Below are 144,179 nucleotides of genomic sequence, written 5' to 3'. Positions count from 1 at the left end.
GTGGCATACAGCTCATGAAAACCCAAAATTCCTATCTCACAAAATTAGCATATTTCATCCGACCAATAAAAGAAAAGTGTTTTTAATACAAAAAACGTCAACCTTCAAATAATCATGTACAGTTATGCACTCAATACTTGGTCGGGAATCCTTTTGCAGAAATGACTGCTTCAATGCGGCGTGGCATGGAGGCAATCAGCCTGTGGCACTGCTGAGGTCTTATGGAGGCCCAGGATGCTTCGATAGCGGCCTTTAGCTCATCCAGAGTGTTGGGTCTTGAGTCTCTCAACGTTCTCTTCACAATATCCCACAGATTCTCTATGGGGTTCAGGTCAGGAGAGTTGGCAGGCCAATTGAGCACAGTGATACCATGGTCAGTAAACCATTTACCAGTGGTTTTGGCACTGTGAGCAGGTGCCAGGTCGTGCTGAAAAATGAAATCTTCATCTCCATAAAGCTTTTCAGCAGATGGAAGCATGAAGTGCTCCAAAATCTCCTGATAGCTAGCTGCATTGACCCTGCCCTTGATAAAACACAGTGGACCAACACCAGCAGCTGACACGGCACCCCAGACCATTACTGACTGTGGGTACTTGACACTGGACTTCTGGCATTTTGGCATTTCCTTCTCCCCAGTCTTCCTCCAGACTCTGGCACCTTGATTTCCGAATGACATGCAGAATTTGCTTTCATCCGAAAAAAGTACTTTGGACCACTGAGCAACAATCCAGTGCTGCTTCTCTGTAGCCCAGGTCGGGCGCCTCTGCTGCTGTTTCTGGTTCAAAAGTGGCTTGACCTGGGGAATGCGGCACCTGTAGCCCATTTCCTGCACACGCCTGTGCACGGTGGCTCTGGATGTTTCTACTCCAGACTCAGTCCACTGCTTCCGCAGGTCCCCCAAAGTCTGGAATCGGCCCTTCTCCACAATCTTCCTCAGGGTCTGGTCACCTCTTCTCGTTGTGCAGCGTTTTCTGCCACACTTTTTCCTTCCCACAGACTTCCCACTGAGGTGCCTTGATACAGCACTCTGGGAACAGCCTATTCGTTCAGAAATGTATTTCTGTGTCTTACCCTCTTGCTTGAGGGTGTCAATAGTGTCCTTCTGGACAGCAGTCAGGTCGGCAGTCTTACCCATGATTGGGGTTTTGAGTGATGAACCAGGCTGGGAGTTTTAAAGGCCTCAGGAATCTTTTGCAGGTGTTTAGAGTTAACTCGTTGATTCAGATGATTAGGTTCATAGCTCGTTTAGAGACCCTTTTAATGATATGCTAATTTTGTGAGATAGGAATTTTGGGTTTTCATGAGCTGTATGCCAAAATCATCCATATTAAGACAATAAAAGACCTGAAATATTTCAGTTAGTGTGCAATGAATCTAAAATATATGAATGTTAAATTTTCATCACGACATTATGGAAAATAATGAACTTTATCACAATATGCTAATATTTTGAGAAGGACCTGTATGTTTAAACGCCTCTCTTCTGTCCTCCCAGCTCCCTGCGGGTTGAAGCAGTTTGCCTCCGTTTTATGAGGTTTAATTGTTAGATAAGTTTCTTTCCCACTTTCCCAATTGTGCTCTACTTTATGTTTACATATTACATGAAATCCCAATAAAAGACACAGAAGTTTCTGGTTCTAATGTGACAAAATGTGAAAACATATGTTTTAGGTTTTCTTTCTCCTTCTGCCAAAAACTAAAACAAAAACTTAGAAGACAGGCGGGCAGGTTCTGGTAAGATAACTTTATTCACCATTTAGAATGGTGAGTTTCCTGTTGCATTCTGGGACATGGAGTTCACTCACCCCTCACTTCTCTTGTAAAGGACTCCGGAGCGTTCGGTGCCATGAGCTTTGTTTCCTTGAAGCTGATGGAGGTTGTAACCTGCGCTCTGCTTCGCCTGAAGGTCCTGAGGTCCAAATACAACTTCATCAATAACCTTTTTAAATATTTAACACCAGATGACTATAAAAGGTGTATATATTCTAGTCCAGAAAATCAGTACTGCAGTGACCACAAACACCCAGATTAGACTTTTTACACACATTTAGTTATCTCCTACAAGCTGTGAAAAGTATTTCCCCTTTTCCAGATTTCCTTTGTTTTTGCTTTTTTGTTCCACTGACATTTTTCAGATCATCAAACAAATTTAAATAACAGATAACCAGAGAAATAAACACTAAATGTTGATTTTATGTGAAAAGGTAATTACCCTTTTAACCTAATAACTGGTTGTTCCCCCTTTGCATCCACAGCTGCCACCAGGTGTTTGGATAACTTCTTTGGCTTCCTCAATGAAATTGTCATTAAAAAACTGCTGTTTGTATTTACTCGGGTTTTTTGTCTAATATTAACATTTGTTTGATAATCTGAAACATTTCAGAGTCACAAAGTAGAAATGTAAGAAATCTGTGGAGCAGGAAACTGGATTTGTGTTGTGATAAAAAAGGTTTTCACGTCTTTTTGGTCCGTCTGCAGCGACGTCTTCAGGTTATCTCGGAGCTGACTCAGCTGCTTCCTCTCTCCATCCTGAGTCTGCTTGATCTGCTCAAAAAAACATTTTCAGACAAACAATAAAAGCTGCATTAAATATCAGAAACAGTGATTTCTCACCGCAGTCAGGTCTGCAGCTATTTTCTCTACAGCTGGCTTAAGATTCTCCACAGTTTTAAGCCCATCCTGAAAGAAACTGTATCAAGAGAAAAAGGTACATATTTAAAGCTTAAAGAAACACACGTCCATCTTTAATACATGAAAAATAAATCCATAAAAAATGAAGGACTTATTATTAATTCATTGCTGCTTCGTTTTCTGCTTACAGTATCTGACATACTTGCACTGAGCGTGGAAATACTTGATGAGGTTCTGGAGGAAGTCCACACCTTTCTTCTGCTTGATCTCGTTCACTTTTAGCAGGTACTGCATGGAGGGAAGCTGAGATGAGAAGACAGCCTATGACTGAATAAAAGCAATGCAGTGCAGGGGTCGGCAATCCCTACAATCCAAAGAGCCACTAGTGGCTCCGGGTCCGCAGGTTACGGACTGATCGGTAATTGGATAAAAAAAAATCTAAATACGTAATTGGACTTTCTCCTTTTCAGAACCAAATTTTAGATAAGAAAACATCGGATCCAAAGTGTTGTAAACAAACTGTTCTCAAAATGATAAATGACTCATGGTTCTTTATTAGTCACTATTAATCAGCACAGTTGACCAAAACAGGCACTAAATTAACATCAAGACACCATTAAAATATTTTTTTATTTTGTATAATGTTTTTATAAAATAGGAGATATCAATTGGTAAATTAACTTTTTTGTTTTAAATATAACCTGTAGGGTGCACTGTTGAGTTCAAACATGGAAAATATTAGAAAACGTTTTTCATTTTAAGATAAAGTTACCAACAGACGAATCCTGCCATTCTGTACAGAACCACAGGAACCACAGGAACAACAAGGATGGTTTGTTTTTCTGTTCAAAGAACAGAGAAACTTTTCTTCTTGCTGTACAGAACCGTGACCTCAAAACCGAGGCAAATACAGAAGTATGATGTGTAGCGTTACAAATCTGGTGTTCAGTGACCTACAGCAGATAAGCACATGTCTTTTAGAAACTGCCTAAGAAACCGTAAAAAAGCCAGCAAGGATCTGACACAGATAATCATCTCCTGCTTGTCTCAGTCAAAGGTTTTTTTTGAGAATTTCCTTTTTGGAGATAAATGATATTTTCTGTCTGACAAACTATGTTATCCTTTGTATTTTTCAGAGATTTAACTGCGGAAATGATAATGGTTTCTGTCCTAAATAACATAATTCATGACTGGATCAAACTTCTTCCTTTCTACAAGTTCCTTAAGCCTGGGAGTCCTCAGGGTTGTTTTTCTGTCCCCTTTTATTCTTCTATTCCTACCTCGGCTTTTCTGTAGATGAAACTATGATAAATTATGAGCAAATCAAGGGTCTTTATGAGATACTGTTGGTAATAGCGCCTAAAGCTCCCCATTAAATCTGGTTCTTTAAGTTGCTGGTTTGTGATGGCACAGAGCTGTTTTTTTATTTCTTTACAAAAATGAGCCAAATTTCAAACACTGAAAGTCGCTCAGAAAGTGTGAAGAACTTTTGATTAAGATCACTTTAAGAGGTTGCGAACAGTCTGACTCATTTGAAGAAGAAAAAAACAAGAAATGAGGGATGACTCAGACCAGTGACCAGTACTGCATGTCAACTTTGATCCTCCTCAGGCAACCTTCTGTTTACTCTACTGAGAAAGGTTTGTTTTTCTTTATGGCTGCACATTTTTCCCATCAAACCACAAGAACCGGTCCAGTGCACCCAGCAAGAAATGAGGGATGACAACACTTTGTGTTGTCATAATGCTTCAGTGAAGATGACGACTCTGACCTCACACATCTGAAGCTGGAAAATCCGTCTTTCTTTCTCCATGTCCTCTGCAATTTCTCCGCCGCTAAACTCTGTTCGAATCATGCCGTGCTGCTTAGCATGTTCTCTTTTCTCCTTCTCAATCTTTGCTCTGTAGAAGGTTACAGCAAGATGTTATTAGGGATATGATTTAATCTGAAAGTTCTCACTAATTTTAATGTATTATTCAAATCCTTATATAACAGGACAAAGAGAAAACCATTCTCAAATACAAAGCATTACTTGCTGATGGCTCTAATTATCTGCATGTGGTGTCAGTTGTTCTTTTTGCTTAGTGTGTCTGAACCGATTCTACAGTAATATTTTTATTCTTACAGTTTGGTCTCGTAATCCTTCCAGGATTTATCAAATGACTTCTTCAGGTCCTGAAGAGAACAAAGCAGAGACGTCATAAATCTTCAGCAGATGACGATAAAAACAACAAACCGGCACAAAAAGGACTTTGACCTTCATGTCACTCTGGAAATATTTCCTTATGATAACATGAGTTCATGCTTAATAGAGGCCGGAGGGATCAACAGACTATACTGAAGCGTTTAAGACATCTTAGATTATTTTGGATCAGAGGGACACAAGCTACCATCAAATTCTGGTACCTTTTATTACATTTTTCTGATCCATGTAATTGTTTACATTCCTGCATTTCAGATGGAAATACATAAGACCACAAATAAAACACACTGAGAAAAGAAGAATCCAAGGCTTTAAATCATGATTTGATGTAAAAACAGAACTCGTAACATGTGAGTCTTCAAGGAGCAAAGATGTTCAGAAACCAAATGTGTAAGAAATTCATTTAATAGATTAAAACCACTGTTCCTCACAGAAATAATGGATGAGGTATTCAGAAAATCATGAAACCATTCAAGGAATTTGGAGAGACTTTAAGGATCAAGAAAAAGCTGGGTATCTTTTTCCAGGAACATTCATGCATCCTTCCCTAATACATTGAAAAAAAAATTCAAAAACCATAATAGGGACAGAGCGGGTATGGCTACTGGACTGGAAACCTTAAATTAAGTTTGCTAGAAGAATGGGAGAAGATAACACCTGAAACCCTTCCTAGCTTGGTATCCCCAAGCCTTCTGTTAAGAGCAGGAATGGGAATATGACAAAGTAGGAAAAGGCTTTCTCAAATAACTTTATTTGGCATGTTTTACACACTGAATATTAACTCATACAATTACAATAAGAAAACATCTGCAGTAAAATGGAAGTAAATCATGCAGAAATGTGAGCAACATGAAGCAGGTTCAAACTGAGTCTGTTGGTTTAAAACTTTCAGACATAGAAACTGAAACACAAACCCCTTTCACTCCTTTCAGGTCTCCTTTCAGCAGGCTATCCAAAGGAAACATGATGATGTTGTTCATGTTCTGCAACTGCACAAAAAAGTGACGTTAAAGCACGTGAACATGGACTGCAGGTCCTAAATGAGTCAGCACCAGAAACCACAGGTTTATCCACACAAACACCAGCTGTACGAGTTACTAAAGCACATCATTAGGCTGTAGAAACCAAGAGCAGGAAAGCCCACTCTGATTTCGGTCTTACCAGGTTCTTGAAGAGCGCCGCCAGCTCTTTGGTGAACACGGCAAACTTAAGGAAGGCGGCACCAAGCTCGCCTTCCACATCAGTCATGTAGTTGGCTGCAAACTTCTCCATGGACTGGATGTACTGCTCCTCATTGTCCACATGAGCTGCAACACAGGAATGCCACACTGAGCACCACAAACAATGAAAACCAGGCAGAGCTTAGACTGAAATGGGCCAAACTGGGAGACATGTTGCTTTTTAAAAAGGTCCAATAGATGTTTTAACCTGAAGAGATGTGTAAATGTGATCAGATCAGACATCTACAGCAGTGGTGACCAACTGGAAAGTCAAAGTACTGGCGGACCAAAAAATATAACCTTTTAAAAAGTTAAAATCACAAAAAATAAGATTGTTGTTTTTGTAATAGAGCAATGTGTAGATCAATGTGGAGCCAAAAGAAAGGCATCCAGTATGCAAATTCTTTTGGACTCTTATGAAAGAAAACATAAAACTTTTAGTTTCGCACCACTAAGAACGGGATTTGGGTCACTTTTTCTCTGAAAGTCTTGCTGTATTTGGCCCAGTTTAATAAACTGATTAAAAGCAGATTTAGGTGCACCAACATCTGCTTTAGAGTAAAAGTCAGTGGATAGATGTGGTCCTATTACAAAATAAAGAAAATGCACAAATCCTCATTAATAAAATACAAATATTGTTTCATACTTTTGACCACGTAAAATATAAAAAGTCGCCTTCTGCAACAACCACTTTTGAATTGCAGTCAGGTCAGTGTCTTGTATAAGTAATCATGTGCCTTTACGTGCTCCTCAGTTTGTGTCATTATAACCACAAACTTCTACTTATTTCATTAGGTTTTTATGATATACCAACACAAAGGAGCGTATAATTGTATAGTGAAAGAAAATGATTTTCACCATTTATTTCTGACAAATGAAAATGGCTGCAGGTATTTTGGGGTGTCTCTGCCAGCTTGGAACATCTACAGACTGAAACTTTTCCTCCAGCTCCAGCTCAGTCAGATTGGATGGAGAACATCTTTAAACATCAGCTTTCAAGTCTTTGCACAGATTGTCAGTTGGACATTGACTAGACCATTCTAACACATGAATATGTTTTGATCTAAACCGTTTGTTAGGATGGTTGTCCTCCTGGAAGGTGAACCTCAGCCATAGGCTTCTGCAGCCTGTTGGTTCTCCTTGTTCACCTTCACACTCGGTCAGCCAATGAGCGGCAGCGACTTTATCTTTTCTGCTCCAGGTGTCATCATGAAGCTGCTGCCGGTTCTCTGACAGAAGAGCTCAAACATGCTTCACTTCCTGTTTTCGCTGTTGCACTCGGTGAATTGTTTGGTGTGTGAAGCTCTCTTGTCTGATCTGATTTCTCTCTACTGTCATACCTCTTACTTGTTCTAATACATAAGCATGATAAAACACATACTTTATGTTGCTGCTTTTAATGTTTGGGGACTCCGTGTTTTACACGGTTTTTCTAGTAGCGGTAGAGGGTCGCTAGCTTAGCATTAGCTTTAGCTCCACCATGGCTACCCGTTCTGCTGTTTCTCTGAGTCTCCTCCTCTCTCCTGCTCTCTCTGTCAGATGTTCAGTTACTCCTCTGCCTCCTTTAGTGATAATGGTATGTGTAATAAATGTAGCATTTTTGTAGCTTTGGAGGCGAGGTGTCGGAATTGGAGGCCCGGCTCCGCGCTGTTGAAAAACCAGCAGATAGCCGAGGCCCCTTAGCCAGCGCGGAGCCACCGAGGGTAGCTCCCCATAGCAGTCCTCCAGCAGAGCCTGTGCAGCCAGTCACCAAAGTTAGTGTTGCTTCGGTGTGTAAGTTTGCCAAAACAATGTCGGACTCCGTACTTTTCTCTGGTCCCCTCCCTGATCTGACCAGTGACGACATGTTTAACCGCATGCTGTCATTCAACCGCTGGCTGTCTAGGTGGTGTCCAGAAAACGATGTGGGCTACATTGATAACTGGCGAACATTTTGGGGAAAACCTGGTCTGATCCGGAGAGATGGCATACATCCCACTTTGGATGGAGCAGCTCTTCTTTCTAGGAATCTGGCCGAATTTATTAGTTCTCCAAAACTCTGACAACCCAGGGTTCAGACCAGGAAGCAGGGTCGTAGTTTAATACTCCTCTCTGCAGCTTCTGTACTGCTACCCACCCATTACCCTATTAAGACAGTGTCTCGCCCAATTCAATAGATTAAAAAATAATCTAAAACGAGGAAATCAGGAAACTCTTATAAAAATAAACAACTCAGACCGAAAAGAAAAAAAAAAAAATTAAATGTGGCTTACTGAACATAAGATCTCTCTTTTCAAAGACATTGCTAGTTAATGACCTGATTTGTGACAATCAGATTGATTTACTTTGCCTCACAGAAACCTGGCTGCAGCAAGAGGATTATGTTACTATAAATGAATCAACTCCTACTAATTATTTAAATTTTCATATTCCTCAAAATACTGGGTGAGGAGGAGGAGTAGCAACCATCTTTCAGTCCGATTTATTGATTAGTTCCAGACCAATCAATAGCTACAACTCTTTTGAATATTTAATCCTTAGTTTTCCGCATCCAAATTGCAAAGCACTAAAACCACTTCTGTTTGTTTTGTACCGTCCACCAGGTCCTTATTCTCAATTTTTAGATCAGTTTTCAGATCTTTTATCTGATTTAGTGTTAAATACAGATGAGGTTATTATAGTGGGGGATTTTAACATTCATGTTGACCCTGAAAGTGAAAACTTAAATATAGCCTTTAATGCTATCTTAGACTCAATTGGCTTTGCTCAAAACATTAACAAACCTACCCACCTTTGTCTTCATTCTCTGGACCTTGTGCTGACATATGGCATTGAGTGTAAAGGCATAACAATATTTTCTCACAACCCTGTCCTGTCTGACCATTTTTTAATAACCTTTGAGTTTAATTTAACCGAGTACTCCACACTTGAAATTTCATTATAGTAGATCATTATCAGGCGATGCTGTAACAACCTTTAAATAATCTGTTCCACTTTTGATTTCCTCATTATCACAGAAAAGCACAGTGGAGGGCAATAATTTTGTTTCTGCCCCTTCACAAATTTATTCTCTTGTTCATAATGTTACTTCATCATTGCGTGATGCATTAGACAATGCAGCCCCCTTGAAAAAGAAGGTAATCATTCATAGGAGGCTAGCTCATTGGTTTAATTCAGAGCTGCGTATATTAAAGCACAATGTTAGAAAATTGGAGAGAAAAAGGCGTTCTACACACCTAGAGGATTCCTACTTAATCTGGAAAAATAGCCTACTGTTGTATAAAAAGACACTTCACCAAGCTAGAACAGCTTATTTCTCATCATTAATAGAAGAGAACAAGAATAATCCTAGGTTTCTATTTAGTACAGTTGCTAAACTTACACAGAGTCATAGCTCTGTTGAGCCATCCATTCCCTTAGCTCTTAGCAGCCATGACTTTATGGGATTCTTCTTAAATAAAATTGATTCTATTAAAAATAAAATCTTTAACATACTCCCAAAGATGATTACTTCATCCTCAGCAAGTGAGACAACATTGGAAATAACTGCAGAACCTGATCTGTGTTTGGACTGTTTTGATCCTGTGAAGCTTCCTGAGTTATCAGAAATATTAGCTTCATCTAAACCTTCAACTTGTATGTTAGACCCAATCCCAACCAAATTATTTAAGGAAGTGTTCCCTCTGATTACCAGCCCCATTTTAGGTACGATTAACCTATCCTTAGTAAATGGATATGTACCACAAGCTTTTAAGGCAGCTGTAATTAAACCTTTGCTTAAAAAACCTTTGCTTGATTGAGATGACTTGAAAAATTACAGACCTATATCCAATCTTCCATTCTTATCTAAAATTCTTGAGAAAATAGTTGCTAATTAGATGTGTGGACATTTATACAGCAATGACCTGTTTGAAGAGTTTCAGTCAGGCTTCAGAGCTCATCATAGCACTGAAACAGCTCTGCTGAAAGTCACTAATGATATTCTCATGGCCTCAGATAATGGACTTGTGTCTGTTCTGGTTCTGTTAGATCTCAGTGCTGCATTTGATCCAGTCGATCACAAAATTCTCTTAGAAAGGCTGGAATATGCTGTAGGGATCAGGGGAACAGCGCTAGGCTGGTTTAAATCTTATCTGTCTGACAGATTCCAGTTTGTTCATGTAAATGATAAATCATCTTTAAACTCCAGGGTTAATTGTGGAGTACCACAGGGTTCAGTACTTGGGCCAATTCTCTTTACTATATATATGCTTCCAATAGGTAAATTTATCAGGCAGCATAGAATAAACTTTCACTGTTACGCTGATGATACTCAGCTTTACTTATCCATAAATCCTGATGAACCCAACCAGTTAGATAGACTACAAGCATGTCTTGAAGATATAAAAACTTGGATGACTTTAAATTTTCTGCTTCTAAATTCAGACAAGACAGAAGTAGTTGTCTTTGGACCGGAGTCTTTAAAAAAGAAACTGCTTAGTCAATCACTTAACCTGGATGTCATTAAATTGACCTCCGATAATAAAGTAAAAAACCTTGGTGTTAACTTTGACTAGGACATGTCATTTAAATCCCATATTAAACGGGTTTCTAGGATTTCCTTCTTTCACCTCCGGAACATTGCCAAAATTAGAAATATCCTATCTAGGAGTGACGCTGAAAAACTAGTCCATGCATTTGTTACTTCAAGGCTGGACTATTGTAATTCTTTACTATCAGGATGTCCACAAATGCAGTTAAAAGCCTTCAGCTGATTCAAAATGCTGCAGCAAGAGTTCTGATGAAAATTAAAAAGAGAGATCATATTTATCCTATTTTAGCTTCCCTTCAATGGCTCCCTTTTAAATCCAGAATAGAATTTAAAATTCTCCTCCTCACATATAAAGCCCTTAATGATCTAGCTCCATCATACATCAGAGATCTGATTGGTCCATATGTTCCTAACAGGGCGCTTCGTTCTCAGACTGCAGGTTTACTGGTGGTTCCTAGAGTCTCTAGAAGTAGAATGGGAGGCAGATCCTTTAGTTATCAGGCTCCTCTCCTGTGGAACCAGCTCCCAGTTTTAGTCCATGAGGCAGACACCCTGTCTACTTTTAAGGCTAGGCTTAAAACTTTCCTTTTTGATAAAGCTTATAGTTAGAGTGGCTTAGGTTATCCTGAACTATCTCTGTAGTTATGCTGCTATTGGCTTATGCTGCTTGAGGACATAATGACCACTTTCACCCTCTTCGCTACATTCTCATACTACTCTCCAATTTAGCAATATTTGCTGTTATTTCAGCTTTTAACTTTGTTCTCTCTTTTCTCTTCCTAGAAGCTACACCTGGCCTGACTCTGTGTCTACCTGTGACACCTTTCTGGAGAGGGGAATCGTCCGAGCTTCTGCTGGCAACAACTTAATGCTCACCCTCTACAGATGATCCACATAGCCCTGTCTTCAGTGTTTAACCCTTTCTCTCTCCTAGACATGGCGATTGACTGAGCTTTTACTGTGACTAATTATATGTGCTCTCTTTCAGACTCTAACCTTGAAAACTGGCTCAGAGTTTATCTGTTCTTTCTTTCTAGGTGAAACGACTAAAGGAGCTACATCCATTAACATTTACTTTTCCTTCCCATAGAAAGTACTCCTGGATCAGTGCTTCTTTGTTCTCTGTGTGTCTCTGCTCTGTTCTCTCAAACCCCCAGTCAGTCGTGGCAGATGGCCGCTCACACTGAGCCTGGTTCTGGTTCTGCTGGAGGTTTCTTCCTGTTAAAAGGGAGTTTTTCCTCTCCACTGTCACTACATGCATGCTCAGTATGAGGGATTGCTGCAAAGTCAACGCCAGTGACTGTCCACTGTCTCTACATGCTCATCCAGGAGGAGTGAATGCTGCAAGTCACTGACTGGATGCAATCTGCTGGGTTTCCTTAGATAGAAAAACTTTTTATCCAATTTGAATAAATAACTGAATCTGACTGAACTGTTCAATGGTTACGATTAATTGGAATGTATGAACCTGACTGTTGTGAAGTGCCTTGAGACAACATGTGTTGTGAAATGGCGCTATATAAATAAACTGAATTGAATTGGAACATGTCCAGGCAACATAATTGGTGATGCAAGCTGAGCTGGACTCCCTGGTGTGTGTGTTGGGATTCCTTCCTCTCTGCGTCTGTTTGTCATCGGCGTGCTGCGACAGGAGCAGTATGAGAGGAATGCTTGGAGCTGAGACTCCACCTGCCTGAACTCAGACCCACCCACCGCACGGCCACAGACGAACTAAACAGAAGGTTTTTCAGGTTGTCTGGAACAAAGAAAAAATGTCAGGGCCAAATAAATAAATAAATAATAAAGGGCTGCACGGTGGTGCAGTTGGTTGCATTGTTGCCTTGAAGCAACAAGGTCCTGGGTTCGACTCCCGGCCGGGTGTCTTTCTGTATGGAGTTTGCATGTTCTCCTCGTGCATGCGTGGGTTCTCTCCGGGTACTCCGGTTTCCTACAAAAACATGACTGTTAGGTTAATTGCTCTAAATTGAGATGTGAATGAGTGTGTGCATGGTTGTTTGTCCTGTGTGTCTCTGTGTTGCCCTGCGATGGACTGGTGACCTGTCCAGGGTGGACCCTGCTTCTCGCCCATAGACTGCTGGAGATACGCACCAGCTCCCCCATGACCCACGTATAGAAGATGAATGAATGAATGAATAAATAATAATAAATGTCAATGTATTCATAGTAAAATAAATAGACCTACTAAATAAATTATGTTACAACTAAATGTAAAAACAAAATAAAAAAACATCCCAAGTAAAAGTAAAACAAAAGTCAAGGCAAGTTAAATTATATGGCATCATTGCCAAAAACTTTACATCATTTTGGGCTTTTAACGACACGTCAGAACAGTTCTTTATTTGGGGATGGCCTGATGATACAGAACACATGCAAATATGTTCAAAAACAGGAACTGGGTGCACAAGTTTGAGTTTATTCTCTCTGATCTGCACCGCCTAAAAATAATCAAGCATGACGGACCCGACTGTCAGCACAGCTCAGGTCCAAACTTTGGGTAGGCTGTACCAGAAGCTTATTATTATCACTGTCCTGTTGGAATCCATCTGACCATGTTCCGGAGACACCAAGGCTGAAGCCTGCAGGAAAGCCAATGTTACCAAACTGAGCTGAAGGTTTGTGATGGGACGAGACAAAAATTGGTGACTGCATTTAAATGTCGGGTCTGTGCAAGAAACCAACACATTTAAACTCTACCATGAGTCATGAGTGGGCAGAAATGTCTGACTGAAACTGTACACGGGAGTCTGGGTGATCACTTCAACGTTTGGTGAATTCAGATCTTAGAAGAACAAAAGCAGAACTCCTGGCTCAGTTCAGTAGTGAAAGGAGGAACATTTCTGCAGGAACAAACACACTGGAAACTAAAATGTTTGGGACTAAACAGCTGTAAAACTTTAAGAAAAGCTCTGATCAGTGAGAATAATCGGAAAAAAGGCTATTTTACAGGGAGCTTAGACATGGGACTCGTTGGAGCAATGGAAGAAGGTCATGTGGTCTGATTGGTCCAGATTTAAACTGTTCGGGAGTATCAGGGTACAGTCCACCCATCATGCCTGGTGCCTGTGTGGGGACATATGATCAGGGGTTGCTGGAGTCGGACCGGTCTTGGTTCAGCCTCGTTATGAACCCAAAGAATTAGGTAAGATGACTACCTGAAGGTACTAAATGACCATCCGAGAATTTCTTCTTCTCCATTGGCAAGACCATATTCCAAGATGACAATTCCAGGATTCACTGGGGTCAAGTCATGCAAGAGTGGTTTACGGAGCATGAGACATAAAATGCACACATGGACTGGCCACCATGGAGTCCAGACCTTAACCCCAGGGAGAAGCTTTGGAATGTGCTTGAGAAGAATTTCTGCAGATCTCTTTCTATACTGTCTCTGCAACATTTATTCACCATCAAATGTGGCTCGCATGTTATCGCTTTGACAGAAAGTCGACAAAAGTATGACAAAAATATCCTAGCACAACTCTTTCACAATAAAACTATTTTAATCACACTTTCACAGTGTAAAATTAAACCCCTAATGAAAAAATGTAAAATAAAGAATTTATGACAAAGAGATTTTCATCTGTTTGTGTAATTTGGTCACCTTGCGTCGAGCGCAACTGATATTTAATAATTAGACATAAAGTCAGAATATTTATCCAAACCCAACATCTGTTTTAATATTTAAAAGGTCAAAACAACAACTAGAGTCACATAAAGTTCAATTCTGCTAAATAAAAGCTCTCAAAATGTGTCAGTTATTTGGGGGAAACACAACTAATGTTTCATATTTTTCAAAAGAACCATCTGACTTGGCTCAAATACCTACAAGGTTTTTAGTTAACTCGCATCTCACCGCTGTAGAGGATCTTTGCAGAGGGAGGAGTTTGGTGAAGAATTAAGCTAACATTAGCAGGTGGCCTCTCTGTTGTGATATGACTCATTAATAATTGACCTTATAACATGTAACCTATTTATTTTTAGACAATATCACAAACTCCTTCAGCTCCAACGTCACCATGTTGTACAACTTCAACTCTGACAGATTCTGTCTGATTTCAGGGAGTCCCTACATTATGGGCTCCATCTGTGCACACAAAGATATTCAGATTTTTACTCATTTTGTTACCTCTTAATTGGCGGTTTTAGAGATTAAAGTCCATTTAAACAAAAAATACAAAGTTTTGCCATAGACTAACCAGCCAGTAAGGACTGGAGTCTGTCTGTCTCTGAGGACATTATCCAGAACACAGAAACAGCCTAAATATCTAAACAATAATTCTTTGATTTTACGACCTAAATAAAATAAATTCATTGATTAGGAAAATGCAGAAAACAGAAAGGTTTTGGGTTATGACCCGGTCCCACAGGTCACAACAGAACCTATTTAGGAGAAGGTTTTGCTTCAAACGTTTGAGTCCAGAGTTACAACAGAAGGACAAGTAAGAGAAAAGTGTTTACTTACAAAGACCGGAAGTGTTGATGGCCTTCACCGATTTCTTGATCTTATACAGAACCGATCTGTCCAGGTCCAGAGCCTGAAGAGAACAACGGGTCACAGATCAGCATTGGTCCTGCTCTATACTGAAGCTACACAGGCGCACAGATATTATAAAGATACAAGCAAAACCCGGCTGCACCGATGTCCCACAATAAAATAACCAACTAAAGCTTTTATGATCCAGTATTGGACCAACGGTTCCACTGCGTTATGGAGAGGCCCAACAGTACGAAACCCATCAGGATCAAAAACGCTTTGAAATGAGAGAATAACAGAAAATGATTAAATAAGATCAGGAACAATCCGGACTTAGAATCAACCCTGAAGACATGAAAGATTAACCAAAACAGCAAAATGACACATTTACAAACAAAAGTGTAAAAACACTCGAGAAAAACTGGACACAAAAGACACAAAATGGATGACCCAGAAATTACAGCAGATTTATAACAAAACCAACACAGCAAAGCTAAAACTCATGTTTTTAGTTTCAGTGCAGGAGGATTTTAATGAACTCCTCCGAAGCGTCTGTCAGCAAAGACAAACTAAGAAACGCTATAAAAAGCAGTTTCACTTAAAATGACCTAAATACAGAGAAACGTTAACCACAAATGTGCTTTCACTCAGTTGTTTGCAGCGCAGAACATTCGAGGCTGCACTCAGTTCAACACGTTCACTTGGTTATGAAACAATTAAGTTTTTATTCAGCAGTTTTTTTTTGACTAACACTAACTTTAGCTCAACAGAAAGATGTTGATCTACTGCAGGTCAACAATAGACGTTTCTTCACACGTTACTCAACAGGAAAGTTTCAAAAAAGACCAACCACACATTAACCACTTTATTAGGTACACCTGTTCAGCTGTTGGTTACCACAAATGGCAAATCATACAAACATGGCAGCAACTCAATGCATTTTGGCATCTAGAACTGGTGAAGAAAACTTGCTGAAGTTCAAACTTAGCATCAGAATGAGGAAGAAATGGCATGTAATGGACTTTGAAGGTGGTTCCATCTCCAGGGCTACAGCAAATGGTCCGAAAATGAGAAAATCTTAGGTGAGCAGCAGCTGTGTGGATGAACATGCCTTGTTGAGGTCAGAGGTCAGATGAGAAATGGGCAGACTGGCTGGAGATCATAGGAAGGCACAATAGCTCAAATACCCACTCGTGGAAACCTTAAAGCAGATGGGCTACAGCAGCAGAAAACCACAGCCGGCACCAATCCTGTCAGCTAAGAACGTGAACCAAAACGACAATTCATCCTAGACTCACTAACACCAGGCAGTAACTGAACGGAAAACATTGTCTGGTCCAACGAGGCTCGATTTCAGCAGAAATATTCTGATAGTCGGGTCGGAACGTGGCGTAAACATGAAAGCATGGATTTGTCCTGCCTTATAACCGCCGTTCCTGCTGCCGGTGGTACGGGAATCATGGTGTGGGGGATATTTTCTTGGCAAACGTTGGGCTCCTTAGTACATACTACATTTAACCCTCACAGTCTACCCGAGTATTGTTGTTGACCATGCCTTTCTTGCTGCTTTCAGCACATTTATGGCACCACCGCCAGCAAGAAAAGGACGTACAAGGCAGGATAGATCCATGCTTTGTTTTTTTACATCAAATTCTGACTATATGTTCGAAGTCATTTTAATCCCCCTTCTGCCTCATTCTGATGCTCAGTTTGAACCCATAACAAGTTGTTTTCCCCAAATCCTTGATGCCTTAATGCTACCATGTGATTGGCTACTTTACTTTTTATGGTAACAACAATTAAACGGGTGTGCCTAATAAAGTGGCTGCTGAGGACAAACATAGGCTGAGTTCAGGAAAGAGTCACTTTAAAACTTTGATGGACAGTTTCAGGATGTTTGACTGAAAAAGGGAGCATCTGTTTAACTTGGAGATGTCAGCAGGACTGAAGTTTCATGCTTCTCTCACATAAACTGTTTGTTCTTCTGGTTTAACTGCATCGGTCACATGACTCAACCCAGACTGCACACCTTTAATCTGATGCATTCCAGAATCTCCACCTCCTGGCTGAGATTCAGCTCAGAGTTTCCAGCTGCAGCCGTGAGTCACAGCTCAGTGACTCAGAGCGTCAAACAGGCAGAAAGTCCAGAAGCTCAGTCACTCTTTGGCTGAAGACAGCCAGCAGTCTGCCTCATATCTGTCTAGAAAACTGCAGGAGAAAAGAACCCAGAAAGCTTCAAACCTGGAAATCTGACTGAAATCTTTCCAATGAAAGAAACTATTTCAGTTTGTTAGTGTAGTGAAATGAAGCCAATTGAGGAGTTTAACTGTTATGTTAGATTAAGACTCCTTTGTTTGAACGTGTATTAAAAAACTGTCTTTAAATATCACAGACACTGAAATAACCACAAGCTTCAGACTCAACGTGCGACCTGGATCATCACATCTGAAGTCCACCAAAAATACATCTTCATAAATGAGGCTAAACTATGACATAATGAGTTATCAAGTGCTGGGGAAAGTACTTGACTGATAAAAATGTGCTTAAAAAAGATGTAGCATCGTCGGGCTACATTTAACTTTATTAATATTCATAAATAAATCACTCTTATAATCAACCAAAAATCGGTCTGAAGGATGAATAAAAGAAATTACATTTCTGTATTTTCTCCAGATCAGGATTTATTTAGGATCAATAATGAATTAAAAGGTATTTATTTTAAATGCAAAACATATAAGAAAACCCCACAGGATGCGGCAATTATAGTGATCAAGGACTATATTAATTTATTAAACTAAGGTCAGTCAGTCAGTCATTTTCTACCGCTTATTCCATAGTGGGTCAAGGGGGAGCTGGTGCCTATCTCCAGCAGTCTATGGGCGAGAGGCAGGGTACACCCTGGACAGGTCGCCAGTCCATCGCAGGGCAACACACAAACAACCATGCACACACTCATTCATACACCTAAGGGAAATTTTAGAGTGACCAATTAACCTAACAGTCATGTCTTTGGACTGTGGGAGGAAGCCGGAGTACCCGGTGAGAACCCATGCATGCACGGGAAGAACATGCAAACTCCATGCAGAAAGACCCCAGGCCGGGAATCGAACCCAGGACCTTCTTGCTGTATGGCAACAGTGCTACCAACTGAGCCACCGTGCAGCCCATACAAAAGCATACAAAAGATGTTAAAGCTAATTCTACTCCACAAACTACTCATTACAGGAGAGTCTGATGACAGGGCAATTAAATGTTCAAAATACTCATTAAAGTCTAACATTTCAAAGGAGTTTGTTGGACACTCAGAAGTGTAAGGAACAGTTCAAGATGTTTAGGAGAAACAAAATTGGAACAAAACCCAAAGTTTGGAACCAACCCTCAACCCCAGAACTGCCCGGTATAGAACTGGAACAGTTTGGTGTGGCTCCTTGCTTCCTTTGAACCCAATTGTGTTTCTGCACCATGGGTTCTGACAGGTCCATCTCTCTACCGAATATAGGGACAGTAAGGTTACCTGCTTCACCAATGCTTTGGTCCCCCATCATTTACTCTAAAATGGAAAGCAGTACAGGTCGCTCCTGGCTGTGACCTTTGGGTGTCTGGAGCTTCCTTATTTTGGAATAAAGAAAGTTGGAGAGGAATCTCAACAGAATGATCTGTTTTGGCTCTTACTTGGCCAGGAAAGCTTCTTTCTGCCGATTTTATGTTAAAACGGCCTGCCATATTGGATAGACCATCACATGGTGAAAACACGGATCAGTACTCCAGCATACTGTCAGGCACCAGTCCCTGTATGTGGATTCAGTGATATTGGCTAGTATCAGTGCCCCTGGCAAGGCTCACTTCCACATCTCTGGAAAACCACGTTCTAAACACAATCCAAAGGCATTGCTGAGGAAGAGGAGAGTACAGGAAGGAATATTTTTGCAATGTGTCCGATGCACAGGAACTGATGGATATTAGCCTAAATAAACTGATCATTTTGCAGTGAAATAAAAGTATTTCTACTCCATAAACCAATTCAGTTTTTTCTGATCTGGATTGTATACGAATCCACAAAATAGTGACATCCACACAGCTGCACATATTGATAAGGTAAATTCCCACAGAGCAGGTTGTGGGTTGACTGTAGTCTGAAAACGACGAGACATGGATGAGTTGGTGTTACTAAGATCACTTTAAGAAGACGAGCTGTGACTTGACTGCAGCAGAGGAAGAAATGGAGAGACTGGCAGGAAATGAAGACAGAAGAAAGAGAATTAAAATATGGAGAGATTTAGCAGAGACACAAAAATAATCTGGAGGCAGAGGGAGGATCAAAGTGAGACTCATCATGTTGGGACTCGACCAGACCCTGGTCTGCTGAGCGGAGATATTCCAACATGTAAGAGTAAAAAACAATGTTTGGACCAGCGGTTTATACCCACTTATATATGCTTTTTGACTGAAGCCAACATTGGAAATATTTGATTAATCAAATTTAAAATCCGAGCTGAAACTTCTGCACTTCACTTCAAAGAAGAACCAGTGGTTTGGATCTGAATGAAAGCTCATCTGACTGACCCACAACGTTTAGCAGTTGGTTTTGGTAAAAAGTGAAGACATTCAGTTCCTACAATGTTCTGAAATCAAACCAGTAAAGCTGAAACTGTCAAAAGAATCTGGAAAGCTTTCAGAGGCTGGATGCCTCCAACACTCACAGGCAACAATAAATAAATCACCAAACAGGCCAAACAGGGGAACAGGTTCAGGCAGCTTCAAAGTGCCTGGAGTAGTGGATTTCTTCAGAATTGATACCTGAATTTCTTTTAAAAAAAACAGCAAAATGTGTTAGACGTTTTCACAAAGCTGAACTCACAGGCGCCTAGAGTACCTTTTCTGCGTGGTCTTATGGTTAGGATGATAAAAATGCCCAAGTCAAAATAATTTTATCTGATTTTAACTTTTTTTGTTTCCAAACATTGTATTACACTATTCTACATCCACCCCGATTCGGATTCTGGAGTATTACAACATCTGTTATCATTCCATATGCTGATGACACGCAGCTTTATTTTTATTTATCTCCACATAACTACAGCCGCACTCTCCATTTCTTTTACAAACTCCCTGATTTCTAAAATAAAACAAGACATTATAAAAGTTTGTTATTAGTCTTTAAAGCACTAAATTTTCTGGTGCCTAAATGCATCTTGGTTTCAGTTCATTTTGGACAATCAAACTAAGGCTGCACAATATTAGAAAAGTTGCCACGGCGATAATATTGGTAAATATTGCGATGCTGTGAAACTCTGTTCTGCTGGATAAATTATACATCAGCATCTAAAATACAAGTTCATAACACTTGGAATATATTGGGCAACAATTACTCAACTCCAAACAGCCCTTTGCCATATGAATATTGTATACAGTGATTTTGCGACGAAAATATATTTGGCATATGTTGGGCAGCACTAAATCTAACACATTCTGTAGATGAAGAAGTAAATCGGTCCGTTCTTGGAGAAACAGTCCTTCTCAGGAATCATGTAGAACCCTCAGGTCATCAGAGACCTGCTCACTCAGTGTTCCTTGGACCAGAATGAAACAAGGGGAGGCACCAACAGGACTGAAAACATGACTGTTTACTACATCTTTCCAATAAAGGTTGAAGATTATTTTATCTCTTTATTTTGACCACACATTACCTCTTTATATGTTTAAAAAGAGCATTTTGCTGTTTCTTTCTTTCTATACAATATGTTTCTCTTTGCATTTCAAATGACCTTGCGCTGCCTTTTTCCATCATTGTTCTAAGCATGCTTAGAAATATCCTGTCCAGGAGTGACGCTGAAAAACTAGTTCATGCATTTGTTACTTCAAGGCTGGACTATTGTAATTCTTTACTATCAGGGTGTCCACAAAATGCAGTTAAAAGCCTTCAGCTGATTCAAAATGCTGCAGCAAGAGTTCTGATGAAAATTAAAAAGAGAGATCATATTTCTCCTATTTTAGCTTCCCTTCATTGGCTCCCTGTTAAATCCAGAATAGAATTTAAAATTCTCCTCCTCACATATAAAGCCCTTAATGATCTAGCTCCATCATACATCAGAGATCTGATTGGTCCATATGTTCCTAACAGAGCACTTTGTTCTCAGACTGCAGGTTTACTGGTGGTTCCTAGAGTCTCTAGAAGTAGAATGGGAGGCAGATCCTTTAGTTATCAGGCTCCTCTCCTGTGGAACCAGCTCCCAGTTTTAGTCCGTGAGGCAGACACCCTGTCTACTTTTAAGGCTAGGCTTAAAACTTTCCTTTTTGATAAAGCTTATAGTTAGAGTGGCTTAGGTTATCAGGGAGGGGGCCTTCCTCCCTCCCTGTTGGATGGAGTAAGGGGGAGTCAGGTTTAACCTAAACCGGCTCAGTTATGGTTGAGGTCCAAACACACCCTCCATTTCTGCTACCTGTATGACCCCTTCTCTTTTCCAATGGTTATAATCAGTCTGACAGAGAGAGGTATCCCAATCCTTGTGGTTTTTAGTATAACAATGACCATCAGTGGGACCCTTTGTGGGGTTCCTTGAGACGACATTGTTGTAAATAAGCGCCGTTTAACTAAATAATCTGAACTGAAACTGTCTCTGTAGTTATGCTGCTATAGGGTTAGGCTGCTGGAGGACATAATGACCACTTTCACCCTCTTCGCTACATTCTCACACTACTCTCCAATTTTGCATTATTTGCTGTTATTTCAGGTTTTAACTTTATGTTCTCTCTCTTTTCTCTTCCTAGAAGCTACACCTAGCCTGACTCTGTGTCTACCTGTGACACCTTTCTGGAGAGGGGCATCGTCCAAGCTTCTGCTGGTAACAACTTAATGCTCACCTTCTACAGATGATCCACATGGCCCTGTCTTTCAGTGTTTAACCCTTTCTCTCTCCTAGACATGGCTACTGACTGAGCTTCTACTGTGACTAATTATATGTGCTCTCTTTCAGACTCTAACCTTGAAAACTGGCTCAGAGTTTATCTGTTCTTTCTTTCTAGATGAAACGACTAAAGGAGCTACATCCATTAACATTTACTTTTCCTTCCCATAGAAAGTACTCCTGGATCAGTGCTTCTTTGTTCTCTTTGTGTCTCTGCTCTGTTCTCTCAAACCCCCAGTCGGTCGTGGCAGATGGCCGCTCACACTGAGCCTGGTTCTGGTTCTGCTGGAGGTTTCTTCCTGTTAAAAGGGAGTTTTTCCTCTCCACTGTCGCTACATGCATGCTCAGTATGAGGGATTGCTGCAAAGTCAACACCAGTGACTGTCCACTGTCTCTACATGATCATCCAGGAGGAGTGAATGCTGCAAGTCACTGACTGGATGCAATCTGCTGGGTTTCCTTAGAGAGAAAAACCTTTTATCCAATTTGAATAAATAACTGAATCTGACTGAACTGTTCAATGGTTACGATTAATTGGAATGTATGAACCTGACTTTGTGAAGAACCTTGAGACAACATGTGTTGTGAATTGGCGCTGTATAAATAAAACTGAATTGAATTGAATTAAGTCTTGGACCAGTTTACTCTTACAGCACATGAGAGATTTTGATGCCTGGTCAAACTCTGAAGACAACTTCTTTTACTCAGTTGACTTACAGCCATTTCCATACAGTAGACTCTCAGGAAGTATAAAGCAACCAGCATCAGGTGGCTCGTTTTCACCCGTCTGGGTGCAAAGAGACCGGAACCGCAAATGCAAGAAGTGTTGATGAAACAATATAACAAAAAAGAAAACAAAAGTCCAAAACAGCTCCTAAATAAACAGTGAAACTACAAATAGTTATGAGATTAAATCTAAAATAGGTTAAACAACCACTGAGATGTGTAAAGGTAAATGCAATCAAATCCCACTAACAAACAAAAATAATAAACATGGCATGTCTGACCACAATGTCAGAAATAAAAAGAAAAGGAAACATGGTTGGGCTCTTTTTGTATCTCTGGAGCAAAAAAGTGACAAAAGAAGAAGAGTATCTTTTAAAAGAAGGGGAAAATATATGCAAGCAGAAGTAGACAACATGAAAGGTTGCGCAGACTTTGCTGCCTTGGCACTTCCCTAAAAACGCTACAACAACAAAGGCACACACCAAAAATTAAATAACAAATCTCCATACCATGAAGCTGAACGAGACAAGAAAAGGGCACTAAAAGCTCAAAGACCAAAAACAACCCAAAAGGGACAAAATAACTACAGAGATGCTGCCAAATGAAGTCAAAAATCACATAAAAACCCTCAGCAAAACAAGCAAAAGTGACGATGAGAGGGACGCCTCAGACTGGGGGTCTCAATCCTCTGAGGGAGGAATATGGACGTGCCCACGGTGGGTGGGTCATTTCGTACCTTTGCAGTTTCGGTCGTATACTTAGCTGTTTGGGTAGGAAATGGTGCTATCTCTAGTGAGACAATTCGTCAGTTTGTACCTGCTTTGACAAACCTATGGTTTAAAATAATATTCTATAATCTGCTAATCTGCTAGTCTACAGTAGGGAAATAGAGTCAAAGTGATGTGAAAAAGTATTTGCCTCCTTACAGATTTCTACTGGTCTTTTGTTTTGTGCCACATAAGAGCAGGCGAAGTTAACCTGAGTAAACTCATAATGTAGTTTTCCAATCATGACTTTATTGTAATGGAACAAAGCTGGCTCGATATGTGTTACATCATCGCCCTCACTGTTAAATAATGAATTTGTTTTGATTAACCGCATATTTTTTTATGACTATTTGTCTCTATAGTTCATGAAATTACTAGAATAAAAATAAACTCCAGTTATAGTACATTGGTATAAAATAGAAAGGGACAAAATGGCAACAGGATTCGATGAACAGCCTCAGGTTCTCATCAAGGGACCCTGCAGGAGGTCTTCATGTCGCAACATGATGGAGAACCCAGCTTTAAATCAGGGTTTGGTCCTTTCAGTGTCCTCTGTTGCTGTTTCCTCTCCGATCTTGACATCGTTTTTTTTCTTGCTCTGCTCTCGGTGGAGGACGCACGCGTTTTCTCTCCCTCCCTCTTTCCTGCTTCTGCATCTGCTTTTGTCTGTGTTTTTCTCAGATCCTCACTTTGCATATCTTCCAAACTTGCAAATTATGGATTTGGTCAGCTGGTCCCTCAACGCAATTGATCAAATTTTTTCCACGGGAAGACGGGGTAAAGGAGACCCTCTTGTCCAGATGGGACGTTCTTCTCTGGATACACAATGGATTCTTGGCAGCAGTGGAAGATTGTGTGCTTGACTACGATGTCGGTTGAGGACGCAGAAGACGTTTATATATTTGGATTTTTGATAACAGGATTTCAGCTTTTTGGAGCCGGCGGTTACCTGACTTATCGAGTGAGCAGCAAAACCAGCATCCCAGAGCTGCCTGCGATGCTGGTTGGAATCTGCAGAGCGATCAATGCTCAGACTGAATTGTTAAGAGAGCTAAGCCGCAAGCTGGATCCAGTTCTTGAACAGAATCGTGGCCTGGAAGCGGCTTTTGGACTCAGAGGCGAAAGGATTTAATCATGGAGAAGGTTGTTTTCTCCAGAACTGCGGGAAAGTCCCAGAAATTTGGATTCGCAATTGAGAGATAACAGTAAAAACTCTTAAAGTGGTTGGAAATCCACACAACTGCTTGAACCAGAACACTTATTGTTTTTCTAAATCTGGCGCCCCAACATGGCCTTGGCAACTTCTGCTAACTGGCTATCGACAAAATATCTCCTGGATGTCATGTAAACATGGCGCTCTTTCCCAGCACCCCGAACAACTGTGACCCAGATAAGACTTTGCGGCCGATTGAGAAAACTTCCATCTCTCTCCTCAAGGACAATGGTGCTTCTATCAGTGTTGACAGTCTAATTCTTGGACACTCTCACAGTTATATATTCACACCCCCAGGGTTCCACCGCACTCTTGCAAAATCTTTTCTTCTTGTGTGTTGCTTAGCGCTGCACCTAATTGCGTGATTTCATTACTTTTTCATAGATATTTAGTTTTACCAAAAGGATTACCAGCGAAAACCAAACATTATTAGTAATAGAAAATTTGGACTTTAGCTGCTCTTACACCAATGACCCAGCTTTCTTAGTTAGACTACAATGAACTGTTATACTTAGTTCAACTTCAGTACCAGTAAAAGCAATATATATTATTAGCACCTGAAAATGTGGATTAAAACTGTTTTGTACCAGTGACTCAGCTTCCCTGGTTAGAATTCAGTGGAATGATGAGACTATTAATATTATCATCTTCTTTTAGCATAAGATGCTTTATTATTAAGAGTGGCTTGGAACCCATTTCTACCAGTAAACTTGGAAGGATTATTAATTATTATTACTCCCAAGGATTATTAGTGTCATTTGATTTGTTTTTCTGTGTTTGATTTCCTGTATCATTGTAATGTTTTCCTCATGTGCAGCGCTTTGAGTGCCTTGTTGCTGAAAAGCGCTAAATAAATAAACTTGACTTGACTTAACAAAACGAGCATCATCATCACTGAGTTGCAAAACCTCAAAACAGGCAGTGAGCTGTTACAAAATGCTTCAAATCAACTGCACCTTCAGCAGGAGGAAGTGCTGCTTTCTGTTCCCCTTTTTTAACATGAAAAACATGAATCTGCTGCCTGGAAATATGAAGGGTCACCAGATCTGCAGCAACTCTTCCAACATGTTTCATTTGCAAGGAAACACATAACAGATTAAATCAGCTGTTTTCATAGCAGGACGTGGCAGTAGGTTACACCAACACGAATAAAAACAGTGAACTCTAAATGGATTTTGTTTAAAATGTGGATCGGATGAAGTTGAACAGGTTATGTGTGAGAGCGCCCACCTCCTCCAGAGCTCCCACTGTGTTCCTGCAGTGGGACATCCGGGTGGTGAAGCTGGAGGTGGTCGGAGCTTTATAGTCCTCATTGGTCTCCGCAACAAATTCCGTGACGCTGATCTGATCCGCCGGCATCGTGAGGTGCAATAAAATCCTCAACAGAACCCTGGAAAACGAGATCCACTGGCGCTGCAGGTGGAGCTGCCACACCTGGCTGGATGAGTTCAAAGTTTTCCGGGCTGTCAAAAAATACAGATCCGCTGAAAAAACCTCATATCAGGATCCTCAAACCTCGGCCAGCTTCTGCTAACGTCATGTTAGGAAGAAAAGCGGAGTCCATGTTTGAGCCGCAGCCACATTCCTCCGTGCGTCCAGCAGCCGCCTCACCTGAGAAAGCACCTAGCAGGGCGGAGACACGGACAGAGCACTCACTCTGCTGCAGTTTCCTGGAACCAACGTCTCTCACCGACCACGCCCAGTGGGTGGGCTGTGGTTAAACTTCTACTATTTTTGGTTTTCACCAGACAATGTGTTTGCACTAATGGGCCTCGCACTGACTTTAGTGGTGTGTGCATATATTTCTGCAGAGTCGCTCGAAAATTTACATGTGTGCAGTTTAGGTGACTTTACCATACAGAAAGAGGAAGTGTACAAACATCCTAGTTCTAAAACATTAATCTGGTAGACACAAAAATATTTCTCTCAGAAAAAAAAACTCTTTCCAGTTATATGTCACAGATTTGCAGATAGATTTGCAGATATTAATAAATAGCTTTGATTTTCTTGATTTTCACTGATACATATATTTTCTCAGCAACAATAAATTAAAAAGTAAAAACAGCTTAAGGTCATTGCTAAAGAAGCTGGCTGTTCACAGAGTGCTGTATCCAAGATTATAAATGGAAAGTTGAGTGGAAGGAAAAAGTGTGGTAGAAAATTCTGCACACACAGCAAAGATAACCACAGCATCAAGCGGATTGTGAAGCAAAGTTCAATCAAGAGTTTGGGGCAGAGTCGCAGACTGCAGTTGGAGTCAGAGCTTCCAGAACCATAACTGTATCCTGATCAGACACTGACTCCACTTCATAGTTACAGGCTGATGTCCTCCATGCCATGCTGCATTGATGCAGTTGTTCATCGAGTCCTTACAAAGTACTGAGTGCAGATACTACAGGTCCTTCTCAAAATATTAGCATATTGTGATAAAGTTCATTATTTTCTATAATGTAATTATGAAAATTTAACATTCATATATTTTAGATTCATTGCACACTAACTGAAATATTTCAGGTCTTTTATTGTCTTAATACAGTGATTTTGGCATACAGCTCATGAAAACCCAAAATTCCTATCTCACAAAATTAGCATATTTCATCCGACCAATAAAAGAAAAGTGTTTTTAATACAAAAAACGTCAACCTTTAAATAATCATGTACAGTTATGCACTCAATACTTGGTCGGGAATCCTTTTGCAGAAATGACTGCTTCAATGCGGCGTGGCATGGAGGCAATCAGCCTGTGGCACTGCTGAGGTCTTATGGAGGCCCAGGATGCTTCGATAACGGCCTTTAGCTCATCCAGAGTGTTGGGTCTTGAGTCTCTCAACGTTCTCTTCACAATATCCCACAGATTCTCTATGGGGTTCAGGTCAGGAGAGTTGGCAGGCCAATTGAGCACAGTGATACCATGGTCAGTAAACCATTTACCAGTGGTTTTGGCACTGTGAGCAGGTGCCAGGTCGTGCTGAAAAATGAAATCTTCATCTCCATAAAGCTTTTCAGCAGATGGAAGCATGAAGTGCTCCAAAATCTCCTGATAGCTAGCTGCATTGACCCTGCCCTTGATAAAACACAGTGGACCAACACCAGCAGCTGACACGGCACCCCAGACCATCACTGACTGTGGGTACTTGACACTGGACTTCTGGCATTTTGGCATTTCCTTCTCCCCAGTCTTCCTCCAGACTCTGGCACCTTGATTTCCGAATGACATGCAGAATTTGCTTTCATCCGAAAAAAGTACTTTGGACCACTGAGCAACAGTCCAGTGCTGCTTCTCTGTAGCCCAGGTCTGGGGAATGCGGCACCTGTAGCCCATTTCCTGCACACGCCTGTGCACGGTGGCTCTGGATGTTTCTACTCCAGACTCAGTCCACTGCTTCCGCAGGTCCCCCAAGGTCTGGAATCGGCCCTTCTCCACAATCTTCCTCAGGGTCCGGTCACCTCTTCTTGTTGTGCAGCGTTTTCTGCCACACTTTTTCCTTCCCACAGACTTCCCACTGAGGTGCCTTGATACAGCACTCTGGGAACAGCCTATTCGTTCAGAAATGTCTTTCTGTGTCTTACCCTCTTGCTTGAGGGTGTCAATAGTGGCCTTCTGGACAGCAGTCAGGTGAGGCAGTCTTACCCATGATTGGGGTTTTGAGTGATGAACCAGGCTGGGAGTTTTAAAGGCCTCAGGAATCTTTTGCAGGTGTTTAGAGTTAACTCGTTGATTCAGATGATTAGGTTCATAGCTCGTTTAGAGACCCTTTTAATGATATGCTAATTTTGTGAGATAGGAATGTTGGGTTTTCATGAGCTGTATGCCAAAATCATCCGTATTAAGACAATAAAAGACCTGAAATATTTCAGTTAGTGTGCAATGAATCTAAAATATATGAATGTTCAATTTTCATCATTACATTATGGAAAATAATGAACTTTATCACAATATGCTAATATTTTGAGAAGGACCTGTATACAGTAGATGGAGATACATTCAGTATGCCCACATTTCAGTATAAATAATTACTTTTTTTAATGGTCTTATGTAATATTGACATGTTTCAGAGAAACTGAATCAAAATAAACATGCAAGCACAACTCCAAGAATTAGAATATCATTAAAAACTTTTGTGTCTCTCATTTCCGAAAGTAAAACTTAAAAAAAAATTCTATTGTGTCATTACTCATAGAGTGAAATATTTCAAGCCTTTCTTTCTTGTAATTTTGATGATTCTACCTTACAGAGAATGAAAACTCAAAATTTAGTGTCTCAGAAAATTTGAATATTACATCTGATCAATACAATTCTGTTCATTTCTATGCACTCAATACTTGATCTGGGGTCCTTCTGCATGAATTACTGCATCAGTGCGGTGTGGCATGGAGGAGATCAGCCTTTGGTTCTGCTTAGGTGTTTGGAAGCCCAGGTTGCTTTGATAGCGGCCTTCATGTCATCTACATTGTTGGTTCTGGTGTCTGATGTCTTCCTCTTGACAATACTCAATAGATGCGCTGTGGTGTTCTGTTCAGGCCAGTATTCTGGCCAGTCAAGCACAGTAACAACATGGTCACTGAAACAGCTTCTGGTACCTTTGGCAGTTTGGACCGGTACCAAGTCCTGCTGGAAAATGAAGTCAGCATCTCCATAAAGCCTGTTAGCAGAAGGAAGTGCAGAAGGTTTCCTGGTAGATGGCTGCATCGACTGTGGACTTCAGAAAACCCAGTGGATCAGAACCAGCACTGACATGGCACCCCAAATAATCACTGACTTTAAACTTCCCTCTGGACTTTGAGCAACGTGGATTCTGGGTCTCTCCACTCTTCATCCAGAATCTGGGACCTTGATTTCCAAATTAAATGCAAACTTTACTATCATCTGAAAACAGGACTGTGGACCACGAAGCAACAGTTCAGTTCTGTTTCTCCTCAGCCCAGGTAACACCTTTGTTGCCCATGTGTTGGATATGTCTATTTGTTGTAATCAAAATTACAAGAAATAAAGGCTTGAAAATTTCACTCTATGTGATGAATCTATGTAATATATCATTTTCATTTTCTGAAATGATGGACAAACAAATTGAACTTTTTCACGATATTCCAATTTTTTGAACTGTATGTTTGAAATATATCATTCTGGGTGTAATGAATATAAGATACAATTTTCATGTTTTGAATATATATAGACTTTAATCTACTATCCTAATTTATTATGTTGCACTTCTATCAGTTTTGTATTAAAGAGTACATTTTAAAATCTTGCAAAGTTTTCACACTGATGTTAAAACAAGATGTTCTTCAGTAAGTTGAACCAGAAAATGTTCTGTTATTATCCTCCTTATTATACAGGTCCTTCTCAAAATATTAGCATATTGTGATAAAGTTCATTATTTTCTATAATGTAATGATGAAAATTTAACATTCATATATTTTAGATTCATTGCACACTAACTGAAATATTTCAGGTCTTTTATTGTCTTAATACGGATGATTTTGGCATACAGCTCATGAAAACCCAAAATTCCTATCTCACAAAATTAGCATATTTCATCCGACCAATAAAAGAAAAGTGTTTTTAATACAAAAAACGTCAACCTTCAAATAATCATGTACAGTTATGCACTCAATACTTGGTCGGGAATCCTTTGGCAGAAATGACTGCTTCAATGCGGCGTGGCATGGAGGCAATCAGCCTGTGGCACTGCTGAGGTCTTATGGAGGCCCAGGATGCTTCGATAGCGGCCTTTAGCTCCTCCAGAGTGTTGGGTCTTGAGTCTCTCAACGTTCTCTTCACAATATCCCACAGATTCTCTATGGGGTTCAGGTCAGGAGAGTTGGCAGGCCAATTGAGCACATTGATACCATGGTCAGTAAACCATTTACCAGTGGTTTTGGCACTGTGAGCAGGTGCCAGGTCGTGCTGAAAAATGAAATCTTCATCTCCATAAAGCTTTTCAGCAGATGGAAGCATGAAGTGCTCCAAAATCTCCTGATAGCTAGCTGCATTGACCCTGCCCTTGATAAAACACAGTGGACCAACACCAGCAGCTGACACGGCACCCCAGACCATCACTGACTGTGGGTACTTGACACTGGACTTCTGGCATTTTGGCATTTCCTTCTCCCCAGTCTTCCTCCAGACTCTGGCACCTTGATTTCCGAATGACATGCAGAATTTGCTTTCATCTGAAAAAAGTACTTTGGACCACTGAGCAACAGTCCAGTGCTGCTTCTCTGTAGCCCAGGTCAGGCGCTTCTGCCGCTGTTTCTGGTTCAAAAGTGGCTTGACCTGGGGAATGCGGCACCTGTAGCCCATTTCCTGCACACGCCTGTACACGGTGGCTCTGGATGTTTCTACTCCAGACTCAGTCCACTGCTTCCGCAGGTCCCCCAAGGTCTGGAATCGGCCCTTCTCCACAATCTTCCTCAAGGTCCGGTCACCTCTTCTCGTTGTGCAGCGTTTTCTGCCACACTTTTTCCTTCCCACAGACTTCCCACTGAGGTGCCTTGATACAGCACTCCGGGAACAGCCTATTCGTTCAGAAATGTCTTTCTGTGTCTTACCCTCTTGCTTGAGGGTGTCAATAGTGGCCTTCTGGACAGCAGTCAGGTCGGCAGTCTTACCCATGATTGGGGTTTTGAGTGATGAACCAGGCTGGGAGTTTTAAAGGCCTCAGGAATCTTTTGCAGGTGTTTAGAGTTAACTCGTTGATTCAGATGATTAGGTTCATAGCTCGTTTAGAGACCCTTTTAATGATATGCTAATTTTGTGAGATAGGAATTTTGGGTTTTCATGAGCTGTATGCCAAAATCCTCCGTATTAAGACAATAAAAGACCTGAAATATTTCCGTTAGTGTGCAATGAATCTAAAATATATGAATGTTAAATTTTCATCACGACATTATGGAAAATAATGAACTTTATCACAATATGCTAATATTTTGAGAAGGACCTGTAATATGAAGCAACATAGTTTCCTATTTTCGGAGTTATTTCACTAAAATAGCTTTTAATGAATAAATTCAATATATCCTCGAAACCTGATTCCTAATTCCTTCCCAGAGATAAAACCTTTTTAGTTAAAATGTCACAATACAGCAGAGCTCAGCGCACATTATTCTTCATGTTTTAATGCAAATAACGAAAATATAATTTTAGGCAAACAAAATCCAGGAAAACTTACATGATTTCTTTCTTCTAAAATTTAGACCAAAGTAGAAAAATTTTAAACACACAAGTCGTTAATGTTTTGATAAATGAATACAAATGTAATAAACAGATAAAAAATGAAACACATTTTTATGCAGAATATGGCTGTAATTCTTTTGTACAATATATTTGACTTAGCATTTGATAATGGTAAAAATAAAGGGACAACAAACTAACATTTGTCATTAAATTATAACTTAAAATCATGACCAACGGGGACACGGCGCTAATGGTGTAGGGTTTAAGCGCGCGACCATAAACAGAGGCTACAGTCCTCGAAGCGGCCGTCCCAGGTTCGAGTCCCAGGTTCGAGTCCCGGGTTCGAGTCCCAGGTTCGAGTCCCGGGTTTGAGTTCCAGGTTTGAGTCCCGGGTTCGAGTACTGGGTGTGAGTCCCGGACCCGGCGACATTTGCTGAATATCTCCCCCTCTTTCACGTCTGCCTACTGCCGAAAAATAAAAACATGACCAACGACTATATATAAAGAAATTAATAAATAAATGGGTTAAGCAGGTCAATGTGATGAATGTTTTTACCTCTTTTTTACCTAGTCAGTGATGACCTCTAGCGGACAGAAAGTATAACTACATCATAGATAAATAATTCTAGAGTTAAAGTAAGAAAATGCTAAATTAATAGTGGTTCTGTATTAGACTCAGAAATAAATAGCTCATGTCAAAAAAATATAAAACAAAAGTAATTTTATATTCAATTCAATTCAGCTTAGTGCACAAACCGAGGTCTGTAGAAAACCTTTTTAACCAATTTGAAAAATAAACTGAATCTGACTGCACTGTTTGATTTTTAGGATTAATTGGAATGTATGAACCTGACTTGGAATGTGTATAATTCGATTGAATTGACTTTGTAAAGTGCGTGACATAACATGTGTTGTGAATTGGCGCTATATAAATAAACTGAATTGTAATTGTAACTGTGTTTATGGGACATTTTGACCATTCTTCCAGAAGTACATTTCTGAAGTCAGATGCACTGATGTTGGATGAGAAAATCTGGCTCACAGTAACCAATGTAACTCATCCCAAAGGTGTTTTACTGGCTGTAACTTTCTTCCTCATTAAACTGGCTCATCCATGTCTTTATAGACCTTGGTTTGTGCACTTGTTCGTAGTCATGCTGGGACAGGAAGGGACCATCCACAAACTGTTCCCACAGAGTTACGAGCATAAAACTGCCCCAAAAACCTTTCAACTGGAACTAAGTGGACAAGCCTGACTTCTGTAAAACAGCTCCACACTATAATTCTCCCTACAGAAAATTTTACACTTGACTTTGTAGTTTTCACTTTTTAAAAAACAGCTAATAATAATTTATGATAATTTTATGCACTGTTTTACAAATTCAACATTTTTACCTGGAGTTCTGTTGTGTTTTTCCAAGATGGGTGTTAAAAATCCGTATCTGAGCTTTGATAGACTATATCAGAAAATAAACTGTCAAAATGGTATGAACTGAGGTAATTTTATCAACAATTTCTCAAATTAGTCAAAGAGGAAAATGTTTGTTTATGAGCTGTAGAGTCATTGTATGTAAAGGCGCAACGAGGAGTGTCCAAGTACATCATATGTCTATAGTCAGACTAATAAAGGTTGATGATTTACACAACTTGACAAAGTTTATAGTGCTGTCACACTGAGTTAAAAGTACACCCACATCACCCACATAGCCAGACCTTTAAAACCGCTCCTGCATGAAGAAAGCTCATTCAACAGGTGAAAAACAGTAGTTTCTTTTTTACTTTTTTGGCACTAGCCTAGCAAACAGGAAATGGGCAGAGTGAGAAGGTATGCAGCATATGTATCAAGGTCGGGATAAAACAGGTACGATGGTCATTAAATCTGTTCTCTGTTTGTTCTTCTCCAACAGATACAGTTAAACAGGTGAGCTGAGATAAAAGCTGAGTTATTTCCAAGGCAGTGTTTGCAGCTTTCCAGGTAAGTTGAGCTCTTTGTAACTTTGGACACTGATCAGGGTGATGCTAAACTGCTTAATATTAAAGGTCTGCTGCACAACAAACAAACAGGGTTAATGATAAAGAATATGATAACTGGTAAAACTTTACATAAACTAGTTTCATGATTTGTCCTAAAGGCACATCAAGAAAATTGAAAGGTAAAGAAAAGTGCACGGTAAACGAACGCTAAAACTATAAATAATGTGGTAAAAATGAAAAAGAAACAAGAGGTGTGTGATCGCTATTAGTATAACTGTTACATGATGTTGATCATTTAATTTCACATTAGAGGGATATTTTAATAAAAAGCAATTAGTTTTATTACCCTCGACTGCAACAGGTACAGCCTTCCTCACCTCCCAACATTGGATAAACATGTATATTTATTTCTTCATTGAAACATCCATCCATTCATCCATTCATTGTGTTCAGCAATATGTCTGTTCTGGTTACTCTGTCTGGTGTTTCCTCTCATATTGCTCTGATGGTAGTAGAGAAACTCTCTACTAAGCTGCAATGTGGGGACTAATGATCCTCTTACGCACCAAGTCCAGCTCCAATTTGCTCAATGGGAGGCATGTGAGAATTTCTACGCCTGCCTGATACCTCTCTCAGTGGGCGACCCTAAAGTGGGGGAGAGACAAGCCCCTCTCCAGGAGCTGGGTTCCAGAGCCCAAGATGTGAGTGGAAGTTAGTCCAGCTATATCTAGTCTAATGTTATACATCCCACACCATCTCTGGTCAATTTTCTGCCAATGAAGTTAGTGTCCATGTCCCAAAAGCCAAAAATTACGTTAGCCTGAATCAGCAAGCCCACTTCTTTCCCTGGAGGATGGTGGGTCCACAAGAAGGCGGACTCCTTTTGCCTTTTCAGGGTGAGCCAGGCTGATCCTATGGAGCCAAGGCTTGACCCCCAGGTGCTTATTGGTAAGTTCCCATCCATCATTTGCCCTACAAGATCTTCCCAGGGGTTAAAGGTCCAGACAACATAGCTCTTACTTTAGATCACGAGGCCACTAAAACCACTACACCATGTTTAAGTGACAGTTCTCCAGAAGGTTTACTTGTTATCTGACAAAAAAATGCAAGTTGAAAAGGAAAATATATTTTAGAAGGCTAATTACATAAGAAAGGACAAAAATAACAAACAGCAGTCATAAGGATAGAATTAAAGGTCTGTAATAAAATCTGTGAAGTCAGCCAAAGCTGTTATCTCTGAGGGAGGAGGTCACAGGGAGGTTGCAGTCCAACAACCAATGGTCCTCAACCAGATCAATAGTAAGTAAATGATATATTACATAGAGTTTTTGTTTTAGTTTCCTTCTGTCTCTGGTTTTATCACATTCCGGTTGATTATTATGCTCTACTTGTCACGTTGGTGTTTTGGTGTGGACCAAAGTGCAGACAAGTGCTTGGAAGCAGCATCTTAATAATCCTTCAACTTTATTTTAAGGTCATAAACTTATATAAACACTGCAGGTACTCATGGCAAGGACGAGGGTAGTGAGTGTGAGCGAAGGAACCAGCAAAATACAATGACACAAAACCAACTAATATACTGAGGGATAAGAAAAAGGCAGGTAATCAAAGAAACAGGGAACAGGTGTGACAAGGAGGCATGGAGGCATGGAGGCAGAGGCCAAAACAAATTCCTTGTATGTCCAAAAACGTACTTGGCAATAAAGCTTTTCTGATTCTGATTCTGATTCTGATCAGGTGAACCTAATAAAACTAAAACATGAGGAAGGGGACTAATTGACAAGACAGTGAGCAGACCTAAAAGAAACTATAAATCAAGATAAAATCAAATATAGAATCAAGAATAAACATGAACTAAAGGAAACTGAGAAACTGGAGGTAACGCAACAACCTAAGATCTAAGGACTTAACAAAATGAAACCATAAAGAAACTCTGACTACAAAGTTAACAAACCTAAACCAACACTGATAGAACAAAACGAGGATGAAGCAGAGGAAATGAGGACTAGAATAAAAGTAAACAATAACTAAAGCTAACCTATAAGGAGGGACTGGAGAATAAAGATAAACTAGAGGAACAAAGCTAAGAGGGACAATTAATATAAAGGGGACTAAAACTGAGTAATTAATGACTAAAAGAGGAAAACTAATGATGAGAGGAGTAACAGAAACGAAACTTCGTTCGTTCGTTCGTTTCATCTAGAAAGAAAGAACAGATAAACTCTGAGCCAGTTTTCAAGGTTAGAGTCTGAAAGAGAGAACATAGAGTTAGTCACAGTAGAAGCTCAGTCAATTGCTATATCTAGGAGAGAGAAAGGGTTAAACACTAAAACACAGGGTCATGTGGATCATCAGTAGAGGGTGAGCTTAAGTTGTTGCCAGCAGAAGCTCGGAAGATGCCCCTCTCCAGAAAGGTGTCACAGGTAGACACAGAGCCAGGCCAGGTGTAGCTTCTAGGAGGAGAAAAAAGAGAACAAGGTTAAAAGCTGAAATAACAGCAAATAATGCAGAGTAGTGTGAGAATGTAGCGAAGAGGGTGAAAGTGGTCATTATGTCCTCCAGCAGCCTAAGCCTATAGCAGCATAACTACAGAGATAGCTCAGGATAAACTAAGCCACTCTAACTATAAGCTTTATCAAAAAGGAAAGTTTTAAGCCTAGCCTTAAAAGTAGACAGTTTGTCCATCTAGAGCCCACTGATGGTCATTGTTATACTAAAAACCACAATGATTGGGATACCTCTCTCCGTCAGACTGATTATAACCATTGGAAAAGAGAAGGGGTCATACAGGTAGCAGAAATGGAGGGTGTGTTTGCACCTCAACCATAACTGAGCCGGTTTAGGATAAACCTGACTCCCCCTTACTCCATCCAACAGGGAGGGAGGAAGACAGAGGTAAAAAATAAGGAAGATAGCTCAGGATAACCTAAGCCACTCTAACTATAAGCTTTATCAAAAAGGAAAGTTTTAAGCCTAGCCTTAAAAGTAGACAGGGTGTCTGCCTCACGGACTAAAACTGGGAGCTGGTTCCACAGGAGAGGAGCCTGATAACTAAAGGATCTGCCTCCCATTCTACTTCTAGAGACTCTAGGAACCACCAGTAAACCTGCAGTCTGAGAACGAAGTGCTCTGTTAGGAACATATGGACCAATCAGATCTCTGATGTATGATGGAGCTAGATCATTAAGGCCTTTATATGTGAGGAGGAGAATTTTAAATTCTATTCTGGATTTAACAGGGAGCCAATGAAGGGAAGCTAAAATAGGAGAAATATGATCTCTCTTTTTAATTTTCATCAGAACTCTTGCTGCAGCATTTTGAATCAGCTGAAGGCTTTTAACTGCATTTTGTGGACATCCTGATAGTAAAGAATTACAATAGTCCAGCCTTGAAGTAACAAATGCATGGACTAGTTTTTCAGCGTCACTCCTAGATAGGATATTTCTAATTTTGGCAATGTTCCGGAGATGAAAGAAGGAAATCCTAGAATCCTGTTTAATATAGGATTTAAATGACATGTCCTGGTCAAAAATAACACCAAGGTTTTTAACTTTATTATCGGAGGTCAATTTAATGGCATCCAGGTTAAGTGATTGACTAAGCAGTTTCTTTTTTAAAGACTCCGGTCCAAAGACGACAACTTCTGTCTTGTCTGAATTTAGAAGCAGAAAATTTAAAGTCATCCAAGTTTTTATGTCTTCAAGACATGCTTGTAGTCTATCTAACTGGTTGGGTTCATCAGGATTTATGGATAAGTAAAGCTGAGTATCATCAGCGTAACAGTGAAAATTTATTCTATCTGTCAGACAGATAAAATTTAAACCAGCCTAGCGCTGTTCCCCTGATCCCTACAGCATATTCCAGCCTTTCTAAGAGAATATTGTGATCGACTGGATCAAATGCAGCACTGAGATCTAACAGAACCAGAACAGACACAAGTCCATTATCTGAGGCCATAAGAATATCATTAGTGACTTTCAGCAGAGCTGTTTCAGTGCTATGATGAGCTCTGAAACCTGACTGAAACTCTTCAAACAGGTCATTGCTGTATAAATGCTCACACATTTGATTAGCAACTATTTTCTCAAGAATTTTAGATAAGAATGGAAGATTGGATATACAGTACAGATCAAAAGTTTGGACACATTTTCTCATTCAAAGTTGTCTTTATTTTAATGACTATGAATATTCTAGCTTCACACTGAAGGCATCAAAACTATGAATTAACACATGTGGAATTATATACTGAACAAAAAAGTGTGAAACAACTGAAAATATGTCTTATTTTCTAGGTTCTTCAAAGTAGCCACCTTTTGCTTTGATTACTGCTACACACACTTTTGGCATTCTGTTGATGAGCTTCTAGAGGTAGTCACCTGAAATGGTTTTCACTTCACAGGTGTACCTTGTCAGGTTTAATAAGTGGGATTTCAATCCTTATAAATGGGGTTGGGACCATCAATTGTGTTGTGCAGGAGGTGGATACAGTACACGGCTGATAGTCCTACTGAATAGATTGTTAGAATTTGTATTATGGCAAGAAAAAAGAAGCTAAGTAAAGAAAAACGAGTGGCCATCATTACTTTAAGAAATAAAGGTCAGTCAGTCTGAACAATTGGGAAAACTTTGAAAGTGTCCCCAAGTGCAGTCGCAAAAACCATCAAGTGCTACAAAGAAACTGGCTCACATGAGGACCGCCCCAGGAAAGGAAGACCAAGAGTCACCTCTGCTGCGGACGATAAGTTCATCCGAGTCACCAGCTTCAGAAATTGTAGGTTAACAGCAGCTCAGATTAGAGAACAGGTCAATGCCACACAGAGTTCTAGCAGCAGACACATCTCTAGAACAACTGTTAAGAGGAGACTGTGTGAATCAGGCCTTCATGGTAAAATAGCTGCTAGGAAACCACTGCTGTGGACAGGCAACAAGCAGAAGAGACTTGTTTGGGCTAAAGAACACAAGGAATGGACATTAGACCAGTGGAAATCTGTGCTTTGGTCTGATAGGTCCTGGTTTGAGATTTTTGGTTCCACCCATCGTGTCTTTGTACAGCACGGAAGAGGTGAACAGATGGACTCTACATGCCTGGTTCCCACCGTGAAGCATGGAGGAGGGTGTGTGATCGTGCGGGGGTGCTTTGCTGGTGACACTGTTGGGGATTTATTCAAAATTGAAGGCATACTGAACCAGCATGGCTACCACAGCATCTTGTAGCGGCATGCTATTCCATCCGGTTTGCGTTTAGTTGGACCATCATTTATTTTTCAACAGGACAATGACCCGAAAACACACTTCCAGGCTGTGTAAGGGCTATTTAACCAAGAAGGAGAGTGATGGGGTGCTGCGCCAGATGACCTGGCCTTCACAGTCACCGGACCTGAACCCAATCGAGATGGTTTGGGGTGAGCTGGACCGCAGAGTGAAGGCAAAAGGGCCAACAAGTGCTAAGCATCTCTGGGAACTCCTTCAAGACTGTTGGAAAACCATTTCAGGTGACTACCTCTTGAAGCTCATCAACAGAATACCAAGAGTGTGCAGAGCAGTAATCAAAGCAAAAGGTGGATACTTTGAAGAACCTAGAATATAAGACATATTTTCAGTTGTTTCACACTTTTTTGTTCAGTATATAATTCCACATGATTTAATTCATAGTTTTGATGCCTTCATTGTGAAGCTAGAATATTCATAGTCATGAAAATAAAGACAACTCTTTGAATGAGGTGTGTCCAAACTTTTGGTCTGTACTGTAGGTCTGTAAGCCTGACTGAAACTCTTCAAAGAGGCCATTGCTGTATAAATGCTCACACATTTGATTAGCAACAATTTTCTCAAGAATTTTAGATAAGAATGGAAGATTGGATATAGGTCTGTAATTTATTAAGTCATCTCGATCAAGCGAAGGTTTCTTAAGCAAAGGTTTAATGCAGCTACCTTAAAAGCCTGTGGTACATATACATTTACTAAGGATAGGTTAATCATACCTAAAATGGGGCTGGTAATCAGAGGGAACACTTCCTTAAATAATTTGGTTGGGATTGGGTCTAACATACAAGTTGAAGGTTTAGATGAAGCTAATATTTCTGATAACTCAGGAAGCTCCACAGGATCAAAACAGTCCAAACAGATCAGGTTCTACATTTACTTTCAATGTTGTCTCACTTGCAGAGGATGAAGTAATCATCTTTGGGAGTATGTCAAAGATTTTCTTTTTAATAGAATCAATTTTATTTTGGATGAATCCCATAAAGTCATGACTGCTAAGAGCTAAGGGAATGGATGGCTCAACAGAGCTATGACTCTGTGTAAGTTTAGCAACTGTACTAAAGAGAAACCTAGGATTATTCTTGTTCTCTTCTATTAATGATGAGAAATAAGCTGTTCTGGGTTGGCGAAGTGTCTTTTTATACAACAGTAGGTTATTTTTCCAGATTAAGTAGGAATCCTCTAAGTGTGTAGAGCGCCAATTTCTCTCCAATTTCCTAACATTGTGATTTAAAGTACTCAGCTCTGAATTAAACCAGGGAGCTAGCCTCCAATGAATAATTACCTTCTTTTTCAAGGGGGCTGCATTGTCTAATGCATCACGCAATGATGAAGTAACACTATGAACAAGGGAATCAATTTGTGAAGGGGCAGAAACAGAATTATTGGCCTCCATTGTGTATTTCTGTGATAATGAGGAAATTAAAAGTGGAACAGATTCTTCAAAGGTTGTTACAGCATCGCCTGATAATGATCTACTATAATGAAATTTTCTTTCAGGTGTGGAGTACTTGGTTAAATTAAACTCAAAGGTTATTAAAAAATGGTCAGAAAGGACAGGGTTATGAGAAAATATTGTTATGTCTTTATACTCATTGCCATATGTCAGCACAAGGTCCAGAGAATGAAGACAAAGGTGGGTAGGTTTGTTAATGTTTTGAGCAAAGCCAATTGAGTCTAAGACAGTATTAAAGGCTATATTTAAGCTTTCACTTTCAGGGTCAACATGAATGTTAAAATCCCCCACTATAACAACCTTATCTGTATTTAACACTAAATCAGATAAAAGGTCCGAAAACTGATCTAAAAATTGAGTGTAAGGTCCTGGTGGACGGTAAAAAACAACAAACAGAAGTGGTTTTAGACTAAGGATTACAAACTAAGGATTACATTTTCAAAAGAGTTGTATCTATTGATTGGTCTGGGACTAGTCAATAAATCGGACTGAAAGATGGTTGCTACTCCTCCTCCTCGCCCAGTATTTCGAGGAATGTGAAAATTTAAATAATTAGTAGGAGTTGATTCATTTATAGTAACATAATCCTCTTGCTGTAGCCAGGTTTCTGTGAGGCAAAATAAATCAATCTGATTGTCACAAATCAGGTCACTAACTAGCAATGTCTTTGAAGAGAGAGATCTTATGTTCAGTAGGCCACATTTAATAGTTTTCTTTTCAGTCTGAGTTGTGCTTATTTTTTATTAGATTTTCCTTATTTCCTCGTTTGAGATAATTTAGTGGCCGGGCACTCCCTTAGAGATAGGGTGAGGAGCTCGGCCATCCGGGAGGGGCTCGGAGTAGAGCCGCTGCTCCTCCACATCGAGAGGAGCCAGTTGAGGTGGCTCGGGCATCTATACCGGATGCCTCCTGGACGCCTTCCTCGGGAGGTGTTCCAGGCACGTCCCACCGGGAGGAGGCACAGGGGACGGCCCAGGACATTGCGGAGGGACTATGTCTCTCGGCTGGCCTGGGAACGCCTTGGGCTCCCCCTGGAGGAACTGGAGGAGGTGTCTGGAGAGAGGGACGTCTGGGCGTCTCTGTTGAGTCTGCTGCCCCCGCGACCCGTTCCCGGATAAAGTAGAAGACGACGAGTACGAGTACGAGATAATTTTTTAATCTATTCAATTTTGGCTGTGGGCGAGACACTGTCTTAATAGGATAATGGGTGGGGAGCAGTACAGAAGCTCCAGAGAGGAGTGTTAAACTACGACCCTGCTTCCTAGTCTGAACCCTGGGTTGTCAGAGGTTTGGAGAACTAATAAATTCTGCCAGATTCCTAGAAAGAAGAGCTGCTCCATCCAAAGTGGGATGGATGCCGTCTCTCCGGATCAGACCAGGTTTTCCCCAAAATATTCGCCAATTATCAATGTAGCCCACATTGTTTTCTGGACACCACCTAGACAGCCAGTGGTTGAATGACAGCATGCGGCTGTAGGATCTCTGCTCCTCCCCTTCTGGTTGGTTCTGGCAGCTCATTGTCTGCAGCTGCAACGCATTCTCCTAATGAGCTCATGGGCTTCTTAAGGTAGCTGCTGATACAGACCTTTGCTGGAACATAACCTCAGTTATGTGGACTCCTGTCTGCCTGCCTATCCGTCTGCCTGCCTGTCTGCCTGTCGACCTGCCTATCGGCCTACCTGCCTGCCAACATCTGGTAATACTCCCTCCTAAGGACTGCACTGTAAATATTCTCATCACCAGTACTCTCTCTCTCTCTCCTTGGATTCCTGGGTTTACCTCCTCCTCCTCTGGATTCTGGACAACTCCAACTCAAGATTCCTTAAACAAAGTCTACAGTAGAAATAAACCTAATTTACCGTCTTATCCTGTGTGCTGAGTCTGTTTCATCCTGGTTTTTGTTCTACTTCGACTATTTAAGCAATTCATGATAGCGGCTAAACATGCCGTCACTGGTCAGATCAGGGAGGGGACCAGAGAAAATGACGGAGTCCGACATTGTTTTGGCAAAATTACACACCGAAGCAACACTAACTTGGGTGACCTCCGATTGACGTAACCGTGTGTCATTACTGCCAGCGTGAATAACAATCTTACTGTATTTACGCTGATCCTTAGCCAGCAGTTTCAGGTATGATTTGATATCGCCCGTTCTGGCCCCTGGCAGACATTTGACTATGGTTGCTGGTGTCTCTAGTGCCACATTTCTGACTATGGAGCTGCCAATTACCAGAGTTGGCTTCTCAGCGGGTGTGTCACTGAGCGGGGAAAATCTGTTAGAAACACAGATGGATTGGTGGTGACCTGTGGGCTGGTATCTAGGACTATGCTTTCTACGTTCCGTCACACCGCCGGCCTGAGACCCTGGCTGCGCGGGCTCTGCTGAAGAACTCCTACGGGGAGCTACCCATGGTGGCTCCGCCTCCAATTCCGACAATCTCGCCTCCAAAGCCACAAAAATGCTACATTTATTACACGTACCATTATCACTAAAGGAGGCAGAGGAGTAACTGAACATCTGACACAGAGAGCAGGAGAGAGGAGAAGACTCAGAGAGAGAAACAGCAGAACGGATAGCCATGGTGGAGCTAAAGTTAACGCTAAGCTAGCGACCCCTTACCACTACTAGAAAAAAACGTGTAAAACACGGAGAGTCCCCAAATGTTAAAAACAGCAACAGAAAGTATGTGTTTTAACATGCTTATGTATTAGAACAAGTAAGAGGTATCACAGTAGAGAGAAATCTGATCAAACGAGAGAGTTTCACACACCAAACAATTCACCGAGTGCAACAGCGAAAACAGGAAGTGACAAATACGCCTTACCACACCTGTGGTAAGGCGTAAATAGGAGAGTTGAAAGGAACCAATACAAAACATGAACATAAAACGAGAGCAAAGCTAAGGAACCAGAGGACTATAATAATAATAATAATAATAATAATAATAATAATAATATTAATAATAATAATGAAACCATTGTAAGTACATAAATAGGAAAGAAACACTAAGGGCGAGAGGAGAACACACTGGGAGGCAAAAGGAAACCAGAACTGTCAGAAAACAGAAAGCAATAAACATGAATACAAAACCACAAACAAGAACATCTAGCAAAACAAAACACAAAACCACAAAGTCCAAAATGTCACATCCTGACACTAATGGTACTCACGTTCATTTCCTTTACTTCATTGTTGTTAGTAAGGTTTTACCTTATGAGGTAATTCCTTTAGGTTTAGTTTTGTTTATTTTTTTGTGTTCTGTTTCTTATGTATTCTAGTTTATTACCTTAGGTTTGTATTTGTCCTTTTCCCTCGGTTAAGTGTAACATTGTGTCTTACTTTAGCCCCCTCTGTGTTAAATAGTCTCCCTCCCTCCGACTCCCTGCTTATCTTCTTCCTCAGCTTCTCCATATTGTCTCCTGATTAAGACTCCAGCATCCAATGGTATTTTCCACCATTTCTTTATTACTTTTGTTCACTATTGGTCATCTTTCTTTGCTGGACCCTCTTGTTACACTTCCCGTTTTATTTGGTTTGCCTGCATGTTCCTACATGCTTTCCTTACCCTGCTTGTTAAAATGTTCTTTAAAATTACACCAGCGTCTTGAAATTGCAATTAATAAAAAGTCTCCAGTAAGTGAAGAGAGTTTTAATATGTTGCCATTTTGTGTTATAATCCATAAAAAAATTTTAAGCTATTCCTGTTGACAAAAACATTGATGAACTGTTCTTGGATGTATGCAGGAAGAAAAGATGACAGCATCTACAGGGTATCTGCTGGAAATTCTTGAGAATCTAGAAGCAGAGGAGCTGAAAAAATTCAAATGGTACCTGCAGCAGCATGGTACCCTGGAAAACTTTCCTGCGATCCCAAAGAGTCGACTGGAAAATGCGGACAGGGAGGACACTATTGATCAGATGGTCCTCACCTACTGTATAAACACCGTTGAAATTGCTAAAATTGTCCTTGGGAAGATATACAGAAATGACCTTGTGGAGAACTTATCACAGAAGTCTTTAAAACCTGCAGGTGAGTCATGGAAATAAGTTTTAAATTGAAGGGGCAGATTACAGAATCACAGGATTATGAAATAAATGATATACTTCACGTTTATATTTTTGTTGTTTTTGATGATTTTGGCTTACAGCTAATGAAAACACAAACCTCTGATATTTTAGAAAATTCATAGATCCCATTAACCAATAAATAAATACATTCTAAATATATTAATGTTATGGCCTATAAAACTATGGGAACGCTGCTGACTTGACAGGAGGATAGGCCACCAAAGGTCACTGTTAAACAAGCTTGCTGTTCACAAAGACCTGCATCCTAAGATTTTAATGGAAAGTTGGGTGGAGGAAAAAGTGTTGTAGAAAAAAAAAAAAAACAATAGCCAAGTGTGAGTATGAAACAACACCCGTTCAAGAAGTTGAGGGAGACTCGCAAGTTGTGGGTTGCTGTTGGAGTCAGTGGTCCAAAATCCTCTTTTTGCATAAAAGTGAGTTTTGCATTTTATTTGGAAATCAATGTCCTAGAGTCTGGAGTAGCAAGGAAGAGGTTCAGAATCCAAGATGACTGAATACCAGCATGAAGTTCCCACAATCAAAGATGAGTTGGTGGAACCATGTTATTTGCTGCTGTTGGTCCACTGTGTATTATCAGGTCCTAAGTCAGTGCAGCTGTCTAATGGTGCGTTCACACCGAATGCCGATTCAATTCAAATTCAAATTCAAAGATACTTTATTGATCCCTGAGGGGAAATTAGAATTCCAGTACAACCCATCCAAACATACATCATGACACAAGACAAGGGGGGGACGGGTCACCGAGGCTTTGCTGCCCACTCACAGGCACTGCCCTTGCTAGATGAGAAAAGAGGCCATATTAGGTAAGTAGAGGGAAAAAATCATATTTCACACTTTATCCTTAGCAGGATACAGTTTGAGATAGCAAAAAACCTCAGCACAAAGAAGAAACAAGTTTACAAAACAACATCATGCCGGGAATGGTGAAGGTGGTGTGAGGGGGTGCATATGTTTATCTTGAGCATGTGTGTGTGCAAGTGAGTGTGTGCAAGTAAGTCCATGAAGCACTGTCACAGAGGCCATTGTCCTTGATGGTACGTTGGAATGTTCATCAACTGGCCACAAAGTTCTGAGCAGATCCACAGATGTCCTCAGGTAAGGGAGGGGGCAGAGGGAGCAGAGCGTCATGTTTACATAACTTCCAGGAGAGGTTGAAGATAGACAGCCATCAAGGCCGTGCAGGGGAACCAGATTCAGAAAAACAATAATTATTTGGGTTAGGCTGACTCTTAATTTTCCATCAGCCTTGAGAGTCTCGCTGGTGCTTCTCAAAGACGAATCCAAACAGACAAATTCCTGGTCTTTCGCCAGATCCGAGCGCACAACTTTCTCCAAGATTTATCCCATTTCACCCCTGAGTCCAGGAACCGCAACCTGCCTGCAATCCTGTGTAAGGATCACATCCAGTCTGCGATTCAGCTCATGTAACATCTCAGTCTGAGTGCCGATCGTTCTGAAGATCCCATCACACATGCCAGGCAGCCTCGCAATTGCCAGAACAGCTGATGACATTCTCCGAATTTCTTGATATGCCAGGTAACCGCTGACTCCAAAAAGCAAAAATCCTGATATCAAACATCCAATTATATACATATCTTCCACATCCTCGACTGACATTATCGACAAACACACAATCCTCCACTCCCGCTTCGCTCGGCACGCCTTCCGCGCTGCGTCCTCCGTCTCCTTCGGACTGCGCTGCGCCGCTCTGCTCCTGAACGCGGCTCTACATAGAGATAACATGTAAATCAGCTGCTCCTATCGCAGAATCCGCGTTCGGTGTGAACGCACCATAAAAGATCATTTTTGAGCTCTTTAAAGTTCCCTCTGCTGACAAACCCATTTGGAGATGCTGATTTTGTCCTCTAGCAGGACTTGGCACATGCCCACATTTCCAACAGTACCAACACCGGCTTTAATGACTATGGTATCAGCTGCAAAGTGGACTGAACCAAACCCCCAGAAAATCTAGGGGCAAAGGAAAATGAGAGACACAGGAACCATTAATGCATAGGAAGGTTGCTATCAAATCAACCTGGGCGTCCTGAACACCTTAGCAGAACCACAGTCCTGATCTCCTCTATACCACACTGCTTTGATGAAACCCAACAATTCTGCATTAAAATTCTATTCTTATAGCTCTAACATAATATTAAAATATTCCATTGTTTTTTTACTGAAAATAAAACATATATAAATTAAGATGTGTGTTGAACTCTAAAAGTACAGGTCCTTCTCAAAATATTAGCATATTGTGATAAAGTTCATTATTTTCCATAATGTCATGATGAAAATTTAACATTCATATATTTTAGATTCATTGCACACTAACTGAAATATTTCAGGTCTTTTATTGTCTTAATACAGCTCATGAAAACCCAAAATTCCTATCTCACAAAATTAGCATATTTAATCTGATCAATAAATTAAAAGTGTTTTTAATACAAAAAACATCAACCTTCAAATAATCATGTACAGTTATGCACTCAATACTTGGTCGGGAATCCTTTGGCAGAAATGACTGTTTCAATGCGGCGTGGCATGGAGGCAATCAGCCTGTGGCACTGCTGAGGTCTTATGGAGGCCCAGGATGCTTCGATAGCGGCCTTTAGCTCATCCAGAGTGTTACCAGTGGTTTTGGTCCTGTGAGCAGGTGCCGGGTCGTGCTGAAAAATGAAATCTTCATCTCCATAAAGCTTTTCAGCAGATGGAAGCATGAAGTGCTCCAAAATCTCCTGATAGCTAGCTGCATTGACCCTGCCCTTGATAAAACACAGTGGACCAACACCAGCAGCTGACACGGCACCCCAGACCATCACTGACTGTGGGTACTTGACACTGGACTTCTGGCATTTTGGCATTTCCTTCTCCCCAGTCTTCCTCCAGACTCTGGCACCTTGATTTCCGAATGACATGCAGAATTTGCTTTCATCCGAAAAAAGTACTTTGGACCACTGAGCAACAGTCCAGTGCTGCTTCTCTGTAGCCCAGGTCAGGCGCTTCTGCCGCTGTTTCTGGTTCAAAAGTGGCTTGACCTGGGGAATGCAGCACCTGTAGCCCATTTCCTGCACACGCCTGTGCACGGTGGCTCTGGATGTTTCTACTCCAGACTCAGTCCACTGCTTCCACAGGTCCCCCAAGGTCTGGAATCGGCCCTTCTCCACAATCTTCCTCAGGGTCCGGTCACCTCTTCTCGTTGTGCAGCGTTTTCTGCCACACTTTTTCCTTCCCAAAGACTTCCCACTGAGGTGCCTTGATACAACACTCTGGGAACAGCCTATTCATTCAGAAATTTCTTTCTGTGTCTTACCCTCTTGCTTGAGGGTGTCAATAGTGGCCTTCTGGACAGCAGTCAGGTCGGCAGTCTTACCCATGATTGAGGTTTTGAGTGATGAACCAGGCTGGGAGTTTTAAAGGCCTCAGGAATCTTTTGCAGGTGTTTAGAGTTAACTCGTTGATTCAGATGATTAGGTTCATAGCTCGTTTAGAGACCCTTTTAATGATATGCTAATTTTGTGAGATAGGAATTTTGGGTTTTCATGAGCTGTATGCCAAAATCATCCGTATTAAGACAATAAATGACCTGAAATATTTCAGTTAGTGTGCAATGAATCTAAAATATATGAATGTTAAATTTTCATCATTACATTATGGAAAATAATGAACTTTATCACAATATGCTAATATTTTGAGAAGGACCTGTAGATCAATGGTAGTTGGAGTGGAAAGAATGGGCTAATCAAGTTGTAAAGGACCTCTGGACTAAAAAAGTTAATTTTCAAAATATCTTCTCGGCTAAGATGAGACATGTACTGCACAACCTTAAATAGTTCTTCCCTCACCTGGAGTGGCTAGGTAGAACGGTTCCTGTGAGATCTGTTTATCTTCTTGCTGTTGTTCTTCCTGTAGATATCCTTGGCGAGTGTCAACGAAAACTCAAATCCAGGCTGCAAATAAAGTACCAATATGTGTTGGAGAAAATCACAAAAACACAAAATTCTAAACTTCTTAACGACATCTACACAGAGATTTACATCACAAAGGAGCAAACTGGAGAGATCAACGAGGAGCATGAAGTGAGACGGATTGAAATGGTGTCCAGTAAACCAGGAGCTGTAGAAACAACAATCAGCCAAGAAGACCTCTTTAAAACTTTCATGTCAACAGAAGGACCAGTGAAAGCAGTGATAACAAAGGGAGTGGCTGGCATTGGGAAAACAATCTTGACACAGAAGTTTATTCTGGACTGGGCTGAATACAAGGCCCACCAAAACTTCCAGTTTGTTTTTCCATTCACTTTCAAAGAACTAAATTTGCTGAAGCAGAAAAGGTTCAGCCTGCTGGGGCTTATTCATCACTTCTTTCCAGAAACTAAGGAAGCAGGAATCTGCAGGTTTGAAGAGTTCAAGACTGTGTTAATCTTTGATGGTCTGGATGAGTGTCGACTCCCTCTGGACTTTTGTAGCAATGAGATTCTGACTGAGTCTACAGAGTCTACCTCAGTGGATGTACTGCTCACCAACCTAATCATGGGCAAGCTACTTCCCTTTGCTCACCGCTGGATAACCACCCGACCTGCAGCAGTCAATCAGATTGATTCTGATTTTGTTGGTATAGTGACAGAGGTCAGAGGGTTCACTGACCCTCAGAAGGAGGAGTACTTCCAGAAGAGATTTACTAATGAGGAGCAGGCCAGCAGGATCATCTCTCACATCAAGGCATCCCGAACCCTCCACATCATGTGTCACATTCCAGTCTTCTGCTGGATCACTGCTACAGTTCTGGAGAGAGTGTTAAAAAAAGGACAAGAAAGTGAGCTGCCTAAGACCCTCACAGAGATGTACATCCACTTCCTGGTGGTTCAGACCAAACTGAAAAATGTTAAGTATCATGAGAAATCAGACCCAGGTGCACACTGGAATCCAGAAAACAAGGAGATGATCAAGTCTCTTGGAAAGCTGGCTTTTAATCAGCTGCAGAAAGGAAACCTAATCTTCTATGAATCAGACCTGGAAGAGTGTGGCATTGACATCACAGAGGCCTCGGTGTACTCAGGAGTGTTTACAGAGATCTTCAAAGAGGAGATTGGGCTGTATTGGAACAAATACTTCTGCTTTGTCCATTTGAGCATTCAGGAGTTTCTGGCTGCTCTTCATGTTCATTTGACCTTTAACAACTCTGGGGTCAACTTGTTGGAAGAGGACCAGCCCTGTGAAAGTGAAGTCCCTAAATACAAATATGAACCAAATTATCTCTACCAAAGAGCTGTGGACAAAGCCTTACAAAGTCAAAATGGACACCTTGACTTGTTCCTCCGATTCCTTCTGGGTTTATCGCTGGAAACCAACCAGTGTCTTCTAAGAGGCCTGCTGTCACCACAAAAAAAGAATTCAAAAACCGTTCAGCACACAGTCCAGTACATCAAGGAGAAGGTCAGCAAGGGCTTCTCTCCAGAGCGAAGCATCAATATGTTCCATTGCCTGAATGAACTGAAGGATCGCTCTCTTGTCAATGAGATTCAATGGTATTTGAAGTCTGGAAGCCTTCGTGCAGACAAGCTGTTTCCTGCTCACTGGGCAGCTCTGGTCTTTATTTTAATGTCTTCAGAAAAAGATCTGGATGAGTTTGACTTAAAGAAGTACTCTGCATCAGAAGAGGCTCTTAGGTGGCTGTTGCCAGTGGTCAAAGTCTGTAGAAAAGCTTGGTAGGTAGAAAAGACAGACATAAATAGTTTCTTCTTTGTAATGAATGAATGCTCATTGTCTGTATATTTGTTTCAGTCTGCATGCCTGTAACCTATCTGAGAGAGGTTGTGAAGCCCTGTCTTCAGTTCTTAGCATCCAGTCGTCTGGTCTGAGAGAACTGGACCTGACAAACAACGACCTACGAGATTCAGGGGTGAAACTTCTCTCTGTTGGTCTAAAGAGTCCATACTGTCAACTGGAAACTCTCAGGTCAGGTTTCAGATGTCATACAATATCCCGTTTTCCACTGAAAGCCCAGGATTGAAAGAACCTGGATTTGTTTTATCTGGGTAATAGGAATCCCAGGGAATCTGGTACATTATTTTTCCATTGCCACGGACCATTTATTTAAATCACCCTAATGACATATGGAGAAGTTGTAAAGAAAACTGCAATACAGCTTCATTCCAGCAGATACCATTACTCCTTTAATCCGTTTAAAAGACTCCTAGCTAATAAATAATTTATTTGTTTGTTTCAATTGATAATAGATAATGAGAAGCTTTATTGTTATACAGTTGAATAAGTCATTCAATTATTCCTTAGAATGTACTGGATCCATGAGCAGCATAAGTTTAAATCATTATTTTACATTAAATGTTTTACCAACCTGCATCTGGCCAGAGTCGTTGTTTTACAACTGCAAGATTAATTTACAAGAACTACTAAACACTGATTAACACAATCAAATGTCTTTTATTTTTGTCAGGTAAACTCATATCAGATAATAACCGACCATTTTCTTTGTAAAAAATGTATTTATTAGACAAAAAAACTTATGATCAGTCCAGAAGTACAGGGAATTGATACCTTGACTGTCTAATCATAAGCAAATATTTATACAAAGCAGAAGGTGTGTAGACAGTAGAGCAGACGATGGCAGGACATAAAAAAGATCAGAGCTTCTGAGAATCTTTGTCCAAACCTGGAACAGTGGTTTCTCCTCCTGCAGAGCTGTCTGCATAAAACTATGAAAAATTTTTAATATTAGATAAATAAATACAAGAGTTCATACTCCCCTAACTTAGGTTTACACTACCTTAGGTATTTTATAGTGCTCTGATCATCAGCACTGCATTAAATTATTTGTCTTACAGAAATGTGGCGAAATAGTTAATAATTAATGCCAACAATAACTTAAAATGTCACAAATTTCCTAGGAAAAATATTGTGTTTTATTTTCTGGTACTTGCGATTACTGTGTACATACCTACTAAAAGCTTTATATTCACTTTCAGCTGCCAAGAACAGATAACATGTAGCAGGAAATCCTAGAGTGCAGGGCTGAGATCAGGCAGTGGTTTGTGGGAAAGTCCCAGTCCAGCTGCCTGGTTAGCTTAGCTTAGCTTAGCTTAGCAGCCAGACCAGCCTGTAAGCGTTGCTCCGAAAACCCAGAAAAAAACATTTAATGTAGGCTCATTTTTGATGAACTGAGTGCACAAATAAAGTTTTGAGCTCTACTTTCTCGCTTAAAACATCTTGTTCGAAATTTTGTGACAAATTAATGGTATGAAAACGATTAATTTGTCTAGTAACCTTTGCCATTACTGCAGCTGCTGGTGCCAAGCCTCGCTGCACACAGCTCTGCCCCTTTAACAAATCTCAGGTAAAGCTGGAAAGACCTACTCCAGAGTCGAACCACTTACCTGTGAAAGTAAAGCCCCTGGATAGTGAAATTATCCAGGTAAATTTGTATTGACCTGGGCTTTATTTTTATTTATTAAGCAGTTAAAAATGGGCTGTGGATGGATTTTGGAATCTAAAGTATCAAATTAGCCTTAATAATTCAAGGAATTAGACATTTGAAGCTTAGAAATGAAACAGGTGAAAAGCAGTCTATTGAAAATTACAATATTTAGACTGTATCTTTCTGAATGATTACAGGCTTTCAGGCTGTCTAATCACAGAGGATGGGTGTGCTTCTCTGGCTTCAGCTCTTGGATCAAATCCCTCCCACCTTAAGGAGCTGGACCTGAGCTACAACCATCCAGGAGACTCAGGAGTGAAGATTTTATCTGCTGGATTACAGGATCCAAACTGGATGCTCAAGACTCTCAAGTATGTTGCCTAGCTGTTAGCTCTGTAGGTGATAAGGATTGCCTTTCTGCTACTATCTTCACTGTGGTCCACCAAAGAAATTCAAGATACTGAACATTTTGGAAGTACAGCTGCACCTGTAGGATATTTAGTAATCAAGTACTTTGGTGTCATGGTTCGGTCATATATTTTGAAAGAGAGAAATCCCGTCCAGCAGATAAAGTGTCGTCTAGACTGATTGGAGAACACCAACAATCGGTTTAATTCCTGTACAGCAGGCAGGTACAGTGGATTGCCACTATTGTTTTAAACTACAACTCTCATTGCCTTTACAGAGAATTTGAGCACTGACATATTTATGGTTTCGGTTAAGTTACTGTTGCCTTTCTGTCATATCAAAGAAGTTTGCCTATTGTCCCTTGACATTTGACATCTAGAAGGCATTGTTTTCATCCACACAGCTTTTGCTCTAAGAATATTTTATCTAGTTTGGAACATCCTCTGTAAACCTGAGCGATGTGAGTAAAAAGCCATGCAGATCAAAGTTTCTAAAATACTCAGACCAGCCTGTCAACCATGCCATGTGCAAAGTCACTTTAATCTCTTTTCTTCCTCATTCAAAAAGTCGTCTTCTAAATGTCTTGATGCCTAAATACTTCATGTCGATTTGCTATTTGTTTGCTCTCCTAGCTATTAGAGAGGTCTGGGAGCTATACAGAGTAAAATGAAGTTTTTTCCTGATTTAGGCTTTTCTGTTTTTACAAAATTTTTTAATTCAATAGTTAACCCTATTTTATTGTATGTTGCTGGTGTCTGGGGTTTTTGAGGAAATTAAACATATCAGCTCTCTTCAGAATAGAACTGTTAGATGCTTCTTAGGTTCTCACAAGTTCACTGCCAAACTGGCGGCTGAAGGCCACATGGGATGGGAGAAATTGCCACATTATTAGTCACTTCTGATCTAAACTATATTTACAGAAACAAATTGGGTAGGTATAAAGGTCTCCCTGAAGAGGAGAGAGTTTGTGTTTTTTGTTACTTGAATGAGGTGGAAGATAAGTATCATTTTGTTCTTTGCTGTCCTTTTTCCTCTGATTTAAGACTTTCTTTATTTGAATGTATTAATAGAGGTAACACAGATGTGTTTGGTTTTCTGAGGATACAATTTTAAAGTGAATGTATGATAGTGACAATTTTGCATCTGTTGCTTTTATTTGTAAAGCGAGGGGAAAAAAGACAGCGGGTGTTTTATGCTGCTTGAATTTAAAAATGTATTGACATTTTTTGTGTAGCATGTGGTCTGAATGTGACCATCTTGTTTTGTTTGTGGAGTGTCTTATAAGCCCATGTGGTCTTGGCACAAAAGGTGCATGACATTTAAATAAAATGTATTAACAAGCAAGTTAAAAGACGTAAAGAAAATGTTTAGCTCGCCTGTTTTTGTTTTTACACACTTCAAAAAATAAGATGTGCCTAATAAACATGTAGGTGAATACATTTATTCGGAGTAAAATCTTATTCAGATTAACAGCTGAACATCAAAATAATCAATGCTGTGTCTGTGTTCCTTCAGTGTGGACCACTGTGGAGAGCACAGACTGAAACCTGGCCTAAAAAAGTGTGAGTTGGGATCCAGTTTGATCCATGAAATCACAAACAGGTTATGTCTTACCCTCACATATCTTTTTTCAACTGATTCAGTTTAACAGAATACATGCTGTGTCTTGTTATGTCCATTAGATGCTTATGAGCTGACACTGGACCCAAACACAGCTCACACCAAACTCAAAGTCTCTGATGACCTAAAAGAGGCGAGACGAGTGAAAGAAGATCAACCATACCTCGACCATCCAGACAGATTTGATTACAACTGTCACCTATTATGCCAGCAGGGTCTGACTGGGCGCTGCTACTGGGAGGTTAACTGGGAAGGGATGGTTCACATAGCAATGACTTACAAGAGGATCCAAAGGAAAGGAAACAGCATCCACTGCAAGCTTGGGGGATTAAAACAGTCATGGAGTCTGATCTGTGGCTCTGATGGTTACTTTATCCGGGATGATAATAAAGAGGCACCTGTCTCCTGTCCTTCCTCCTTTCCCTCATCATCTCTCTCCTGGCAATCCTTGGTCTCTAACAGAGTTGCTGTTTATGTGGACAGTCCTGCTGGAATCCTGTCCTTCTACAGAGTCTCGTCTGACACACTGACTCATCTCCACACCATCAAAACTACATTCATGGAGCCCCTTTATCCTGCGTTTGGCTTTCGCAAATCTAATTCCTCAGTGTCTTTATGTTCTCTGTAGAACATAAAACCTAGTTTTTGAAAATTGCTTCAATGCATTGCAAAAGCATTTATTTCTCTTTGAGTTGTTTTCACTTTTTGTCATTTTAGAACCACAATTTAATTAATTTTGGAGGGATTTATGTGACTGGCCAACAAAAAGTAGGGCATAAATGTAAAATAAACAACAATTTAATAAACAATTACACATTGAAAAACCTTACAAATAAAAATCGGAAAAGTGTGGCATGCATTTATATTGAGGCCTCTTGAGTCAATACTTTGTAGAACTGCATTTGGCTGCAGTTCCAGCTGCAAATCATTTGGATAATGTCTCTACCGGCTTACATCTAAAGACTGACATTTTTGTTTTTTCCCCTTTTTCAAATCATAGCTTTCAGAGTATAAAGGGCAAAATACATAAACATGATACACTTTTCAGCTTTTTCATTTTTGGATAAAACTTTGTTAAATTTCCTTCTACTTTGTAATTATGCACTACTATGTGTTTGTCTAAAATCCAGAGCAAATTAATTGAAGTTTTTGGTTGTAAAGTGAAAAAGTATGAACACGTTGAAGGGTTGTAAAGTTTTTCGAGGGATCGTACATCATCTGATATGATCTTACATCTGATTTATGCAAAATGTTTTACATAAATCTTTTCCTACCCTGCCTGATATAATCACTGGACATTTTAGAGCATTCTAACCCATCGTTGAAACTAATCATTAAAACTAATGAAGAATAAAATCAATTGTAATATTTGAGCTTTTGTCAAAGACTTACCGTGTACAAAGTGCAAGCTGATTGTAAGATAATCTTTATGAGTACAATTTTGATACGTATGTTGTTTTTACCCCCTCTGCTGGACAAATGATAGAACTACACCCTCTGAGATCAAGTTATATTAAAAGGTTGTTTAAACATAAAAGACACAACAACAAAAGCTTTCATGTATTTTTCTGTGGATGTTATTTTTTACTGTTTTACCAGAATTAAACAGTATTTCTCTATGTAAGCTAAGCTCAAACAGAGGATGTCAAAATCAGTTTCAAGTGCTCACAGCACACGAACAATAAGAATGAAAATAAAACCTTTAAAAGAAATTAAAAAGGATAAAGGTATGTACATTTATTTAGCATAATGCCAGATTCATACATACCACTGTCTCATGACTTGTAGAAATAACAGGAATCTGGGAGCTTTAATCATGACCTGCTTCAGATTAAACTGGTTTGGCACCATTTTACACCAAAATTTGTGTGTCTTCATAAAACAAACAGTCTTGAACACTTAAATGTATCACATTTAAAGTTTTAAAATTCTAACTTTTCAGATCTAAAATTGTAAATTAACGTTGGAAGCTTGAAAGAGACTAACATTATTTCAGTGCATTCAGTAAATAACTCGTGCCTCTGATTGCTCGTATGCTTTCTCCCCTTGCTCTCTGTTTGCTTGCATTCCTTTACTCTTGAATGTTTAGACTACAGACTACAGAAAGGCTGGACTGAGAAAAAAGGCTGGACTAAACTACTTTAAATTAGTATCACTCAAGGATTTTTCAGAGGATTCTTTCAAGCATTTATTTTAATGTAATCACTTTTTGAAAGAAGGACCAGATGACGCTAGGAACAGAAACACTTTTCATGGCAGTACTAGCTGCATAATTACAAGATGCCTCCCTTTTCCAGAGATGAATGGGACAAATAACAGTTATAGAAATGAAAATTCTTCGACTTGAAGTGAATGTGGAGGTAAATGCTGAGTATAGAAATGAAACAACCCTACCGATGATTTTAAACAGTAATAAGACTGACAGACAATTACCTAGCAACACCACGAAACACAATGCTGCAGTAAAAGAGAGTAAACTGACCAACAGTCCTCCCTGGAACTCTCTCAGCGCAAACACAGAGGATAAATCGCTTCCTTCAGATCTGGAAAGACGGCTAACAGGAATAACCCTGCACCTGGATTACACATTATAGTGGGGGGTATTAATATTCATGTTGAGACTAAAAGTGATAGCCTAAATATAGGCTTTAAGGCCATCTTAAACTCAACTGGCTTTGCTCAAAACATCTGCAAACCTACCCAATTTTGTCTTCATTCTCTGGACCTTGTGCTGACATATAATATTAAGTGTAAAGAAATAACAGGCCCCAGCAATGAGCCCATAGGCACTACCGGTAGCAGGGATAATGAGCCATCCGATCTCTCAGATGATAAACCTCAAGTTTATTGCCCTTTTCTCATCATCAGACTTCTTTGCTCTGGAAGTGGACTTGAACACCATAAATAGAAACAGTGAAGTGACTTTGTTGGAGGAGGAGCAGCTTTACACTGATCATCCAGAAATATTTGACAACATGCAGGTGCTGTGTACTAATGGTCTGACTGGCCGTTGTCACTGGGTGGTGGATTGCAGGGGAGAGGTTCGTATATCAGTGAGTCATTGAGGAATTAACTGCTGCTAATTAGCTGCTCTGATGATGGTTACTATGTATGGAACAATAAGACCAGAATGCCCATCACATCTCATATCTGACACAGAGTAGGAGTGTATGTGGACTGTCCTGCTGGCATCCTGTCCTTCTACAGAGTCTCTGCTAACATGCGAACCCACTTCCACACCTTCAACACCACATTCACTGAACCTCTGTTTCCTGGCTTTGGATTCTGGTCCTGTGGCTCCTTGGTGTCTACAACTTCTTTAAAGGAATGGGTATTTAGAAGTTATGACATTGTCATCGTTTTACCGAGCTTCTTGACCCACATGCAGAAACTTTCAGGAGACAAATGAAGTTTAAGATTTTTATTCAGAAGGGGTATGACATGAATGAGGAATTTAGGGCGGCTCTGGCGGAACGTCCACTGAGGAGGGAAAGCAGAAAGCAGAGTGAGTAACGTTTCTGAGTGAGGAGTGGAAGATTGAGTGATGAAGGCTTACTGTTGCAGGCAGAAATAGGAGTCCGGGAGGGGAGGTTAGTTCTTGGATGGAAGGTCTGTGTTTTCCAAAGGTAAAACGTTCATTGGAGTGCAGAGGGGAAGGTAGCTGAGCATCTAGAACCCGGTGATGGCAAGACTGCGATCCAAACGGGTAACTAGGAAGGAGAACGAGATCAGGTAGCACGGGAACCACCAGAAGGATCCAGGGAGGCACCTTAAAAAGGAACAGAGCTAGGTCACAAGAATATCTCGGAGAATTTGCAAATCAGGAACAGGATACAGGGCTTGAGGTACTACAAAGGACGACACTCAGGCGTCGAATGCTCAGCAACCCTCTCCTTAAAAGACTGCCATAACGAGCCTAGTGGCTCACAGGTGTGAGACGGCAGCACGTAGCTCCACCCTCCAACTGAACCTGCTAAAAAACCAACACAGAGAAGAACACACAGACAGATCCTGACAGACATTAAGCATACTCTTTGAATCCTGTTATATCATGTTTCCAAGTAAATTTTATCTATGAATCATCCGATATGATTCTCCTCCACATGGAAAGGACGTGGTCCAGGTTGTCTGACCGGGATGCCACCTGTATGTTTTACTGAAGGTTTTCCGAATAGGTCCCACTCAGAGGAGACCCTGGTGCAGATCCAGAACTCTCTAGAACTATGTTTCTCTTCTGCCCAGGGTGTGCCTTGGGGGTGTTACTGGATAGAGGGACGGACCTTTACTCTCTGATCTTAGAAAAACAGAAGACAAACAATGGATAATTGGATGGATGGATGGATGCATGGATGGATGGATGGATGGATCTTAGAAATACTGAACAAGACAATCTTGATACTTTCAGCCATTTCATCAAGAACTCGTTTAGGTCCACTAACGGCAGTTTAATTTACTGCAAACATGATTTTTAAAATCTGGCATATTTGTAACATGTATGAAAAAAATCTTTACAAAAGTACAAAAATATCCACATATGTGTGATTCAAAAAATCTGTGACTGATGAAAAAAACCTGATTGTTTTCCTTTTGTACAACTTTATCAGCAGGGTGCCTTCAAACAGTGATGAAGGTAGTTCAATACATTCCAGACGTTTCTGATCCATCTAGATCAACCTTAGGTACAAGAGAGCTTTGCAACTGCTTAGGGTTATGAATTGACAGATATATTGAAAATAATTGTATATGTATTGGAAATACCATTACAGCTTGAAGGTTATGTTAAGAAATTTGTAATTGAATGCTAATTTAATAATAATTGCTGCTTGTCTCTGAAAGGAGGAACATTTATTTGTAAATCATCCAGAGTAAAAGCCCCGTTTCTGTAGTTGTTTGTGAATGCAACATTAAACATGGCTCCTCCTTCATGACTCTAGCAGTCTGCTAAATACAGAATGCCTCAAAGATCCCACATCACTCCTGGACAATATAAAAGTGAGGTCAGTGGTACAGTGATGACATTGGTGACCCTCAAATGCAAAGGTGAGAGAAAACCTGTGCTGACTCTGATTTGATGTTTGTACCTATTCAGTTTTCAGTTGTTATATCTCTCAGGAAAATACACATCACCGTAAACATAAATGTGTCGGCTTTACTTGACTTTACTCTCTGCATCTATGTTGGAGCCTAAATGGGCCGAGCTCATGTAGTAATACTGTATATCCTGACTGTATATAAGTACAGATTCACAGTCCTTTATGTATTTAATGGCTGTGAGCTGTTTTTGTATTTAAGAATATTTTAAGTATGTTTATGGGGGATAATTCAAGAATCATGGGGGAGCTTATTCTACTATGTTATAAGCAGTTTAGAAGATGAATGATGAATGGTATAAAAGATGAATGAATGAATGAATGAATTCCAGAATCTTCAGGTGTTCCCAACCCTAAATCTGATTGTGTGGGTCTGTTTTATAGAATTTAATCATGTTTAAACATGCTGAGAGGAGTCACTCAGAGATGACTCAGGTCAATATTTCCTGAGCAAAAACTCCCGGAGTTGTTAAATGTTTTAGTCCTGCATTTTTGTGTTGACAAATCTTTTCTGTTGCAATCATGTTTAAGAATAAAGCCACAGAAATTTTCTTACAAACTGAATAAAAAAGCATTTTACCCAAGATGATGAGCAAATGCTGTTTTATTTTAGCCTACAAGAAAAATATTAAATCACTGCTGAAGAAGATTTGTTCTTTTATTGTTTTAATTTGCAAAAGAAGATTTAGATTTTGTTTCTCCTGGTTCAGCAACTTAAAAAAAAGCGTAACAAAATGGGAAAGAGTTTGTAACAGCTGGGAAACGTTCTCATGGAAAGAGTTAACAGCTAAGCAGAGCAGAAACAGTTTTCAGTGAATTTCTACAATCTAACATATCACTAAATATTCCCTTGCTGTTTGAGTTACAGGAGATGAATACATGTATAAATTCTTACTGAAAAGCTAATTTATTTGACTAAATCATTCAAAAATGTAAACTTATTACACAGTGTTCTTTCACACAGAGTGACGTGTTTCAAGGATTTATTTCTGTTTGTTTTAATAATTCTGGATGACAGCAAATGGAAACCCAAATTTAAGTTTCTCAGACTGTTTTTATCAGACCAAAGAACGGTTTTTCATCTAGAAATGTGTTCCTACTGAACAGTATGTTGATGTACTACAGTATCTGCACTCAGTACTTAGTTGGGGCTTCTTTTGCATGAACGTCTGCATCAATGCAAGGAGGAGATCAGCCTTTTGATTGTGTTGAGGTGTTTAGAAAGTCTTGCTTTCTTTAACAGAACTCTTCATCTCGTCTCCATATTTGGTTCAAAATGAAATGCTACGTTTCATCTGAAAAGACGACCATTGTGCATCAGTCCAGTCTCTTTTCCTCCAAAGCTGAGGTAAGACGGTTCTGCTTAAAGATGAGGAATGTGACAGTTGTAGCTCATGTCCTGGATACATCTGTGTGTGCAGGCTCTTGAAGCTCTGACCCCAGCTGCAGTCTATGCCTTGTGAATCTCACTTAAGCTCCTTCCACTAAACTTTCCTTCATGTTACTTAATAGTGTGTTGGGAAATAACTTAGGACTGGTTGCTGTGGGACTGTGGTGTGGTAAAATCCATTTAGTTTATGGATCTGTACTTTTATCTTGTCATTGTTTTCTTACATAGGCCTTGTTTGTGGAGCTCACCTGAATCTTGTTGTGTATGCTCTCTGCATGCAATGAGATTAAAGGAATCTTTTGTTCTTGGAGACAGCTCTCTGAATAACCAGATTTATTCAATCTCTAAGAAAGTAAAGTTGTTTTTTTTAGCAGCTCTAAGCTAATGAACAGAAATAAACAGTTAAAATTCATCCGTTACATATTTTTTGATTGAATTGCTGAAACAAGTTAACTTTTCAATTATATTCTAATTATTTGAGAGGCACTGGTTTTTAACACTCCATGCAGACTCAGATGCAATATATTATTTATCTCACATTTTAAAATGAGTTTGCCATAAATGTTCTTCTTGCAGTTTGTCTTAAAAATGCAGAACCAAAGCATCTGTTACTCAGCAGCAACCACAGACTGACCTCATGAGTTCATTTTTCTCTCTGAGATTGCCCACATATTAAAGCATTGTCGCTGTCTGTGGTTCAGTATCTGGTTCTTTAGTTTTTGTGCACAAAAATGGTTCAACACAGTTACTAAAGGTAGAACCACAACTCACCACCACCACCAACAACCCACCAGCAGTGTAATTAGAGCAAGATGATGACCTCTCACCAGTCATCACTATTCTGTTCTCTCCTTGGGAAATTAAAAATATAAGAAAGCTGCCTGATAATGTCATCTGAATAGAAATCTGCACATGATGCATTTAGGTTTATTAGCTGGAACCATTTGGACTCAGGTCTGAGAGGTATTATAGGTATCTGAGACTAATTACTATAAAACACAGCATGATACAAAAAAACATGTTTGGTTTTTCTTTGGTGCAAGCGAACACTACATCCATCATCCATATGTTAGTCCCATCTAGCTGACTTAGAGCATAAACACACATGAGCAACCACAACTGGTTATACTGGTTTTTGTCGTCACTCTGTTGTTTTCACCTATGATGATGTGACTTTGTTCATGAAGGTACTGGAAGAGAAACCAAGACAAACACTGAAGGTTTGTCGTCTTCTTTTCTGCTAATGTTTGCTTTACTCATGAAGGAATGATCTGAAAGTTGATCTGAGGGATTAAAAGGTGAGAAATTAAGGGAATAAATGAGTAAATTTCTGATAAACAGGAAGAGGGTTAGGGTTAAATCACCCAATCAACACCAGCAGCATTTTGATCCTGCTTTGGCTTTTCAGCATTTTCCATCTTAATGTACATTACTTAGATTTATTCATTTAATGTGGGCTTATCTAGGTGTCTTACAACTAATGGTTTTGTTGAGAATTAAAATCATGTACTTTCATGCTATTAGTTTAGTTTGCATGTGGGAACATTAAACTGAGATTTAACATGTGTGAGCCTTGAGGAGGGATCACAGATCACAGCAGGAGTCAGGATGGAAGAAGGGTTAGGACGTTCTCAACAACTGCAAGCAGTAAATGCTGGCTGTATGGACAATAAAGCAATAAATGTTGACTTTTGGGCATGGTATAGATACCACAAGGGAGCTTGGCTGATTTACAGCACCAGACTGCATATAGGGGAGGCACAGTCAGTAAGCTTTGAAGTCGAGGGTATAAGATGGGCTGGCATTTGTAATGAGGTAGACATCTGGGTAAATACAACCATGCTTTGCTGAAACCTGCAATCTCTCCGTAAGGCCTTACGTAATATTCTTTCTTTGTGTAATCATTTTGCATTGGAAATCATTGGACTTATTATCTTCCAAATTAAACTTATAATCTTAATTTCCTGCTCTTCATCTGTTCTTTCTCACGACATTCGGACCGGGTGAGGCCGCAAGGATATCAGTGATAGCAATATTTTACCTCAACAGTTTCCAGATAAATTTAACAACAGTTTATAATAATCTTATTCAGTTCTAAAAATTCCATTCCTGACTTCTTTAGATTCAGCTTATGGTAAACAGAGCTGATGTCTTGAAAACCAAAGATTTTAATAAGACCTGTGTCAGATCAGGAAATTATTCCAGATATTCCTTCCCCCATCAGGGCTCTGCAATTAAATACAGGGAATGTGATAAAATGATGGGGAAGACATTTACGTTTCCATTCAGTTAAGTTCATTTATACAATCAACAACAAATGTGATCTCAAGACATTGTATATCACAAACAGACCCAATTCATATTAACGTACTTGTTGGGAATTGGGAGTGTCATTCTGTGCTTGTCCACCAGAGGTCCTCCTGGAACCACTGCTGACTCTACTACTGGTGTTCCTGATCTTTGGCCGATTGTGTGTACCTGGGAGGAGTATTTAGGAGCCTGCCACCAGTCCTTTCTTTCCTCAGTTTTTTTGCCCATGTGGTAATCACCAAGCCAGTTTAACTTTGACAATTTGACCTGATCCTGAGCTAACCTTGTTTTTTTTGTCTGCTTCCTGCTACTACCTGTGAGGTGTGGGCAGTTTCCTCTTTACCTGTACCTGGACTTCCAGTATCTCTCTCTACAGTTTGTGAACTTTGGATTATCACCACTAGACTGTGGTTTGGATCCTAAATCTCCCAAGCTCCGTCCTCTGTATGGACTCTGATCTGTGGTGGACCGCTCTTATTGGACTAGCCTTCTGGATTACCTGATTCCCAAGCCAGATGGTAAAGAACCCCAGCTGTTTACTACCTGTGACCCAAGTAGGCAAAACTCTTTTGGACTTTGTGGATTTATTCCTCTGAGGCCAGAACTAACTAGAGCTTCTCTCTTTAGAGAACCCGAGAAGTCTGAAGTACCTGCCTGAGCATTTCCTACCAGGTTTCCAGTGTGACTTGAAACATTGACTGTAAATAAACCTTTGAACCTTTACTGGTCTCCAGAGTGTGTTTGCATGTGGGTCAAACAAATCCCTAAAGAGATAACAGTACTCCAGTTTGGCCCAATTCAATTTAATACAGTTAATTCCCATGATGCAGTCAGATTCAGATCCAGTTACTTACAGTTCAATTCCGATTAATGCAACACAGTTGGCGATAAAAGGCCAGTTGGTGGAAGCTTGTTCTAGTTATATGCAATGCTTCATGTAATCATGAAGGATACAGTCAATGCTAATGGATGAAAAATATTTTTTTCATTATCATACAATACAACACACTCAGAAAAGGTAAAGACCAGCTGTACCACTTTTCTAAAACCACTCACAGGATGTTGATACTTGGAAAACATTCACAGACATTTTGCTTGTTATAATATAAGAATCTCAAGGTTAGAGTGACTTCATGTTACGGTAAAACATTTAACTGTGTTATGTTATTTCCCTAATTATTGCTGTAGGTTTCTTGTTAATGGAAGTAGTTTCTCTTTTTTTTTGTTTTTTCTTCTTTTTATTTCTGCTCTCGGTGGAGGACGCTTTTTCTCTGTCTCCCGCACCCCTCCCATATCTGCCCTGCTTCAGCTCTGTGTCTTGTCTTTGGAGCCTCTTCTTGCATATCTCCCAAATTCTTAGTTATGGATTTGGTCAGCTGGTCTCTCAATGCAATTGATCAAATTTTCTCGAGGAGAAGACAGGGTGAAGGAGAGCCCAACTTGTCCGGACTGGACGTTTTTCTCTGGATACACGATGGACTCCTGGCAGAAGTGGAGGATTGTATGTCTGTCAATAATGTCAGTCGAGGATGTGGAAGATGTGTATATAATTGGATGTTTGATATCAGGATTTCTGCTTTTTGGAGTCAGCGGTTACCTGGCATATCAAGAAATTCGGAGAATGTCAGCAGCTGTTCTGGCCATTGTGAGGCTGCCTGGCATGTGTGATGGGATCTTCAGGGCGATCAACACTCAGACTGAGATGTTACGTGAACTGAATCGCAGACTGGATGTGATCCTTACACATGATCGCAGGCAGGTTGCGGTTCCTGGACTCAGGGGTGAAATGGGATAAATCTTGGAGAAAGTTGTTCGCTCGGATCTGGCAGAAAGGACCTGGAATTTGGCTGTTTGGATTCGCCTTTGAGAAGCACCAGCGAGACTCTCAAGGCTGATGGAAAATTAAGAGTCAGTTTAACCCAAATAATTATTGTTTTTCTGAATCTGGTTCCCCTGCACGGCCTTGATGGCTGGCTATCTTCAACTTCTCCTGGAAGTTATGTAAACATGACGCTCTGCTCCCTCTGCCTCCTCCCTTCCCTGAGGACATCTGTGGACCTGCTCAGAACTTTGTGGCCGGTTGATGTACATTCCAACGAACCATCAAGGACAATGGCCTCTGGGACAGTGCTTCGTGGACTTACTTACACACACACACATGCTCAAGATAAATATATGCACCCCTCACACCACCTTCACTGTTCCCAGCATGATGTTGTTTTGTCAACTTGTTGCTTCTTTGTTCTGAGGTTTTTTACAATCTCAAACTGTATCCTGCTAAAGATAAAGTGTGAAATATGATTTTTTTCCCTCTACTTTCCTAATGTGGCCTCTTTTCTCATCTAGCAAGGGCAGCGCCTGTGAGTGGGCAGCAAAGCCTCGGTGACCCGTCACCCCTTGTCTTGTGTCATGATGTATGTTTGGATGGGTTGTACTGGACTTCTAATTTCCCCTCAGGGACCAATAAAGTATCTTTGAATTGAATTTAGTCACGGCATGCTTGATTTTTGATTGGTTGATTTTTCTGGTTATGGTGACTTGATATGTGTCAGTACAGTGTAAATGATGTCCAGTGGATCACAGGGTATGTTCAGACCACCCGTAAGCTTTGACTGCTCAGTTTTTATGTTTTGTTTTGGCCTGAGGCAGCAAGAGATGAATGGTGCAAAAAGCAGAATAAATCCAGGTTTTTAATGACATGCTGATCAGTAAAGCTGGAATCACTGACGTGCAAAAAAACTTGTTTGCTGTTGCAAAATGTCTTTGGGATGAGCAGAAGGCAATTTGTTAAGATGTTTAAGGCTAAATATGTTTCATAGCAGTAAATATATTTTCTGCAGGATTTTAAGACATTTGCATTAAATTAACCTGATGAACCTGCACTAGAAATGTTTTATGAAACTATCTTATTCTTATCTTCCTCTAACCTTAACATGGTGTCTGTAATATTTCTAGACTGACAGTAAAAACTATTGGTTAGGTTTAATAACTGTGAAAATTAAATTGGGGTTACTCTGATGTAAATTCTGTTGACAGAGCATGTCTGTGAAGGTATGAATGTTAATATGAATCACTGTGAGGACCAAGAGGATGAAGTCCTTCACTCTAAAATCACTTTGAGTGGTGAACATGAGACCCAGATCAAAGCTCAGAGGTGAGATGAGGATCTTCTGATCATATCTGACTCTTCTCCACATCACGGTGAAGCTCTCATATGATGAAAACTGTCCGTGTTCCCTCATAGTTTTGTTTTTTGCATTGAAGAACAAAATTACAAAGAGGAGAACCTGATTAATCAGAACCTGGATCTGAATCAGAACCAAGCTGTGTGTCCTTGCAGTCTCGAGATTCACCTATTGCTTTTAAAGCTCCACCTTCTGACACAAAGTAAGTCAACATAAAGTAGCCAAATCTGATAAAGCTAAGCTCAAACTACTGTAAGGTTAATGGAGAGGAAGACTTGAACAATATCTCACCACTTTTTTAACATTCATTTAAAAGCAGTAGATTTTTTTCCTTTTATTCAGGGTTGGATCTACAGGGGGGCAAGGGAGGGCAACTGCCCTCCTGCTGTAGAGCCTTGTCACTTAGAAAATAAACTTTTTTTACAAGTATGATGTAACAGCTCTTTGTCCAAAAGCCTCTTAAACCTTCAAATTAAATATTAATTCACCAAAAACATAACTGTAAATATAATGTCCCTGAAAAATGTAGTTACAGCACTGCATCAAACACAGAGCACATTGTTGACACCTCATGATTGACTCTGGAAGCTGTGTGGTTTTTTTTCACTTGCTGGAAAGTGGCTTACTCTTTAAGTGGATTAAAGAGGCTTAGGAACATTTAGAAAATGTTCAGTAGTCCACTGTGAGAATGATCAAAACTCAGCGACATTAGGTGAGGATGTTGCTATACTGCATGTAAAAGCCTTCTGGACAGGTTGCCTGCCAGAGTGCTGGAGGAAAACTAAGATGAGTCTAATCCACAAAGAGCTGCAGAAGCAAGAGCATTATGCTCTCAGATTTACTTGAATTTCATAGGAAATTCAAGTAAATCCTATTTCATAGGACTTTTCTGTTGTTGTTTTAAGACTAAACAACCCCAACCTGCCCAGGTTGTTTTCAGGATGCAGTCTTTAACTGATGTTTCTTCACATTGCTTATTCGGTTTAGCAGCTCAGCCTTTGTTTTCCAAGTCTGAAAAAAGAAGATGGATAGAAACAGTAATTAATTTTCATGGTCTTATTATGATGACTGATATTGATGTTTCACTCTTTGCTATTCAAAAATTAAAATATTTTCATGAATTATTGGAAAATAAAAGACCAGGGTTTTCCGGAGAAACAGTTTTGACTCCCATAAATATGAATCGTCACTGTCAGGTAATATCCAGTTGCTTTGTTTCCATCAGGATTCAGCAGCAGACACCAACTATGTCTCCAACCAGCTGTTTGTCCATGAAGAGTGACTGGTCTATGGATCCAATCACTGTATTCAAAGAAGGACACCAGTTTGTGGCTAACAGGTAAGAACAGAAGCTACTTGCTGTGTTTTATTTAAAAACATATTTATCAGTCAAAGCAGAGCTTCATGTCAAGAAAGTTCAGCATAACAAAGGGTTCTTTAGAAGTTCATAGCAAAAACACCCAAACCTGTTTTAAAGAATGTGGATATTTGCTTCCTGCAGACATACCTGCAGAACATGAAGTTAATTCTGTCCCAAATAGTACTTGTGCTGAAGTGCTTTTTTTCTGCAGTGAGCAGCAGACCTCAGAGGTTCTCAGTGTTCAGTCTTTCCCTCATTCTGAAACTGATCTGGACTCCATATTTAAGGTGAAGAATATTCTATATTCAGCAGTTTATTGTCATGGTAAATTAAGAGGCTGCTCTGCTTTTCACAAATAATGGCTGATCATCAGTAAGGAGTTAATTAGATCCAACTTTATTTGGTGGCAGAGCAGTTTTTAGTTTTCAGATGTAGTCCACTTTAATAATGATTATACTTATCGAAGTTATAGTGATTATAGTTATAGTGTTATATTGATTCTAATGGAGGGAAATGTCCCCCACCATGTGTTTTTTTTTCTTCTTCTTTGCTTCAGGCTCTAGAGGAAAACATCTTAAGTTTTGTAAAGACAGAGCTAAAGAAATTTCAAAATATTCTTCGACCAGATTACCATGAATGGTTAAAGAACCAGGCACAGAATGAAGACGTGTGGGATGGAGATGCTGAAGACCAAGGGATGACCAGTGGAGATTCTTTTATGAAGATCACGCTCAACATTCTAAAGAATATGAAACAAAAGAGGCTGGCTGATCATCTGCATAGAAGTAAGATTATTTTAAAAGTTTAATTTTTGGAAAGGCACACATGTAACATAGAGGTAACTCTAAACCAAAGGAAGAAGAAAATGCACGTTTTACTAATTCAGTACAACAGAAAAAGCTAGGACTAAGAATTACCTCACATATGATGTGCACCAGGGTGAGAATTTCCTTTATTTTTTACTATTCTAAATTTGAACAAGACTTCTTTGTGAACTCATTCCCATTCATTCCCAATATACCGAGCCTGTTACTAAGCCCAAACACCACCATCAGCATTCTGAAACTTCATGGTACAAGAGGTCTGTCTACTTGTATGTCTACTGTCCTGGGTCCTATTATACTAAAAAGGTTCAACATATTGTACTACAAAGCTGACAATCAACTCAGTATGTCATTAAACAGTTTTCGGACCAATATGCAGACAAGGGTGAGGGAGAATAAGTCATAAACCTGGTCTAATAGGAAATACAGAGAAAACCAAGAAGAAACTTAAACTCAAAACCTAACACAGGAGGATCATGACACAGTAAGTATATCCAGGATTACTGACTCTTGGAATACACACATTCATGTAAAACAGGTGGAGTTGAATAAAGAGGACCAAACACAATTAAGAGGCATAGAAAGAAAACAAATGAAAGTTGAGATTAATACACATTTTTATTTTCAGACAAATTAATAAAAGATAAATGAAACTAATACACCATCACACTACTGCAAAAATGTTCATATTAGTGGTGTAAGAAAAAAAGATGTTTGAGCATCATCTTTCTACGCTAGTTGATGAGTAGCTAGTTCTGGCTGCAGTTCATTTTTAGGATACTTTGTGGAAATATTCTACTAAATGAGCAGCCATAAAATGACCACAACACATGAACGACAGCATCAGAATCAATGCAACTACTCCTCAAATTTCACAAAAGTGAACCAACAGTAACAAAATGATCCAACCACCTCAGCATGCTGGGTGTTTGAAACTGGAAGTGAAACTCTCTGTTACCTTATTTTCTGATTAATTTGGCTAATAATTATGTGGGGGCACTCACAGAGCTTTAAAATTCTCATCCCAGATGGTCAAATAACAAAAAATAAATCAAACAAGTAACATACCCTGTTCTGAGGCAACGGAATATTATGAATTTCACAACCTTCATTTCAATATCTATACACTATTCATGATAGGTTTTGATGTTTTATTTCCTTATGTTTAGATCCATATAGTCTGGTTTTTGTTTTTTAAATATATCATTAAACACAGCAAGTTAAAAAAACAGTGTGACATCAGCTTAACAATGTCACTGCAAAGTTTACTGTATTAAATGCTGCAGGTGTAATCGCTCGGATAGCAGAGAAAGTTCTAATCTTAATCCCTGTGAAACATTCCAGACTTTCTAAAATACTCTTTACACTAAAACATCTAAAAAGTTTATTCATTCTAGCAGGGGTACTGTACTTGTTCCGGGTTTATTGTATGAAAATCAAATATTTTAAACAAGAAAAAACATCACAGTTTGTTTTTCTTTGTACAGGGGCCTCTTCATCAGAGTATCAACAAAGACATAGGTCTAACCTAAGGAAGAGATTCCAGTGTGTCTTTGAAGGGATTGCTAAAGGAGGAAACTCAACTCTTTTAAACCAGATCTACACAAAGCTCTACATCACAGAGGGAGGAACCGGAGATGTTAATGAACAGCACGAGGTCAGACATTGAAACTACCGCCAGAAAACTAGACAGCCCTGAAACAATCAGAAATGAAGACATCTTTAAGATTCATTTTGGAAAAGCTAAATCAGTTAGAACAGTGCTCACTAAAGGAGTTGCTGGAATTGGGAAAACTGTTCTAACACAGAAGTTCACTCTGGACTGGACTGAAGACAAAGTTAACCAGGATATTCACTTTACTTTTCCATTTACCTTCAGAGAGCTGAATGTTCTGAAAGAGAAAAGATTCAGTTTGGTGGAACTTATTCATCACTTCTTTCCAGAAATCAAGGAAATCTGCAATTTTGAACAATATAAGGTATTGTTCATTTTTGATGGTCTGGATGAGAGTCGACTTCCCCTGGATTTCCACAACAGTGAGATGCTGACTGATCTTACAAAGTCCACCTCAGTGGATGTTCTGCTGCCAAACCTCATCAGGGGAAAACTGCTTCCATCTGCTTGCATATGGATAACAACAAGACCTACGGCGGCCAGTCAGATCCCTCCTCAGTATGTGGATGTAGTGACAGAAGTCAGAGGCTTCTCAGATTCCAAAAAGGAGGAGTACTTTAGGAAGAGGTTTAAAGATAAGCAGCAAGCCAACAGGATTATCTCCCATATCAAATCTTCCCGAAGTCTTCACATCATGTGCCACATCCCAGTCTTCTGCTGGATCAATGCTACAGTCCTGGAGGATGTGTTGAAAACCAGAGAAGGAGAGCTGCCAACGACCCTGACGGAGATGTACATCCACTTCTTAGTTGTTCAGACCAAAGTTAAGAGGGTCAAGTATGATAAAGGAATGGAAACAGATCCACATTGGAGTCCAGAGAGCAGGAAGGTGATTGAGTGTCTGGGAAAATTGGCCTTTGATCAGCTGCAGAAAGGAAACCTGATCTTCTATGAATCAGACCTGACAGAGTGTGGCATTGATATCAGAGCAGCCTCAGTGTACTCAGGAGTGTTTACAGAGATATTTAAAGAGGAGAGAGGGCTGTACCAGAACAAGGTCTTCTGCTTCATCCATTTGAGTGTTCAGGAGTTTCTGGCCGCTCTTCACGTTCATCTGACCTTCATCAACACTGGTGTCAATCTGCAGATGGGAACACAAAATATATCAGAAACAGGAGAACTGGACTTTAGACCACTCCAGCTTCATCAGCACTCAGTTGATGAGGCCTTAAAAAGTCCAAATGGACACCTAGACCTGTTCCTTCGCTTTCTGTTAGGGCTTTCTCAGCCAGTGAATCAAACCTTCTTACAAGGCCTACAGACCAAATCGCCAAGCAGCTCACAAAGCAACCAAGAAACGATTCAGTACATCAAGAAGAAAATCAGTGATAATATGTCTGTAGAGAAAAGCATCAATCTGTTCCACTGTCTGAATGAACTGAATGATCGTTCTCTTGTAGAAGAGATCCAGCAGTACCTGAGATCAGGAAGTCTCTCCACAGATGAACTGTCTCCTGCTCAGTGGTCCGCTCTGGTCTTTATCTTATTGTCATCAGACAAAGATTTAGCTGTATTTGACCTGAAGAAATACTCTGCTTCAGAAGATGCGCTTCCAAGGCTGCTTCCAGTGGTCAAAGCCTCCAACAGAGCTCTGTAGGTAGACAAAAAAAAATTAAACCTCTTACATTGCAAACAACCTTTAGTCTTCTGTTTTTTGTTTTTCTAATATCCAGACTTAGTAGCTGTAACTTATCTGGGAGAAGCTGTGAAGCTCTTTCTTCAGTACTCAGCTGCACGTCTTCCAGTCTGAGAGAACTGGACCTGAGTAACAACAAGCTGGAGGACTTGGGAGTGAAATTACTTTCAGTGGGACTGGAAAATCCAAACTGTAAACTGGAGTCCCTTAGGTCAGAATACGCTGGTGTTTCAAATGGTTAAACTTTTCTCAAATTATTGGTTGGAACAAGCTTACAAAATGTTTGAGTTCCTTTTCCCCACATCCCACTTTCAGTCTTACAGGTTGTCTGGTCATGGAGGAAGGCTGTGCCTCTCTTGCCAAAGCTCTAAGCTCCAATCCGTCCCACCTGAAAGAGCTGGACCTCAGCTACAATCATCCAGGAGACTCAGGAATGATGCTTCTGTTTTCCAGGGTGGAAGATCCACACTGCAGACTAGAAATGCTCAGGTACAAGTTTAAAATTTTATCTCTCCCTATGCACAACTTAGAAGTCCTTTGAGCTTCGGGTACTAAGATATCTTTCACATTAAAGCAATCAGATTTTAAAGTAATATTCCAATTTATAAGACTAACTGTCTTGAGAACACAGCTGTATATATTTATACACTTGTATATATCTTAAGTGGATAAAAGAATAAAAATTTCTTATTGTAGCATAAATATAGAGGTGCATCTTATTGGATTAGAATATAATGGAAAATTCAACTTATTTTACTGATTAAAGAGGAGGCAATCCACTTTACAATTCTTTTACATTTCTATATAAATTTGTTTAATTCTGCAGTGTTTGTTCTAAACATGTTTTAGTGCTGCTCTCTTTGGGTTGAACGGTGGCTACTGCAGATTAATTTTCCTGTTTAAATGGTACAGCTTGGTACATGTGTTGTAAATATGAATCTGAGAATATTATTTAATATTAATATTTTAATATTAATATTTTACCAAATAATATTTCGGTATGTTAAGGATTGTCCTGTGAATACCAGCCCAGTAAGGCGATGGTATTAGGACACAATAGAAAGGTGTGAGATGAGCTCTGACATTATTGAACAGCATAAACTCTGCACATATATGGAATGAATTCACACAATTTCTTAAAATACAAGAATTTATTAACAAAAATAAGTCAACTCAAAGTCAAACATATTTCAATCAACAAACTCTTTACTTTGCTAAAACAATCCAACTAAACTACCAAGCAGAATTAAAGAATAATGAAGACTAATGGACTATGTACAATATAAACTAGTTGATTAAAGATGATTGAAAATCATGACCAAAAGAGTGATGCAACATTACCATGCAATGTTTATGTTTGAGAACCAAGGATTATCTTGAAGAATCTGGAAATGAAGTTAAATTAGTCTTGGAACCAACTTAGACAATAATCAGCAAACGTTTAGACAACCATTCACAATGCAAGATCAGATAAAATATTATTTTAATAAAATAATGTTTTAAATAATGATCTGCTGAATAAAACCAACCTTCTGGATGACTAATTCTCAACGGTGTCTCATTAGCTGCCTTTATTTATTAAAATAATATTTGAAGAAATATTGTTGAGTATTTTGGAAAAGAGCCAAATCTTTCTGGAGAAATGGGGCTTAATGATGTTTACTTAGTTATCAACTCTAGTAAATGATGTTCAGGGACTATTATTCACTAGCTTGAAAACTAACAACCTTTCTGTTGACTAGCCTTAATGCTAGCACACGTGTTCTTACCGTTAGCAGTTAAGCTAGCAAGAAGCGGATAGCTTAGCACCAGAATCAACACATACCTTTAAAATACCAGGGTTAATAAAAGGGTTAAAATGCATAAGCGCGGACGGCGCGTTATGAGCGGCCTTCTGTTTAAAACCACCCTTTAAATAAAGTTTATCTTAACTTTACAACATACAAAGAAAACAGAACCGGTGCGTGCCGTAGCTAGCCTACTAGCACTAAAGATCGCCAGGTTCCACAAAACAAAACTTCATAACATGAAAACGTTTAGATAATTTCATCCTAAACCTATCTGTTAATCTGCCCAAACCTAACCTCTGACCATGGTGAGCAAACGTTGTCCAAGGGCGATGAAGTTCGGATAAACGTCCACAGCTTTCAGCTAACCTCTGCGTTCGCTCTGTGAACGATAGCGTTAGCTCCGTAGGGCTGGGCGGCTGTTCGTTACCGTAACACGGTGGTGCAAGCCGTAGTCCGTCCTTCAGACTCGGCTTGTAGAAACAGCTTCTCTGCCGGGAATCTCTTCGACAGTTTGCTTCTGCGGAGCTTCGGAGAGAAAATGTAAGCAACTCTTACACCTTAATTTCCCCGCTCACGAATGAAAATACCGGATACACAGACAGTATTTCATTCTACTTTGCATATGATCGATGATCGTATGGCTTTGGATCCAGTTGAATTTATGTCTTTTTTCCAGCAAAAGACATCAGTGCGCATTCCTCTCCTATCCGGTCTCTCTGCAAGGCCGCGTGGAAGAGGAAGACTTGTGGAAAGGTGGGGGCTTATATGCAGCAGTGTCATCGCAGGAAGTCCGCAGTTACCCCCTTTCCTGGCTGTGCTTTTATTTGGGTAATGGCGCCACAGGAAGTCCGCATTTACCCCCTTTCCTGGCTGTGCTGGAAGAAGGTTGATGCACTTTATTTTGAAAAGTTCCAGGAAAGTATGTACAGTTTTAGTGTTGAAATCCATGGATGTAGGTCCCAACACATGTCTATGTCAAAACCCATGGTGGTGTTTTCCTTTTATATTGAGTTTGGTTCCACTTTAAATTAAAACTCAAAGCACTCAATTAGATTCATTACACACTGAGTGATATTTAAAGCATATATGTCTATAAATATACCTAATTAATTCTTACAGTTAATGAAAACTTTTGATTCTGTTTTTTAGAAAATGTTATGTGACACCAATTAAAACGTTTTTTTAAAGCAGTGCCTACTGTAAGATGTGCCGATTCACCATGTAATATTTACACTCTGCCAGCTTCAATTGTGTGCCCCTCCATTCTTCTTCCAGTCAGGGGCCTTGATTTCCAAATTAAATTCAAATTTAAGACTTATCAGAAGTACTTTTAAACTGAGTAACAGCTTTGTCCAAAGAGCCCGCAAACACTCCATCAACAAGATCGGTTTTACCAAAGAGAATATTTTCAATTTTATTGAGGTTTAGAGAAATTGAAATCCGCTGATGTGTAAATTTTTTGGGGGATTTTATCTTCTTAGCAGTCTAGACAAATGTTATACTTATTAAGGACTGACCACAAAGGCAGAATATGCAGACATCCTAAGATTAATCCCAGGGGGATGCCGTAGTTTAATGGGAATGCTGTTGAAGAGTACTGTCGAAGCAGTCTCTGCTTCCCCGGGTCTGTTGATTTGGGCACAGGTTTCAAAAGAGTGAAATAAACACAAAGTACAATCAGCTTATGTTCGCCTCTGCGCAGAGTGAGAGAAAGATGCCCCAGCCAAACACCTGCGAGCCCAACTCTGTTCTCTCTCTGCTTCCAGCTCGTTTTATTATTCAGTCTCAAGGGTATGTTCAACATATACATATATCATGTCACTCATGTATAACATAACAGTTCCTTAGGTCCAAATAAGGAGTACTTCTGGTTATTTTCTTCTGGCATGCTTGTCCTCCCCTATCTCCGGCCTTCCCTGTCCTCCACCCAACTCTCTCTATCCTCTACTCCCTTGTCATTCACCAATTTATGACCTTGCACTCTCTATGCTTCACTCCCTATGCTTTTAATCCCCTCTCCTATATCTGCACATTCCAGTTACACACATAGATAGTTTATATTCTACAATCCCCCTTTTGAACTCTCATAAAAGAGTTCACAATCTAAAATGTCCTTCTAAGAATAAGTAGAAATAAGTAAAAATATTACTGTACCACCTGTAAAACAAGAAAATCATTAAGAAAACATGCATCCATCTTATCATGCGTCCATGAATTCACACTCTGAGTCCTCATCCTGGTTATGGTCAATTTGCAATATTGGCATCGTTATCTTTGGATCTCTCTGCTCAATTGCGGAGGTGATGAGGCACACCACCAGAGAACGAATGCATGGCACACAACAACATCCACTGTTCACCATTATAGCTACAAATACTGCAATAGAAATCATCAAAGACATTATCAAACCCTTCCATTGTCCAAATAATCCTGTCATCCACTCCTCCAGGGGATTATCAATTCCAGAATGTTCATGCATGGTAGCGGAGAGGGTCTTAAGTCCCTCTAAAGCCTTTGACACTGAACCATCCGGTGCAGTGTTATTGGGAATAAAAGTACAACACATATCTCCAAACATGGCACACACGCCCCCTTTCTCAACTAACAACATATCCAATGCCATCCTATTTTGAACTGCCATGAGGGAAGTTGGGGCCAATTGTTCAGATAAACCCTCTACAGCATCTCAAGTTAGATTGGCCAGACGCAAAACATTATAATTAATATAATTAATGCGGTCTACATTTTTGTTGGGTGTTACTGGGAACAAGGCAGCTATAATAGGAATGTTTTCAAATCCAGCTGATATTTGGTCTGCAAGTTTATACTCATTTGGGACTCCTCGCGGAACTCCAATTGCATCTATATAGGTGGGGGAACCCTGACTCAGGTCAAAAGTGGTTGAAGTGCTTCTTTTCATAATATGTCTTCTCCTCCTACGAGTGAGTGCCAGCGCCTTATCTTGTTGATATGTCACAGAGGTAATATTAAAACCAATTAAAATCAACGGGGCCTGCAATCTGACCATTGCACATACACCTATGGCATTATTTGGTATATTAGTGAGAGGTCTATGTCCTCCGTAGTAGTGATATAATTCTGATCGTGCCCAAAGTCCTATCACTTTTCCAGATGTGGTGGTATTACACCAGTCTGAGGGAATTTGTCCTACATTCACCTTTGGGGTATTTGAGGTGAACTTGAAACAAAAATATGTCCCATTCAGCCTCTGGGTGTGAATGGTCCTGTCTTAGTATTGTTTGGAATGGGTGGAAAGATGCTAGCTAGCGTGGTACAGTTGGCTGGGGTGGCTTCTTTAGTTAGTTGTAACATGCAACTGTACCCCCAAGCATCTTCCGGATATAAAGGGGCTGGGTCAATGGTTAAGTGTGGCCTTGCAGATGCACATGCAATGCAGTCAGACCTACTTTGTTCCTTTGCGGTTTGTGTCATCCATTACAACCAAAGATTATCATTTGCGTAACCTGTGGCCATCTGGATTATTTCTAGAGCCTGCAGGGTGGAGTAATCTACTTTCATCACCCCTTCTAGTTGATCTTCTGGTACTGGAACTGTAGGAGTGCTGGTGGCCTGTACCTGAGGGGTTGGTTTATTTAAATTGACTTTGATTAGTACCTGGGGGTCGGTCCCTGTTACCTCTACCCCTAGAGTGAAATACATCACCTCATCCCACTTGTGAGAGGTGCGATGCAAACCTTCTTGTAACGATTTTATGGACAAAAATAGTGTATTGACACCCCGAAGTGTGTTATGTGTCAACGCTCGTACCAGGCTGATTTGTTTGGCTTTTTCTCGATTCCGTGAATTTATATATGTCAGGGTGGGTGTCCACCTACCCGTGTACCCCACTGCGTGACCCCAGTTTCCGCAAAGCTCGTTTCCCCCATATAAACTCATGGTCCTGCCTGCAGCGCATTGGGTGGACACGTCAACATTGGCACACATTATACACATACACATTATACCCCAACCAGGCAGTCGGATTCTTCCCACACTTTATAACATCACACAGGTCAAACCGAAAAGTGGTAGTTGCTCCTAAAGTGTAATTTAGTTCTAATCCCCCATAATGCTTAAGGCACATGTCCTTGGGTTTGTTTACCTTAGACCTTTTGGACACCTTTCCGGAGTGGTTTTCAGAACATGTCTGGAATGGAAGTTCACAAAAATACAAAAATACCATAAGATAAACGTAACAATGAGTGCTGAGAGAAACACTCCACCTATGATGAAACTCCTAGAGAGTCCAGTTCTCTTTTTTTGGGTACTCATCATTTTTTTTAAACTTATGAAACTTAAAACATAAACATATAAAGTTAAATCCTAACCTGAAAAAAGATACAAAAAATCAAAAAGTTATAATCACTTCCGCCTCTTCTTCTGCTGTTCTTCTTCTGTCTTCAACTCTCAGGGCAGACTAACCCTGGGCTAATTTCTCTCACCCGGGGATTATTCTGCCCCTTCTTGGGTGAGAGAAGTGAGATTGTCTTTTCCTGTGTTTTCGCTCAAATCCTCCTGGACCTGAGAAAGGGATCGTTGAGGTGGTTCTGCTCCTGCACACTGGCTCCAATGATACCAAGTATCACCTTTACCCTTCAGCCTGACTGCATGGGTTGTCCTCTTTGTGACCTGAAATGGACTGGTCCACCTTGGCTCTGACCACTTTCTTTTGATGACTTTCAGGAGGACCCACTCGGCTTCCGAGGTGGTGGTTCCGACCCTGGTCTCTGGTTCTGCTGGGATCTGTTTGGAGAAAGCTGTAACAAGACTATGGAGAGATCTGTAATAATCACGATGAGACATAGATTGTTCACACTCAGTGAGAAACGGTAACCTTGTTTGTGGACCTGGAAATGGCCTCCCTGTTTGCAGCTCATGTTTCTGATTTATAGAACTCCGTACAGACATCAGAGCTAATGGTAAGGCAGTAACCCAATTCATTTTGGTCTGTGCACAGATCTTGGCCAATTTGGTTTTAAAGGTTTGATTCATTCTTTCAACCTTCCCCTGTGACTGTGGATGGTACACAGTACCAAATTAGTGTTTCAGTTTTCCACTTCCTTGAGTTCCTCATTTTTGAAATGTGTTCCGTTGTCGGACCTTATTTTAGCTGGAAAACCGTGTCTAGGGATATAATGATTTATCAAACACTTCAACACAGATTTGCTGTCTTCCTTTTTTGTAGGCCATGCCTCCGGCCATCCAGTAAATGCATCCACACACACCAACAGATATTTGAACCCATTTAGTGCTGTTGTTGTACCCGCAACAAGCTCTATGTCCCTACAGCTGTGTGGCTTCATGCATCGTCCAGCAATGGCCCTGTAATCACCTAGAGCTAACGTGGTGCCTGCTGTCAGGAAGTCCAGTGTCTGTAACCATATAGATGCACCTTCTGTGATCGGGGGCAATTTATCACACAAAGTGGTGAGATCTCCCAGTGTGAATGGCTTGTATCTGTTTCCTCCAAATTGTTGTTGGAACAGTTGACCCATATAAGAAGGTTTGGGCTGGTTTCAGGGTCTCATGTTATAGCCATGTCCAGCAGGGGGAGGAATAGCCTCAGGTACTGGTGGCATTGGGGTTGAGGGAGATGACATAACTTCCTCATTTTCAATTGGTGACTGATTCTGTACTGTAATAGGTGGTGCCTGCATAGCAGCGTCATAATAAGTTACTACAGTCAGTGGTTCTTGTTTTACCCATTTCCCTGACACTGACATATTAACTGAGCCCTCAGTTACATCTGATTTCAGAGGTGTGACCAATTCCATATCACTTGGTGAATGGGAAATACATGGGGTGGAACACTTTATTGGGCCAGAGGCTGCCTGCAATTTGTCCCGTAATACCCGGTCAGCAAATGGGTCAGTTAGTGGAACCTGTGAAATGAATGAACCTCCAGAGGACAGCTCAGACGCAGCACTGGAATGTAGGCTTGAGAGAGACGGGGGGCCAAGTGGGGGAGGGGGGAGGAGCAGGCGGTGATGGGGCAGGAAGAGGCTGGGCAGTTACTGGCGGTAAATCACACACGCTCACGTGTCCCCCAGTAACTTGCAGCGTGGGGTATAAGCCAGTAAGAGTAGAAGTGGGGGCTGTAGTGTGTGATAAAGTGGGCTGATATACAAGAAGTTCATATGATGGTGGCATTTCAACTGTACTGCTATCTTTAATGTATCTGCTTTTCCTGTCAGTCATTGCATGATCACTACTTTGCCATAGCAAACCCATTTGTGACCAAGATTTTTCATCTCTTTCTGCTTTGTCTCTAAGTTCCTTCCACTTTCCTCTGCCCAGCCATCTGCTGTCTCTACACTGTTTGTCAGCCAAGTCTTTCTCCTGTTTTGACTTTTTCACCTTCAACCAAAACCACTTGCCAACATTCTCTCTATCTGTCTTGCTCTTTCCATCTTTTGATAATTCTACATTTATTTTAGAATCCATCCGTTTAACCAACTTCTGTCCTTCTCTGTATTCAAGTGATTTTTTTAATAGCAGCATTTATTACTAGGAGCTGATTCTCTATGCTCTTCCATGGATCATTCTGTTTCTCTCCACTATTATCAATTTCACCTTCCATTCTTATGACAACTACTATCCTTTTTTCTAAAAGATATATTTTTAATGCATTATCTCAGTCACTCACTCATTCAGTTCTGACCGACCTTAAAGACACCAGAACACATTCAACCCCCAGGAGCCTGTTTTTAGTGGCCAGTGTGTGTGTGTCTCACAGCTCATGAACTTAAACTATAAATCTTGTCTTTTTTTTTTGTTTTTTTTACCGTGTCCTGTCCGGCAGAGTATCGCTCAGAATTGTTGTCTGAGTGCCAAGAAATTGCCCAACAGATTTACTTTCACAAGCAGAGCATCACAGCTAATGCTTTAAAGCTCTGCTTGATATTTATATAAGAAACTTTATTATAAACTTCTTTGGGAATATTTCAATTGTTACGGACACAGAGACTGAAATGAAAAGGAAAAATGAAGCTCAAAAAAGAGAGAGATGGGGAAAAAGGGGAGAAAAGGAGGAAAGAGTGGAGGAGAGAAAGAAGGATGAAGAGAATACAAGATTACACCCTGCTTGCTTATACACCTACAGCTGTTATTTTTTTTTTTTTTAACAAAATAGTACTCGGTAATTCTGAATGTAAAATGTACTTAGTGAGAAGTGCAGCCCAAAATAGAACATCTGTGTATCTGTCAACACCTGAAGCTTAACACCTGTGAGTATGAGTGTGGACGCGCTTTTGTATACAAGGTTTCTCCACAAAAATATGCAATAGCGAGTGTGAGGACCCACAGGCCTGCCCCATGGTCCCTGGACGGACACTGAGGAGAACTGAGTCACAGACATGTAAAGGCCCCCCAAAGCACAAGAACCCCAGGAGAACCACCGCCGGGACTACCGCAACCCCCCCAGGGAAGAGCAGTGAAGCGTCCCAGGGGAACCACCCAGCAGCGACAGTGCAGAAGCCCCAGGGAGCCGCAGCGACAAGTCCACAGGCCCCGCCGGCAGCCGTCCACGCCCGAGCAGATCCAGCCATGGACCCAAAGGCCCAAGACCCCGGGACACACCTTCCCCCAAGCAGAGGCCCGACACAGCCCAGGAAGCCAGGCCCCGGCAAGCAGCCACCGGGAGTGAGCCGGCCCACACCAAAGCACCCGGCCGCGGACACCGAGAAGCACAAGTAGACCAATGGGCAGAGACTCCAACCACCAGCAGGCGGTGTGGCGGGGAGGAAGCTGATCCAGGAGAGGGAGCAGTTCAAGACCCAACCTGTCGCAAAAAAAAACAAGAACAAAAAAACAGGTACACACAGTCACAATCACCCACTCCCACCCTTATGCATACACATAAAAAATCACTCACACCCAACATAAGGATAGCAACAATGGACGTCATACAGTCACTCACACTCCCCATGCATACTCTATACTCCCAGGTCAAGGCGCCTGACCCCCTCAGGGCAACCAGCCCCCGGACCCAGGAGGTAGTCCCCTTCCCCCCTGGGGCAGAGGCAGGCAGACAGCACCGGTACTGCCCAGACCTGGGTGACCCCGGCCCAGGTCCCGCCCCCCTGCCCCGAACCCAGTCCCCAACAACCCCCATCCACCTCCGGAGAGGGGGCTATGTACAAAAGAGAGGTCCACATGGCCCAAAGCAACCCGCCAACCGAAGCCGCCCCAGGATGGAGCAGTCCCGACCCAACGAGCCCTGATCTCAACCCCATGAGTCTCCCACCCCCAGTGAACCCCAACAAGAACAAGAACCTCCCCACAGGGCCACCCCCAACAAGGACACCGATATTGAACACATCCCCCTGAAACCAAACGGCACGAAAAAGGTGAACTCCGTGGCCAAGAAGCCAATGAAGCCACACCCACACAGCGCAAGCTCCACATACAGCCCCGCTCTAAGAACCCCCGCCGCACCCCGCTCCCCCACCACACAGCGCGCAAGGGCCCTGCGCAGCGCCACCCCCGCCCACCGGCGCAACAGGGCAGACCCCACCCAGCACCGCACCCACAACCGGACCCCCGACCCCACACCATGATGGGACAAACTCATCCACCCACAGGTCCCCGGCCAGCGGCAGGCACCCAGGGCCAGTGACCCCACCAAGCCCCCCTCAGCAACAAAAAACACTACATCACTGCCACTGCAATGACCAACCAGGGAGAAACACTATCCAGCTCAGCTCCACCATCGCCGCCCAGCTGATCCAAACGCCAATGACCCCACGCCCTAGAAGTGGACACAACCCCTCCACCCCACAGGCCGCAGCCCCTCCACGCCACCCCCCAGTCCACCGCCCCGATCCTCCCTCAGACAAGACAACCAGCAGAGCAGCACACCTCCAAGCCCGCCCAACCCCACCAGACAGTGCCAGCAGCTCCAGCCCACCAGTCCACGAGAGGGATACATGCACCGGCCGGGGACCTGGGCCATGCAGGCCAACCGCTCCAGGCCAAGCACACCCCGCCAGCCGTCCCGGTGTAGTCACAAGACATGCTCTGCAAGACATGCTCTCACAAGACATGGCGCACCACGGCCATGCGGGGCAGTCCAGCCCCTCCATCAAAGCGGGGCCACATCCCAATAAACGTCGGCTAAGACCCCCCCGCCGGAGCCCGGCACCCTCCCAGCCGGCAGACCATGGCCCAAAGCCAGGGGCCGAGATCCAAGAGAACCCAAGCGATCCCGAGAGAGCCGAAACGCCAGCCCAGCACCAAACAATCCCCAAGACCTGACCCCCAGCTCAAACCCGACTAGAGGGCCCACTCCCTCTCCCGGCCTCCGACCACAGATGAGAAATAGCGAACGGGGGTGTGAAAAGACCCCAAGCCTGCCTCCGCTAGCTCAAATGTGGTGTTGATGCGCGTTGTTGTAGTGTGCATTTAAAAAGAAAAACGGTGGGGAAGAGGGTCAGCCCCCCCCTCCGCCACTCTGAACCCTCAATGTCTACATGCAATTATATCCTTAGAGGTGAGCGCAGGCACCAGAGGTTAGGCTACTAGGATATCCTTCCCTCCTGATGCCATTGAGTATGCCCACCCCCAAGACCCTACATGTGAATGTCATGAAAATGTTATAAGTGAGAGTGTCTAAGTTGTACAATAAAATTGGGGCACAGGCTGCCATGGGACCACAGAGATGGAAAACCCTTGCGGCACTCCAATGGCGCACCCGCACCCCAGGGCCCTCCATGAGTGGTATTGTGATGGAGCTGGCGGAGGGAGGTGTCTGGGGATGGGGAGGGAAAGACTGGGGGGCAAACTGCTCTCCCAGGGAGCCAGCTCCCCGGCTGACCCCAATAGGCACCCCCATTTGCCGAGTCCCAACAAAGGAGGGAGGCATAGGCACATCTGCCGGGCAAAAAACTAGGGACAGGTAACATGCCCCGAGAACCAACTGAAAACCGGGACCAACGTCCCTAGCCCCCCCCGGAACCACCCAGCCCCTCAGACCCCGAACCCCAGCCCCGTTACCCAGTCCGCCGCCCGAAGTAGCCACCAACCCCCAACAAAAAGGACCCAGCCACAAGCACCCAAGCGGCCAAGAATGCGGCCCCACTCCAAACAAAGGAGAAGACCAGCCAGCCCAGCACAACCAAAATACGCCACACAAAGGAGGGCACATGACCAGCACGCCCAGCCACCCCCGAACCCACGGGGCAGAGCCAACAACCCAGCCCCCGAAGCCCGGCACCAGACAGCAGCCACAACCAGGCAAGCAGGGCAACAAAACACATCCCACTCCAACACCAAGGCCGCCACCAAACCGCACCTGACCCAAAACGGCAGGCCCACCCAGGAAACCGAGACCACCGGGCCAGCTGGGCAGTCAAGCAGACCCCACGATGCACCACCCCGCCCAATACCATGCCCAAGGGAAAGACACCGGCCCAGCAAGCCGAAGGGCGCCACGGAAAGGCCCCAGCACACGGAGCAAAGAGGTCACACCCCCATCCAGAGACGCAGACTCACCTACATCCAGGTCAGCCAAGCAAAAACGATAGAGCCAAGCCAGACCGCAGATTCCCCCGAGCCAGCACCACAGCAACACCACCCATCCTTCTGTGCATTCGTAGGGGCACGGCGAGGACCACTAACCCCAAGCACACCGAACCCACCAGGAGCCATCCAGCAAACGAGCAAACCCCACCCCAGTATGAAGCCTAGATGCCCGACGCAAGCGCAGAGCCCAGCAACGCCCGCCCTGCCGCACCCACGCCCGGAGGTCAGAGCCGCCGCGCACAGGACCACCACCCCAACACGACAGCATGCCATAAAGTGGAGGACGGAATGCAGGAAAGAGCACCCAAAGCAAAAGCTGCACACAAAGCCCACACTGCGCAAATGTGCCCCCACCAGCCCCCCAAAAACGAAGCCCCCCATGAAAGTGCACCCCCACGAAAAGAAGACCCGCACCATCCAGGTCCTAGAACATGCCCGACACCCATAACCCTGCCAGAAGCAGCCCCGCAAAAGGACCCACTCCGTGGCAAACAAAAGGCGAGAGAGCCCACAGGGCCAAAATGAAAACCCAATCTTGTCTAATTTTTGCCGGAGTGTGTGTGTGTCCAGCTCATTCACTTTTTAACAAGTCTGTTGTTGGTTATTTATCTCCAACTCACAGCTCATTCATTTTTAACCTTAACAAGTCTGTTGTTGGTTATTTATATCTCCAACTCACAGCTCATGGCCGGTCTTACAGTTGCAATAACTTCTGTTCACGGCTCTTAAGAAAAACATCTAGAACTCATAGGACTTTCTATATCTTACGGTGTTATCTCCACCGCTTATATTGTTCCTTCTGTGTTTGTGCAGACGTCTGTAATCTGAGTTTTCACAGAGAAATATTTCCGTTACTCATCAAACGCAGCAATCAGCAGTCTGTCTTTGTTATCACCGTTAGGTTACTGGACAGAAAGCTGCATTGAGTCACCTGCTATGAGAGCCGCTCTGCACAGCACTGCTCCCCAGTCACACTCACTCCGCCTAATAATGTCTGTAACACAGATTATTTCCTCTGCGCACAGCTCATGAGTTTTTTTACCAAAAAGCCTGGTCTTGCTGAATTCCTGTATTCAGCTCACAGTTCATTAATTTTGTCACAAACCTGATCTTGTTGGATTATTTCTCCAACTCACAGTTTATCACAGGACTTATTCTCAGACTATGTGTTTGTGCTTTTATTACGTCTGTAATCCGGTTTTACTGAGGCAGAACTCACGTAAAACACGTCATTCACACCCAAATGTTTATGCCTGGTCTCAGTATATTAACTTTTATGTAGAATTTGAGGTTTCTCACTCCCCTCGGGCCTCTAACCCGGCTAACAGTAGTCCCCCGTCGAGGACTATTCTGAACTGCCACGTTCGAGAAATTACTATATTTTTCCACACAACACCACCACTAAATCTTGTAATTCTCTTAAAACAACATCCTATTCACCAATTTAAATCCTAGTCAACATTTATGACACTCTTTTTCTTACGTTTTGGCAGACTCAGACTTACTTAGACATTGGACACAATATTAATTTAGCCTATCGAAAATCCAAAAGCAGAGTTTGATAAAACAGGTTCTGCTTACCTTTTCTGTAGTTTTTGGCTAGCCTGTGTCCGATGTCTGTTGGTCCTTGTCAGTGATCCCAATTTGTCGAAGCCGTCTCTGCTTCCCCGGGTCCGTTGATTTGGGCACAGGTTTCAAAAGAGTGAAATAAACACAAAGTACAATCTACTTATGTTCGCCTCTGCGCAGAGTGAGAGATAGACCCCAGCCAAACACCTGCGAGCAACAACTCTGCTCTCTCTCTGCTTCCAGCTCGTTTTATTATTCAGTCTCAAGGGTGTGTTCAACATATACATATATCATGTCACTCATGTATAACATAACAGTTCCTTAGGTCCAAATAAGGAGTACTTCTGGTTATTTTCTTCTGGCATGCTTGTCCTCCCCTATCTCCGGCCTTCCCTGTCCTCCACCCAACTCTCTCTATCCTCTACTCCTTTGTCATTCACCAACTTATGACCTTGCACTCTCTATGCTTCACTCCCTATGCTTTTAATCCCCTCTCCTCTATCTGCACATTCCAGTTACACACATAGATAGTTTATATTCTACAGTACAGAAGTAGCTGGACAGAGAAAGTCTTGCCCATTAGATATTAATTGAACAACTTAAGTAGTGTAGACTTAATACCTGAACACACTTCAAGCAACAAGAAGAGGACCTGATGGTTGACTGTTTGGAAGCAGACAAGTCTGAAAGCACCAAGGCAGCGGTGTCCCCAAAGTCAGAAAGCAGCTGGATGTTTGGAGGACACATGTTTACCAGCAACTACCAGAAGCAAAAAGAAGAAAACCTACAAGAACATAATTATTTCAAAATAAAGCAAAACAATTAAACACAAATTCAAAAAATTCTTTATGAAATAGACACATGATGACACTCTGTCTCAATCAAATGTCTGGATGTTGACCGGCATGTTGGAGCCATGGTAATTCACTTGTTCCTGTTTTTCTTCCTGCAGAGTAGATCATTGTGGAAAGCAGTGGTTAACACCTGGTCTGAAGAAGTGTAAGTCTGAATAAAGTTGAAAACATTTGTGATTGATCTTAGACATTTTGTGTCAGATTTGCTTTAACTTTGTCTTCTTCATGTATTTTTTGCCCTTTTTCCTTCCAGCTTTACACACATTTCTTTCATCCATTTTACAGTGGTTTGTTGATGTTTATAAACTCTCCTTTTCTTCTTGTATCAGTTCACCTGCTGACTGAGTTCATTTCCTTGTCAGTAATTTTCTGCTAATCTACTCCACATTCTTTTCATCATCATTCCAGTGTTACCGGTTTGTGCTTTGTTGTGCTGCACCTACTTCTGCCTCAAATCATTTTTAACCTCTTCTTTGCTAACTTAAATCTGTCTCATCGTTTTCACTGTCTTCTGTGTTCTCTTCATACTTTCTATAATCAAGTGCTTTAGTAGTTGCAGCTTTGATTCTCTCTTAAATATACAAAAACAATGCCGATTAATTATCCTTGCGTTCCTCAAACTGGAGTCCAACAGAAGTAGAGGGGTTGGACAATGAAACTGAAACACCTGTCATTTTAGTGTGGGAGGTTTCATGGTTAAATTGGACAAGCTTGGTAGCCAGTCTTCATTGATTGCACATTGCACCAGTAAGAGCAGAGTGTGAAGGTTCAATTAGCAGGGTAAGAGCACAGTTTTGCTCAAAATATTGAAATGCACACAACATTATGGGTGACATACCAGAGTTCAAAAGAGGACAAATTGTTGGTGCACGTCTTGATGGCGCATCTGTGACCAAGACAGCAAGTCTTTGTGATGTATCAAGAGCCATGGTATCCAGGGTAATGTCAGCATACCACCAAGAAGGACGAACCACATCCAACAGGATTAACTGTGGACGCAAGAGGAAGCTGTCTGAAAGGGATGTTCTGGTGCAAACCCAGATTGTATCCAAAAAACATAAAACCACGGCTGCCCAAATCACGGCAGAATTAAATGTGCACCTCAACTCTCCTGTTTCCACCAGAACTGTCCGTCAGGAGCTCCACAGGGTCAATATACACGGCCGGGCTGCTATAGCCAAACCTTTGATCACTCATGCCAATGCCAAACGTTGGTTTCAATGGTGCAAGGAGCACAAATCTTGGGCTGTGGACAATGTGAAACATGTATTGTTCTCTGATGAGTCCACCTTTACTCTTTTCCCCACATCTGGGAGAGTTACGGTGTGGAGAAGCCCCAAAGAAGCGTACCACCCAGACTGTTGCATGCCCAGAGTGAAGCATGGGGGTGGATCAGTGATGGTTTGGGATGCCATATCATGGCATTCCCTTGGCCCAATACTTGTGCTAGATGGGCGTGTCACTGCCAAGGTCTACCAAACCATTCTTGAGGACCATGTGCATCCAATGGTTCAAACATTGTAACCTGAAGGCGGTGCCGTGTATCAGGATGACAATGCACCAATACACAAGACTGGTGAAAGATTGGTTTGATGAACATGAAAGTGAAGTTGAACATCTCCCATGGCCTGCACAGTCACTAGATCTAAATATTATTGAGTCACTTTGGGGTGTTTTGGAGGAGCGAGTCAGGAAACGTTTTCCTCCACCAGTATCACGTAGTGACCTGGCCACTATCCTCCAAGAAGAATGGCTTAAAATCCCTCTGACCACTGTGCAGGACTTGTATATATCATTCCCAAGACGAATTGACGCTGTATTTGCCGCAAAAGGAGGCCCTACACCATACTAATAAATTATTGTATGATTAAATGATTTCTGTAGTTGACAACATAAAGGTGAATCACAAGTGTTTTGGGTCTCCTCAGATTTCTGTGAACTTGAACTCCAAACACTGTTAGCAGAAAGCTGGTACTGTCTAACAACAAGAAGGTGAAAATTGTAGATGACTTGCAGCCATATCCTTGTCACCCAGACAGATTCGAGTGGAATCAACTTCTGTACTGGAAGGTGGAGTGGAGTGGGAGGGTTCTGGTATCAGTGAGCTACAGACGACACACACGGAGAGGTCTGAGCAGTGACTGCTGTTTCGGAGGGAACGAACTGTCATGGAGTCTAAGGTGCTGTGACGACATTGGTTATGCTGCCTGTCACAACAACACCATGACTGCCGTCCCCCTTGCTGCCTCCTGTCTCTCCCACAGACTAGCCGTGTATTTGGACCTCCCTGCAGGAACTCTCTCCTACTACAGAGTCTCCTCTTCCACTTTGATGCACCTTTACACCTTTAACGCCACCTTCACTGAACCGCTGTACCCTGGCTTTGGATTCTTGTTTGATTCCTCAGCTAGTCTATGTTCGCTCTACTGAGCAGGGTTTTTGGAAGTGAAATCTGGTTTAAAGCTACAGTATTTCACTGTTACATGTAGAACAGCATAAATATTATTAGTGTGATGAAACTAGAAGTAGGAAGAGCATAAGTACATTTGTAGCACATTTTGTACTGAAAAGTGTGGCGATTTAACACTCATAAATAGTTTTTTTTCTGTGTTTGTTGTTTTATGTTATTATTGTTGCACTGTCTGTCACCAAAAGATATGAATGTGGCCAAAAAATTGCAAATACAATAGCTACAATAAGTAAGTTCCACACGTACTTCTTTTCTTAAGAACATTGTATATATTGTCTTCACAAGTGCTAATTTAATCTTTTTTTGCAGAAAATGTGATTGTAATATTTACCCAAAAGATGTATGTATAATTTTCTCTTTTTCTTCCTGTGTGGAAAAATTCTGATGTTTTCAGACATTATAGTAAATCAACATGTTCAAAGAAAGTTTGTAATGAATTAGTAATTACTGAACAAATACCTAAAAATCCATAGGCCTGGAAATACAGCAGGGAAATGAGTTGAATGAGTACTTTTATAATGGGGCTGTTGACATGAAATATATCCCAGATTTTTGCATTAATCTCACAGATGTTTTTAAGCCTTTATTTCTGGTGATTACAATGATTTTCTGCCCACAACTACAGGCTTTTTGTATTAAATAAAGTTTAGTAAAAACATTCAATATTTATTTTTAGTACCGTTGAACATTATTACACATAACTTAATATCTGTACTAATTTGCGTCTTTTCTTTGTATGATTGGATTTCTTTGGTTACATGGAGGGAATTTCATCTTAAAAGCGCCATTAGAAATATATTTATGGAGAAAAACATTTAAATTACCTTTCAAAGACTTTGTTAAACTCCTTTTTTTTTTTTTACAGAAACCTTTAAATACAGTACAGACCAAAGGTTTGGACACACCTTCTCATTCAAAGAGTTGTCTTTATTTTCATGACTATGAATATTGTAGCTTCACAATGAAGGCATCAAAACTATGAATTAACACATGTGGAATTATATACTGAACAAAAAAGTGTGAAACAACTGAAAATATGTCTTATATTCGAGGTTCTTCAAAGTAGCCATCTTTTGCTTTGATTACTGCTCCACACACTCTTGGCATTCTGTTGATGAGCTTCAAGAGGTAGTCACCTGAAATGGTTTTCACTTCACGTGTTCCCTGACAGGTTTAATAAGTGGGATTTGAAGCCTTATAAATGGGGTTGGGACCATCAGTTGTGTTGTGAAGGAGGTGGATACAGTACACAGCTGATAGTCCTACTGAATAGACTGTTAGAATTTGTATTATAGCAAGAAAAAAGAAGCTAAGTAAAGAAAAATGAGTGGCCATCATTACTTTAAGAAATGAAGGTCAGTCAGTCCGAACAATTGGGAAAACTTTGAAAGTGTCCCCAAGTGCAGTCGCAAAAACCATCAAGCGCTACAAAGAAACTGGCTCACATGAGGACCGCCCCAGGAAAGGAAGACCAAGAGTCACCTCTGCTGCGGACAATAAGTTCATCCGAGTCACCAGCCTCAGAAATCGCAGGTTAACAGCAGCTCAGATTAGAGAACAGGTCAATGCCACACAGAGTTCTAGCAGCAGACACATCTCTAGAACAACTGTTAAGAGGAGACTGTGTGAATCAGGCCTTCATGGTAAAATAGCTGCTAGGAAACCACTGCTGAGGACAAGCAACAAGCAGAAGAGACTTGTTTGGGCTAAAGAACACAAGGAATGGACATTAGACCAGTGGAAATCTGTACTTTGGTCTGATGAGTCCAAGTTTGAGATCTTTGGTTCCAACCACCGTGTCTTTGTGTGGCGCAGAAGAGGTGAACGGATGGACTCTACATGCCCGGTTCCCACCGTGAAGCATGGAGGAAGAGGTGTGATGGTGTGGGGGTGCTTTGCTGGTGACACTGTTAGGGATTTATTCAAAATTGAAGGCATACTGAACCAGCATGGCTACCACAGCATCTTGCAGCGGCATGCTATTCCATCCAGTTTGCGTTTAGTTGGACCATCATTTATTTTTCAACAGGACAATGACCCCAAACACACCTCCAGGCTGTGTAAGGGCTATTTGACCAAGAAAGAGAGTGATGGGGTGCTGCGCCAGATGACCTGGCCTCCGCAGTCACCGGACCTGAACCCAATAGAGATGCTTTGGGGTGAGCTGGACCGCAGAGTGAAGGCAAAAGGGCCAACAAGTGCTAAGCATCTCTGGGAACTCCATTTCAGGTGACTACCTCTTGAAGCTCTTCAACAGAATGCCAAGAGTGTTTTCGTTGTCCGAAGAGCTAACCCCTCCCTCCTACTTCTCTATGTCTAAAGGTTTGCTCAATCCAGCTCTCCATCTAACGGGTCCGGACATCCCTAAGCCTGAAATATCTTACTAAGCAGGTTTACTGAAAGTTCTGTTTAAGCTGGTGTCGGGAAATTACTCGCCTAGCCTCTGACAGCCTTCATCCAAAAGTCTCGCCCTTCTTCAACTGGAGGTCCAGGCGACTGAGTAGCCTATCGCAGTCATCCACACCTTCGACAGTCACTTTTGTTCACGGCTGCTCATTCCCTAATTTTACAACTGGCTCTTGGTATATGGGCTAGGTTAATTTTAGTGGCTCGGCACGAGCCTCAAGGGCGCTGTTTTAACAAACTTGACTAAGGCAACCTATAAAAACCTCCTAAAATATCTTAGAACCAGGCAACAAGACTTTTTACCACCAATGAAAAACCAACAATACAGTGACTCAAATAATTGAATGTCCACGATTTAACTAGAATTTTATATGCTTTCTTTAATTAGTAACGCTTTTGCAGGGGTCAGTAACAGCTTAAATTTGGCAACACAAAATAATTTCAATAATAGAAATGAATCAATCAACTCAACCTGTCTTTCCCTGATGCTGAAACTAGTGAGTTTGAAGAAGCTTTGAAGACGGAGGCTCATCCATGAACCTGATGGAGAAAAATTATTCTGGTAACAACGAGTGATTTCTTGAAGGGAATACGACTTAATCTTCAGTTTTCTTCCTTTAAGTGGCAGACACTGATGCTCCAGGCTTTGATGGTTAAACAGGATCTTTGTTGTTATTTGTCTCCGAAGACAGTAGTTTCCAGAGGCTGAAGAGTTGAAGGAAACCCTGAGACATAAATGAGGTTAATTCAGGACTTCCAGAAGCCTGAAACTTAGAGCAATCAGCTGTTCACCGATCAAGTTCACTTCTGTTGTCTGGATAAAAAGGCTTTAGATGAAATCAGATTCTTAATCTTGAGGCACAGTCCTTTCTGGGCTCACGGGTTGATCCTCTTTTTTAATGCAGTCGATCAGTTGGGCTGTGTCTCTGTTCCTTTTCCATCCAAGCTTATTTTCTCCTTCCGAACTTGTTCGCTGGTCTTCTGTGAGGAAACAACCCCATTTCTGCTCTCAGCATTGTTTTTATAGCGCTTGATGCCTTCACCGGTCAGGCCCTTATTAGGCTTCTCAGTTATTGCGCAACCTTTTCAGCTCAGCTTCTTGATTATTGCTCAATACTTTAGTCATGGTCACTGTGACCTACTGATTCTGCTTCTCAGCCTTGGAGATGCCAATAATAGCCACGCTGGTCTGTAGTCGCATCCTCCCGTCGCTGTCAGCATGCAGCTGGCTCTTGTCCCTCCTTGTCATCCTCCAGTTCTTTCCTAATCTGCTCAGTTTTAAACTTTACACAGTATTACACATTTCATTCTTCAGCTTTCAGCATTCACTTTAAAACACTGTTGCAAAACCATCACTTCATTCTTTTTATTCAAGCTTTACAAATGATTAATGTTATATTTATTTCATATATAGCTGATTGAGAATGTCAAACCTTAATGTTTTTCCTCTAATTCTCAGTTCTTAACCACATTTCAATCATACATCTTTTAACTTGTTAATCAAAGACTACTAATTTTATTCAATACATGTGAACGAATATAAAATCATCATACATCATTTCTTTGGATATACTTGTTTATATTTTTGCAACAGATAAGACAGATAACATGTGGCAGATAATACGTGGCTCCACACAGGCCTCTCCAGTCTCTCAGCTCCAGGATATGAGAACAAACTTGTTTCACTCCTCACTGCTTCAACTGTGTGTTTTAATAATTATTGCATGGATTACACATAAGTATATAAGGATATTTATTGTAACTTTTATGGAGTTAACTGTGAGCAGTTACTAAATGTTGCATGGATTACATGGAAAGATCTCACCTTATTTTGACAGTGTGCAGAGCAGTAATCAAAGCAAAAGGTGGCTACTTTGAAGAACCTAGAATATAAGACATATTTTCAGTTGTTTCACACTTTTTTGTTCAGTATATAATTCCACATGTGTTAATTCATAGTTTTGATGCCTTCAGTGTGAAGCTACAATATTCATAGTCATGAAAATAAAGAAAACTCTTTGAATGAGAAGGTGTGTCCAAACCTTTGGTCTGTACTGTATTTATGAGCTGATTCATGCAAAACTTTTTACCAAAAATTCTGAACACAGCATCTTTACTTTTATGTTTACTTCTTTTACTAAACTGTGCCACAAACAAGGACAACTACTGTTGGAAAAAAAGTAGCCTATTTTGCTTCCTGTAACACTGAGTTAGTAAAATATCTAAAAATGTTACTGTAAGTTATTTCTGGCTTCTTTATTCCATTGTAGAAAGTAAAAATGTGACCAGATTATGCTGTTTTAGGTCCAAAGGATGTTGTCCCCACTCTTCTTCTGCTGTCAAAAATATAACAGGAAATATATTTACATAAAGGCTCCTCCTTGATTCATGACAGGACAGACTGGTTTTTATGCCTCTATTGTGTTTTCATTTTTAACTTTGTTGTTATGAGGATGTGACTGCGTCTATAAGTCAAATGCACGCAGGTAACAGGACTGACGAGGGATAAGCTGCGTCGTCTCTCCAATTACTCAGGTCGATGGACGGTTAGAAAATTTGGACTTAAAGTAAGATCAGCAGGTAAGAATCCTTCCAGAGATGTCTGTAAATGTCTGTTTAACTTTTAACCTGGGATCACATTGTAGTTTTTACCTGGGTTTGGTACTGATGTTTAGGTTTCTCAGTAGATTTGAATGCTGCACAAAATGTACTTTTTTGATAAAGCCCAACGATCATAAATACTGAACACATGCATCTGTTAGTGGTTCTTATATTACACCAACAGCACTATGACAGTAATCTAAGAGGAAGTTATGAGTAGAAATGCTGGAAGAAGCATAACTACCCTGACAACCTAAGTTCCTTACGCCATTACAGTCTGTGCTTTGAATCTTGAGCCATTTTAACCTAAAAGCATTTTGACTACTTTGGAGCTTCAATTCAATATGGTTCATCCTGCTTTTCTGCTTCTGGGTTAAATTATACTTATTTTGATGAAAAGGTTTACTGCTTGTCATGAATACTGTATGTGGGCTCTGTTGAAGAGAGGAATTTGAGATAAATGACATGAATACTGAGCATATGAATATGTTTGTGATAAGGTGTGAAACATGAATGCTGGAGACCTGTCACCTGAAATCACTGTCTGTGTGGAAGATGTGGATCAGGGCGAGGCGAAGAGGTGAGATAATGATGTTGACTTCACTTTAAGTCAACAATCAACACTTTTCTGACTAAATTACAGGTGTTCAGACTCACAGCTCTGTGTGTCATTTATTAAAGAACAAACCTACAAAAAAACAGAATCTAGTGGATCTGGACCAGTCTGTGAGCCAGTGAAAAGTCAGCACTCAAAAGAGTTTCTTTCAGCTTTTAATGTGAGACACAGTAACCAAAGTTTAATTCTCTAACCTTCCATGTTCCTTTCTATGGGTAAAGGTTCAGCACTCTCATAACCAAACCACCATTATACAAACCTGAAGTTATCTGTGTTTGTTGTGTTGAAGCCCTGAGAAGAACCATGAAAGACAAAGTGCTGGGACTGAACCAGAACGTGGACTTGAACCTCATGGTGTGTCTTTGAAAAGTGACAAATCTCACAACCTACTAGTTGATTTCAAAGGTGTGCCTTCTTTAGAAACCTGGTAAGTTTTTGTAAAAGTTGTTCTGGTAAAAGTCATGTTATGTAGACCTCATCTATTAACACAGTTCTATGAGTACACAGCTTTCCTGTAAGAACTACCTAAATTATTTAGTTTTGAACATATTTACATGTAGTCTGGGTTCAGGAAGACAATCAATATTTGACTAAAATTATTACAAGGAGTATTTTTCTCATTATGTTTCCAGGAAATAAATATGTCTGTGTAATATTTTCTGATGTCATGGATATATTTTCAGTTTTCATGGTTTCTTGAATGACAGCGGTTATATAAGCATTGAACTCTCCCTGAAGAAAATTATTTGCATATTCCCATAAACAGAGCACTACTATAAATTAAGACAAAAGTAAATACAGTAACTGCTATGTGTAAAACATTTTCTTTAATGTAGCAGAGGAAACCATCTGTTACAATATGGGTGGGGCTATAATCATGGTCTTAATTTTTTTGTCATTTAAGACAAGAAAGGGCAGGAGAGCCAGGATTAAACATTGGACCATCCAATTGGTAGGACCTAAAAGACATACAACTACCAAAAGATATCGGAATAAAAGTGAATGTTTGAATGGCATAAGTTCATGGAATCTGTATGTTAAAAAAATAAAATAACAACGGGCCCAGCACTAAACCTTGTGGAACTCAACAAGTTACAAAGGCACTGTTAGAGGAAAACTGGTTTACCCTACCATAAAAATAATCATGATCTTATTAATTTATTAACATTTAAAACAACATCATTACTCAAGAGCCAGTCACTGATTCAGATTTAGTTGTGGTCAGATCTGAAGCCTCAAAAAGCTCAAAGGTCAGACACAACTTAATTTCCTCAGCATAGAACTGATAGAATATGGCAGAAGAAGACTGAATGATGTTATCTAATAGAATAATGTAGAGAGAAAAAACCTGGGTAGTGAACCTTGTGGAACCGCACTGGAAACACGCCATTTTAGAAGAAAACTGTTGCCCTTACAGACAAAGTCTAAAAGGACTAAAACAAAAAGACATTTAATTTAATTTCTATTTATTACGATTCTTTTTACTCTGAGTTTGTTTTTTAGAATATTTGTTGCTCAGATTAGTTCAAAAAAGCTTGTCCAACAGCAATGTTAACATGCATTTGATGTATTTTAGGATGTCTGATAATTTTAGTAAATCTTGTGTTGCAGTGACCCTAACAGGATTTGTCCAAAATCACCAAGCTGCCCTGCACCCTGTTGGTCCATGAAGTCGGAGAAATCTATGGAAATGGAACAACAGTTTAAAGATAGACCTCAATCTTTTCATCACAGGTAAGTGGTTGATTTTTCCAACAATGAGAGTAAAGTTTTCAGAAAACATCACGATGCAGAAGTCTATGTTCCTTTTTATGGCAGTGTTAGCCAGAAGGTCTCAGAAGAGCTCAGTGATCCATCTGTCCTTCAGCATCAGAGAGAACTGGAATCTGTATTTCAGGTGAAAAAAAAAGCAATATTACACTAACTGAAGAGAATAAAAACACCCTCAGTAACACCTTTCTTTAATACAGTTTGGTGAAAGTTGGATATAAGAAAATTAAACTGGCTTCTAAGATAACTGTGTTGATCTTGAATGTCTTGGTCAGTCATTCAGAAGTAGTGTAAACCATCCCAGTAGGAACACCAAAATAAAGGGTTTCATCTTCACCAGCATTCTAGAAACTATGTCTGGCAACAGGTAGCTGGATATGTGTGTAGCTCTAGAGTTGTGTAACATACCAGACAAAGTCAACATAGTACATAAATTACTATTGGGAAGGGGTGGGGAAGAGGGCTGCAAGGTGACACAGTGGTAAGCATTGCTGCCTTGCAGCAAAAAGGTCCTGTGATCAAATCCCAGAAAACCATTTCTTTGGCTTTTCTGTCTTCCTCCCACAGTTCAAAAACATTACTGTTAGGTTAACTGCTTACTCTAAATGTCCTTTAGGTATGAATGGAAGTTTGTCCTGTGTGTCTCTGTGCTGACCTCTGATGGGCTGAGGACCTGTCCAGGGTGTACCCTGTGTCATACCCAATCCATAGTTACTCTTTGTTAGTAGAATACTAAGGACCAGCCAGAAAAAGATGGCTTACAACTTTTGCTTTGACATAATTCAACTACAATCTACAGGGGTTGGACAATGAAACTGAAACACCTGTCATTTTAGTGTGGGAGGTTTCATGGCTAAATTGGACCAGCCTGGTAGCCAGTCTTCATTGATTGCACATTGCACCAGTAAGAGCAGAGTGTGAAGGTTCAATTAGCAGGGTAAGAGCACAGTTTTGATGCTGTATTGGCCGCAAAATGAGGCCCTACACCATACTAATAAATTAGTGTGGTCTAAAACCAGGTGTTTCAGTTTCATTGTCCAACCCCTGTACATGTAGGCTTGTTCATTCTGCAACATTCATATGTAGTTAACGAAAGTTAAATTCAGCATTTGTCTGTTCCAGCTGCTTGAAGAAAACCTCAAGACTTTCATGAAGATTGAGCTGCAAAAGTTTCAGAGGATTCTGAGTTCTGATTACTCGGAAGCTTTAGAAGAAGACGTAAGAAACACTGAAAATCAAGAACAGACAAAGGGTAGCAGGGAGACATTTCTGAAACTTGCACTCCAGTTCCTTAGAAGAATGAGAAAAGATGATCTGGCTGATTGTCTTTGGAACAGTAAGAGAAGTTCAACTGATTTAGTTTGACTGTTTATTTTATATAATGCAGACATCTGCATCAGAACCATGTTTTGTTCTAAACTGGAAAATGTCAAAAATAGCTATCTAAATATTGCATTTACCAGATCTGCTAACAATCTTGTTGACTTTTTTTTACCTGTAGGAACTTGTGCTACAGAATGCACACAAAAACTAAAGTCTAACTTGAGGACAAGATTCTGCTGTGTGTTTGAGGGGCTTGCTAAAGCAGGAAACCCAACACTTTTAAATCAGATCTATACAGAGCTCAACATCACAGAGGGAGGGACTGGAGAGGTCCACCGTGAACATGAGGTCAGGAAGATCGAAGTAGTATCAAGGAAACAACATATAAAAGAAAAAACTGTCAGACAGGAAGACATCTTTAAAGCTTCATCTGGAATACACAAACCGGTCAGAGCAGTGATGACAAAGGGATTTGCTGGAATTGGTAAAACAGTGTTAACACAGAAGTTCACTCTGGACTGGGCTGAAGACAAAGTCAACCAGGACATCCAGTTCATATTTCCATTCACTTTCAGAGAGCTGAATGTACTTAAAGAGAAAAGGTTCAGTTTGGTGGAACTTGTTCATCAGTTCTTTAATGAAATCAAAAAAGCAGAAATCTTCAGGTTTGAAGAGTTCCAGGTTCTGTTCATCTTTGATGGTCTAGATGAATGTCGACTTCCTCTGGATTTCCACAACAATGAGATCCTGACTGATGTTACACAGTCCACCTCAGTGGATGTTCTGCTGACAAACCTCATCAGGGGGAAACTGCTTCCATCTGCTCGCCTCTGGATAACCACACGACCTGCAGCAGCCAATCAGATCCCTCCTGATTGTGTTGACATAGTCACAGAAGTCAGAGGATTCACAGACGTGCAAAAGGAGGAATACTTCAGAAAGAGATTTATAGATCAGAAGCAGGCCAACAGGGTGATCTCCCACATCAAGACATCTCAGAGCCTCCTCATCATGTGCCACATCCCGGTCTTCTGCTGGATCAATGCCACCGTTCTGGAAAACGTGTTTAAAACCAGGCAGGGAGTAGAGCTGCCCAAGACCCTGACTGAACTGTACATTCACTTCCTGCTTGTTCAGACCAAAGTAAAGCAGGTGAAATATGATGGGGGAGCAGGGACAGATTTAACCTGGAGTCCAGAGAGCAGGAAGATGATTGAGTCTCTGGGAAAACTGGCTTTTGATCAGCTGCAGAAAGGAAACCTGATCTTCTATGAATCCGATCTGACAGGGTCTGGTATTGATATCAGAGAGGCTTCAGTTTATTCAGGAGTGTTCACACAGATCTTCAAAGAGGAGAGAGGAATTTACCAGGATAAGTTGTTCTGCTTCATTCATTTGAGTGTTCAGGAGTTTCTGGCTGCTCTTTACATTCATCTGACCTTCATGAACTCTGGTGTCAACCTGCTAGATGACAAACAAACACCACAAAGGGTGTCTAAAGTATTTAAAAGCAAACCTAATGTAAAAAAACTTCACCAGACTGCTGTAGACAAAGCTTTACAAAGCCCAAACGGTCACCTTGACTTGGTTCTTCGCATCCTCCTGGGACTTTCACTACCAACCAATCAAACGCTACTTCGAGGCCTGCAGGCACAAACAGCAAGCAGCTCTCAAACAAATCAGGAAACTGCTGAATACATCAAGAAGAAAATCAGTGAGAACCTGTGTGCAGAGAAAAGCATCAATCTGTTCCACTGTCTGAATGAACTGAATGATCATTCTCTGGTGGAAGAAATCCAGCAGTACCTGAGATCAGGAAGTCTCAGCTCACGAAAACTGTCTCCTCCTCAGTGGTCAGCTCTGGTCTTCATCTTACTGTCATCAGAAAATGATCTAGACGTGTTTGACCTCAAGAAATACTCTGCTTCAGAGGATGCTCTTCTGATGCTGCTGCCAGTGGTCAAAGCCTCCAACAAAGCTCTGTAGGTGGATGGACTCACACTGAAAAAATATAGTTATTCTCACAAGAAAAGTGAAGACGTTTTCTGAGTTTTATGTCACTTGTTTTTAAGGGTGAATGACTGCAACCTCTCTGAGAAAAGCTGTGAAGCTTTATCCTCAGTCTTTAGTTCCCAGTCCTGTTGTCTGAGAGAAGTAGACCTGAGTAACAACAACCTGGAAGACGTAGGAATAAAAGTACTGTCTTCTGGGATGCTGGGTCAACAATGTAAGCTGGAATCACTGAGGTATGATCCATCTGGTTGTCAACACAAAACAAGAAATCATTATAAGAAATGCAATTGATAAACACATTCACATAACCTGTGTAATATTTCACCATTTCGTTTGTTTTTCAGGTTGGCTGACTGTGACTTGTCACAGAAAAGCAGTGAGACTCTTTCCTTATTTCTCAGTTCAAAAAGCTCCAGGCTTAAGAGTCTGGATTTGAGTTACAACAACCTGCAGGATACAGGACTGCAGCAGCTTTCTGGTGGATTGAAGAGTTCATACTGTAAACTTGAAACTATCAGGTTGGAGAAGGCACACAAAGCAATTGATATTTTATATATTTGAAAGCAATACAGCCAATCGGATGTATATGTATATAATGAAACTAATAGAAATCATAAAATGTTTTACAGTTTGACAACATGTAACCTCTCAGAGCAAAGCTGTGAAACTCTGGGCTCAGTACTTAGCTCTCCATCCTGCAGACTCAGATCACTGAAAATGAGCAACAACAACCTGGGAGATTCAGGAGTGAAACTGCTTTCTGTTGGACTAGAGAGTGAACACTGTGAAATGGAGACGGTTATGTTCGTGTTGATTTTATCATTAAGACTTCTAGTATTTATCTGTTAAACTGAAGTCCACACTTTTAAATTGAGACTGCTGAGTTGAGATTATTATTAAGATGCGGATAAGTATTGAACATGTCATCTGGGCTATTGACATAAAATCCACACCAGATACTCATGCACATTTCACAGTATACATTTATCCATAAATATAATTATTTGAAATAAAGCAAAATGACATAGAGAATACGTATTTACTAGGCTTACTAAAGTTTATTTAATACTTTGTAGAAAAGCTTTTATAAGTATTGACAACTTAAAGATGTTTCCTGTAAGGAGAAACTAGCCTCAATTTGGCCGATTTTCCCACGCCACTGTCTTCAAGTTCAGATAGTTCTGGTTTTGTTTTCCATGCACTCTTACATTGAGTTCTTTCCAAACATTTTCAGTTAGATTTAAGTCACGCCATTGACTGGACCAATCCAGCAGCATTATTTCCAGTTGTGTTTCCTTGTCTGTGTATTTAGGACAATTTTTGGCCGAAAATCCACTCTTAGTTCATTTTTTTAGTTTCTGGTGCATTTCCCCTTTCATCCTACTTTCACTTATATGAAAGTAAAATTTCAGATTTGTCTGACTAGACAAATCTGAAATCTGGACATAGTCTGACCAGACTACATTCCAAAAGTCTTTCGGTAATTTGTCTGAATGTTCTGCAGCTAACTCTTAAATGTTCATTAATAGGCTTTTTCATATGCAGTGGACTGCCATTGCAGTTGATTACATTTCGAAACATTTTCATGGAAAAACAATCTCCTATTTCCATGTTTTTCAGAACCTCTTTAACAATTATTCTGATTATTTATTGTTTTTACCGCTCTGTCAAATGTGATGGTTACCTGGTCGTGGATTTCTTGGGTTGTTACTAGCATTTGGTGTGAATTTCATGTCAGTGGACCTATTATATATACTATAAATGGTGACATAATCAGTGCTTCTTTCCTGCTTTTGTTTATAGTGTTTCCTGTATTTGTTTTTAGGAAGGCATTAAGAATAAACCATCAGTGCTTTTTCAGCGCAGCTGTTCAAAAGCAAATTTAATCATTGGATTAAAATGAGTGGAATTAAATATAACTGCAAAAAGAATATGTTTAAATAACTGTTGCCCATAACAAATTAACTGTAGATTAATCTTGTGTTAATGTTTGATTTTTCAAGACTTTGTGGATGTGAACTCTCAGAAAGGTGCTGTAAAGATATGTCTATGCTGCTCAGCTCCACATCATCCAAGTTGAGAGAGTTGGACCTGAGTAACAACAATTTGAGAGATTCAGGAGTGCAGCAGCTGTCCATTGGCCTGGGTAGTCAACAGTGTAAGCTGGAAACTCTCAGGTCAGATGAATCATAGATCAGTCGTGTGTTTGTAATTCCTCTATGGTTGCCTTATATGCTTATATATACAATTTATAACATGATTTTTCTTAAACTCCAGACTGTCAGGCTGTCTGGTCACAGGGAAAGGTTGTGGTTATCTGGCATCAGCCCTGAACTCCAACCCCTCTCATCTGAGAGAGCTGGACCTAACCTACAACCATCCTGGACAACTGGGGAAGCAAATACTGTCTTCTGAGCAGAAGGGTCCATCCTGGAAACTGGCCACTCTTAGGTATTAACAGATAAAATCTTCATACAAAAATCTCCATTAAGGTCTATATTCTAAGGTCTTTTATTGTGAAATGCCAAACATTAAAGACTCTGAGAAACTTTTAGTTGATGAATTGAAATAATATCAACAGATATCTATAATCCATTCTCCAACTTATTCCCTCTCACTTTATTATTTACTATTATTTTAAAAGCTCTTTTCCAAATCTAGATTAAATACATACTTTCTGTGATCACTGAGACTCATTCAGATAGGTATATGCATGAACATTATAGGTTAGAGCAATTCAAATGGTCTGATGTTGAAATATCACTTGTCAGTTATTCCTGAACAATTTACTCTAGAAAAACCTGAAAACCAATATGCCCCTATCCAAAAGGTCTAATTGTACCTCCATACATATCTAATTAGATGCATGAAAAACATATAAGGTATAAAATATCATTGTGGCTATGTTTTCTTCTGCAGGATGGACAACGGCGGAGAACACAGGTTAAAACCTGATGTGAGAAAATGTAAGTCTGACAAATGATCAAGTTAATGATAAAGTTTGTCTTTAAAAACAGCTGGGAAATGTTTTTGTTATATGATTTGTAGCATCAATAGTTTTTTAATTGGTTAACTGCTATTAAAAAGGAATTTAAAGTGTTAAAAATATTCAAAGATAAACTGATTTCACCTATCCATCAGATTTCGGTGAACCTGAACTGGACATGAGTTCGGTCAACAGAAAACTCCGACTATCTGACAACAACACAAAGATTAGAGTGGTGGACACTGATCAGCCATACCCCGATCATCCAAACAGATTTGAGCATTGCTGGCAGCTGATGTGTAGAAATGGTGTGACTGATCGGTGTTACTGGGAGGTGGAGTGGAAGGGAGGAGTTCTTATCTCAGTGAGTTACAGAGGAATCGGACGTAGAGGAAAGAATGAGGACTGCAGGTTTGGAAGGAATGAGCAGTCCTGGACTCTGGAATGCTCTGATGCCTTTGGTTTCTCTGCCTGTCATGCTAACAGAGAAACAACCATCCTCACTCCCTCTGCCTACCACAGAATAGGAGTGTATTTGGACGTCCCTGCAGGCACTCTGTCTTTCTACAGTGCCTCCTCTGAAACACTGATCCACCTCCACACCTTCAGCGCTACATTCACTGAACCTGTTTATCCCAGTTTTGGTTTGTGGACTGGAGCCTCGGTGTCATTGTGTTCAGCAGCTTCAAACAAACCTACTGCTTAAAGCAGATTCAGTTTAAATATTACATCTGTAAATAACTAGAATCTACAACAACTTGAAAGTGTTTATGTGTAACAACAAACATTTGTGTATGTGTTGGTTATTCTTCTAAAAGTAAAATATATTATTCCTGAATCATGTGTTCTTTGAAGCAGCCCAAAATGCTGTCTGTCCATCCATCAATTCAACTTTAGTAAATCAAGCCACCTTCAACAGCAAAAACTGTGCTGTGCTTTTCAGCAAGAGAAACATTAGTGTTCCACAGTAGCACTGGTAGCACTGGTAGCACTGTTGCCTTGCAGCAAGAAGGTCCTGGGTTGAACTCCTGTCCTGGGGTCTTTCTGCATAGAGTCTGCATGTTATCCCCGTGGGTTTGTGAGCGCTCTGGCTTCCTCCCACAGTTCAAAAACATGACTGTTAGGTTAGTTGGTCTCTCTAAATCGCCCTTAGGTGTGGATGGTTGTTTGTCCTGTTTGTTGCCCTGTGATGGACTGTTGACCCGTCCAGGGTGTACCCTGCCTCTCGTCTGTTGACACATGGAGATTGGCACCAGCTTCCCATTGATCCAGTACAGAAGAAGTGGGAATAGAAAATGGATGGATGGATAAAAACATCATTAATGATTATGGCATTAAAATAGCTTTATTTAATTGCTATTTATTTTTATCAGGTCTTGTTTTTTATTGTAAGATGATTGAGAAATGCAGTATGCCCTAGAATTTTCCTTCATGCTTAAAATAATTAAACAGAAACTATGTTCTTTTAAAGACACTGACAGATATTTCAGCATAAGCTCTTAAAGTCTGGGAAAATACATTATCATCTCAACTGCACATTTTGCCAACAGACAAAGATTTCCAAATTGGCTTTGAAGACATATAAGTACATGCCTGCAGTATCAGAGAAATTGGACTGCACTGCTGCAGACTGAATTGGATTAAAATAACAGTTTTGCATACAAATGTTTTTTATATTCCTTACATACAGCATCTTTCAGACTTACTGCCACTAATGGCAAATATGTGTAGAAACCTATAATCTTTCAGTGCAGAAGGATAACCTCACACTGAAAATACTGGAAACATCCGAGATCTAATTCAGTACATTTTTTAGTGTGGGGAGAGGAGGGTCTATCTTTTATAAATTAGCTATACGTTTTAGCAAAATCATTGGTACCATAATTACAGGTACTGACACCCTTCAAATTTCACTGAATAATATAAAAAGCAGTTCAGTTTTTTATACTTGAGCTTTGTAAGTTGATAAGAGTGTTTGGTAAAGATTCATGAGTTGATGCAGACCAGGGTATTTAGTGCTGTGTAAAAGTATTCATAACCCTTAAACCTTTTCACATTTTGTCATTTTACTACAAAATATAACATATTTTAGTTGGATTTTATAGGATAGACCAACACACAAGAGTATATACAGTCACCTACTTATTAAATAAACTCTGTCTGATTTTAATTAAGTCTGAGTCTATGTGCAGCTCTTCTGTTTCTGGCCTCAGCGGTTTGTTAAAGGACATCGAAAACAGAACAAACAGCATCATGAAGGTCAGGGAGAATGTTGTGGTTCAGTTTAAAGCAGGGTGAGGTTCTAAAATAATAACCCAAGCTTTGAACATCTTCCTGAGTTCTGTTCAATTCATTTTGGTCTACGTGTAAATTACAATGTACATCCTAATAGAAACGCGATTCCCACATTGAAACATGGTGGTGGCGGCATCATGCTGTGGGGAATATTTTCTTCAACAGGGACAAGGCAGCTGGTCAGAGTTGCTCTGGCCACCATGCGCAGTGAGCAGGAGCATCAAGGACACATCTAAATAAGTTCAGAACCAGTTTAACCTGTGGGAAGTTCCAGGTACACGTGTTTCCTTGTACCTTTCATTTACTTCTGCTATGCCACTGTTTTATTGTTTTTGTATTTTTATTGTTTTCAGTTCGTTTCTCAAATGACCTGATCAAACAGAGACCAGAATATGCAGTTTCAGAGTGTGTCCACTAGATGAGGCAGATCCTGTGTAAAACTGGAAACTAGTGCAGTAGTTTCCTGGTGATAAATATTTTACAGCATTTAGGATTCCTTACATACTAAAATAAAAGTACCACCACATTAAGCAAAACATTGAACTCATTCAGAGAAAATACATCATGGGAACAGAAATAAAAGCAAAATCTGCCTCACATTTGAATAAATCCCTGTTTAAAAACAAAAAATTAATGTTTCTGTTTTGACTTTTTCCCAGACCCTGTCTATGAGCCAACTGGCAGAAGTCATCCACCAATAATTTGATAAAATGTATGTAGATCCAATAAACTGCGCTGTGTAAAAATACCCCCCGTGGATTTTTTTCTGTTTTTGCAGAACTTAAATGTTTCAGATCATCAAACTAATTTTATTATCATTCAAAGGTAACCTAAGAAAATACAGTAATATTAATAATGCTGTTTTTAAATAACGGTTCCAATTAATGAGGGGGAAAAGCTATCCAAACCAAGCTGTCTGTATGTAAAGAAGTAATTATCTTATAACCACCATGGGCAGCAACAGCTGCATAACATCGCTCAGGAGGAACTGTGACCCACTCTGCTTTGTAGAATTGTTTTAAACCAGCCACACTGGAGGGTTGTCCAGCATGTATATCCTGGTTGGGCCATGCCACAGCGTCTCAACTAGATTTAAGTTCTGACTTTGATTAGGCCACTCTGAAACCATAATTTTCTTTAGGTTTACATTTCAAAAGGTGGACCTGCTGGTTTGCTTTGGATCACTGTTCTGCTGCTTAAGCCGAGCGTACTTCAAGTTAAAGGTCACAAACTGATGGACTGAACGTTCACCTTTATGGTTCCATCATTTACAGCAAGTCGTCCAGGTCCGGAAGCAGCGTACCTACACCAAACCATCACACTACTACCACATGTTTGACTGTAGATATGTTCTTTCTCAGAAATGCGAAATGTGAGACGGCTCTTTGTGTTCTTTAAGGTCTTCAGTGGTATGGACCTTGAAACGCTCCCATGGAGGCCATTTTTGTCCAAACACTATTTGTTATTATTGAATCATGATATCTGACCTTAACTGAGGCAGTGCGGCCTGCAGAGCTTTAGATGTGGTTCTGGGTTCTACTCTGACTTCCTGGATGAGCTCTAGGAGTAAGTTTGGTAGGTCGGCCACTCCTGGGAAGGTTCTCCGCTGTTCTATGTCTCTCCATGTGTGGATAATGGTTCTCACTCTGGTTCCCTGAAGGCCCAAAGCCTTAGAAATGACTTTTAGATGATGCATGATGGGGTTCCAGTTTAGTTAACATGTTCATGTAGTGAACAGAGTGTGAAGAAGCACCTGCTGAACTCTGGCCTGCAGAATGGAAGTCACGCAGGCTTTTTGTCAGCCTTTAACTGGATTAACAACCTTCAAACTTGAGACACTGGAGAAAAATCTCGGCATGGCTTACAGGAGGATGACTGTAAGAATAAAGCTGATGATTTTCTTTGTGTCATGGTTGGAGGGAAAACGTGCTGTCGAAACAAAACTGTGTGACAATGAGTTTATGGGCAACGTTCTTTGAAAATAAAACTAAATAAAGTTACACTATAAGTGGTGTTGCACATTTATATGTAACTCAAAGTCTTTTCCTAAAGCTTTCTTCTGCTAAAAAGTTGTTTTCCTAAATACTCCAGTATTTAGGAAAACAAGAAATAACTTTTTGACATGAATATTGGACTTAGCATCTGCAGTGATGCACAGAAAGAAATATAATACACTGAGGCATATGATTGTTCAGTAATTGCATCTCAAACCATTATTATAAAGAACATATTGGCGTTTTTTTGCGTTGAAGTCCTCAACAGCTGCACAGGACTGAATCTTGTGGAAGTGAACTCAAACTTGGACCAGAACTTCACACGTTATCCATTAAAAGTGACCAGTCTCACAATCTACTCATTGATTTTAAAAGAACACCTAACTCTGAAACTTGGTAAGTTCGTGTGTGAGTTGTTCCTGCAACCAGTAGCCAGATGTAAGTCCATAACACAGCCAGTACTTGGGTAAGGGTTGAGCAGCTGTTTATTAGAACAGAAAAATGCTATGGACATTGGAGTCATAAACACAGAGAGATCTGCATTAATTTCAGTTAATTGTGATAATTTAACCAAACTGGTTTAATTAATGGTATCTTTTTGATTTATTTGTCAGCATTAACCTGCAGAGCTCATGTGTTCTTAATGCCCAGTCTGCTCATCAGGATCAAGGAGATCTGGCCTCCATATTTATGCTGTGACTGTTTTATCATTAACATGAACAGAAATCATGCTATTTAAAACAATAACACTGATATACCAGCCTAAATGTGTGGCAGTTTCACTAACCACAACAAGATCTGATTACTGCCTGGCTGTAGAATCAAAAATTCATTTAAGCAGAACCTGTCTGACAATACGAAGTAGGCTAAATGATCCTAAAAAGCAACACATCATGCCCTGATATAATGAAATTCAAAGTTATGCAGCGGGACAATGATTCAAAGCCCACCAGCACGCCCACTTCTGAATGATTAAAAAAAGAGAAGAACGTTTTGGAGTGGCCTAATCAAAGTCCAGACTTAAATCCAATTGAGAGGCTGTGGCATAACCTTAAACAGGTTGGTTATGCTGTGATGTGTTTGAACTAAAACAATTCTGCAAAGAGTGGGGGATGGAATGAATAAGGTGATGAGAAGTAAAATACTTTCCTGATATGATGGCTGTTTTCTGCATGCTGTGACTAATAATGTATTTAAACTATGTAAACCATCTGGAATGGGTTTACATAAAACCTGAATGTAAATCATATTTCTTTTCTCCAGCTGCTTGAGGAAAACAACCTTTATGAAGAACGAACTGAAGACATTTCAGATGATTCTGACTTCAGATTCCTCAGAGTCTCTGGAGAATCTGAAGCAGGATGAAATGGTTTTGGGCCGGGTCAAGATCAGATCCAGAGCAGCAGAAAGACACTCTGAAGCCTGCCCTGAGGTTTCTGACAAGAATAGAGCAGGAGGAGCTCATTAATTACCTGAGGGAAAATACAATTGTTCTATTTGCTCTAATATGATAACCAGAACAGTTTATATTTAAAAGCTTTTCTGATGAAATATGCAGAAAACTGAATCAGAGCTTTAATACTACTGGACTGAAAAATGTCAAAACATTTCAACAGCTGTTATAAAATTATTTCGATGTTTGGTGTTTTACCACATATATTCTTCTTTGTATAATTTTAGGAACTTTTGTTGTGGGCTGCTCACTGAAGCTGAAGTCAAAGCTGAGGAAAAGTTTCTGCTCTGTGTTTGAGGGGATGCTGAATTTGGCCCATCTTAATGAGCTCTACATCACAGAGCAAGGAACTGCAAAGGTCAAGGATGATCATGAGATCAGACAGATTGAATCCAGGAAAGCAGACAGAGCAGAGAAAACAATCCAACATGAGGAGATCTTCACCGCCTCATCTGGAAGAGAAGAACCAGGAAGGACAGTGATGAATAAGGGAGTTGCTGGAATTGTTAAAACATTCTTAACACAGAAGTTCACTCTGGACTGGGCTGAAGACAAAGCCAACCAGGACATCCAGTTCATATTTCCATTCACCTTCAGAGAGCTGATTCTCTGATTATTGCTCTCCATGGCTGTCAGTTTAGGTGGACATCCATTTCTTGATAGGTCTGCAGTTGGTCCAGATCATGGATTGAACAGAGCTCTGGGAGATGTTCAAATCTTGGGATATTGTTTAAGAACCTAACTCTGCTTTAAAAGTCTCCAGAACTTTCTCCCTGACCTGTCTGCTGTGTTCCTTGGTCTTCATGATGCTGGTTGTTCTCTAATGTTCTCTAACAAAGAGGTTTAGTCATTTGAGGACTTCTGATGGCAGTTGGTTGCACTGTTTTATATGGGGGTAAAATGGGATATAAACATTGATAAACATTATGTTGAGGTTATTTAAAACCTCCAGCTGATATCTTACAATGACTAAATTGCACCTCTGTAACAGTTTATCTTTTATCGCCTTGAAACAATGAGGTGAAAACCAGCCTGACCTGTGGAGAACTCTAGATGAACAGAGAACACCCGTTTCCTTGTTCCTTCTCACTTATCTAAGGAGATATTTAGCATAGAGGTGTTTTGTTTTCTGAATATTCAGTTTGTTAAAGAACATTAAATTACCAATTGAAATTCAGTGGGAAAATACAGCTGACGCAACAGTGATGCTCAAATAATAACAGACAGAATAAATAACAGACGGAATATTGTGTGTATAATATATATTATTAAAGTGGAATATCTCGTGCGACATGAAGAACACTGGTGAGGGTTTATATGTAGTGATGTTAACGTATAATTTGTTTCATTGCAGAGTGGTGCTTTGAATTGTTAGTAGATGTAAACACATTTGAATACATAAAATATTTGAAAATATATTATTAAAACTTTGCTCTGGCAATGTATAAAAGAAAAATACATTTCTAAATTAGATGGCACATTTCCCTTGTTTCTCTTGTAGGAGGTATGCTACCAAATCATTGACTCAGTAAAATCATCAAGTTTCCTTAAACAGGAAACATTTTTACATGACCTGATTATACACTTAAAACTACTATTTACTATATTTACAATATTTCAGTTTGTAGATTAAATCTTTTAGTCTTGTATAGTGGCAGGAACCTTGATGCAGTTACTCATTATGTCCACTAGATGGGGCCAATGGATCACAATATCGCAGCAGTGTATTGGTCCTTCATGTCAAAAGATTTAATCTGAACTACAGGGGTTGGACGATGAAACTGAAACACCTGTCATTTTAGTGTGGGAGGTTTCATGGCTAAATTGGACCAGTCTGGTAGCCAGTCTTCATTGATTGCACATTGCACCAGTAAGAGCAGAGTGTGAAGGTTCAACTAGCAGGGTAAGAGCACAGTTTTACTCAAAATATTGAAATGCACACAACATTATGGGTGACATACCAGAGTTCAAAAGAGGACAAATTGTTGGTGCACGTCTTGCTGGCGCATCTGTGACCAAGACAGCAAGTCTTTGTGATGTATCAAGAGCCACAGTATCCAGGGTAATGTCAGCATACCACCAAGAAGGACGAACCACATCCAACAGGATTAACTGTGGACAGCAAGAGGAAGCTGTCTGAAAGGGATGTTCGGGTGCTAACCCAGGATTGTATCCAAAAAACATAAAACCCCGGCTGCCCAAATCATGGCAGAATTAAATGTGCACCTCAACTCTCCTGTTTCCACCAGAACTGTCCGTCAGGAGCTCCACAGGGTCAATATACACGGCCGGGCTGCTATAGTCAAACCTTTGGTCAATCATGCCAATGCCAAACGTCGGTTTCAATGGTGCAAGGAGCGCAAATCTTGGGCTGTGGACAATGTGAAACATGTATTATTCTCTGATGAGTCCACCTTTACTGTTTTCCCCACATCCAGGAGAGTTACGGTGTGGAGAAGCCCCAAAGAAGCGTACCACCCAGACTGTTGCATGCCCAGAGTGAAGCATGGGGGTGGATCAGTGATGGTTTGGGCTGCCATATCATGGTATTCCCTTGGCCCAATACTTGTGCTAGATGGGCGCGTCACTGCCAAGGACTACTGAACCATTCTTGAGGACCATGTGCATCCAATGGTTCAAACATTGTATCCTGAAGACGGTGCCATGTATCAGGATGACAATGCACCAATACACACAGCAAGACTGGTGAAAGATTGGTTTGATGAACATGAAAGTGAAGTTGAACATCTCCCATGGCCTGCACAGTCACCAGATCTAAATATTATTGAGTCACTTTGGGGTGTTTTGGAGGAGCGAGTCAGGAAACGTTTTCCTCCACCAGTATCACGTAGTGACCTGGCCACTATCCTGCAAGAAGAATGGCTTAAAATCCCTCTGACCACTGTGCAGGACTTGTATGTCATTCCCAAGACGAATTAACGCTGTATTGGCTGCAAAAGGAGGCCCTACACCATACTAATAAATTATTGTGGTCTAAAACCAGGTGTTTCAGTTTCATTGTCCAACCCCTGTATGTTAAAAAAAAAGGTGAAGGTATATTCCATTTCTAGCTGAAGTTACAATTAATGCACATATGACACACACATAAATACACCGGGGAATAGTTTTACAGCTGCTTCTCAGTAAATTAAAATATTAAAACTGTACAGTACATCCACTCAGTACTTGGTCTGGGCTCCTTTTGCATGAATTCTTGCATCAGTGTAGTGTGGCATGGGAGGAGATCACTCCAGGATGATTTAATTGTGACCTTCAGCTCATCAGCATTGTTGTTCTGGGGTCTCTCATCTTCCTTTATGGTTATTAAAACAGGTGTTGGTTCTCCTGGCAGTGAGGCCAGGTACCAAGTCCTGCTGAAAATGAAATCATAATCATACCTACCTTCATATGGCTGCAGCGTTAGTCGCTCATGTGTAGCGGAGACTTGTTTATGGCAGAAGATTGTTTGCTTTAAGTAAGTAAAACAATTATTGATTATTGAGCACTGAGGTAAAGTTTAAGGGAATTGTGTTGGAATGTTTGAATGAGTTAAAAGGGTGGAGGCATTAATATTTTGGATGGAATTTGTGTTTTGGACACCACAACGCTGCAAGATTAGTTTCAGCAACTCAGTAATTAGCATATACACAGTTTGTTTCTGTCTTTCATTTCTTCGAATGTGCATGGGCTGGGTGGCCGTAAACTACTTGCTGTTTAAGGGATCATTAAAGTTTTCCTGAACCTGAACCTGGAGTCAGTCTGTTAGAACAAACAGCTGGTGAACTTTGGACCGCTGGTTTGACGCCACATGTGAGATTTATTTCAAGGTTCAACAGGAAAAGCAGCTGCTCCAAACTTTCTCTTCACGTCTGAGACATCTGAAGAAAACCTTGAGGATGGCTGAGAGAAGGTTGACCGCAAAGACTTCAGCAGAGCTGGACTTCCTGCAGTTTAATGATCTCGCCTGTGAGACAGTCGGAGGGAAGGTGAATAATACAACGGACAGAAAGTACAGCTACACATTAACGAAGCACCAAAGCCGTCTGAGATTAATGTCATTTTCCAGCTGGGTGACATGTATTCAACTCTAGATAAAGATTTGCTATTTGGGAAAATGAAGCTTTAGCATAATTTAAAATAAAAGCAGTGGCAAAATTTGAAGCAAACTTTCCGATGTTTATTTTACTTTTTGGAAGTTGGTTGCACTCCACCATGAATCATTTACACTCTGGTGCACACTATTAAAACTGCTTCCTCTGAGGTAATTTTAAATTGTAAGATATGATTGTATTTGCATTAAGCTGACACTAACTGATGGAAAAACACATTTTTAATCGTCTAAGAAAGACCAGAAAGTTCTTTGTATCATAAAGAGTAAAACTTAATATGAAGTGTACAATTTGTTAAAAAAACTAAATTTTTCAAACAATAATCTCTAAAATTTCACAGAATCTTAAATGAAATGAGAAATTTAACAAAAATCAGTAAAATACATTTTCTTAAAACACAACAGCTTTAAATAACATGTATTTATTCTTGGGATTGGATTGTTTCTAATTCTGTGCTTTGTGTTATTCTTTCAGGTTATTTTTGCCACAGATGAGTGGTTTGCTCCAGCTAAAAACCTGCTAAAGGTGAAAGTCTGGTTATATTGATTTTATTTGTATGAGTGGCTTTGCCTATTAAACAAAAACATTTTTAAGGTTGGGAAACTACTTGGCTGTAAATCAAAAAATGTTTATGTCTTCATCTTCATTGTTCATGTCTCAGCTTGTATCTCTGGTTCCACGTCCACAGTTAAACACACTGCTCCAAAAAATAAAGGGAACACTTAAATAACACATCCTAGATCTGAATGAATGAAATATTCTCATTGAATACTTTGTTCTGTACAAAGTTAAATGTGCTGACAACAAAATCACATAAAAATCATCAATGGAAATCAAATTTATTAACCAATGGAGGCCTGGATTTGGAGTCATACACAAAATTAAAGTGGAAAAACACACTAGAGGCTGATCCAACTTTGATGTAATGTCCTTAAAACAAGTCAAAATGAGGCTCAGTATTGTGTGTGACCTCCACGTGTCTCTATGACCTCCCTACAAAGTCTGGGCATGCTCCTGATGAGACGGTGGATGGTCTCCTGAGGGATCTCCTCCCAGACCTGGACTAAAGCATCCAACTCCTGGACAGTCTGTGGTGCAACGTGACATTGGTGGATGGAGCGAGACATGATGTCCCAGATGTGCTCAATCAGGTTCAGGTCTGGGGAACGGGCGGGCCAGTCCATAGCTTCAATGTCTTCATCTTGCAGGAACTGCTGACACACTCCAGCCACATGAGGTCTAGCATTGTCCTGCATTAGGAGGAACCCAGAGCCAACTGCACCAGCATATGGTCTCACAAGGGGTCTGAGGATCTCATCTCGGTACCTAATGGCAGTCAGGCTACCTCTGGCGAGCACATGGAGGCCATGCTGCCCTCCAAAGAAATGCCACCCTACACCATTACTGACCCACTGCCAAACCAGTCAAGCTGAAGGATGTTGCAGGCAGCAGATCTCTCTCCACGGTGTCTCCAGACTCTGTCACGTCTGTCACAAGTGCTCAGAGTGAACCTGCTTTCATCTGTGAAGACCACAGGGCGCCGTTGGCAAATTTACCAATCCTGGTGTTCTCTGGCAAATGCCAAGCGTCCTGCATGGTGTTGGGCTGTGAGCACAACCCCCATTTGTGGACGTCGGGCCCTCATACCATCCTCATGGTGCTATGAGTCAGAAAAAGGCGGACCCAAGATTCAGCCAGACACAGTACTGAAAGTTTAAAAGGTTTATTCAGCCACAGGAAAACGTCACACAGGTATCACTCCTCACAGCTTCCAGGAATCACTGAGGCAGAAAGAGGGATTAGTGACTTGTTGTCTCTCCAGATTTTGCAGGGATCAGAAAAGTCACAAACCTGCTTTTGTCTTGAGTGGAACTTGAAACCCAGAGGGGAAACCTCAGTGGGCGGCAGGCGGTGATCTCCACAGCACAGGTAAGATGTGACTCCAGGCTGAATAATCCGAGGACAGAAACAGGGTCAACGATCGGAACAAGAGACGTCAGGCAAGGGGCAGGCAGAGGCATAAACCAGATGCAGGAAACAATGTTGACAACCAGAATCCAAATAGTCCGACAGGGCGCAGGCAGAGGCATAAATCCAAAAGGCAAGGCAAGGTCAAGAACAATGATCAGACAGGAAGGAATGCTGGAAATCTACTCACACGATGGCTTTCAAAAATCTGGCACCGTCTGCTTGTCAGAGTCGGTATATATCAGGGAAGACACAGGTGCTTGGCATGCCACAGATTGCACTACACTGCAGCAGCCACCAGGTGCATCTAATCTGCTGATTGCAGCCAGGGAGACGGTAGAGCAGATGTGCCAGAATCATAACACATGGAGTCGGTTTCTAACCGTTTGTGCCTCCTTGCACAAAGGTGGAGGTAGCGGTCCTGCTGCTGGGTTGTTGTCCTCCTACGGCCTCCTCCACATCTCCTGGTGTACTGGCCTGTCTCCTGGTAGCGCCTCCAGGTTCTGGACACTACGTTGACAGACACAGCAAACCTTCTTGCCACAGCTGGCATTGATGTGCCATCCTGGATGAGCTGCACTACCTGAGCCACTTGTGTGGGTTGTAGAGTCCGTCTCATGCTACCACGAGTGTGAAAGCACCACCAACATTCAAAAGTGACCAAAACATCATCCAGAAAGCATCGGTACTGAGAAGTGGTCTGTGGTCCCCACCTGCAGAACCACTCCTTTATTGAGTGTCTTGATAATCGCCAAAGATTTCCCCCTGTTGTCTTTTTCATTTGAACAACAAGATGTGAAATTGATTGTCAATCAGTGTTGCTTCCTAAGTGGACAGTTTGATTTCACAGAGGTTTGATTTACTTGGAGTTAAATTGTGTTGTTTAAGTCTTCCCTTTATTTTTTTGAGCTGTGTATTAAGAACCATTTATTGAGATAAAGTTAATCCAAACGTTCATTAATTCTACCAACATGTTTCTTCTGGAGTGATATTAGCAACTTGGAGCAGCCAGCCAGAGTCCTGACTTGAATCTGATGGACAATCTGTGGAGGGAGGTAAAGATTAGGGTGATGGTAAGGGGGTCATCCAGAGTCAAAGACTTGGAGATTATCACCAAAGATAAATCTTCAAAATACCAGAGGAAACATGCAAAAAGCTGCTCAGCAATTAGATGAAGGATGTCAGAAATTATAAATTATATTTTAAAAGAAATGTTTGAAGAAAAATTGATTTATCTTTTGAGAGATGCCTCATATTTCTTATCAGAAACAAACTTCTTGGATGGAGGAAAATAATTTTACTTTCACTGTGTGTGGTCATCTAAACTTCTTCTTCAAACACAGAAACCTTTAACATCTGCAGCCTGTATGTTTAACCAGAGAGAGCCTCCGCAATTCATCGCATCTGCCTTCACAGAATTTGGAAAATGGATGGATGGCTGGGAGACGAGGAGGAAGAGGATACCTGGTTAGCATCTAAAATCAAAACCGATTGTTCTCCCAGTAAAATTCACATGATGTTGCAACATTGTCTGTTTTTAGCCCCACAGAATGGAGGTGGAATGCATTTATTCATAGCATAGTGTGGAGGAGAAGTTCACTTCTTCTAGCCTTAGACTAACAGAGCTGTTTGGTCATGATTTACAGTCCAAATGTTAGCAAGTCTACTTGAGTGAAAATGTGGTTTTAACTTAGCAACAGTTGTGACATGAAGACATTAAACGTTTCAACATTTACATTCTCCTTACATACAACCCCCTGTACTCTGACATCCCAAAATAAAATCCATTGCAACTGATCCTAGAAGTCCTGCAGCCAGAACCGGAGGTTAAAGTTGGTTCTACAGAGTTCTGACTCAGGGGGCCTGAATATAAATGCACACCACACGTCTCAGATATTTATCTCTGAGGAAAACTTGAACTTCTTCTTCTACTTCACAACTATGCACTACTTTCTGTTGGTCCATCACATAAAAATTGTTTGTGGTTACGTGACAAAATAAGAAGTTTTCAGGTCGTATTTATACCTTTAGGTTTATCATATAAACCTGGAACATTTTAGCCTAGCACTGTTGCCTTGCAGCAAGAAGGTTCTAGGTTCGACTCCCAGCCGGGGGTCTTTCTGCATGTAGTTTGCATGTTCTCCCTGTGCATGCGTGGGTTCTCCCCGGGTACTCCAGCTTCCTCCCACAGTCCAAAGACATGACTGTTAGGTTAATTGGTCTCTCTTAATTTCCCTTAGGTGTATGAATGAGTGTGTGTGGTTGTTTGTGTGTTGCCCTGCGATGGACTGGCGACCTGTCCAGGGTGTACCCCGCCTCTCGCCCATAGACTGCTGGAGATAGGCACCAGCTTCCCCGTGACCCACTATGGAATAAGCGGTAGAAAATGACTGACTGACTGACATTTTAGCCTTACCCTTGTCAAGCATCTGCAGATGAATGTCATAATATCTTTTTTTTATCAAATGTGGGTCTAAAATCTACAGGATATTAACTGATGAATGTCTTTTATCTCATGTAAAGAGAAGATGGTTGGTAAATGTGTTGGGTAAAGCTCATTTTAGAAATGTGTTAATTATTCAACATCCTCCATGTTTCTCTCTACTATCTCACTGAAGGTCATGACTGGTGCATCATTCAGCTGGGAGTTCCTGGTCTGATTTATGGATTTGATGTCGACACGTCTTTCTTCACTGGAAACCACTCTCCTTACGTCTCCATCCAGGCTGCCTGTCTCGGTACATAACCACTTTGTATCATCGGTTCTTGCTCTTCATTGAACCAAAAGTTCTCTGTCTTCTCTTCCTTTACCTCCATATATTGTGCTTATATTTAAGTGTGAAATTTATTTAAATATGCGAGTTAAAGACCTCATCCTGACCAGATGAGCTGCCGCCCTTCACTCCCGGGGAAGATCGGACTGGCATGGCCGCCACTGAAACACAGATTGCTGCTGTTGCCAAGGTAACTCTGACAGTGTGATGTCAGTGTGGGAATGGTCACATTGGCATTAAAGACCAAAACATGTCATCTCAGTGATGCATGACCTTTGCTAAATGGGCCTCAGAGCTGACAAACTGATGCCTATGATGTAGTCTTATTGGTGGGATGACACTTGATGTGCAGTTTGACAGTTTTATGATCGACAGCTGAGCTCGGAGGCTTGGCCAGAGCTGGTGAGCGTGTCGGAGCTGCAGCCTGGATACTCAGACTGTTGTCACAACTACTTCAGGGTCAGCTTTAAGAGGAGAGTCACGCACCTGCGCCTCAACATGTATCCAGGTACATCACCTCATAAACACACAGGGTCAGATTATCCTGACCGAGAGTGGTTGGTTTATGACGAAGCCATTTAAAGTGGTTGACCGTTTCTTGTATCATGTCATGTGGATCTTGCTCTTCATTAAACAACCTTGGGATAAATTGCTTCCAACTCACTATGTATTATGAATAAAGACAAATATTGTCTTCTGATGAACCTGGGCTAAAATAAATCATTACATGATGTTTCTTTTCAGATGGAGGAATAGCCAGACTGAGGGTGTTTGGTATCGGGATGCGCGATTGGTCTTCGGTGCCCATTAACCAGGATGTCGACCTAGTAGCGCTGACCAGTGGGGGAGTCTGCCTCGGCTACAGCGACGCCCACTTTGGACACCCACGCAACATGATTGGTTCGAGTTAACTCAAGTAACTTGTAAATTGTGCCGTGTTCTCTTTGTATTCGGACGTCAGAACGGGAATGCAACAAGTCAGAGTGTCACAATGTTGATGATGCCTAAATTAAAAAACAATGCAATGTTTATTTCATCAAATTTTCTGAATTCCCCAAGTTTAGTACCCAACATGGCTGCCATGCTTTTAAAATGCAGGTAAAGTTACTGTTGGTTGGCACCTCTGACCATAATTTAATGGCACACAGAGTATGGTCCAACCTCTATTAGCGAACATGTTTCTTCTAGTGTTTAGACATGAAATACAAACAAAGTACTTTCATAATACAAACTGATAAGGTAATCAGTAAATCCCATCACAATAATTAGCAATTTCCACTGGTTTACCGACTTGTAACTAGAATCACTCCAGTTGATATCTGAAGACAAGCACTTCTGATGTTCTCACATTTGTATGCTTTTAATGCTTCAGGCATCCTGGCTTCTCCAGGTCAAGGTTCAGGCTTCTTCTCTCGGTAGAAAAAGAGCAGTTAGGCATAACAAATATTCAAAGGCCCAGTAACAAATGAAAAGCTTTTATTTGACTTCTAATTAAATGAATTCTGACCGCTGTGTTGCTATCAAACTGGGTCTTTATCAGTCTGTCTGCAGCATCACAGTCCTGAACAAACTCACTGAACTCTCCACCAACCGGCTAACTCACTACTTTCAAAAAAAAAAAAATAAATAGGAAAAAGGTTTTAAAAGTTTATATACAGGTCCTTCTCTAATAATTAGCATATTGTGATAAAGTTCATTATTTTCCATAATGTCGTGATGAAAATTTAACATTCATATATTTTAGATTCATTGCACACTAACTGAAATATTTCAGGTCTTTTATTGTCTTAATACGGATGATTTTGGCATACAGCTCATGAAAACCCAAAATTCCTATCTCACAAAATTAGCATATTTCATCCGACCAATAAAAGAAAAGTGTTTTTAATACAAAAAACGTCAACCTTCAAATAATCATGTACAGTTATGCACTCAATACTTGGTCGGGAATCCTTTTGCAGAAATGACTGCTTCAATGCGGCGTGGCATGGAGGCAATCAGCCTGTGGCACTGCTGAGGTCTTATGGAGGCCCAGGATGCTTCGATAGCGGCCTTTAGCTCATCCAGAGTGTTGGGTCTTGAGTCTCTCAACGTTCTCTTCACAATATCCCACAGATTCTCTATGGGGTTCAGGTCAGGAGAGTTGGCAGGCCAATTGAGCACAGTGATACCATGGTCAGTAAACCATTTACCAGTGGTTTTGGCACTGTGAGCAGGTGCCAGGTCATGCTGAAAAATGAAATCTTCATCTCCATTAAGCTTTTCAGCAGATGGAAGCATGAAGTGCTCCAAAATCTCCTGATAGCTAGCTGCATTGACCCTGCCCTTGATAAAACACAGTGGACCAACACCAGCAGCTGACACTGGCACCCCAGACCATCACTGACTGTGGGTACTTGACACTGGACTTCTGGCATTTTGGCATTTCCTTTCCCCAGTCTTCCTCCAGACTCTGGCACCTTGATTTCCGAATGACATGCAGAATTTGCTTTCATCCGAAAAAAGTACTTTGGACCACTGAGCAACAGTCCAGTGCTGCTTCTCTGTAGCCCAGGTCAGGCGCTTCTGCCGCTGTTTCTGGTTCAAAAGTGGCTTGACCTGGGGAATGCGGCACCTGTAGCCCATTTCCTGCACACGCCTGTGCACGGTGGCTCTGGATGTTTCTACTCCAGACTCAGTCCACTGCTTCCGCAGGTCCCCCAAGGTCTGGAATCGGCCCTTCTCCACAATCTTCCTCAGGGTCCGGTCACCTCTTCTCGTTGTGCAGCGTTTTCTGCCACACTTTTTCCTTCCCACAGACTTCCCACTGAGGTGCCTTGATACAGCACTCTGGGAACAGCCTATTCGTTCAGAAATGTCTTTCTGTGTCTTACCCTCTTGCTTGAGGGTGTCAATAGTGGCCTTCTGGACAGCAGTCAGGTCGGCAGTCTTACCCATGATTGGGGTTTTGAGTGATGAACCAGGCTGGGAGTTTTAAAGGCCTCAGGAATCTTTTGCAGGTGTTTAGAGTTAACTCGTTGATTCAGATGATTAGGTTCATAGCTCGTTTAGAGAAACTTTTAATGATATGCCAATTTTGTGAGATAGGAATTTTGGGTTTTCATGAGCTGTATGCCAAAATCATCCGTATTAAGACAATAAAAGACCTGAAATATTTCAGTTAGTGTGCAATGAATCTAAAATATATGAATGTTAAATTTTCATCATGACATTATGGAAAATAATGAACTTTATCACAATATGCTAATATTTTGAGAAGGACCTGTATTTTTAGTAAATAAACATAAAAGTTTTAATTTAAAATATAATAATAAAAATAAAATTTAAATGTAAGAAAAATAATAAAATAAAAAGACAAAAAAGAATAAATGTCCTATTGTGAGAAAAATGTATATTAAATAAAAACAACTAAATTACATATAAAAATTTAAATTAAATAAATTAAAAATTACAAAGAGATGAAAAAGAAAATAGAAATATCTAAAAGAAGAAACTGTAACATTTGTGACAGTGTTATAATTGTCAGATTTAGGTCTTTTTAAATGTACTTTTGTTTTTATTTTGCCTTTGATTTTCTTTTTTTTTAATAACAGTCAGTTTGTTAAGGCAGCACAGAAGAAGTCCAAGCATGGCACATGTAGGCAACCAGCTTCTCTGCGGTATACCAGGAATGCCATGAAACAATCACTGGACCCACAGCTGCCATTTTCAACTGAATATTAGAACAGATTGAGACTCCATATGAACCCTATTGGTGCTGCATTAAATTTACTGTTGAGTTTTTGTCTACAGCTCTGTTGATTAATGCAAATAAAAAATGGGAAAAGAAGATCAAGACTGTAAAAGAAATGGTGTTCATAAATTAGTTTAAATATCTTAACACCGACCTGGCTCTGCCTGTGGAAAACCAAGCAAAATATTTGCTGAACCAGAAAAGAACAGAATCTAATCTAAAAAGTCCTATATTTGTTTTTTTTGCAGGACTTGGACTAGCTGCCAACATGGCTGACGGATGGGAAACAGCCCGCAGATTAGACCGACCCAAAAAGCTGAAGGTTTCCACTTTCAATTTGTTTAAATTGTCATTAAAATCATTCACAATGATACAAGCTCATACATGTATACTACATCTGTCTGAAGGACTTGTTAAATTCAGTTTCAATTCAATTCAGTTTTATTTATATAGCGCCAATTCACAACACATGTTGTCTCAAGGTTCTTCACAACAGTCAGGTTCATACATTCCAGTTAATCCTAACCATTGAACAGTTCAGTCAGATTCAGTTATTTATTCAAATTAGATAAAAAGTTTTTCTATCTAAGGAAACCCAGCAGATTGCATCCAGTCAGTGACTTGCAGCATTCACTCCTCCTGGATGAGCATGTAGAGACAGTGGACAGTCACTGGCGTTGACTTTGCAGCAATCCCTCATACTGAGCATGCATGTAGCGACAGTGGAGAGGAAAAACTCCCTTTTAACAGGAAGAAACCTCCAGCAGAACCAGAACCAGGCTCAGTGTGAGCGGCCATCTGCCACGACCCACTGGGGGTTTGAGAGAACAGAGCAGAGACACAAAGAGAACAAAGAAGCACTGATCCAGGAGTACTTTCTATGGGAAGGAAAAGTAAATGTTAATGGATGTAGCTCCTTTAGTCGTTTCATCTAGAAAGAAAGAACAGATAAACTCTGATCCAGTTTTCAAGGTTAGAGTCTGAAAGAGAGCACATAGAGTTAGTTACAGTAGAAGCTCAGTCAGTAGCCATGTCTAGGAGAGAGAAAGGGTTAAACACTGAAAGACAGGGCTATGTGGATCATCGGTAGAAGGTGAGCATTAAATTGTTGCCAGCAGAAACTCAGACGATGCCGCTCTCCAGAAAGGTGTCACAGGTAGACACAGAGCCAGGCCAGGTGTAGCTTCTAGGAAGAGAAAAGAGAGAACAAAGTTAAAAGCTGAAATAAGAGCAAATAATGCAAAACTGAAGAGTAGTATGAGAATGTTGTGAAGAGGGTGAAAGTGGTCATTATGTCCTCCAGCAGCATAAGCCTATAGCAGCATAACTACAGAGATAGCTCAGGATAACCTAAGCCACTCTAACTATAAGCTTTATCAAAAAGGAAAGTTTTAAGCCTAGCCTTAAAAGTAGACAGGGTGTCTGCCTCACGGATGTTCCGGAGGTGAAAGAAGGAAATCCTAGAAACCTGTTTAATATGGGGTTTAAATGACATGTCCTGGTCAAAAATAACACCAAGGTTTTTTACTTTATTATCAGAGGTCAATTTAATGCCATCCAGGTTAAATGATTGACTAAGCAGTTTCTTTTTTAAAGACTCCGGTCCAAAGACGACAACTTCTGTCTTGTCTGAATTTAGAAGCAGAAAATTTAAAGTCATCCAAGTTTTTATATCTTCAAGACATGCTTGTAGTCTATCTAACTGGTTGGGCTCATCAGGATTTATGAATAAGTAAAGCTGAGTATCATCAGCGTAACAGTGAACATTTATTCTATGCTGCCTGATAATTTGACCTATTGGAAGCATATATATAGTAAAGAGAATTGGCCCAAGTACTGAACCCTGGGGTACTCCACAATTAACCCTGGAGTTTAAAGATGATTTATCATTTACATGAACAAACTGGAATCTGTCAGACAGATAAGATTTAAACCAGCCTAGCGCTGTTCCCCTGATCCCTACAGCATATTCCAGCCTTTCTAAGAGAATTTATGTGATCGACTGGATCAAATGCAGCACTGAGATCTAACAGAACCAGAACAGACACAAGTCCATTATCTGAGGCCCTAAGAATATCATTAGTGACTTTCAGCAGAGCTGTTAAATTATGCATTTTAATTGAAAGCCCAGCTTCCATCTCTTAAAAAAAGACTATTTTGTGGTGCTGAAGTTAATTTGTTACAATAAAATACAGAAACAACAGCATATGCTGTTAAAGCAGAGGACAAAAAAGAAAACAGAACAAGGATAACAGTTGAAGAACATAAGAGGATGCTTTAAATTGGTTTCATCAAGAATGAAATGGAGGCAAGGGAATCAGTCATGACAGTTTAAAGTGTTTTAAGTGCTGATCTCCTCTTACAGAAAGAGTTGTGAGGCCAGTTTTCTGAAATACCACACAAAGTTGTGTTCCAAAGCCATCTCCTGGGATGAGTCCTAAAGCAGGGAGATAAACAGCATGGAGAGGTCTGAGAGTGGAGAACGCTGCTGTACCGTAAATGACATCAGCATCTTCGACAACAGAGAGAAAATCAAGTACTTTCTTGGAAATCGGGAGTTATTTCAAAAGACACAATGAAGTTCCTGTCTCAGTTTCAAAAACAAAGAGTCAATAAAGGTTTTAAAGCTTAATTTCCATTAACCCAGATGGTCCAAATTGTTGTAGTCAGACACTCTCAATTTCAATTCATTTTTCTGGAGTTGTTAGTCTTTGAACTGTTTCCAGTCAGTTTTAATTTAAACAGCTGCTTTTTGGAGGAGATAAACTGACTCAAGGTTTTGAATAGAGAAATGAATGCAGCCTCCACAATAATGCAGAACAGTGTCATCAGCATAGAGACGGAATGTCTGTTGTATAATGAAAATGTTCAATTTTTATGTAAATGGTCCACTAAAAGTATCCAAGGACAGAACCCTGTGGAACCCCCTGGGAAATGTGGAGAACACTGGCCCTTACCCTTTTTAACACAATGTAATATATTACCGAGGTGGAGTATTAATTCATCCGACCACAATCCATAGTTTCCTCGGTGTGATATCATGAAGCTTCTTTTCTGCACTATAATGGTTTTGAAGGTAACTTCACATTGCAGAAATTCACCAAAGTCTTCTAGAAGTTATTAGTTGACCATGAGCCTCAAGCTGCTGATTAATGCTGCTCTTGATGTGGAGGATCCTGAGCAATCGGAGATCAGAGCTGTTGGTTCTACGCTTGTTCTGAGATCCCTTGAACTCATTGTTGATGTTCTGCACTGTAGATGGAGGAATATGAAAACCCCTGCCTGGCTTTCTTAAAGGAATATTGCTTTTAATCGTTTCAGTGATTTCCCTTTCGCTGGAAGATTATTTTCCCTTTCTTTCATATTTTTTTCCATTTAGATTCATTGAAGGATTCTCATCCTCCTCATGAATATGGGTTAGTGTAAAAAGTTGGACTGTTAGAGACGTGTGAAATGGTTTCTGTTCTTGTCGTCTTGCAGGCAGACCAGCGGGGAATCCTCCGGGTGCCTGGCTGGGAATGGGCCGTGTTTCGTCTCGGCCATCCTGGACTGATCAGCAGCATCGAGGTCGACACCAACCATTTCAAAGGTAGAGATACATCGGAGCAATCTCTGCTGATTCGCTTCATCGTTCCTCTAAAAAAACCCTCATCTTTCTATCTGTTATTTGTTTATATGTTTTCCCCTCAGGTAACTTCCCGGACTCCTGTCGGATCGAAGCGTGCCTTTTAACCCCAGAAGAGGAGATGCGGTGCATCCAAACCAGATGGAACTCTGGGAAATGGGAGGTTCTCCTGCCACCTCAGAAGGTAAACATTGAGCCCCATTGAGATTGTTTTAAACAGAGCTGTGATTAACGTCCTGACCTGCGTGATTTTCTCTGTGCTGCAGCTACGTCCTCATCAAAGACATCACTACAGCAAAGCAGATCTGACACTGAATCGTCCTGTTAGTCACGTTCGGCTCATCATCGCTCCTGATGGGGGTGTCAGCCGCCTCCATCTGTGGGGTCGGCTCATATCGGTCACTGGAGCTCCAGCCAATCAGAACAGACCGTCATCCAAACTCTGACACAGTTCAGGGTTGATTCAACGTCACTGAGCTGAACACACAAGAGTTTTGAAGATCTTTTTCAAGACTTGCAAGTGCAAGAGAAAATTAGTTTTAATGGGCTAAAGGCTTTACCTATTTGTTAAATCTGGAATAGGAAAAATGAATGGCTGTAAAATAACAAACCCCTATAGAACTTTGCCAGGATTCCGGGGAATCTCTTCATCACAATGAGAAAATGTCTCTTTTGTTTCACCACGTGCTGTAGTGCTTGTTGCTTGAAGGACCGTCTTTATGTCCACATTTTAATGATCCCTCTCTAGTGCAGAGACAGAGACACAGAGGACAGCACTGCTTCCATTGTTCCACCAAAGTCATTTCTAAACAGGAGAAAATCGTTGGTCTGGAATGCTCCAGGTTCAGGTGTCTGGATCTTCTTCACTTTGAATTTGGAATCTGGTTATTATTACAAACAGGGTTGCTCAAAAGGTTTTTGGAGGTTGAAATGCATGTCCAAAACGTGAAGACCAAAACATGAAGATCAAGACTTGAAGGTCAAAACAAAAACTGTTGCAGCAACCGTGGTCCAACCGGGTGATTGATCCTGGTTGACTCAGACCAATTTCTGTGTTAATGAAAGATTCCTGAGAGTCCTGTTCTGAGGATCATGCTCACTCCACCTGGACCATGTCAACCAGGGCTAATCAACAAATACTTCATACTCCAGGTAGATTTGGATTAAAAACTATTTTCATCCAATCAAGAAGTTGTTTTCTGATTGGAAAATGAAACAGGCATCTACCAAAATACAACAAATAAAAAGGGTTTCACTTTGACAAAATCCAAATCTGTTTTAATCCACATTTGAACAAAAAAAGCTCATTGCTATAATTATTCATACCCTTCATAGCAATCAATGGAGAAGACTTTATTGGCTATTACAGCAACCAAATGTTTCCCAGAATTGTTGACATGACAGATGTTTTCCATGTCTCCAGCCTAAAGTCTTTGAGGTTTGGCCTCTCTGCCACCACCCTAATGTTGAGCTCAGTCCACTGATTCTCTGTCAGATTCAAGTCAGGACTCTCCACATTGTTAATATTTTTGTGGGCTAACCATTTCTTCATCACTTGGCTGTGTGTTTTGGGTCATGCTGGAACATCTAATAGTTCCTCTGCAGACTGCCTGATGTTGTTGAGAATCTTAATGAAGTATAACATGATGCCGTTGACTTTGATTAGGTTGCTTGTCTCCTTAGCTGACCCCCCCTCCCAACACAACCACACATGTTTATTATGTGATCCATTAATAAAAGTGAGGTAATATTTACAAGAAAAAAGAAGCCAATATTGGAGTAAAAATGTGAGAGACCTTAAAAGACAAAAGCAGTAAAGACAATTATGGATTTAGCTAATTACAGATAGAAATAAATAAATCTTCTTTATTTTCATCCAACTTGAAACAACCTCTCTTACAAGAAGCAACTCCCTGATCTCTGATTGGTCCATCAGGAACGTTTATCCACTTCAGGCTCAGCTTTTCAACACCACAGACATTTGTTTAAATTTAAGTTTATTGGCTTCCTCTCCTCCAGCTGCATTTTCTTCCCAATTATTAATGTGAAATAAACAATTGGAGGTCAGGTGAGTAACGATCAATGATGGCTTCATTTTCTTCCTCAGACTTTAGTTGTTAAAAAAATGGCATTGATTTTGCCTTAATTGATTTCCTTTAGTCTTTTCCTCTATTGCTAGTTGTCACCAATCTCTCTGTATTTTTATGGCTCTTCTGGTTTCTTCAGAACCTGCAGCAGCTTTGATTGAATGAGGTGTTGAGTTGTTGGCACTGAAATGTGTCACCTGACATATTCTGCATCATTTCAACTGTGGCGGCAGGCTTTACCAACAGACAAGTTTGTCCATCTTTCCTGAAGGACTAATGTGCTGATGCAGTTTGTTCATTTTTCAGCCTGCTGTGTTTGAACATCTGAAACTCCGCCCACATCACACACAGCTCTGAGCCCGAACATGACCTTAGACCCCATCTTGGCAGCTTCAGCAGTAAGGCAGCCACATTTGTCAGGTGCTCAGATGTTACTGAAATTACAGTAATTAGCCGCGCTGTGTGGCCTCAATGTGTTTGTGTTTGTGTGTGACTGCTGGCTTTGACCTCATTGAAGCCCTTCCACTGACTTTCCACCTCAGCATGTTTTCGCCAGATGTTGGACATCACAGGAAAAATGTCCACAACTCAGAATGTATTGTTTTTATTTTTTTGGTTTGTTCCACAAGTTCTTTTTTCTGAATTGTATTTCCAGACAAAATAAATAATTGAAGGCCTTTGATTATATGTTTATTGCATGAGAGAAAGAAAAAAACAATAATTATGAGTCTTAGAAAGTTTTCTGATCTAGAAAATAAAAAATGCATTTCTGAAATAAAACAGGAAAAAAATTAGTATGAAAATAGTTTTTTTTAATGGCTAATCTCATGTATGTCCTGACTATTATGGTCTGCAAACTGCATGGAAGGGCTCCCCCTTGTGGTCACAATAAAGTAATACATGTTTGTTACTTGTGGAACAAATTGGGATTTAGGCCTTAGAAACTACATTTCTTCATAAAGACTGGAAATGATCTTGTGTTTAAGATATCATTTTATATTTGGTTAATCACTAAATTCTACACAAAAATGAAATGTTTTGTCCATTTCTTGGAAGCAACAGAGAAAACCCTCAAGGTTTTTTCCTGTACTCATAGAACTGGACCGATTAACTTCTTTTGGATCAATCCATCAGGCTTTATCTGTGTATATAATATTATTACTTTCAATTAATCTTTTAAATGACTAATGTCCCCCCAAAAATCAAAAGCAGCACAATTTGGCATTTATTGCATCCCATAAAAGTGTAAAGATGCCTAAAGTATGAAATAGCCTAAATGAATAAAGTACCAACACTAGCAGGACGAAAATAAATAAAATGAGGTCCTTATTATTTGTGTATTTATAAACAAAAAGCCAGAGTATGCAGCATGTTGGTAAAATAAAACAAAAAACTTAAAATATGATCAAATTGATCTGGAAATGAACTTAAAAAGGCTAATTTCAGTCAGGAGAGCAACTTCATTAAACATGAATTCATAAGAAAACAACTAATGGTTGTATCCTCCATCATTGATTCTGTGGAGTAGTCGTGGCAGTCCCATTTGTGCAGGAGTTTTCATGCATCCTAATAAAGAGTAAAATGATTTAGAAGCAACAATAAAAAACTATATATTTGTAATTTTTAAGTAAAGTATCTCTACCTGTTTTGCTTATCAGTATAAATGTGTAACTGAAGCTCAGCCATGGATTTACTGGCGTTTCTGTAACAACAGGGCACATTTCAGCAGCTTTAAACCTGAATACTGCTGAGCAACACTCATTTGTAGCATAAAATATATAAACTGTCCCTACATGTTTTTTGATAAATGATAATTACATAAACAGGGTGTGCTTTTACATGATGTCCATGTCAGTGTGATCAAATTTATTGGACGAGAACTAAAGGCTAGTTCAGCGAAGGAAGCACACAGCTGGGTGCCTAACCCTAACCCTGAAATAAGTGGATGAATGATCATTTAAAGTAGGTTTTAGTTCATCTTGTGCAAAAGACTCATCTCTGCTTCGTCCTTTCAGAGTGTTCAGGCTAAAAGATTACCCAGGTGACTGAGCTCTGTCTAAAGGTTGTACGTTGAGAATGGGAAAAAGCAGGGTTTGTGTTTTTGATCATGGATTTTATATTTAAATGTTATGTAGTGAAGATAAGCTGCATGAAATTATATTAATGTTAAACAATCAGTGTCATATCTTTGAAAAATTAATGTAAAACAGGGTTGCCCAACTCCTGTTCTTAAAAGCTACTATCCTGCAGCTTTTAGATGCATCCCTGCCCCAACACACCCGTAGCCTCTCCATGATGTAATCGAACTGCTGCCGAGTCAAGAGAACCTTCAGACTGATACATAACCTTCTGCCACAAGCTGCTAACATTATGCCCTTTTAATTAATTAACCTATATTTTCCGTTTCATCTATTTTTTAAAATAATTTTTTATTCAATAGAATGAAAAATGAATTAAGAAAATCTTAGACTTTAGTTAGGAAACACACTCCAGAAGAAACCTGTGTCTGTTTCATTTCTGCCAAGTAATATTAAATTAGAGCTTAAACAACAATGTACCAATAACAACTAACTATATTTTTATTCACCTATAAAAACAACAGCAATTGCAAACATTCAAGGATTGCAGTGTTTTCTGAACCGAACCGGATCTCGGCTGAACGGACCTGAATTTCTTCTCTGGTTTCTCTCTTTGAGAGCTCATCATCGACCGCTCTGACATTAATAAAGATGAAGCACAGAAAAGGAAATTAAAGCCTAGCTTCCCTTCTTTAATGAGATCATATCCATCATGATCTGCTCTTTAACCTTCACTGCCACCTCCTTGGTGTCACAGCTCCACAAAAACAACTAATGGTCATGTTGAGGGCCCAAAAACTTGATGGTTTCTCTGGTCCAGGAGGAAAACCAAATGCTCCTGGTTGAACCTAAATTATATCCCTTTCAACAACCCATTTCAAGAGCTTTTCCTTCTTCAGCAGAGGGCAATAGAGACACAGTGCAGCCACTGCAGACATGAAGCTCATTGACAGCTGAGATGTTATGCAAATGAGCTCCTCGTGTGATTCTTGTTTTTTCTGTCTGCTTGGAGAGGGAGGAGGGCGTGACAGCAGACAGGAGCAGCATAATGAAAAATTGCTTTTAAACTTAATGGGAATTCACTTCAAAAAACATCATTTAGATCCTGCAGAGCAGCAGACCAGAAAGCAGCATGAGACACTCATCTGCTCGCCTCTGCTGCAAAACAACAAGCAGCTCAAAAATGTGTAAATAACGCTTCATTGACTCCAGAAAAGGTTCTTTCATGGTTCTGTTAAAATGAAAAACTGCTCCCCTTTAAACAGTTTATAGGTGTTGGAGATTTACGGATGCTAATAAATAGCATTTCAACTGTTTACCTATAACAGCAATTGGGATGAAATAACAAGCTCGGTTCTACGTAAAGGGTTCTTGGTTCTAAATTATGGGTTTAGGTGTAGATTAATATTTTTGAAATTATTGACACTTTTTAAGGCCGCCAAACATCCTCAGACTTTATGATGCAAATGACAGTAATTCACCAAGAGAAAAGTTGTTCATTTTAAATAACGGTGACTATAATTTGTAATAAAGCAGAGACGCATCAGATGTGAACTCTAACCTACAAATCTGTGTTTTTCCAGGTCGTTTCAGATGTCCTCGTAGGACCACAGATGTAGTCAAAGTAAATTCTTATCCACGCCGATGGCTTGGTTCTGGACTGGTACCGCTATATTCTTAATGTCCAGTTTGTTTGTTTGAATGCGTGAGAACACACCTGAGCAAAGATTTTTATCAAAGTTAATAATCATGTTATATTGAAATTTTGAGGTTCAGAAAGCGTTAGATTAATCTTCATTAAATCCTAAATTATAATATAATTTGAATATGAATGCTGTATTTTTTTCATTGAGGTGATTGAATGCTTCAGCTTAAAAGATTATATCTGAATATGGAAACAATTTCTGTTACTATATACAGAATATTGGTCCTGTGTCTGATCTTTACGTGGAGCGGCCATGGTGGTTCTGAGAGTGTAGAAACAGGAACAAGTCGGACCATAAGTAAGTCTTCTGTTCTACGGCGGCAGCTGTCTGGTGCTGGTGAGGTTGGCTGATCTGTGGTGCTGAAAGCTGACTACCTCCTTCTCCAACGTTTCCTTCTTAAATCAGAGCTAAATACAACAGATACAAATTCTCAATTAGTCCTTAAATCCTTCCAATAAGATCCTGGTAATTGTCTTTTTTAATTAGATTTCATTTTGAATGTTTAGTTCATCTCCTGGGTATTAATCCTGTCTTTAATAAGTTGTGTGTAGATTAAAATTAATGTTTTGATTCACTCTGTCTTACTGCTGTCGTGGTTCTTTTGTTTCAGTTCAATAATGAGTCGGTGTTATTAAATTGATGATAATATTCTTGATTTCATCAGCTCTAATCAATATTTAGATTTTAGCTGAGATTTCATGTTAGTTTTAAATAAATCCTGAATTACACAGAGCTGTCCATGTACATCCCATTCATTCTTCAGATTGAGTTTGATGGGTTGTGAGTGTGACTCATTTCTGAACAGTAGTCGTATTTAATTTTAACTTCAGTAGTAACAGAAAAGTGATTTCCTGTGGTGGGTGGGTTTATTCAGCCTGTTATGGTGCAGGTCACCATGCTCCTGCTATGTCTGAAGGGTCCTGGATGTTAACATAGCTGCTGCTGTAAAACCATCCTGTGAGTATCTGAGGTATCACCTCTGGTTCTGGTTTCCGTCTGAATGACTAGAAACCGACTGATCGTTCTGTGACAGTGGCTTCATAAACGCCAACCGAATCTCCCCAAGCATCATTTAAAGACCTGAGGGGTGCAGGCCTCCCTCAGCCCAGCATGGTGCAGATTATTGCTCCGTCTAACAGGCTGAGGATAATACTTTGCTTGAAGCGATGCCTCACGAGCTTATTTCCCCCGAGACTCCTGAATCACATTTCCAACAACCCTCGCTGGAGAGATCTGGAAAAACTGTGTCGGTGTGAATCCTCCTGAGACGGAGCGGCGGTTTCATTTCCATAACGGCAAGCAAATGAAAACCACAGTAAGGAGGCTGGAGCCAGTCTGAACAGGCTCAACCTCCCTTCCCCCTTCTACAACCAGGAATAATGTCTGGGTTGCTTTTCTGCTGAATTAGTTTGTATCAGTAAATGCGTAATTTATGCATCCATCCTGCAGCTGGTGTTAATCTAACTGGTAAAATAATTTTGACCATCAGTAATGAGCAAGGAGCTGCAATTTAACACACAGCTGTGGTCGTTTGTAACGGATACTCTGTGTCTACATTTATGCTTTTTTAACCCATGACCACCTTATCACCTTAAACTGTACAGGTGCTGCATGCTGCTGCAATGGTTAGCACTGTTATCTTCCAAGGTTTGAGTCCTGGCTGGGGCTTTTCTGTATGGAGTTTGCATGTTCTACCTATCGCAAGGTCATGTCCCATTGCATTCCACTAATTTAAAAGCTGATCATTTAATTTTCACAGTTTTAAGCAATGAGCTCATTTATTATTGATCTAAAAATGGTGGTCCAGGTGGGTTTTTTGAAGTTCTAATTTAAGAGTTAGAACTAAAACAAAAATCCATCTCTATAGGCCTTAGTTAGCATGTTAAAAGTTCATGGCAGGATTATTAGAAAAACACTAGAGGTCTATGTGCTGTTTGTCAGTCATTATGTTCATGTCTATTATTGTCATTGTTGTGCATGAAGATGTTCAGATGATCTCCTTTATGAGAAGCATAAATACTTTCATAAACCTAAAGCAGTGGCGGTTCTTGCATATATGGATATTCTGGGGCTCAAACCATGTAACCCAGAACTCCCTAATCTCAGCAGCAACCAGGGGGCATCTACTTAAAAGATGGGGCTGCTAACGCATTGTTTACTGCAAAACTTCACAAAAGGAACAGAAAATATGTTCAGGGTGCAAATGACAGACTAGCTATATCTTCTTTTATTTGGTGCTTGTGCATCCCACTTTCTACTGCCGCCCTGTTAGACAAGCTAACACTGATTTAGAGAAAAAGAGCTAACCATGAAAATAAGTGAAATGAGCACAGCTAAAAATCATACTCTAACAGTGAACAGCTGCTGTAAATGTATATTTGTACGACAAATTGTTGTTATTTCATGCAGAAAACAGAACTGGTTGGAATGTGTGATGATCAATGAGTCGATTCATCCCTAACCTATGGGGTACCTGCCACTAAATTAACTAACAGAAAGCTGATTCTCCTGTGGTCAAAACAAGGAAAATGGGGCTAAATATTTTGGACACAGATTGTTTATTCATGTCAAACTTTTATGTGTAATTTAAAACCAAGGTTTCAAGATGCAGTAAATCCACAGATGCAACCTTTTGTAACTGTGTTGTATTGATTGCTGATTTGCAGGATGTTTGGAGCTCCCACGTCTCCCTGTGGTGGCAAGAAGGAGCACAGTAGCAGAAGTGATGAGGATGGATGTCCAGGATTCTCTCCTTCATCTCTTCAGCCTTCACTCACAGCTAACAGCTTACTGCTTCCCAGAGGCATCAGCTTGATCGGCAATTCGAGGCTCTGTCCTGCTCAATAAAGGGTGAATGAATTCTCCAACGCTGCCTCTGTCATGCAGGACAGGAAATCCACCCTTGTTGTGTCAGTAGAGAGATATTAAAATCCATCAATATGTGTTGTCTGCTCCAGACAACATAGTTCGTCTTTAAACAATATTAAAAACATCTTCCAGAACATAAAACATGCATTTTCTGTGCATGAGTTGTTATACCTGGGATCAAATCGAAATGCAAGTAACTGAATTTGAAACTGGCTGCAGGACTGGATTGTATTGGATTAATTTGGTTACATATTTCTGGGTATGGATTAGTGTGTTTGTCCTTTAAAGTGAGCTATGTGAGTACAGGAGTTGAACTCAAAGGAGGTGAGGCAAAACCCATGGACACAATGCTAAGAAAGCTTGCTAAAATACGCAGAGCGATAATCATGTTATGGCTTGACTCTACAAGGAAGGTTGAGCATCAGGCGAAGACAGGTCCTGTCATAGCTTCTTAAATCTCCAGCAGCCTGATGAAGAGATTACTGGCAGGTGTGCAGTCTGCAGCCAGCAGCCAGGCCCTCCAGCAAATATCTTCTGTTAAGGAAAGATCTCATGCATGCACAAAAAAAAAAAAAACTAACACACATACACCAGGATCAAGCTGCTGCTTTACATATTGGATTAAATGATTAATAATTGTTCATTCTTTGAATTATTATCAGTAAAACCTCTCTAGAACAAATTTCTGACAAAATCATCTAAGGTCCAATATGTGATCCTGATCCTCATACAACTAAACTGGCTCTGGGTTTCTTTTGAGTGCACTTTAAAATCCTTTTACTGACTTGGAGACCTCTCCACGGACAGGATCCACGTCATATCAGAAGACTTCTGCATCCAAATGTCTCCAGAATGTCCCTGTGATCAGGTCATGTGATCAGGGCCTGTTGATGGTGCCCCATAAAAAGCTGAAAACAAAAGAAGACGCAGACTTGTGTTCAGTTGCTCCTGGGCTCTGGAAGTCTCTTTATTAGCTTTTTTTAAAATAAAAACCAGTCAAAAATGTTTTTTAAATCTGGTTTTGATTATTATGTCTTGTTTTTAATGTATTATTGGCTCTTGGCTCTTAGATCTGGTTGGCCACAGCTACCCATCATGTACAGTTAAAGAATTTAAAGTGCAGGGTTCCCTTGAGATTGCCTAAAGATTCAAGAGACAAGGTCAGAGAAATAAAAACAAGATCTGGGCCAAGACTGCTATCCCAAGCAGAGATGCACCTTAAGTTAGGAGACATTATTGGAGCACCCTGCACAGGAAGGCAAGTCTGGGAATGATACACTTCCAAGCATGGGAAGAAGCGAAGGCAGCATAAAAGAAAGCCAAGACCCAGGCAGAATAAAGAAACCTGGAGGGGGAGCGGCAGAACCTAAGAGCAGTGGAGGTTGAAGGACCAGGGTGCATGGACAAGGTGAGATCTACGCAAGAGTCAGTATACCTGGCCTGACCTATGGACCCCGAAACCTTTCTGGATCTCCTTCTGCTGAGAGCAGTTTATGACACCCTACCAACCCTGTGAATCTTCACTGGGGGTTCAGCACATAATTTGTCAGGATACAAGACCGCTCTAGCCCAAGGAAGGTACAGGTGGCGTCATGACAAGGTTCTGGCTGTGCTCACTGAAATCCTTGAAAAGGAAAGATGCAGGAAACATCAACCCAAGGGCAACATTACATCTACAACTGCATTTGTGAAGGAGGAGGAAAGGCCGGGGGCAGCAACCAAAACAAGAGCCAGTTGTCTGCAGTCAGCTCAGAAATGGGAACTTGAGGGCTGACCTGAAGAGGAGGCTCCAGTTCCCAGACTTTGTCCACACTACCTTAAATGCTGATGCTATCTTGGTCTCCACAGAAGCAAGAAAGATCATTGTAGTTGAGCCTACAGTCCCTTGAAAAAGAAGGATGCGAGGAGGCATTAGAGAGCAAAACTGAACTCTACAAAGATCTGGACAGAGAAAACGGCTTTCAAACTTCGATACTCAGCTAAGATAGGATGTAGAGGCTTTCCCACCCAATCAGCCTGGGAGCTTTGGACAACAGTGGGGGTGACTGGAAGCAAGAGAAAGAAAGCAGCCTGAGAATGAGAGAGGTAGCAGAAAGAGGGAGTAAGAGGGAGGAGATGAGTGGGCCACCAGGAGGGGGTGAGTAGTGTCTGGCCACCACTGCTGACCCACCAGCAGGAGGTTGTTATACTTCGTTGGCACCCCTCTGATGATACAACCTCCTAGCTAAAGGCTGCAGCCATTGAAGGAGGATCATCCCAGGATGTATACAATCACAGTGGGTCTATTTTGAAAGACTTGATTTTTACATCATGAAACTTGCTGTTTAAATAAATTCTTACTTTATTCCTTACTTCAATTAAACTGGTCTTACATAACCTGAAACAGATTAAGCATTTTAGCTTAAGTCGAGGAGTCGATATCTTATTGGCAACTTAGATGCTATATCACAAGCAAATAAAGCAGAAATGTCTAGAACCCTAAAGAGAAAAACAGCTGAACTCCATAAGTTTCCAGAATTACACACAGTTTCTGCACACCCAGGACAGACTTCAGCTGGTGCAGTACAGAATGTATCTGACTTACAAACAAAACTGCAGAGGTTTGTTTGTTACATCATCATTCAATAACAACTACAGTAACTGCAAACTGTCCACTGCGTGTTGTTTTATAGGTAACCAACTACAGTACCACTGGAAAGCATTCACACCTCATTCACTTTTTAGATTTTGTTAAGCTACAGATTGAACATCCTGAAATCCCTTGTGGTCTCCATCATTCAAAAAATAACCCAATGGTCACTGAGGCAAAGCTACAGTAATTCTCTGGTCTGATGAAACTAAAAAATAACCTTTTGAGTTAAATCATGTCTGGAGAAGCAACAGCACTGCTCATATATTGTGGATAACACAGTCCTACTGTGAAGCACGGTGGTGGCAACTTCATGCAACGTGGATTTTTTTTAGCAGTGTAGTGGAGCAGGACCTCTAATTACCCAGCAGTCTACTTATACCCAGTTCACCCATCCTTCACAGTCTGTCACGTTCTTTCAACCCCACCCTCCCTTACCCTCAACCCCATCTCACCTCATCCCTCTTCCTCCCCTTCATCCCATTACCCTCATCCTGTTTGCTCCTCTTCATCTCCTCATCCTTACTTCCTCATTCTTTGTCCTCTCCTCTTCGTTGCAGGTTGTACCTGGAGGTCCTACGTGGGCTTGGGAAAAAAGTCATTTCCTGAAGACTACACCCCCATGCTGAGTTTCCTCCTCTTAAGCCTTCAAGCAAGTCTCCCCAGATGACCATCCTCACTCCCAGTTCATCCATCCCCTCAACCCCTTCCTTCAATTGACCTTTAATCTCATATTGGTGTAGCTACTTGCTAGTAAATTAGCAGTAAGGTCTATGATTTGCATGGTTTGTATGCAGGTCTAGTGGATGTTTTAGCTGCTCAGGACCTTAAAACACAAGAAGAGAATTCGATTTTTTCTGACTGTGAACCCACATCCGCTATATGTTTTAAATCCTAACGTAAATGCAAAGAGACCTGCAGTCCTCTGACAGAAGCAACAACAGCTGATGTCTTTTTTCTCCACAGTGTGTTCTTCTTGTTGATTTGGTGTTTCAGTCGAGACTCTCTGTTTGTAATTCCTGCAGATAAACCATCACATACTGACAGTTGTGAGTAATAACTCCTCGAGGCACTCTGCGGGACACCAGGGGTTACACAAACAATGAAAAATTCATACCGCTGAATCGCACACATTGACTTCCTCCTCCTGAGTGTTTTCTTTGATCGAACACTGACAAACTGTGGCCTTCGTGCTCTGCTGACTCTGCGATTCTCTGCCTCATCTTTTGTGTTGTGAGTCTGTCTGATCGGTTTCTGCTGAAGGACTGCACTCAGTCCAAGGTGAGGCTGATCAATGGTAGTAGTCAGAGCAGTGAAAGGACCTTTAGCCTATAATGAGATGTTCCTGCAGAGGAAACTAAGACAGTAAAAGATTACTAACCATCCAGGAGCCTCTGAGCACCAAATATCTGCCTGCACAACCAAACCAGTTCTGAGTAACATTTTCCAACCTGAGGACCCATTTATTGATGCTTCACTGTATGATTTCTGTTGTTTTGTCCTGAAGTTGGATGCTATTCCAACCTTTCGTGCATCACATTTAGCTCAGTGTCAGTGGTCAACTTTTCATTCTGTCACCATTGATTCAGGACTTTTCATTAGGTGACATGACTGCTTTTAGCAAAGATAGCAACAGACCAGTTCAAAAATGTACATTTGCTGAATGTTCAGAACTTGTAGTTGATGTTGATGTAGGTTTGCATTGAACTGAGATTTCAGTGACATTGAATTATATAAGGTTTCTGCACATGTTGGACTCACCTCTAGATCTTTCTTTCTTTCCACACCGTACAAGTAGCTTTCAGAGCCTACTGGGCCAGTCTGTCACAGGTCAGGTACTTTGCAGTTTTATTTCTCCGCTCATTTGAACTCATCATTAAATGCATTTATTGCACACGGAATTATTGAATTTCATTTATTTGATGCTTATGACTCACAGCTGCAGAAAATGTCATTACATCAGACCAATGGATTCAGAAATGTTATGTTGCACAATCAGGGGGAGGACAGTTGTGCAGCTGACAGTCATTGACACCCTCCCCAAGGAGGGTAAGCAGCAAAAGGTCAATGCTGTCCTGTATCCAAGCATAGTAAAGGAAAGTTGAGTGGAAGGAAAAGTATGTTACTAAAAGCCCAACAGGGATAACCGCATCCTTGAGAAGATTAAGAAGAATTTGGGGGAAGTCTTGGACTGCAGCTGGAGTGAGAGAGTCAAGATCCACCACGCCACAGACATACCCAGGACATGACAGCCACCGTTTTACAGCACTTCATGCCTTCCTCTGCTGACAAGCATTTTTGGAGATGCTAATTTCAAATCACACCCGGACCTATACCTGCCCACACTGCCAAAGATGCCAATACCTTTAATAACCATGGTACCACTCCTCTGTGCTGGATTAGCCAGCAAATTCCCTAAACTAAATCCATCCATTTATTGCCTATACCTGCTTGACCTTGCAGGGTTCCAGACGTGCTCACCCTGGACAGGTCTGATGTAGATCCCATAATAGTGGGCCTATTGTCAAGAGGAAAATGAGAGACACCAAAACAAACAATGCAGATGAAGTGAATGCCACTATTAAACCGACCTGGGCTTCCTAAACCCCTGAGCAGAATCTAAGGCTGATCTCCTCCATACCATGCTATGTTGACGCAGTCATTCATGCAAAAGGAGACCCATCCAAGTACTCAATGCAGATACTGTACAGTACTTTGAAATACTGTTCAGTAGGACTTAACTTCTTTCCCAAACCTTGAGGGTGGTATATTAGTAACATTCTTTAACCACCGATTCATGGACACCATTGGCAGGACAAGAAGTTGCTCTGAATAACTGTAGGAGATGGCTAAGTGTGTTTGAAAGGTCAAATCTGAATATCTGTGGCCACTCCATTATATCTGACTTGTTTCATGAACCTTTCAAATCCAGATCACCTTCCAGTCTCTGTTGAGTCTGTATGTTCTCCTGCACTTTTTGGGGCTCTGGGTGATTATTTTGCAATGGAACAAAGCGCAGCAAATGAGTGTGTTTATCTTTTTAAAAAAAAAAAAGAAAGTTAAACTGTAGGAACTCAAATGTCTGAGTGCTTGTGTTTATCCAGTCTTAATGCATGCAGACGCCACCAGGGAATGGGCCAATCAGTAGCCAGAAAATCCTCCCTCCATTCAGCATGCTCTTTGACAGATGGCTGATCAGTATGCAGAGCACACACACTCAGCCCTCCTCCACCTCTGCAGCACTTCTCACTTCATTTCTCCGTCATGCTCGGCTGGTCCGTCTGCTCGCTCAGGTCTGCAGAGCCTGGAAATGAATGAGCGGCGGCGAAGATTTCAGGGGGGCGGACAGCTATAGGGGGAATGACAGCGGCGTGGCGAGGAGAGGCGGGGAAGGAGAAGGCTGCAGTTTTTGTGGTCCCATAACACACAGTAACAGCTAATTAGGCACTTCTCTGGGATACAGAGACAGTGATCAGGACTTTCTGCCGTTCTGAAGAATGTTCTGTGAATCCTGTTTTAGGGGAAAGCAACATCTGCATCACATAATATGAGCTGTTTATCATTTTCAGTTAGCGGATAAACATGACACAATCTGTTTATTACAGGGAGTCATTTTTGTTCATCTGTTAGACAGAAAAGCAAACACCTGACTGCAAGTTGGTTGTGGTATAAAAGGTTATAAAAAGTGAATCAACTACAGCAAATATACACTTAAGACTAACTAGAAACATGTTTCATAAGACGGTGAATTGGAAACGTGTGGTAAATAAGGAACAACTACATATTTTTATTAGTAAAAACAAACAGGGAAAACAGAACAGAGTGAATAAAAAAACGTAATTAATAAATATTAAACAGGCAATCACAAAATGAAGGAAAAGTGTGTTAAATTTAGGACGAACAGTAACTGAAGACTCGTCTTGCTAAATAAAGCAGAAGAAAAGAAACATATAAAAACGAAGTAAATGTGGTTAAACAGAAATATTTGTGAAATAAAGATGACTGATTTATTTATTTAACACATCTGAGAACAAGCACAACTTTACAACATAAAAGAAAATGACTCAACAACTCTTACAAAACAAACTAAACAATCCAAAAAATGAGCCCAACAAACACACAGATATCCTGCTTAACTAGAACTGGAAGCCATGAAAAAAACGAAAATGTTTTAACTGAAATTTAAATCACCATTAAATAAATCTTGTATCATTAAGACATAATCATAATCAAAAACCATGTTATTAAATGATGCATGATGAGACACGTTTTTCCTTTACTGATTCTATTGTATAAAACAATTCCTTTCGTTAGTTTTCTGAATCTTCTGTGTGTACAAAATCTGTTGGCGGGACCTCTGCTGTAAAGCATTAATCTACACAGAAAAACCCTTCCTGCTAATCTGACACCAGCTTCCTTGGCTTTGAACTGACATGTCTAAAATATAAAGCTGTCAAATCTAAACATAATTTCATGACCTGTTCAGAAATGGCGCTAAAGTAAACAGCTCAGAGTAGAAATATTCTTGACTGCCAATTAAATACATTCCTAATCTGCCCTTTTCTCACTCAGAAACAAATAGCCTTCCCAGAGGACGGTAATAGTTGCAGATTTCTGTACCTTGGCTATTTTCCTTTTATTGCACCATCCACTATAATGTGCTGTAATACCACCTTATGCAAAAAGGACTTACCGTAAGTCCACGTCTAACTTATATATAAAGCACATCTATAAAACAAAAATAAGATCAATAAAAGACACAAAATAAATAAAACAAATAGAAAACATTTGTAAAAATTGAATAATTAAAAATGAGCATGCCAACTCAAGCTGGGCCAGGAGTTTGTTGTAGGGACTGATATATTGAGGAGGGAAGATGACATTAGAACCAGGTGAGTTTAATCAGGCGAACGCTGAACAGCTGAGGGAGAGTGCAGAGCAAGGCAACTGAGGGAAGGAGACTAATAAACACAGAGAGCTGAACTAAACAGCTCTCTGGGAAAACCGCTAAAACTAATATGAGTCTAAACCACAAGGCACAGAGAACAGAAACACAAGAATTCAAAGGAAAAAACTGTATGTACTCGCACTCGTCGTCTTCCGCTTTATCTGGGACCGGGTTGCGGGGGCAGCAGACTCAGCAGAGACGCTCAGACGTCCCTCTCCCTAGACACCTCCTCCAGTTCCTCCAGGGGGAGCCCAAGGCGTTCCCAGGCCAGCCGAGAGACATAGTCCCTCCAGCGTGTCCTGGGCCGTCCCCTGGGCCTCCTCCCGGTGGGACGTGCCTGGAACACCTCCCGAGGAAGGCGTCCAGGAGGCATCCGGTATAGATGCCCGAGCCACCTCAACTGGTTCCTCTCGATGTGGAGGAGCAGCGGCTCTACTCCGAGCTCCTCCCGGATGGCCGAGCTCCTCACCCTATCTCTAAGGGAGTGCCCGGCCACCCTACGGAGGAAGCTCATTTCAGCCGCTTGTATCCGGGATCTCGTTCTTTCAGTCATGACCCAAAGTTCATGGCCATAGGTGAGGGTAGGAACGTAGACCGACCAGTAAATCAAGAGCTTTGCTTTTCAGCTCAGCTCTCTCTTCACCACAATGGACCGGAACAGCGCCCCCATTACTGTAGCAGCCGCACCGATCCGTCTGTCGATCTCCCGCTCCATTCTTCCCTCACTCATGAACAAGACCCCGAGATACTTAAACTCCTCCACTTGAGGCAGGAACTCCCCTCCAACCTGAAGAGGACAAGCCACCCTTTTCCGGTCGAGAACCATGGCCTCGGACTTGGAGGAGCTGATCTTCATCCCAGCCGCTTCACACTCGGCCGCGAACCGCCACAGCGCATGCTGTAGGTCTTGGCTAGAGGGGGCCAGCAGGACCACGTCATCCGCAAAAAGAAGAGACGAAATCCTCTGGTCCCCAAACCAGACTCCCTACCCAAAGATCATGACATGCGAAAATGTCCTTTAAATAATAACAATCTTTATTTTATTATTAAGTGATTTAAAAAGCTTTTAAAATAATTCATGTGTTAATAATTAGTCTGAAACTTTTTGTAAGTAGATAAATTGTAAAAAGCTCTTTTACCTCAGCATGGTATAAAGCTATTATGCTTTGGGGTGAAAAGCTGATCCTCAACCCAGAAACGTCTTCGTTTATGTTATAAATGTTGGTTAAATGCTGACATTTCTTCCACTGACAGTTGAATCAACAGGATCTTGAAGCTCACATGTCTCGTTCCTCCCAGGTGATTTAAATGCAGCATGGTTAGTGTGGGGAAAAGGCCAAGCCTGAATCCTAAAGCCACAGCAGTTTTCTCATCCAAACAACAGCCACTTAACCCCTGACACAGCACCTCAGGAGAAAACACCCACTCAACCGACAACAGACAACAACTGGAGATCGCTGATGTGAGGACAGAAACATGGGATCTTGGTTGGGTTTCTGTTTCCTGCTGAACCTTTGTGTTACAGTAAGGTTCAGCATAAAAAAGCCTGGCTGTCTTTTTTAAAGATGGGTGATCTTCTACAAGAATTTTGGTAGCCCTTGTCCCAATGACCTTTATCTTTTTTAATGCCTAAACTAGAGAGTGCAGAAATCAATGTGAAAAGAGTTTTTTTTTTAATGTAGAAATGGTTTAAATGAGAAACAATGAATAAGGTATAAAAACAGAGGAGAAAGAGAGGAGGAGTTGAGGAGAAAATAGGACATCACATCATTAAGTTAATTACATACCTGGTTTTTATTCATTTGGGCTCAAACTGGAACACACCGGCTGTACTTTCTAAGACCCACAGATTTTTCCATCATCTTTAGCACTTTAGAAATTACCCTTCTCTTCTCCTGCTGAACCCAGATCTCATTTCTGTTTGTTTTCATGGCATAGTTCACAGTGAGAGGGGTCAAAGGCCGATGAGGGAAACAGTGAGGAAGAGGAGGGGGTTTCCAAGGTTAGGTGGGGCCACCGGGTGAGTCTGAGAAGGCAAAACAAGCTTCAGAGCTGGAAGAGGGAGCGAGGGACCCTCTAAAGCTGACAGCCGTTTGGTTTTTCTGTCTGGAGGATTTCAAAATAAGAGTCAGCTGACTGACAGTCGCTGTGTGGTCCGAGAGGGGAAGAATGGTTTCACATAAAAACAGCTCCACCTTTAATGTTCCAGCGTGCTGAGAGAATCAACAACAAACAAAGTAAAAGTGAATTCATTCTTTTAACCAAAATGAACATTTATAATGAACAAGAGTATAGAAAATGAACATTTATCTGAAATATTATAATGAGGAGAAGGAGTTAAAAGCAAACTATGTGCCAAATGTTAAAAACAGTAATTCTTACCATACATGGGCACTGCATGTTCTTTGCTTATTTAAGGTGAATGGGAGGGTTTTCTGAATTTCTTCTCTAGGAATCCTTCAAACCCCTTTTTTGTTTTTGTTCATTTATTTGTAGACATGTGCAAGCAGTGTTGAAACATGCAACCAGCTCTATAAAAACAAGCCCAAAAAAAGCCCAAAGTGTGGTGCTAATAACTTTGACCATATCTCCCATCTGAGTTCGAATCTGTCCTTACTCTTTTACTGCAACTCATTCTCACGCTGTCTCTTCACTAGTTTGCCTGTCACTCTGGGCTCTGGCGTGAGTGTGTTTTGGGTGTGCAAGTGAAGTCAGGCGGCTGCGATAATCAGGAAACGGGGACAGGGAACAGAAAAACTACCTACCACTCGTGTTCTGTTTTATTGTGAGAAGCTGGGAGATAATCAAGGGCTTTCAATCGGAAAGAAAGCGAAGCCCAAAGTGGAGCAATTTGTCCAAATGAGACACAAAGATGTCCAGCGGGCTCCTATAGTAGCTATATATTACTACAGTGTGCTAAAAATGAAATGTCCAACCACGTTGCACAAAATTGGCCAGAGCCAGCTGATAGGAAACCAATGTGTAGCACTGAGGAAACATTAGCTGTTTTTACCAATCAGAGATTTGTAACACGTTGGTCATTTGAAGAGTTTGTCATATATTTAGTCTTTTTGTCCAAATTCAAGATGCTTGTTCAAATCATATTAGAGTAAAGAAGAAAGTCAAACACGTTCCAAAATTGTTAAAAAACATGAAAAATGTTAAATTCTTAAAAAGATAATCAAAAGTCTAAAAGGGTTGTTTTTTTTCCCCTTACAATTTTCAGAAAAAACAAATGAACCCGGAAAATGTCCCTCATTTAGACGACGGAAGACGAATCTAAACATGATTAATGTTATGATAATGCATCTGCTTCACAACACAGCCATTCAGAATACATTTTTATTTACTTAGACATGATTTGAACACACGACCTTCTAATCTGGAGTAAAACATGCTCCCATTGCGCCACAGAGT

General features: G+C 40.7%; 5 protein-coding genes and 1 long non-coding RNA gene across 11 annotated transcripts in view; 5 read left to right on the top strand and 1 right to left on the bottom strand.

Moving 5' to 3' along the window:
* Positions 1-26,335, bottom strand: part of asap2b (ArfGAP with SH3 domain, ankyrin repeat and PH domain 2b) — a 44,422-nt gene extending 18,087 nt beyond the window's left edge. Inside the window, exons 1-10 of one of the 2 annotated variants that reach the window (XM_047388743.1) lie at positions 25,898-26,335; positions 15,045-15,117; positions 5,996-6,141; positions 5,749-5,823; positions 4,757-4,806; positions 4,403-4,532; positions 2,834-2,919; positions 2,614-2,689; positions 2,458-2,535; positions 1,806-1,909 (exon numbers count right to left, since the gene is read on the bottom strand). In XM_047388743.1, coding sequence (XP_047244699.1) covers positions 1,806-1,909; positions 2,458-2,535; positions 2,614-2,689; positions 2,834-2,919; positions 4,403-4,532; positions 4,757-4,806; positions 5,749-5,823; positions 5,996-6,141; positions 15,045-15,117; positions 25,898-26,026 — 947 coding nt within the window. In that variant the 5' untranslated portion in view covers positions 26,027-26,335. Of the gene's footprint in view, positions 1-1,805; positions 1,910-2,457; positions 2,545-2,613; positions 2,690-2,833; positions 2,920-4,402; positions 4,533-4,756; positions 4,807-5,748; positions 5,824-5,995; positions 6,142-15,044; positions 15,118-25,897 lie in introns of both variants that reach the window. The other variant, XM_047388742.1, reaches the window with a different exon arrangement.
* A 7,215-nt stretch (positions 26,336-33,550) lies between these two features.
* LOC124881925 (NLR family CARD domain-containing protein 3-like) lies at positions 33,551-55,948 on the top strand. 3 transcript variants are annotated; one of them, XM_047387882.1, is made up of 8 exons: positions 33,551-33,669; positions 33,752-33,819; positions 44,282-44,567; positions 48,536-50,330; positions 50,407-50,580; positions 52,255-52,428; positions 53,981-54,027; positions 54,148-55,948. In XM_047387882.1, the coding sequence occupies exons 3-8, from the start codon at positions 44,291-44,293 to the stop codon at positions 54,711-54,713; spliced, it is 3,033 nt and encodes a 1,010-aa protein (XP_047243838.1). In that variant the 5' UTR covers positions 33,551-33,669; positions 33,752-33,819; positions 44,282-44,290; the 3' UTR covers positions 54,714-55,948. The 3 variants fall into 3 exon arrangements, with proteins under 3 accessions (XP_047243838.1, XP_047243839.1, XP_047243837.1); XM_047387883.1 differs by having other exon boundaries at positions 33,559-33,597; XM_047387881.1 differs by lacking the exons at positions 33,551-33,669; positions 33,752-33,819 and having other exon boundaries at positions 43,241-44,567.
* A 6,889-nt stretch (positions 55,949-62,837) lies between these two features.
* Positions 62,838-63,596, top strand: LOC124881926. The gene is made up of 2 exons (XR_007041777.1): positions 62,838-63,429; positions 63,503-63,596. It is a non-coding gene; the product is annotated as an uncharacterized LOC124881926 (long non-coding RNA).
* A 3,443-nt stretch (positions 63,597-67,039) lies between these two features.
* On the top strand, positions 67,040-89,449 carry LOC124882452 (NLR family CARD domain-containing protein 3-like). The gene is given in 9 exon segments (XM_047388861.1): positions 67,040-67,399; positions 67,632-67,707; positions 67,977-68,205; positions 69,732-69,903; positions 69,905-71,512; positions 71,593-71,766; positions 71,871-72,044; positions 86,409-86,455; positions 88,256-89,449. Coding segments are annotated over 9 exon segments (3,243 nt in total). The 5' UTR covers positions 67,040-67,121; the 3' UTR covers positions 88,741-89,449.
* Positions 89,450-93,618: 4,169 nt separating this feature from the next.
* LOC124881664 (NACHT, LRR and PYD domains-containing protein 3-like) lies at positions 93,619-103,333 on the top strand. 2 transcript variants are annotated; one of them, XM_047387365.1, is made up of 14 exons: positions 93,619-93,766; positions 94,288-94,367; positions 94,693-94,830; positions 96,015-96,137; positions 96,222-96,300; positions 97,296-97,509; positions 97,675-99,478; positions 99,569-99,742; positions 99,854-100,027; positions 100,139-100,312; positions 101,513-101,686; positions 101,787-101,960; positions 102,429-102,475; positions 102,651-103,333. In XM_047387365.1, exons 2-14 carry the CDS (start codon positions 94,297-94,299, stop codon positions 103,199-103,201), a joined length of 3,897 nt encoding a protein of 1,298 aa, XP_047243321.1. In that variant the 5' UTR covers positions 93,619-93,766; positions 94,288-94,296; the 3' UTR covers positions 103,202-103,333. The 2 variants fall into 2 exon arrangements, with proteins under 2 accessions (XP_047243321.1, XP_047243322.1); XM_047387366.1 differs by lacking the exons at positions 93,619-93,766; positions 94,288-94,367; positions 94,693-94,830; positions 96,222-96,300 and having other exon boundaries at positions 96,014-96,137.
* Positions 103,334-112,058: 8,725 nt separating this feature from the next.
* allc (allantoicase) lies at positions 112,059-127,210 on the top strand. Of its 2 annotated transcripts, none has more exons than XM_047387501.1 (11): positions 112,059-112,223; positions 112,821-112,871; positions 115,694-115,781; positions 116,933-117,052; positions 117,199-117,278; positions 117,464-117,596; positions 117,833-117,988; positions 121,070-121,143; positions 124,302-124,410; positions 124,512-124,630; positions 124,713-127,210. In XM_047387501.1, exons 1-11 carry the CDS (start codon positions 112,134-112,136, stop codon positions 124,890-124,892), a joined length of 1,200 nt encoding a protein of 399 aa, XP_047243457.1. In that variant the 5' UTR covers positions 112,059-112,133; the 3' UTR covers positions 124,893-127,210. The 2 variants fall into 2 exon arrangements, with proteins under 2 accessions (XP_047243457.1, XP_047243456.1); XM_047387500.1 differs by having other exon boundaries at positions 117,449-117,596.
* The last annotated feature ends 16,969 nt before the right edge of the window (positions 127,211-144,179 follow it).

Source organism: Girardinichthys multiradiatus, chromosome 15 (assembly GCF_021462225.1).
Source record: "Girardinichthys multiradiatus isolate DD_20200921_A chromosome 15, DD_fGirMul_XY1, whole genome shotgun sequence".
Classification (NCBI taxonomy): domain Eukaryota; kingdom Metazoa; phylum Chordata; class Actinopteri; order Cyprinodontiformes; family Goodeidae; genus Girardinichthys; species Girardinichthys multiradiatus.
This window is presented reverse-complemented; position numbering and strand designations above follow the sequence as displayed.

Excerpts from the sequence above, each read along its gene's own strand:
- allc (XM_047387500.1), top strand. The coding sequence starts at position 112,134 with ATGGCTGAGAGAAGGTTGACCGCAAAGACTTCAGCAGAGCTGGACTTC. Across the intron at positions 117,053-117,198 it reads CATCCAGGCTGCCTGTCTCG|ATGAGCTGCCGCCCTTCACT; the intron begins GTACATAACCAC and ends CATCCTGACCAG. Across the intron at positions 124,411-124,511 it reads CGACACCAACCATTTCAAAG|GTAACTTCCCGGACTCCTGT; the intron begins GTAGAGATACAT and ends TTTTCCCCTCAG.
- LOC124881664 (XM_047387365.1), top strand. The coding sequence starts at position 94,297 with ATGAATGCTGGAGACCTGTCACCTGAAATCACTGTCTGTGTGGAAGAT. Across the intron at positions 100,313-101,512 it reads TGTGAAATGGAGACGGTTAT|ACTTTGTGGATGTGAACTCT; the intron begins GTTCGTGTTGAT and ends TGATTTTTCAAG. Across the intron at positions 102,476-102,650 it reads AAAACCTGATGTGAGAAAAT|ATTTCGGTGAACCTGAACTG; the intron begins GTAAGTCTGACA and ends CCTATCCATCAG.
- LOC124881925 (XM_047387881.1), top strand. The coding sequence starts at position 44,276 with ATGCAGGAAGAAAAGATGACAGCATCTACAGGGTATCTGCTGGAAATT. Across the intron at positions 44,568-48,535 it reads GAAGTCTTTAAAACCTGCAG|ATATCCTTGGCGAGTGTCAA; the intron begins GTGAGTCATGGA and ends TTCTTCCTGTAG. Across the intron at positions 52,429-53,980 it reads TGGATGCTCAAGACTCTCAA|TGTGGACCACTGTGGAGAGC; the intron begins GTATGTTGCCTA and ends GTGTTCCTTCAG.